The sequence below is a fragment of the Babylonia areolata genome, chromosome 2 (genome assembly GCF_041734735.1).
Source record: "Babylonia areolata isolate BAREFJ2019XMU chromosome 2, ASM4173473v1, whole genome shotgun sequence".
NCBI lineage: Eukaryota > Metazoa > Mollusca > Gastropoda > Neogastropoda > Buccinidae > Babylonia > Babylonia areolata.
In genome coordinates, this window is record NC_134877.1 from 19337068 (window position 1) to 19464270 (window position 127203).

Below are 127203 nucleotides of genomic sequence, written 5' to 3' on the forward strand. Positions count from 1 at the left end.
TGATGACGTTCGCTTCACCTGTCTCCCTGGTCGGTCGTGATGATGGCCCTGAAAGACATCGGCCAAGTCTCAGGCATCACAGTTCACCTGTTATGTGCAACTGTGTGCATGACTGGTTGATCATGTGGTGAAAAGACCAGGTTTTGTGACGTCCTCTCTCTCTCTCTCTCTTTCTCTTTCTCTCTCTCTCTGTCTCTCTCTGTCTCTTTCTCTCTGTCTCTCTGTCTCTGTCTCTGTCTCTCTGTCTCTCTCTCTCTCTGTCTCTCAATATCACCACTTAATGCATCATCTTTCTTCCCCTCTTTCACTGTCCATTTATCTCTGATGTTTTTTTTTTGCATCTGGCTCTGTAATTATCTCCCCTTTTTCCAAACTCTGTAAATAAAGTACCTGCAAACACAATTTGATGTGTACTGATGCAAACTGACGCTCGCATCTGTATATATGACACTACATATATCATTGCTCATTCTTCCTTTCTTGATCTCTCTCTCATGATCTGTATCTCTCCACCCTCCTCCCTGCCATCCACCTCCTTTTCCCTGTCTCTGTCTCTCTGTCTCCTGTCTGGAGCTTCTCCCTCTGCTGCCCTTCCCAGACACTCAGCATTATCCATGGCTACCTGAAGATGTTATGTAACATCACCCCTACTGGTCCAAACAGGGTGAGGGGTGGGGGGGGGGGGGGGTGGAAACAGAAGGAACCCCTGATTCTGATCATGGATGAAAAGAGGTGTGTGTGCAGTCCTTCAGTCAGTGGTGTGGTTTCATGGACTGTTTATTTAGTTATTTTTTCATGGTACACATGTACATAATTACGTTTCTGAAGTTGGTGTGTTTCACATGGTTCTGTGCAGTTTCACAGCCGGTCAGTTGATAAGAGTCATTTTGTTTGCCTGTTGTGTGTTGGTGATGATGACATGTGAGAGGTTAACCATCATGTGTGTTCAGAGTCTGGGCAGCTGGGTCTGAATGAAGAGAAAGCTGATACCAGTTTCTCTCCCCTCCCCCCCCCCTCCCCCAGCCTCCTCACTGCTGTCAGCCTGTGTGTCCCCGTGTCACACCTCACTGTGTGTCCCCGTGTCACACCTCACTGTGTGTCCCCGTGTCACACCTCACTGTGTCCCCATGTCACACCTCACTGTGTGTCCCCGTGTCACACCTCACTGTGTGTCCCCATGTCACACCTCACTGTGTGTCCCCGTGTCACACCTCACTGTCCCCATGTCACACCTCACTGTGTGTCCCCCGTGTCACACCTCACTGTGTGTCCCCATGTCACACCTCACTGTGTGTCCCCATGTCACACCTCACTGTGTGTCCCCATGTCACACCTCACTGTGTGTCCCCGTGTCACACCTCACTGTGTGTCCCCATGTCACACCTCACTGTGTGTCCCCATGTCACACCTCACTGTGTGTCCCTGTGTCACACCTCACTGTGTGTCCCCGTGTCACACCTCACTGTGTGTCCCCATGTCACACCTCACTGTCCCCATGTCACACCTCACTGTGTGTCCCCATGTCACACCTCATTGTGTGTCCCCATGTCACACCTCACTGTGTGTCCCCATGTCACACCTCACTGTCCCTGTGTCACACCTCACTGTCCCCATGTCACACCTCACTGTCCCCATGTCACACCTCACTGTGTGTTCCCATGTCACACCTCACTGTCCCCATGTCACATCTCACTGTGTGTCCCCGTGTCACACCTCACTGTGTGTCCCCATGTCACACCTCACTGTGTCCCCGTGTCACACCTCACTGTCCCCGTGTCACACCTCACTGTGTGTCCCCATGTCACACCTCACTGTCCCCATGTCACACCTCACTGTGTGTCCCCATGTCACACCTCACTGTCCCCATGTCACACCTCACTGTGTGTCCCCATGTCACACCTCACTGTCCCCATGTCACACCTCACTGTGTGTCCCCGTGTCACACCTCACTGTCCCCATGTCACACCTCACTGTGTGTCCCCATGTCACACCTCACTTTTCTGTCATGGTGCTCTGGGGATTCATCCTTCCTTCCTTTTCAGCCAGTCCCTTCCTCCTTCCTTCCTTTTCAACCAGTTCCTTCCTCCTTCCTTCCTTTTCAACCAGTCCCTTCCTCCTTCCTTCCTTTTCAACCAGTCCCTTCCTCCTTCCTTCCTTTTCAACCAGTCCCTTCCTCCTTCCTTCCTTTTCAACCAGTCCCTTCCTCCTTCCTTCCTTTTCAACCAGTCCCTTCCTCCTTCCTTCCTTTTCAGCCAGTCCCTTCCTCCTTCCTTCTTTTTCAACCAGCCTATTTCTCCTTCCTTCCCTCCTTTTCAATCCGCCTATTCCTCTGTTTTTCCCTCCTGCAGTCAGTCTCTGTTTATCTCTTATTTTCTCTTTCTTCTTCCTCTCTCTCTGTTTCACAGGAGTCTTTGTTTTAGCCTCTGATGTGAAATCCTTTCCACGTTCAGAATTTGCTGTGTGAGGAGAAGTAATGTCAGCCATACCCTTTGTGTCTTCCTGGAGCCAGCAGTCCTCTGCCTACTCTTTCTGGTGTTCATCAAAGTGGTTCCAGCAGTTTTTTTTTTCCCTGGCTCTTATACTCTGTGGTACTTTTCTGGTGGTCCTTTTCTCCGTGTGAGGATGGGGTACCTTTGTCCCGTTGCTTCATCTCTCACAATGCAGCATGTACTGTAGAGGACAGCACACATTAATTGGTGCTCAGACAAAAGACTACAGAACATGACCAGTATGCTACGTATCAGGTTGTCAGCATTACGGCCGTCTGTCTTCTTCTCATATGCCATTTATGCTCAGAGATAATGAAATGGGTGGTCTTCTGGAGAGCTTCCACTGGCCTGTGTTGGCCGTCTGTCAGCATGTTGCGTCCAGCAGCAGTCTGTCTTGACTGGCTGCCGCCTGCTTCTCACACACACCTCTCTGCCTCATCCCCTTATATCTGGTCATGCCAAGCATGAACCTGTGTTGTATTCTCTTGGCTTCAGCCGTTTTTTTTTTGTTTTTTTTCTTCTTTGGCAGTTTTAAACCACCGCTCACTCAGCACCCATCTTGCCAGCACCATGTCATGACAGTGGATGTGTTTGTGAGCAGAGAGAGCGGATCCCACAGTGAATCAGTCAGGGTGTCATCACATCACGTCTTTCCTCTTCTCTTCCTTTCCACCCATCGCTCTCCCACACCCAGAGGGTCAGTGCAGTCTTTGTGAATGTGGGTGTGGAAGTTTGTACCCACATTTCACAGACCAGGCCAGGGAGGTGAAGTACCTTGTGTGCATGTATGTTGGGGGTGGGTGGGGCATTCAGTGCATCCCAGTTGGGGACTGGTCTCCAATCTCTCTCTGTGGGCTTTTACTATGCCTTGCCTCTCTCCAGACTTGTGGAGATTGTACGCACCATTCACATCCGCTCTGTTCACATCCGTATTTCCACATCTCCCTTCACCCAGAAGGCTTAGTGTTGTCATACTCTTGAAAAAACAAAGTCATAAAACAGAACTGTCACTTACTTGTGTTTTCTTTCATTTTTTTTTTTTCTCTTAAGCTCCCAGGTGTTGGAAAACATTGAAAACTGTTTGTGCAATTTCTTTTATTAACCTCTGCAACATTGTTGGATGTAGCGTTTTTATACTGCTGCTGACATGGGCATAATACTCCACAACTTGGTGAATCTGTAGCATGACAACATAGCATTGAAAAATGTGCGTGTCTGTGTGTGTCTGCACAATGTTATGTATATATATATATATTGGATGTTATACACTGCAGTAAATGTATATTTAGATCTCATGCACTATGATAAAACCATACTTTGGATGTTATACACTGCAGTAAAACTATTTTTAGGATGTTATTGTGAAACTATATTCAGGATATTATTGTTAAACTATGTCTAGGATGTTATACCCAACAGTAAAACCATACTTTGACTGTTGTACAGTGCTATATTAAGGATGTTATACACTTCAGTAAAACCATATTTTGGATGTTATACAAACACAGAGCAGTAATCCATATATTTTGGATGTTAAAAAGCACAGTGGGTACTGCTGTATTTAAGATGTTTATACGGTACAGTAAAAACTATGTTAATGCTGTTATGAACATCAGTAGTTTTAGGGTGTTTTACAGTGTAGTTATCCAATATTTAGGATGTTGTGCAATGCTGAGTAAAATAGTATACCTGTCACCTGTTGCATTTGAAGTCATTGTTTTTTGTTATGGGGAAATGGACTTTTTACTTGTTATCGAACCAGTTCGCCTGCTGAGTACATAATAGATATGATAAAAGTCGAGCTGGACTTTGCAAGCTGGCCAGGTCTCTTCACACACTGATTTGTCCAGTTTTTACTTGACATGAGTTTGATAAGTCTGACCCAGCACCTCCTGTTTTTTTAATCAGATGTCTCTCTCACTTTCTGTCTCTCCCATTCCATGTCCCCATTGATTGGGGATGTAACAGATCATTTGACTCAGTCTTTAGGGAAACACTTCAGGTCAGGTGGCATCCAGGTCTACTCTTTAGCATAGTCGGCCTGTTGAGGAAACCGGAATATGTTCAGCACAGCCATGGCTGTGTGTACACAGAGTCCACTTGTCCACTGTCTCTGAAGTAACCCATTGTTTCCTATTTTGAGCTGATTTCTAGAATGTGTATCCATAGAATACTACATGCCTTATGTATGTTTCTCAATCTCAGAATATTTCTTGAAAGCCTCTTGCACATATAACATGCATGTGGTACTTGTGCGGTATCATCAGTCAAATATTAATCGCTGCAAATACTTGAGTCATGAAGTCCTACATCTGCAAGAACAGAAGAGGGAGATCACTAGCCAGATATGTTCACTGGTTTCTTAGCATCAAGAGAGTGCAGAGGTGAAATTGGAGTGTGCAACATTTTAAGATGAATCCTGTCTTCATCCACCTCTCTCTCTCTCTCTCTCTCTCTCTCTCTCTTCTTTCAGGTAATCCACCATCATGAAAGTGAACATTCAATAAGCTTCATATTTCAGCATGAAAATGCTCATTGTTTTGTTGTTTTTTTTCTTTTGTGTGTGTTCATCTTTTTTTTTCTTTTCTTTTCATTTTTATCATTATTTTGTTTAGTTTTTGCAGGTTTCTTTTGAATTTGTTCTCTTTCACACTTAAGTGCTTGCATAGCTATCATCATTGCTGTGAGCTGTCTTTCATTTTTCATCCTCTTTTTTTTTCCTTTTCTTTTTTTCATCAATGTACTGTTGACCTCGGCTTCATCTGTTTTTCCATCACTTCATGAAAAATGATGCCTGAAATGAGGAAATATAGACTGACCTTGAACTTCAAGGTTGGTTTGATAAGGGAACAATGTCTGACAAAAAATGTAGTGGCAACTTAAGTTGGAGGAAATGTATAAGATATGTGTGTGATTATCTGTATTGCCAGCAATTTAAAAGATGATTGGCTTTGAGCAGAAAAAACATTAATAGCAGCAGATCAGAATTTATCGTAAACTATGCTTACAGATTAAGATCGAAATTTATTAATACATGCTCATGAAGGTGTTGTCCTTAATTTCAAGCATGTGGATCATACCTGAGCAAATGAGCTGGGGGCAGGGGGGGGGGGTTAGTTTAGGTGACATCCTAGGTTCTTAAACCTGCTAAACAGTTTACATTTGAAACATTTCACACTTTAAACACACACGCAAACACACAATGTTAGTTTGGCTTATACTTGCTTAGAATTTAAAGATGGGTAAACTTGTGTCCTGTTTCTTTACCTTATTTGAATATATGTACATGTTGGTTGTTTTGTTTTTTGTTGTTGTTTTTTTCTTTTTGTGTGTGTTTGTGTGTCTTTGAAAATGTATTCATGGCTCAATTTGCCAACACATTTTTCAAACGTTTTTGTAAGATTGCAGACATTCCATTTTTATGAAAACAGAGGGTTTATGTGTTAAGAAATCCATTATAGAAGAAATCCATTTCATTTTGTTTACATTTACATTCTGTGTGTGTATATTGTGGGTCTCTTTCATGTTTTTCTTATTACTAGATTAAATGAAGTGTTATAACGGTGTTCAAAAATAGATATTAACCAGATTATGTATCCACAGATGGCGAAGCATATGGTTGCTTGTACATGAATATACTCATCGTGTGAAGATATGGTCTGTGCTGATACATAATTTTACTCATCACTGCTGTGCATAATGTTTCAACCTGAATGCAGTTCATGATGCAGGGCTTTTGTGTCAAGCTACAAACTGGTGCACTTTGGGAGGAAAGCTGCTGAATGGTATCAGTATCAGTAGCTCAAGGAGGCGTCACTGTGTTCAGTCAAAACCATATACGCTACACCACATCTGCCAAGCAGATGCCTAACCAGCAGCGTAACCCAGCATGCTTAGTCAGGCCTTAAGGGAAAAAAATGATAATAAAATAAAATAAAATAAAATATATTTTTTAATAAAATAAATAAATAAATAAAATAAATAAATTAAAAAAATAATAGATAAATGCGTAAAATTACTACTACGAATAACAATAATATATAAGGCGCAAAATCTTGATGTGTGTGGGGTTGGGGGTGGGGAATATGGGCGTATGTGTGTGTGCTTGTACAAGTAAGTGTGTGTGTGTGCCTGTGGGTGGGTGTGCCGTGGAAGCTGCGATATGTAGCCTAGAAATGAGTGTGTGGAGGAAGGGGTGGGGGGGGGTGCAGGGTAATGTGTGTGTGTGTGTGTTAGTGCTCATGTATATTTATGTGTATTTGATTGTGCTTTCATATCTGTGAAGCTGCATGTTTGTTGCATATCTGTTATGCATGTGTGTGTGTGTGTGAATGTGTGTCTGCATGTTTTACATTTATTTGCTTATTTATCATCATTATTGTCTTGTGTGTGTGTGTAAAGACGCTTATCTGCCAATACAGTGCCCATGAGGTTTTGGTTTGAATCCTGGTCCGGCCCTTTTACCCAAGTTTGACTAGAAAATCAAACTGAGCATCTAGTCATTTGGCCCGGATGATTAACTGTGGTGTCATGTGCAACACACACTTGGCGCACTGAAAAAAAACCCATAACAACATAAAGTGCTGTCCTCTGGCAACATTCTGTAAAAGAAATCCGTTCTGATAGGTACACAAATATATGTGCATGCTCTCAAGACATGACCAGTGCATTGGTTGTGCTGCTGGTCAGGCGTCTGCCTAGCAGATGTGGTGTACTGATGCTTCCTTGAGGAACTGAAACTGGTATATGTTGGAACAGTGGCAAAATCATGGGTCTGCCTTTTTGAAAATATTGGTTTAATTAAGGAATGTTTAGAAGGTTACTAGAGAATTTTCTAAATACTAATAAAATGAAGAAAATTATATTTGATCACCAATGGATTTGACTGTGTAGAAATTTGCATTGACAGCAACAGTGTTCAGGTTTTGTGGTTGCTGTATAGGGGTTGAAACAGCTATTTTGTGTGTTTACATACAGTGGTATTATGCTGATGCTTTTTTGTACACCAGTGTTTCATATGCTCTTCAATCATTGATTGCTGCATAGATCTGGTCACACTTGTAGACAACTATTGTATGCTTTGTAGTTCTGCTTTATTGCTCTAATTGGTAGTACAGAGTAATGTCATAACAATCTTGTTGCTGCATCCGTTTTTATGTATCCTATGAAACAGTGACTCAAATCATTTAACTGGTCTTCTTTCCTGTAAATCATTAATTAAATGCATGTTGTGAATTAAGGTCTCTCCTCAACAGAGTGATTATTAAGCAAATGAAAGGTATGAGTTAATAATGCCTCCTTCCTTCTCACATCTTAAAATAGATTTAAAATTTAATTTCTCGTTCCCATTTTCTTTCAGCTAAATCACTGTGAACTTCTTTGGGCACTTTGCTTTGCTGGACTGACTTGTGCAAGGTTTAAATCAGACCAACAGACATGACTGCTCTTACAGATAAAACACATTTGCATTGTATGAATAATGTCAATCAGCACTGGTGATTCAGCAAGGATCCGCTCAGTGTCAGTTCAGTATTACTACTCTTTTAAGTCAATGTTATCATGTGCCAGGTATGCAATTTAACCCATATTTATATCCATTCACTGCTGATTTGATGTATCAATCACACACACACACACACACACATACTGTTTAAAAAGTGTTCAGAATGTCAGAGCAATAGAAAAACCATTTAGTTTGATCCACAGCAAGAAACGGTGTGGCAGTAATCTGACAAAACTACCTGCCAGGTGGTCAAGAAATCAATCATAAACAGTGAGAGAAAGCAACACAGGGCATTGCCATCACAATGAAAATTGTATGCCGTCGTTGTATTCTGACCGGATGAATTTTGATACAGAATACTGCTTTGTGCTTTGAGTGTGGTCAATAATCATACCACTGAACAAGAAATCACTCACAGCAGACACAGATACTCCCTCATCCCTCACTTTTTTTTTCTTTTTCAACAACCAGATTTGTTTTATTGTTTTAATGCTACGCTGGCAGAATGTTAACGGAGTTCAAATGTGAAGAGTGTGAGTTGTGTGGAAGCTGTCGTTTGAGGATGCACTTGATGTGTGCTGACAGAGGGTGCTTTACCTCATTGGTGTACCTGAATTATTGCATACTGTGCTCATTCAAGTTGCTTTTTAGATGTAGCTCAGTGGTTGTAATGTGATCACTTTTTTTTCTCCACACCTGTGTGTGTGTGTTTGTGTTTGTTATTTGTGTGCATGTGTGTCTGTATATTTGTGTGTGTGTGTGCGTTTCGTGATGTGTCTGTGAGAAAAAACCCACATAACTGCAATTTGCAAGACATAGCACTCCCAAAGACACAGTATCTGGGGGCAGATCTTTCCAATGAAATCTGAAAGGGAATGCAAGATCCAAACAAACTTCAAAGGTACTACTAAGTCAGTTGGCTTTGGTGTTGGTACTTTGTATTAAAGTGTTGATGTGGGTGGGCATGTGTGTATCTTGTGATAGTCACACTGGTGGCTGCTCATTGCAGAGGTAAGAGAGGCAGACAGGCAGCTAACCAGTCAGCACAAACACTTTGACAGTCCTTTCCGGCCATTGCCAAACACTTCCAATGTATGCAGTAAAATCTTGAACAAGGGAATTTTATATTTCCCAGCTATGTGTGTATGTGTCCTAACCATTAAAAGTAATTTTTATGTGTATGTCAATGTGCATGTGTGAGCATGTGTGCCTGTGTGTATGCATATGTATATTTAAACAACATTCCATACCAGGCACTCTTCTTACTTTATGTCTGGGGTCACATACCATTTAACACCAGTTACCTTGTTATTGGGATCGTTGCATTTTTTGAGTGAAAAATACTGAAATATTTGTGTGGTTTACCCACATGCTACATCACATTCATACTTCTGTTTTTTAACATCAGTTTTCTCCAGCAGCATTGCTTTTTGATTATAAAATTCTGAAAACATTCATTTATCAGTAATTATGTAAAAAGATTTTTTAAGATTTTCTTGAACGAAATCCATCCACCTGAGAAAACTGTTTTCATTCCATATTCTAGAAACTGTGTTATGGGCTTTATTTCTGATTTTTACGGTATTCAACATTACGATCTTTGGACAGTTTTGATTGTATTTGTTGAGACAAATAACATGTTGATGAATTTTGGTTCCGCTGTTTCTGGAATGATCACACTGCTTTTCAAACACAACTCTTGTCTGAAATGAGACCGTCCACTGCAATTGTGAATGACACCTTTTTAAAAACTGCTTGTTATGAATATTCAGCGTATAAGCGTATATCTGTGTTCAAATGTTAAGAGCAACATGCTAATAAATCTTTGAAAACTGATCAAGTGTTGTGGTGAGCAATGACTGCCAAATGAAAGGGCATGGTGTGTTTATGAACACTTCACTTCCTACAACAGAACAGTACTGTGTTGTTTCTATGTTCCAACGTAAGTGGCATGTCATAACCTACTCACCTGTCTGCACTGTCCACTGACTTTTGTGTCAAGCATTCACTTTCACATCTTAACTACAGTTTACATCTATCTCGGCCCTGGCCCATCACATCATAGCACATACACTGCTCCGTGTTGACAACTGCACACTGGAACAGCTGTGACAGAAGGGGGAAGTTACTGCGTGGGTTGGTTACATGTGGAACCCAAAAGCAGCCCTGTAGTGGCCCACTTCTAGAGGCTCGGCGTGGTTTACTCACATGCTACATCACATTCATACTTCTGTTTTTTAACATCAGTTTTCTCCAGCAGCATTGCTTTTTTATTATAAAATTCTAAAAACATTCATTTATCAGTAATTATGTAAAAAGATTTTTTAAGATTTTCTTGAACGAAATCCATCCACCCGAGAAAACTGTTTTCATTCCATATTCTAGAAACTATGTTATGGGCTTTATTTCTGATTTTTACGGTATTCAACATGTCTTTGGACAGTTTTGATTGTATTTGTTGAGACAAATAACATGTTGATGAATTTTGGTTCCGCTGTTTCTGGAATGATCACACTGCTTTTCAAACACAACTCTTGTCTGAAATGAGACCGTCCACTGCAATCGTGAATGACACCTTTTTAAAAACTGCTTGTTATGAATATTCAGCGTATAAGCGTATATCTGTGTTCAAATGTTAAGAGCAACATGCTAATAAATCTTTGAAAACTGATCAAGTGTTGTGGTGAGCAATGACTGCCAAATGAAAGGGCATGGTGTGTTCATGAACACTTCACTTCCTACAACAGAACAGTACTGTGTTGTTTCTATGTTCCAACGTAAGTGGCATGTCATAACCTACTCACCTGTCTGCACTGTCCACTGACTTTTGTGTCAAGCATTCACTTTCACATCTTAACTACAGTTTACATCTATCTCGGCCCTGGCCCATCACATCATAGCACATACACTGCTCCGTGTTGACAACTGCACACTGGAACAGCTGTGACAGAAGGGGGAAGTTACTGCGTGGGTTGGTTACATGTGGAACCCAAAAGCAGCCCTGTAGTGGCCCACTTCTAGAGGCTCGGCGTGGCTCTGGCCTGTAACACTGGGAGACGTGTTTTCATTCTTGGTGTGTGTACGATTACCAGGTGCATTTTTCCTATCCTGTGCATGCAGCCATGACTAAAAATTTACAGCCAGAGTGAATGGACCAAGAAATTCAGAAAACTCTCCCTGAGGAAATCAATGACATCACACACATATTTGGTTTCAGCTACAATATCCCCCAAATTACATGCCACCATGCACACACAAGTAATAAGCACATAAACCAATTTTTTTTTTTTTTTTTTTTTTTTTTGGTCTTTTCTTTAATTGATGCTTCAACACAAGCAGAGTAACAAAAATAATGGCTTTTTTCCGTCACAGCAATTTTCTGACTCAAAACATGTATAAAAAACAAAAACAAAAATCATTTGACCACAGGAGAAGAAGACATAAACTTTTTTAATCTTTCACTGGTTGATCCTGATCAAAGCAGACAAAAGGGTAAAATGTGTTGTGTGTATTAGTGTGCACACTGTAAATGGGAAGGGGTGACTTTAAACTTCTTATAACAAGAATCTTGGTTTAAGCTGGGAAAAAAAGCCCTGCCATCTTGGCTATAAAATAGTATTTTTCTAGCGGTGAATCTGGCTGCTGGCTAAGAACAGAACCAGCTTAGTTTCTCCAGGGAAATTCTGTCCTCCCTAACAGCAGTGCTGGTCTTACCTTTGTATGCCGCTTAAGACTCGTCAGCTTTCAAGGAATCATTACATCCTTGGCATCACAGACTATGCTGGGCTCTTCTTTCAGGAAAGGGCTGAGCTTTCATGAACAATGGAATTATCTGGAGGAAAGAGTTTACATCAAAAAAATCGTTACATTCACTTTGATTACATATGTTAGTGAAGCTGAAATATCACTAATTGTAAACTTAGTAAAACTGAAATAATGCTTCAATCAAAGATGTTAGTAAGAAATACATATAAAACAATAGTGGTGACAGTGGAGACAGCATGGCACAAGCTTGATTTCCTTTCTCTCCTTACATATCCCCATCACCCCATCAAACAGGAAATGACTCCACTTGCACAGGTACAAAAACCAGTATTAAAAAAAAAAGAATTATAAGAGAGAGAGAGGAGAGAAACAAACTGTCTAATCTCAACTGATCCTATGGGGGGAGTCAGGTATAGAAAGTGCCCTGTATCATCATACTAGTATTCAAGTCAATCCAACCAAAGAACAAATGCAAAGAGAACCACAAGCATGATCAATGGTGACTGATAACATGACTGACCAGAGCTTCCACTGTACTTTCAATACATACATACCATTCCAAACACCACTGCTACAGCTACTGGTGTCAATCATTTAACCACACACCTTACCATAAAAGCACACAATACAGGACAAGGAATGTACATTCAAAACTCAAACATGAACAGAAACACAAGACAGGCAAACACAGAAATGGACACTTTGCTGGAACTGCATGCTAATGCCTGCCAACCCAGAAAACACAATGGACGTTTTGCTGGTGCTGAAAACCCACACTTGTCAACCCTCAAGACATACACAGATGAAAGAAAATTAACATTTGACAGATTTCAACCTTTACAACAAAATGCAAGTGTTACTTTCAAGACCATAAGTTCATACATGTATGAATGTAACCTTTGTGCGCAAATACCACACTGTTCTCAATGAACTGCTTTCCCAAATAAAATGGTGGCAATGAATAGTGTTAACATAAAATCAACCAAAGAATATGAAACTCACTGACACACACAAGATACATGCTTTGAAAAAAATCACAAATAAACAAACATAAATCAGCGGTGGTGAGCTTATGATACAGGAGTCAATTGTTTTGTTGTTTCTTTCTCTCTGCTCCTCCTCTCAATGAGTCTGTTTCTGTGGTCCCAGATGTCATCCTTACCAAGCCACTGAACAAGGTCTTTACAGCATGTACAAAATACATGTGAATGAGGTAAAGTTCAACTACTATCACCCAGAACACACTGAACAAAGAACGGGTTAAACAGTGTTAATGCTGATGTTACTGGCTTATCTGAACAGGAACTGAACCCAGCATGGTGCACTTTCCGCTTCTTTGTGAAAACATGTTGACAATAGTGGCTGGAAAAGTGAAGAATGTGCAATAAATAAGGCACACTGCACTGGCACATTTGCTGCCTTCAACTGAGACAGCATTTCTGGTTCTGGAAGCCAATGCCCCAGTCTTTTCAATAAACTGCATGCTTCAGATATGAACATGCACACTGGTATAAAATGGTCCTGTCTAATTTCTTATTTCGATTGCAACAAATGTGATGACCACATTATGTACCAAATTACTTCTTTGAGGAAAACCTGTGGTGGTTTATGCTTTGTGTTTTGGGGCCCACTTCACAGTCCTGCCATTTTTTTTTTTTTTTAATTGAAGCAGACATTCTTTAATTGTATTCAATTCTGTAGTTAACCAACTACACAAAAACCATTCTTCAATCCAATATTATTGTGTACTTGACCTGCTATGCAAAAATCTTTCTTTCATTCAATAATAATTACTATTCTGTAGTTCACCTGCTGCAAAATCCATTCTTTCGATTCACCAACAGGACATGAAAGGCTTTTCTTTGGTTCACTCACTTAGTAATGAAGTCTATCACCACATAGAAAGAACTGTGCAATTAAAACACACACATACACAGACACAGACACAGACACACAAGAATACTTTTTAAGACTAAAGAGCAATCAACATCTTTCAAGACCCCTCATTTATAAAAATTAATAAATAAATAAAGCCTTTTTTGTTGTTGTTGTTGTTTAGTTCTAAATTATGGTACAATTCCATCAAAGAGTATCAAAGTACATTAAATAAAACCAGGAACCGTGTAATAAAAGAAAACACACACACACAGAGACAACATAAAAAATACACTCAACTTGAGCACTAGTTTTGTTTTTGTTTTTTGTTGTTGTGTTTTGGGGGTTCTTTTTGGGGGGAGTGCGCAGGGGGGGTGGGGGAGTGGGGGGGTGCTGCGGAGGGGGCTAGGGGGGCCCAGTGATTTAAAACTGTTTTAAAAATCATGAGCCCTGAACTTAAAGGACAGAAATAGACAAACAGCACAGAGACAAACCGAGTTGGATTTCACAGAAACCCACGAAGATCAACTTGTAGAAAAATCTTTGAAAAATGGCTTGTTATCTCAGGGGCAGTAAATCTGGATAAGACGCCAGCTAGAGAAATACAACACTATTAAAGGAAAGCTTTCAACTCAAATCATGTTGCAAATGGCGGTCAATGGGTGGTCAGATTTGCTGATGGCTAACTAAATATTCTTCATGGGTGAACAGTTCAGCAAAAAGAAAAAAAGATATCCATAAGTCTTTTCTCCCCAAGATGAATATCAACTCTCATGGCTGATCAAAATCATTTCTTTCTTTTTTTTTCTTTTTTTTTTTTTACTGGTCCTATGGTAACTACAATCATGACTACAGTCTAGCGAGGTTTAAACAATGTTCAAACTATGTCCCGTTCACTGCATTCCCAGACTGAGCAATGTTAACATTTCAGTAATACCACATCTCTAATCATCTTTTTAATCATCAGCTTTCTGTACATCATTAATACTTTCCAGCTGTTCAAAGAACATAATATTCAAACTGACCCAAGTCCATTCATAAGAAATCTGTGCCCACAAAATCAGCTGAAGAGCATCATGCTCATTTCAGAGTTCTTAAGGACCTGGAGGTGACGTTTTAGCAGTACTGCTGCATGTTGGGCACTTCCTGGGTTTGCTTCTCATGCTCCGGGCTCTGTGATGACACCTGGATGTTGGGCTGGTAACCACGCAGTGTGCGCTCCTGCATCACTTTTGCTGCTGCGTGCAAACGTTCCACAAAGTCAGGGACTCCTGGGATAAGAAACAATAATGAAGAAAAGCGATCAGCACCTTACCACAGCATTCAACGCTGGTCGCTCTGATATACTCTGGACCTCCCACACCGTGAAAGATCCAGAGTTCAGTGTTGTTATCCAAATCATGCAATAATATACACATTTCGATGGTCTTGATGACTTCCTTGCAGAATGCTCAGTTAGGCCCGTCGCCCACAGGGCGTCAGCGACGGCCGCGCATCATTTTTTGATGCCTCGCTACATCGTCGCGCCGACGCTTGAAACTTGTATCTAGAAACACGTGCAAAAGGCATCACGTATCACGCTCCATATTTGGAAAGTCACATGCTGTCAGTGTCGCCCTGATGATGATTTATTGTTGATACTGAAGAGGAAATTATGGTTGACTGTTGCCATGAAAATACCCCCCACTTTTTCCGAGGAAGAAAACAAAAAACTTCGTTTTTTGTTGTTGTTTTTAATGATGTTGTTATTTTCTGTTTTGTTTTTTTTACATTTGAAATGGGGCAACATTTAGATATAACATGCTTTTGTTGTTTTATACTGTTTGTTTCTTTATTTTCTTTTGACGTTTTTTCAAACACATCACCACGTTTCCTTGAATTTATTCAGTATATCTGTTTATTAGTTATTATTCAGTCACTTTTCCATGCATGATACTGATATTCATTGCAAAATCAATCATTTGATCAATCATTCAGTCACTCACCAGTCACTATATTAATTGTTACATCACTCAAATGATCTCTCATCTGTTAACTGTCTCAAACAATGTAATGAAATAAAATCTGTGTTGTTTAGCATGCCATTTTGCTTGTCTATTCATTCATGCAGTTAGATAAACTGGATAAATTTATCATAATTCATACTTACATATTCATTTATATGTATTTACTGATTTCATTTTATTCACTTCATGTATAAGTCATCAACATTTTATTTATAAACATGAAACTGCATTTATTCATTATTTCATTTTATTCGTTTATTACTAAATTGTTGACCCGTTTTAATTTCATCACTATTTTGCTTCTTTGCCATCCAGTTTTCACTGACTTTGCCATCCAGTTTTCACTGACCCTTTCCTTCAGTGAATATATTCTGCATTGTATTTGTTTATCTAATATTGTACTATTCATTATACTCAAATATTTGATTTTACATATTCATGTATTATTATGTCTATTGTTATTTATGTGCTCTCAGTGTCTACACAGTGAGCATGTGGATGAAGGAGTAAATGAAGGAACGACTTTGTGTGTGTGTGTGTGTGTGTGTGTTCAGTAGTATTTGTGTGAGTGCTCAGTAATGTGTGTGTTCAGTAGTGTTTGTGTGAGTGTTCAGTGGTGTGTGTGTGTGTGTGTGTGTGTGTGTGTGTGTGTGTTTGTTCAGTTCTGTTTGTTTGAGAGTTCAGTCGTGTATTTGTGTGTGGTGTGGTACAGCGTGTGTGTGTGTGTGTGTGTGTGTGTGTGTGTGTGTGTATGTGTGTGTGTTCAGTACTGTTTGTGTGAGTGTGTGATATGGTGTGTGTATGTGTGTGTTTAGTAGTGTTTGTGTGTGGTGTGGTGTGGTGTGGTGTGGTGTGGTGTGTGTGCATGTGTGTATGTATGTGTGTGTGTGTGTGTGTTCAGTAGGGTTTGTGTGAATGTTCAGTTGTATTTTTGTGTGGTGGTGGTGGTGGTGTGTGTGTGTGTGTGTGTGTGTGTGTGTGTGTGTGTGTGTGTGTGTGTGTGTGTTTACTTGCACATGATGTGTGTGTGGAAATAAAGAAGTGTGTACAGCTCTAAAAGATATTTGGAAATCCAGTTATCCTTACAATTTCTGTCAAAGATACTTTCGTTCTCAGAATATTCTCAGGCAGGAATTACAAACGTTACCATGTGAGTTGTTGTTCAAAGTATTAAGTCAACATTTTTGGGGCACTCACAGAAATCACTCTTAAACAGACATGCGTTCAGATGTAATGACAATCTTTTCATCCAAACAGTCTAATCGTTTACTTCCAAAACACTTTGTTTTCATGATTAATTGAGCAACGTCAAACGAATGAATCGAGTCCAAACGATGTCAGCCATTTTGTGTCACGTGAAACGAGCGGATCTCGTGATTGGTTGCTCCACGCACGTCCCTCCCTTTTGTCGCAGGGAAATAGGACAAGTTCTATCGAGGAATTTGACGCGCAGCAACGGCGATCTTGCTGCGTGGCCGCGCGACTCTTGCTGCCTGAATACCTCGCACACGGGGCGCTGCACGTTTTCGCTGCTTGTTGCGTGAAACTTGCTGCTTCGACGCCCCATGTGCGATGGGCATTACTGAGACAGCAGACAGCACTAACATTTCATATTTGCCTAAAGCAAAGTATACATAGCCAACTGTCAATGCACCAGTTCTGATCAGCTGAGATACCTGAGCACGCATTACATTTACAATCTCCACTCTCTGATAAATAAACAGGAAGGCAGGCAGGCAGGCAGACGGACTGAAACAATATTCTAACATTCATAAAAGTCATATGTGTTAATAACTTCCTTCTTTTTCTTTTTTTGTTGTTGTTTTTGGTGGGTTTTGTTTTATTAAAGTTCACATCCAAACAGTTGGTAAAACAATTTACACTATTTCCATTTTGTTTTGGCACACTTTTCCTGTCCAGCAACAATTAGTTGGTTTCTCAGTGTGTGTGTGTGAGAGAGAGAGAGAGAGAGAGAGAGAGAGTGGGTGTGTGAGTGAGTGTGTGTCACATGGGTGCATGTGTGTGTGTGTGTGTGTTTGTGTTCAGGTTTTCTTTCTGTTTTGTTGCTTTAGGGTTGCTGCCATATCATTGTTTTTTCTTTCACCACATTATGGACAATTTCTTGTCAAGAACAGTCATTTCCAACATATAAGGAGCTATTTTTTTACTCAAATTTGTCAACTGTGTCTTATTGACTGTATCTGTGTCAAAAATCTAAGTTCTGACCTCCATGTGGTACAACAAACTTAATATATGATAACATTGTTGATCACAATAAATGCTCATGTTTACACTGAACAGCAAGACCAATCTTACCACTGTTCAGTTTGACATGGTTCATGTTTACCAAATTGCATACTACACCAAATTTCAACTGAATGTGATCACACTTCGCCCTTAGGCCATGAAAAAAAAGAGCAGTACCTGAGCTGGAGATAAATTCATGGTGTGAAGGGTTGAGAAATTGTAAGTGGACTGATTGTTAATGTTATTCGAAAGAAGAACACAGAGGAAAATGGCGGACAGGACGGAAAATCGGGATAGCAGACTGGATTCTGACTGAACAAGTTAATGAACTGGGGCTTTACAACAGTGTGGATTCAACTGAATGCTGTAAAATTGTGAATAACTGTGTAAAAAAAAATAAAGATGAAAAAAAAAAAAAATAAAAAAGAAAGAAAGCAAGCAGCAGATAACAAAGCAGACAAACAGAGCTGAGTCAACAAGCAGACAAAAACAAGTCGGATTCCGATCCAGCTTTTTTTAAGATGATGTCACTACTGAGAAAACAACATCCACTGTTAGCAGAGCCACAATGGAGGACTTCTGCCATGGCAGATTGGCTTATCGGATGTGTGCACCTTATACAAATTCAAAATAACTTTTTTCTTTAAATTTAGGGGGTATGCCTTATGCGCTGCAGTTTCGTGTAGGCCAAAAATTACAGAAATTATTAACCACCTTTGCTTGCTGGAGATAAGAAGGTGGCATGTTCTCCACTACAATGCAGGATATAGACAGTGTTTTACCTGTGCTGGCCAACCAGCTGTAGCACAGACTGGGCAGCTGGGTTTGAGGGTCATCAAAGTAGTTCATGTAGTAACTGAAGCCATTCTGCACACAAAACAGCATTATTTTCTCTATCAGCAATGATTAAAAATTTCACAAACAAATTCATGACAAATACCAACCACAAACCAAAGATAGTAGATTAAAGCTTAAGTTCAACACAGAATCAAAAATTAAAACTTTTTCATTCAAAGGGCAAAACCCCAATGAAGAAAAAATGTTTAGTCACCTAATGTATAGACTACAGTTACGTTAACAGTGACTACACTGGCACAGCTGCATGTGTCTGAGTGAAAAAAAAATACCTTAAGCACCAACTGGTCCTAGTTCAATCAGAATGGAAACACTACTAAAGACAATGGACACATCTTCTGGGAAAACATTTTGACTGGCCACAGAAACCATCTCCTGGAGATAAATCACAAATGCCTTTAAAAACATTCAGAGGAACCCACCCCAAAACTGAGAAGGTGGATACAATCTTCCAAACATAACACTCACACCACACAACACAAGATCCCCCTTCCAATGTGAAAAAGAACCACCCTCATTCTGCCTGAAGATAGTCTTGAGATGACACTGAAAGTTTAAGAACAGCAAGAGGTCCAAGTCTTTACCTTTGTGTGTCTATCCCACGATTAGACTTACCTGATCAATGGTGGAATGAGGCTCTATGACCATCTGTGACTGGTAGCGGGCGATTCGCACCACCTTGTCTGTCTCTGGACACTTGGGGTGAGACACAGCTTTGGCCACAATCACCATCTTGTGCTCTTCCTCCTCCACCTGTTGCAAACCTTCCCCATCAGTACACCATGCCCTTTCTTTGGCATACAGAAACTACTTCCATGCATTCTTGAGGTACTGATAATCTGCATTTCCCCATCCAGCATTTTGAAAGAGTCATTCTAGAAAGATACTTCTTGTATTTGTAGAGATAAACTCTTTCAGTCATTATTTCTGTATGCATTAAATCATATGTATGATCATCAAAATGGTCATTCCATTTTTTGAAGTCCCTGTCTCTATGTCAAAGGACATGTTTCCAAATAATGCTCCATGTTGGAGTTCACATGAACAATCCTATTGTTGAATTATCAAAGAAAATTTTGCAAACAATGAAAAAAACGTTGATCAAGATAAAAAATAAAAAAATTTTAAATACTTAGATGGCCTTAGAGATATCAGAAACATTCCTTCTAGCATGTTTATTGGATTACTGTGACTTTGTGTTATCTGCTGTTAATGGTTTTGCTGGTTCCTGTCAGTTTTGATAAGATATAAACTTATAATAATAATTAGAGACAGACAGATGGACTGAGACAGAGAAAGATACAAAGAGATAAACAGAAAGAGAGAAAACAACATAGGGAGGAAAAGAAATTTTGGTAAACAACTCTTTGTCATAAAATTACTTTTCAAAGGTGCTTTAAAATACACATCTTTAAAAATTTGCAAATCAAAATCAAAGCTTTCAAAGAAAGCAACTGAGGGCCATTGGAATTCTTTGCCATCTGTTCTAACTGGAGTCAAAAATCACCTACAAGATTGAAAATATACTTCTTGACAATGGAGACAGAGATAAGGAACATGCGCCACCTGTTGTTCTCTGCAGCAGGAATAGAGCTGTCACATTTAACACAGTAAAGACACCAATGTTGATGAGTCCTTCATGTTATTAACCTCTTGACTGCGCTGTTGACGAACGGCGTATGTCATGAAATGTCGCTCACCAATGCTGTACTGACGTGCGCCGTACGTCATGTTACAACGTTCTATGTCTCGAGTCCCGCATTACAGAAAATACAGTCTGCTAACCATTAAATTAGCTCCCCTGAGAGCTCTTTATCTCCTGAGTTCCATAAGCTAAAATTATTCATTGGATTGTCATATTTATGGCGAAAGTTTTGCAAGTTTGTACGAAGCTCAAGTTGTGTTTGCAAAGCCATGGCTGAACGCAGACAAACCCCAACACTTGCACTTGTATTGAAAGAACTCTTTCGCGATGCAAACAGTAGAGATGGAGATTGTGGACTGAATGAGATAGAACTCCGTGAAGTTGATGCCGAAGACGCTGATTTTGACAGTGGAGGGGGGTGGGAGGTGGAGTTGCTTGACGAAACTGAAGACAAGACAAGCTCAGCTGATTCAAGATGCAGGTGGGTGTTTACGAGGTTTGTCAGTTTATTATTTGCTTTCTGTTTGTTGTAACAATGAATATGACTGCATTGTGTGTGTTTCGAATGTGTTAGCTGTGGTAAGTAGTTTCGTCAGTCACTGATCAGTGTGTGTGAGTGAGAGAGAGTCAATCATGTGGGTACTGTGTGTGACCACCACAACCCAAGGGGGCGTGGCTTGCTGGCTGGCTCATTGTTGATGACAGTGTGTGTCGCTCACCTAGAGCTTTCTGTGTGTTCGTTCCCGAGTGTGTATTGGTTTGTTGTTGTTGTTATTATTGTTGTTTTGTGTGCGAGAGATAGAGAGAGAGAGTGGTGGAGGGGGGGGGAGGAGATGTTTATAAAACTGAAATCAGAGAATGATATACAGAATTGTATGCCTAAATTACTTTGTAAATGCAACACTTGTAGAAGTGTGTGTGTGTGTGTGTGTGTGTGTGTGTGTGTGTGTGTGTGTGTGTGTGTGTGTGTGTGTGTGTGTGTGTGTGTGTTGTCATTTTGTTTTGTATGAGAAAGAGAGAATGAAGGGGGTGTGGCATACCATGAACCAGTTTCAGTGTGTGTGTGTTTTGGGGGTTTGGGGTGGGGTAGGTGTGTGTGTGTGTGTGTGTGTGTGTGTGTGTGTGTGTATTTCAGCTTCTGAAAACAATCAGAAATAAAATGGTACCATTTCATGATCTTTTTATATGTAAAAAAAAAACAAAAAAAAACAAAAACAAAAAAACAACAAACTTAGTCTTTTATGCAATGTGTTTCAGGTATGCAGCATGGTGATGATCACCATGTTCATCCTGGACCATCTGGAGTTGACAACTTGCCACAAACCTACAGCTGAAGACCAGCAGCAGCAAGACCAAAGGGCAGTAAACAAGCCTCCAGCAATTCTGGATTACAACAAAAACATGGGTGCCATGGACCATCATGACCAACAGCTGCAGCCCTACGATGCCACAAGGAAAACCCTGAAGTGGTACAAATAGCTGTGTGTGCATTTTCTACAAATTGCCATGCTGAATGCACACATCCTCTACAAAAAAGCAGGCAACAGCAGTACACTCCTGGACTTCAGAAGGATGTAATTAGTGCCATTATTTTTGGTGACCAAGGCCAAGACACTGCTAAAGATGACCACGCTGTTTGTCTTGTGTGGACGACACTTCATCCCACCTAACCCACAGAAGGCATGGCCACAAAGGAGATGCAGAGTCTGCTGGAAGGAAGGACAAAGAAAGGATGTGAGGTTCTACTGCCCAGACTGCCCCAGCAAACCAACACTGTGTCTTGAAGACTGTTTCTGCAAGTACCTCACACAGCATTTTTACTGGCGATAGATCCTGGGTGAGTACACCCTTTTCATTCTTTGTGTGGACTGTGTTGGAGTCTTATGCACCTGGACACTGTTGCTCAGCCTTGACAGTGTGTGTGGTTGATCACAACAGTCACAAGAAAAACTGGTTGATAACCTAGTTGATATTGTAGCACCTACGTGATGGAATGACAGTCCCAATTTTTTTTTTATTAATGCATTTTATGGAATTTTTCTGTCAGAGTGACTCATAATTTGAACATGTGAGTATTAAAAACAAAATCTTGGTTCATTTTCCTTTCATTTGATATATACTTTTATGCACTTATCTTCAGTACTTTTTGAAATATAAGCAAATTAAAATCATTGGCATGTTTTTCTGATTTTTCTGAAAATTTTCTCAGCATAGGCCATAGCAAAACATACTAGCAGTGAAGGGGTTAACTACTTTGGAGGTGCAACCACTTTTACCCATACCCCTACCCACCCACCCAAAGGAAATGTGCACAGGGCAAAGATCATCACCTTCTTCTGTATGTGTTGTCTGCAACTTCCAAGCACGTTTGGAAAATGCTGAGGGCTTTTACACATGTAAAAAGACCATTTTATCCAGCTATTCAGGATTCCATACTGGGGCGGGTGGGGAGGAAGGTGTATGTGAGGTATGTTCCTGCTTACTTCAGACAACCGATAGATAAATTACAGGATTTAACATGCATATTTTTATACGCAAACTTTGACAAGTTTTGCGCATTCACACGACAGCATGACACAAATTGCCCATAACTGTTGGCAGCTCATACTCTGTTTCATACTAAAATAATGTATCAATCTAATTGAGTAATTCATCTGTACATAACAGTAATAGGAAACTGAATTCATCCATAAAATAAATGTGGAATATACCAATACACTACAGTCAGACACAGGTAAGCGCACTGAGAAAACATACTGAAATCTGGCCTACCTTGCTGCGGCGAACATAGAGGTAGTCTCTGGGATACATGGGGTACTGAAACAGAAGACATCACATCATGATCAGATTTTGTCTGTCTGTTGTTGGGTTCTGTTTTGTTTAGCTGTCCTTACTAACATTTCTGTACATAATGAGCTCAAGTCTGCATAGTTATTCATTATTCCAATGGACTATGATGGGGGTTATATCAATACGCAACTTTTAAGGGCAATAATTTCACTAATTAACCGTCACATTAACATTTCATTGTCTTGAATAGATACTCATACTTCACCAGCACAACAACATGTAACAGCGTGCTATGCCAATTTTTATGACTACAACAGTCCGTGTGACAGTACATTTACTGAGCTGTTTGGTTGAGCTGATCTAATAGGCATGAGTTACAATCACAGACAGCAGAGGGAGAGAAGTGAACATCCATCCATTGAAAGACAGGTAAACTTAATACTGGTGATACAATGCATTCAAAACTGTATTCTTTTTTGACTTTTTTTTTTTTTTTTTTTTTTTAAATCAGAAACATGCAGTTTCTTCAGTCGCAAGTGTACAAAAATAATGTCTCCAAAGACGCAACTACAACCCACACTCTTGCAAATTAAATTTGAAATGTACAAGATAACAACAATGACCACATACACACACACACAAGCACCCACCCATCCACACACACCCACACACACACGCAAACACACACTCAGACACACACACAAACCACACACGCAGATTCAGTTTCAATGAGGAGTCAAAGCGTGCAGACTGATCCAAACAAACACACAAATAATGGGCAAATTCAAAATTCTTAACCACCTCTCCTCTCAATTGTGACTAAATGGGATAAGGAACAGGGACAGAGGGAAGTCCCCAAGACAACATTGGCCGACTAACCGGAAACTTGTAGACCCAGTGGATGACTGAACTGTTGCTTTTCACATCCACATCCACCACATTGATCTCCATTGTCTGCTGATCCCAGCCACTCCAGAACTTGAGGTCCATCTACAACACACTTTTGTCCATCAGTAGGTATCCCATGGTGCTGAAATTCACTTCTGTGGGTTCAGGTTTACTTTCATTTGTTTTGTTTGGTTGAGGTTGGTTTTTTGGGGGGGGTTTTGGGGGTGGGAGGAGGGTGTGTGTGTGGGGGGGGGGGAGCTTGGACTTGGAGTTTGAGCTGATACAGACAACAACAAACAAACCATACACACACACACAACACACAGAAAACGTTGCATGATTATGCTCACACACATATGGACATTTTATACAACCTATATTTTCAGAATGATTGGTCCCTACAATACCAAAAACATGAATATCTATTTGTCAAAATTATTAACCAGTTGAGTGCCTAAGACATCAGCTAATGTCCTGCAAAAAGTGTTGCCTTAGTGCCTATGAGACGTCCACTGATATCCTGCATATATTTAAATTTTCCCTTCATTGGAGTTTTATACAATGAATATAAACACACTCTGAATGGTTTGTTCAATGTTTCTGGATTATAAACAATGTAAGCATTCATCAGGTGGAAGACCCCTTTTATCTCAGTAATGATCTGCTAACTGGATCACTTGGAGCTCACATGGAAAGTGGGTTTGCCTCACATGCCAAAAAGGTGCCAGACACTTCGTCAAGTAAAAACAGTGCTCCCAGTCAGCGGATTTACACAACTTTGCAAGCTGTATAGGGCTGAGAGATGGATCGGTCTTGCTTTACAACTGGTTCAAAGTCAAAGTTGAATTTTTTTCATCAATTCTCAAAATTCCCTGGAATGGGGAGAGCACTTTTTTTTCTTTTTTTTTACAAAATTATCTGGCACTGAACTGGTTAATAACCAATTTGTCTCAGGGCATCAGTGCTACAATTCCTACAACAAAAAGACATGCAAATATACCTATTGAATAATTAACTATTTGAATATTACTAGCCTGGTTTCAATTTTGTTTATCACTCATTTTGATACAGATAGGTTTATTTGCTTATTTGATTTTCATACAAAAATTAATGTCTTTTAACAGGTTGCTTAGTAATAATTAAGAACCATGATCAGCTCTTTTTGTATAAAATTACAACATTTGATTATACTATCAAACTATGTATCTATAGAACATCAATCTTTTCCTGAATTTTGTTCCATTATTGTTATTCTACTCGCCCACCTCTCAGTAAAATCATTCCAGTCTAGTAGAACAGTACAATTCCTCACCTGTGTGTTGTAAAATGCTCTTGGACTGATATCACTGAAAGACCCATACACTGCAAAAATGAAAGGAATAGTTTTTAAGATCTTTTAAACACAAATCAAACATCAAATCACATTAATTTCTGTACAATTCTTCTGGAGATATCTGCTGATTTTTTTAGGTGTATATAGTTCTTGTTCTCAGGCATTACAATCTTCCTCATTTGCTCAGCAAATTTCCTTGAGCATTATACTCCACACCATTTATCTGATCAATTTTCAACTTATAAATTCTTAAGTACTAATAATGTACATATATATATTTATCAAATATATTTCTCTTTCAATGCAGATAACTGATAATACCAAGAACATAAACAAAAATTTATCAAATAAAATAAAAAGTGAATATAATTAAATCTTATTGCTACAAATTGAAATGTGCACACACATGCATGCTCACCACACACACATACAGTACAGCCACGGAGTCAATGTAATTTCATAAATCTTACCTCTGTATTCATACAGCTTGTACTCTGTCATGAATCGGCGCCAGACCTTCAGGTGTTGACGGTCAATGACCATTTCCCAACCATCTGGGACAGGGGTGTGTTTGTGGGCTTTAATGGCATGCTCCACAAGATGTTCCATGGCATCCATGTCAGACAAGGCTCTGTCAAAGCAATGAGCAATTTGTGTTTAGATCCTTTTTATCAAAATGTATATTTCTTTTGTTATCATTATGCTTGAACAGGTGATTAATTTACTGAGCTATAAACTGCCCATTAATCCAGAAACTTGATTCAATGAAGAGAAACACTGGAAACTGATTGCCTATAGTTTTTGCTTTTACATGCATCTTTAAAAATTACAGTAAGAAAAACTGAAAGTACACACCAAGTGAAAATGATAGTGATATGGATATTCTATATAAAAATGTTTATTTAGTTGAAAATCTTTTTATGACAGCAATAAAAAAAGACAAAGAGAATAATGAACAGGTCTGTTTTGCACACAAACACACACACACAAAGTGAAAGAACAGATATACTTCAAAAACAGAAAATATTTCGATCTGCTAGAAATCTACTCCATTATGCAAGTTCAGTATGCCAGACACTCTGTGCATAAGCGGATTTCTAAATCAAACGTGCCAGGTCACAACATTCTTGTATCCTATCATTCTAATCAGCTTGGGGTAAATGTTAGGTGTTCAAAGTGAAACTTCTGCAGAATAGCTTGCTATCCTCTATAAACTTATAAGAATGCCTCACAAGCAATGCTACCTCATAAATGTCCTTGAATGGAGCGAATGTCTTGGATTCTATAACACAGTATAAGGAATATCCTCCTATCCTCCAGAATATCCATCTTCAATGATTCTTATAAAATGAAACAAATACAATGCATGTGTGTGCATGTAAAGTGTGTGTGTGTGTGTGTGTGTGTGTGTGTGTGTGTGTGTGGGCTACAGTGTGTGTAGAGTGTGGATCCATGTGTGCATGCATGTGTTTTGTGCATGCATTTTGCTCTACGTCAGTATGTGGGGACATTATCTGGCCATTTGGCATAATGGTTAACTTACTCTGGACTACTGGCCCCGATCTTCTTCTTCTTCGTTCGTGGGCTGCAACTCCCACATTCACTCGTATGTACACGAGTGGGCTTCTACATGTATGACCATTTTTACCCCACCATGTAGGCAGCCATACTGTTTTCAGGGGTGGCCCCAATCAAGACTCTACTGTTTACAACTGTTTCAGATGAAGGAGCCCAGTCGGGGCTTTAGAAAGTTTTGTAGTTTTGAAACGGCACCTAAGACTAATTTGCACAATGATGTTATAATTATACATATATAAGCTATGAATATTTTTTAACTGATCTTTCCACTCTCTGCTGCGACCAATTTGCAATCCATGTCAGTATTTGACAGATAATGGAAACAAGAAAATATCCAATATCTAACTATCTAACTCTAATTCTGAGCATGCATCAGCCACAACAGTTGGCACTGACTCTGAATGAGTCACTAGTAAATTGATGTTGATCATGTCATGCCATTGGATAAAAATGTAATGACACCCTGTGGAATTCTTCATTCGTTACAGCCTGTACATAACTTCTGGATACTCACAGAATAAATCAAATACACATGTTACACAATGTGTATTTCATGGAAAGTTCAAAGAGGGCATGTACCCTCATTATCCTCAACTCATTCAGCACTGCACCTGAATATTGGGCAGGCACCACCAAAGGTCATTTTTTATCAAAGCCGGAAAAGCATTCAGGCAAAGAAACATGTTCACCAAAGCTGGTTCATCAGATTTCTAGTATGCATTAAACTGATACTATGCTGGGAAAGGAAGAAACTGGAATGTAACTTCCATCCTCACAAACACATGAAGTTCTGCTGAATAATCCAAACAATTAGTGTGTTTCTATCCAGTTTTCAGCATCGCTGTGGCAAAACTTCACAGGCTTACTGAACAGTGTTTTAGACTAGAGGTACAAATAAAATACTGCATTCCTTTTCTTGAAACCTTTGCATTATGTGTCAAAATTTTATATCATGTAAAGTTTGGTAACTATTGTTTGAGTGGTTCACTGGTTGTTATAAAATTGTGGCAGAAGTGATGCACCCCTCCCCATTGAAAGGCTAAAACATGCCAGGCTCAGAATGCTGCATAAGTAGAAGACTTAAAAGAACTGAATGTGTTAAAATAATGTGAGTGTCACTGTGACCATGTAACACAAATGACAGAACTGTGGAGATGCATCAATGATCAGTAAAATAAAAGCTGTAAACAGGATTTCAATCACAGATCAAGGATAACAATTAACATTAAGACAGTCTGTGTGACAGTTTAAATTTTTTTCATTCTTAATCTTAGTTGCCCTCCAGTTTTTCTGCTTCTACAGTTATTTGCAAACTGTTTATTGGTTGTGATTTTACTTTCTTAGTTATTCACTTATTGATGCCACATTACTAAGTTTATTTTTTAAAGCTTTACTGTATGCATTGTATTACGTAAATGACACATGTGACATAATAGTGTAATCGTAGTATGGTTTTGACGTTGTCTTTAAAAGTAATAATAAATAATAACAATAATCTCAAATAAGTTTTAAAACTTTCATGAAGTCCACAAATGTGAGGGTTACAGAAAATGCAGAGTTTAAATTTAGTGCAATAAAGTACTCCTTAAGGCTTTACTTATGTAATTCTTCATCAGTGATGCCGTCGCGTTCCCACTGGAAGATGCCAGCAGCAGCCAGCAGTGCACCCAGTTGTTTGTTCTTGTTCCTGCAATGGCGCAACAAGTTGGCCTTCAAAGTCTGTAGCAGGCGCTGTTCACCATAAAGCTGCTGATACCATGAAAATATTTGGAAAGCACGCCATGTTCTCTGTCCTGCAATAACATTACACTGTTTTGCAAACTGGGAACACGCTTTCTGCACTTCTGTGCTGACGTTTTCGGCAAGTTGTTTTGCTTTGTGCCGTCCTGAAGTTCCAAATGCGAGGTTGATCAATTTTTCTCTAATGGTAGAGCTAATATGACTTTTATGTGAATAATGGCGGGTCCATGCAAATCTGAAGGCTGTAAATATTCCCTCGTTAGCCATTCTCATTGATCAAACTAACGCCGGCAGATCAAAGAAGCTCGATAAGCCAAAAAACTTATTGAATCAAACACGTAACATTGTCACCCATGTGTTCGAGTGACCTTGCCTCTACATCTTTTTACCGGGTTGTAGTATAAAAACAAAATGGAGTCCAAACAATTGTGTCTTTGATAAAACGTTCCATTTTCATGATGTAATCATGTTCTCTTTGTCCTCCTGATTATCTTGCTCTTCTCCTCTTAATCCGTCTTTCTTCTTCTTCTTCTGATATTGCATAAAGTTTCAGTTTCAGTTTCAGTCAGCTCAAGGAGGCGTCACTGCGTTCGGACAAATCCATACACGCTACACCACATCTGCCAAGCAGATGCCTGACCAGCAGCGTAACCCAACGCGCTTAGTCAGGCCTTGAGAAAAAAAGGTGAATAAATAATAGATAAGCGTACATAAATAAGTAAATAAATAAGTAAATAATATTTATAATATATAAAAAGGAAGTAATAAAAAAATAAAAAAATAAAAAAATAAATAAATAAGACAACAATGATGATAAATAAGCAAATAAAAGTAAAACATGAAGACACACACTCACACATACACCCACACATGCATCATAACAGATATGCACCAAACATGCAGTTTCACAGATATGAAAGCACAGTCAAATACACCTAAACGTACATGAGCCCCAACACACACACACACACACACACACACACACACACACACACACACATTACCCTGCACCTCCTCTACCCCCCTCCTCCACGCACTCATTTCTTGGCTATGTATCGCAGCTTCCACGGCACTCACACACACACACACACACACACACACACACACACACACAGATGAACACTTACTTGTATAAGCACACACACACACGCCCATATCCCCCACCTCCAACCCCACACACATATATACAAAGATATATATAGATATATATGTATATACACACACACCCGCTCGTTCCAATATCCCGTTGCTCCCACAGTGTATGCATGCATACACTCACATACCTCATCCTCTACCCCCCCTCCCCCCGCACCCCTACCTCCCCTCACACACACACACACACACACACACACACACACACACACACACACACACACATACGCACGTGCACAGAACTCTCCTGACACTTGTGTACACTTACACCCTCGCGCATGCACAAACGCACTCAAACACACAGACCCACACATACACACAAACACACACATAGACACACGCACAGAAGCTGCCACTGATTGCAGGCCGCAAGAGGGATGGGAAAAGATCTCTGATGCCAAGAACGTGGCGTCTAGTGTGTTGCTCAGTCTATTGTATTTGGAAAAGCCCACAGAGACTCTGTTCCGTTTTGAAGAAATTTGCGCAATGTTGGTTTGGAAATGATGCCGATATTTGTTTGATTTGCAAAGCATCGTGCTCTGCCTTTCATGTTAGACTTACGGCCGCTCCCTCTCTATGCTTTTATTTCTTTGAGGCGATCGATGGTGTGATGGCCTTGTACCTGTTCTTTTTTATATTCTTTGACTTTTCTGAGGATTTCCGATTTTCCTAGATGTAGGCCGCTCGTTGGTGTTGCGTTACCAGCGAGTCTGTCAGCTCGCTCATTTCCCTTAACACTTGCATGTCCCGGGCAGTATGACCATGTGAGCTTTTTAATCTGAAAGTTGCGCATTGCCTTATGCCACTCTGGGCTTCCCATTCCGTTTTCAATTTTCTGTATGAGGTTCATTGAGTCGGTTAGAATCATGGCATGTTAGTTTCCGGGCGTATGGATGGACGATAGCCACTGGAGGGCATGTGTCACAGCTTCAACTTCCATCGTTAGGCTGGAGGTTGTGACTTTGTAGGCAGCATTCTCTTCCCTAATTGTTTTTCCATTTTGTTTCGCAGTGAATCCCCAACCGGATTGGTCTTTGGTAATTGATCCATCTGTGTATATGATGATGTCCTCTTCTTTACTGTTTTCTTCTGAGAGTAGCTTCACTTCTGCATCAGTTTTGCCCTCTGGCCATTCCCGACAATGTCTTTCTAGAGTGGGTAAAATGGCTGTGTTGAATGGATGATTGAGGTTTTGGGGGTTTTCCTCCCATTCTTTTGTTTCTTTCAGGTCTTGTAGTTGGCATACTAGCTGGATTGTGTCTTCTGCTTGCCCCATCCATGATCTTCTTCGTCCTATAGACGGCTGCCTTTTGGTTCTTTGACTGCATCATGCGGTGGGTTTTGATGGTTTTCTAATGCTCTGAACTAACCTGTTCTAATTTGTTTCTGGCCTCCACTGAAGAAAGGTCAAGCAGGTATCGCATGGTTTCCGTATCCGTGTCTTTTGTTGTTGCAAGGACCAGCCTCATAGCTGCATTTTGAACTCTTTCTAATTTTAGGAGGCTGCTTTGAGACGGTGTTGCTTGCCCAAGTCAGTAGTCGATCACACTGAGGAGTGATTGAAACACATATATGGCAGTTAGCCATATGGAGACTTGATATTGATATAGACTTGATATTGATCCCGAGTTTTTTATTTTTATTTTTTAAATATTATTATTATTTAATCATATATATATATATATATATATATTTGTGCGCCTATAGTTGACTTCATCAAGTTTTTGTGCCTTATACATATTATTATTAGTAGTAGTAGTTCTTTTTTTTAATGTATTTATCTTTTTCTTTTTTTTTCAAGGCCTGACTAAGCGCGTTGGGATACGCTGCTGGTCAGGCATCTGCTTGGCAGATGTGGTGTAGCGTATATGGATTTGTCCGAACGCAGTGACGCCTCCTTGAGCTACTGAAACTGAAACTGATAGCTCCGTGTGAACTGCTGCTGCTTCTGTGTCTGTGTGTGGAGCTGTGCAGTGGGCGAGGGTGGGGTGGGAGTGGGAGGTTTGTAGTGGAGTTGGGTTGGGAAGGATATAGAGAAGACGGATACGAAATGAGAATGAGGCTTCAAAATAAATAAATGAATAATAACTATCTATCTAGCTAGCTAAATTGATAGACAGATTGATAGATAATAAGTAAATGAATACAACCAGAAATACAAAGTAACTAATTCTTGTGTCTGACTTTGCGCTTGTTGCTCACTTGTCCTCGATGCAAGAGAAAGACACAAGATAAGAATGTTACTTAGAGTAATGTACAGATTTTAACTTCACAAGTGACGATGATGCTTCTAGGGAAATCAATCAATCAATCAATACGTCAGTATATATATATATATATATATTAAATCAAGGTGCCCGCAGAAAGGACATTCATCTGCTTCATCATCTGAAATCAGTTCTGAGCCTATGGTTCAAGTTCCGAACTGAGAAATACAGACCAACATTACTTGGCAGTTGGGGCTTTCCCAGTCATAATTATAGCGAGTTTATATCTATAGACGCCTTCAGACAGCACCAGATCTCTTTCTGAAAAAAACACACAGACGGTAATCGAATCGTCATCATCGACGTCATCGTCAGCATCATCCTGGTTACAGGGGCTGTCTTTGCGGATTTTTTTTTTTTTTTCACTTGCATAGAAGGTTATATTTTCTTTTCAACATTGTCTCCATTACAATTTCACATGAAATTCCACACCAATAAAGCAAAATTGCAATTCACACCACCTTTAGCAATAGAGGTAGCATACTATATACATATATATATATATATATATATATATATATATATATATATATATATGTACGCATATATATTGCGGATTTTTGTGAGGTACATCATGAGGTGTTTGTGCTGGGATCCAGCTGGAAGGATGCAAAAAGGACAGCCCAGAGTCGAGTTCGGTGGAGAAACGTCGTTGATGGCCTATGCTCCGCAGGGAACGAAAGGTTTAAGTATGTAAGCTTATCACTGGTTGAGTATTATTTTCCCTTGACTAATAGCGGCGAACATTGCTGTCCTGGCAAGGCCCAACGCAAACTTCTTTTCTCTCCTTCTCTCTCTTTCTGTCTGCGGCCTACCTGGAGTTGTTGTTTTGTTGTTGTGAGGACTCAGGGCTATCACCAAGCTGAAGGTCTACTGTGCAGTGGTCCTTGCCAGACCTGGACTGTCTACAGCAGACACGCCAAACACGGCTCATGCAATCGCTTCCACCTGAGTTGTCTCCGCAGACTCCTCCACATCAACTGAAGTGGCAGGACAAAGTCCCCGGCCGACACGGAAGTCCTGGGACAAGCTGGCCTCTGCAGCGTCTACACCCTCAGTCCTGCTGAAAGCCCAAGCCAGGTGGGGTGGACATGTGGTCAGAAAGCCAGACAGTCGACTGCCTAAGCAGCTGCTGCAGGGAGAACTGTGTCAGTGTAAGCGCTCATGCAGTTGGATGGCAGAAGAAAAGAAATCAGAGTGCCTCAAAGCGTCCTTCACTAAGACCTGGCAGGGTGTCGACAGTCAACAAGTTGGAGACGCTTGCTCTGGACCGTACAGCTTTGCGCAGCAAGATCACCACAGGAGCCCGTGCAGCTGAAGCCAGGCGCATCACCGATGCGCAGCGAAAGCGTGTTCAGTTGTGCGCAAGATCCGAGCACGGCAGCATCCATTGCTACGACAGCACCCACTCACTTGTGTCCCACATGTGGGCGAGCCTTCAGGGCCCAGATTGGCCTTTCAGTCGATCACCTCCGGACTCCGGCACCCCCACCGATCTTCCATCTGATTTTTGAAGCCATGGTCATCTTCGAAAGGACGAACATCAATTGCGTCAGGTCAGGTCATTAGATCTGCTACTGGTAACCTGTAATCCAGTACAACCTGTTCAGGGTCGGGTTGCCGACGACTAAACCGGCACTTCCACCGCTCCCTTCTGGGACTGGTGAGGCGGGTGGCTAGACACCCTTATGGAGATCCATAAAAGGGCGTCGGCTCGGGAGAGCCACCGACGGCCATCTAGCTCCACTGTGCTGTGTGCATGCCACACGCAGTTGGCCTCCGGGGTGTGTCTACCCATGTATGCGAAGTCTGGATCCGGCAGAATCTGCGGAAGAAACCTATCGGTTCAACGGAGAGGAAGGCGATTACAGCAACGCACTGTGGAGTGCAGAGAGCAAGATGAGACACCGAAAGGATATCTTGGTCATCCACTGCATCCGTGCTCATCCTCCAGTCGTCTCGACTTAGTCTTGCCACTGGAAATTGGTGGACCCGGACGAGAGAGTGAGGTTGACGTTGCGCAACTCCTCTTCACTTTAAACAAACTCATCGCGCAAGTCATCAGTCATCCAAAATGACCTTTCATCCTTCATTTCATCACCCCCAAGTCCTGTGGCGACAGGCGAGCGACGAAACGACAGGTGTGGGTACACTGGCAGTCGCAGCCGCAGACCTGCACGCAGGCGGCTCAGGCCATAGGGTCGTTCTTCGTCGACAGGAGCAGCGATGGAGCTCGGCAGCCGTCTGAGCGTCTGAGCAGCCCTCTTTAGGAATGCACTGCTCACCTCCCTGGCATGAGGAAGGGGCTAGAAAAGGTGCCCTAAAAATTGCCTGCTCCATATCACCCTGGCCAGCATACCGCGGCTGGCGGGGACCCTACATCAGCGGTCGAAACAAAGAGAAAGAAAAGAAAAAAACAAGGATCGTTCCTCTCACCATTGGTGCTTGGAACATAAGGACTCTCCTGGACAGAGATAACGCGGACAGACCCCAAAGGAGAACAGCACTAGTTGCATCCGAACTCGCCAGATACAACATCGACATCGCAGCCTTGAGTGAGACTCGGCTTGCAGGCGAAGGCGAGCTCTGTGAACGGGGATCTGGTTACACCTTCTTCTGGAGTGGACGAGGAAGCGAAGAGCGACGTGAGGCTGGCGTTGGTTTTGCAGTAAAAACAGCACTTGTCAGCAAGCTAGCTGGAATCCCAAAGGGAGTCAACGATAGGCTTATGACCATGAAACTCCCACTGGCATCTGGCCAGAAGCACCTCACCATTGTCAGTGCCTACGCCCCAACCATGACCAACCCGGATGAAGTGAAGGCGAAGTTCTACGAGGACCTTCACTCTGTCATTGCTGCCATCCCTAAAGCAGACAAGCTCATCATTCTTGGGGACTTCAATGCTAGAGTTGGCTCTGACTACATCTCCTGGGATGGAGTGATTGGAAAGCACGGTGTGGGCCACTGCAACCCAAATGGATTGCTTTTGCTTCAGACCTGTGCAGAGCACGAACTGCTGATAACCAACACAGTTTTCTGCCTCCCCACCCGTAACAGGACGTCATGGATGCACCCTCGCTCAAAGCATTGGCATCTCATCGATTATGTCATCGTCAGGAAAAGGGATAGGCAAGATGTACGTGTAACAAAGACCATGTGCGGCGCCGAGTGTTGGACAGACCATCGTCTTGTAGTCTCGAAGTTGAATATTCGAATCCAACCCAAGAGACGCCCCCAAGGCCAGAAGGCTCCAAAACGGCTCAACATCGCTAAGCTGAAAAGCATCACCATCAAACAGTCCTTTGTGGAGCTGCTGGAAGATCGTCTGGAATCCGCCTCTCTGGACAACCAGAATGTGGAGTCTGACTGGAGGACCCTGCGTGAGCTGATCTATAGTACAGCTTCAGAGACCCTGGGACCCATGACCAGAAAGCACAAAGACTGGTTTGATGAAAACTGTGATGAAATCAAGCAGCTTCTGGATGAGAAACGCCGTCTGCATCAAGCCCACCTGAGCAACCCAAAGTCCACATCAAAAAAGGATGCGTATGATGCCATCCGCAGGACTGTTCAGCAAAAGTTACGCCAGATGCAGGATAAGTGGCTGAGTGACAAAGCTGATGAGATCCAGGGATATGCTGACAGGCACGATATGAAGAGGTTCTATGATGCCTTAAAAGAAGTCTACGGCCCCACATCCTCAGGATCATCCCCCCTCCTCAGTGCAGATGGGAATACCTTGATCACCGAGAAGGAGAACATTCTCGAACGATGGGCTGAGCACTTCAACAGTGTCTTAAATCGCCCTTCCTCCATAAATGATGAAGCCATAGACCGTCTCCCACAAGTCCCCATCAACGAAGCACTGGACGATCCGCCAACACTTCTTGAGACCCAGAAAGCAATCCGTCTGCTATCCAGTGGCAAAGCACCTGGCTCAGACTCCATACCAGCAGAGGTCTACAAGGATGGAGGCACTGTGCTGACTGAGAAGCTTCATCAGCTGTACTCACTCATGTGGAAAGAAGAGACGATCCCCCAGGATTTCAAAGATGCATCTATCATTCACTTGTACAAGCGAAAGGGGAACCGGCAAGCCTGTGATAACCATCGGGGCATTTCCTTGCTCTCCATCGCAGGCAAGATACTTGCCAGGATCCTACTTAACCGCCTCACAGCACACCTTGACCAAGGTCATTTGCCTGAGAGCCAATGTGGATTCCGGAAAGAGCGCGGAACCACTGACATGGTGTTTGCTGCAAGGCAGCTGCAAGAGAAATGTCAGGAGCAAAATGCTGATCTGTTCTCCACCTATGTCGACCTCACTAAGGCCTTCGACACCGTGAGTAGAGAGGGACTGTGGAAGATCATGGCCAAGTACGGATGCCCTCGGAAATTTATTTCCTTGGTCAGCCAATTCCATGAAGGCATGCAGGCTCGAGTCCAGGACAATGGTGAAACATCTGCTCCTTTTGCTGTCACAAATGGTGTCAAGCAAGGCTGCGTCCTGGCTCCAACGCTGTTCAGCCTCATGTTCTCTGCAATGCTTACTGATGCCTTCAGAGATGGCGATGTTGGAATCGGCCTAAAGTACCGAACAGATGGCAAGCTGTTTAACCTCAGAAGGCTTCAAGCAAAAACGAAGGTCATGACAGACATCATCAGAGACTTTTTGTTTGCTGATGATTGTGCCCTCAACGCTGGATCTGAAGCTGACATGCAACTCAGCGTCGACAAGTTTGCCACTGCCAGCAGGAACTTCGGCCTTACCATCAGCACGAGGAAAACTGAAGTTCTCCATCAGCCAGCCCCAGGGAAACCCTACGTTGAGCCCAACATCACAGTCAACGGTCAGAGACTCAGTGCGGTGGAGCGGTTCACATACCTTGGCAGCACACTGTCACGAAATGCGACCATCGACGATGAAGTGAACGTCAGGATTGCAAGAGCAAGCGCAACTTTTGGTAGACTCAATGCAAATGTCTGGAACAGAAGAGGCATTAGTCTTGAGACCAAGCTAAAGGTCTACAGAGCAGTAGTTCTCCCCACACTACTGTACGCCTGCGAAACTTGGACAGTGTACCAACGACATGCCAAGAAGCTGAACCACTTCCACACAACATGCCTCAGGAAGCTACTGAACATCAAGTGGCAAGACAAGACCCCAGACACAGAGGTGCTCGCAAAAGCCACCCTTCCCAGCATCTTCACCATCCTGATGCAGTCCCAGCTTCGCTGGGCTGGACACGTGGCGCGTATGCCAGACCATCGGCTGCCCAAAAGGCTCTTCTATGGCGAGCTGCAACAAGGGAAGAGATCACACGGAGGTCAGAAGAAGCGCTTCAGAGATACTCTGAAAGTCTCTCTGAAAGCGTTTGATATCAACCCTGACTCCTGGGAGGAATCTGCAGTGGACCGTGACAAATGGCGCGCTGCTGTGCACAAAGGCGCCAGGTTGTGCGAGGCCAACAGGACTGCTGCAGCTGTTCAGAAGAGGCAGGCCAGAAAGTCACGGGCAAACAAGCTCCCTGACAATGATATGCCTGTCTTTGTCTGCCCCAACTGTCAGCGAACATTTCGTGCGCAGATTGGACTATTCAGCCATCTGCGCACTCACAGATAGATTCATGAGCATCCTTCCCCCCACCCCACCACCACCCTCCCCCCATCCCCCATCCCCCATCTGGATGACAACGATGGTCATCATCGATCTCGATGGACACACCACCATTGCTAAAACAACATTATAGAGATAAGAAAATAAAGTAAAAGAAAGAAATTACTTACACAGCTAAAGTAACGAACATTAAACTATATATGTCTTTGATTTGCGATTCGATACGTTACGGAATCAACAAGAAAAAAACATCTACTTTTTATTTGCCTTTATTTCTTCTTCGTGTCATTTTACAATCACCTTTTAACTGTCATAGGATTTCAAGTAAAAATTATTTTTCCGTTTGCCAAGCTAGCTCCACCGACACGACAGAATTAAAAAGAACAGCACAACTGGCCAAGTTTTGACGAGTTGGGAATGACGTAACAAACAAGTCTTTTACATTGTCATTTCACAGAACATAAACGTAATCACTTGCATTTTGCCGTCAAACAGTCCATGGTTGTCAAAATAAGAAATAATTTCTTGGTCAAATCAATTCATATTTTGGTGGGATTTTTTTTTTTTTTTTTTTTTTTTTTAGTTGTTGTTTTTAATAGAAACTTTAGTGTCAATGTTTTAATAGTACTTGCTATCATGACTTTGACTTCACCCGGAGCTGTCGAGTTAGCGAGTGCGCAACTATTTTCCGCAGATGCACTTGTCGATCTGTGGTTTGGCCAAGGCCAGCCGGATGCGCAGCTGCTTAGCAACAGGTCTGGAGGATGACCCATCTTGTACTGACTGCCGAATAGTTTTCCGAAGGCTGTGCAGTATAGACTCAGTCTATTTGCAACAAATACGCGATCTCATGGATCAGCTTGGAGGTCTCGATTTCGGGTAAAACATGTAGATATTTGATGTTTAGTTTAATTCAATTCTGAATTTGCATTGTAAATTGTCGCATTTTTGATTTTCGACCTCGGCAGTGAATGACATAGAAAACTGAAAAGGCAATAAAACTGTTGTGTCGTTGGACAGGCATCGTTTTTGAAGAGCTGTTATTTGTTAATCCCTTACGTACCGGGTGTTATTTTGACGTGTATTATTTGCCAGGCGGGTTTTGGCTGCGGTGGGTGATAATTAAAAAAAATTACACGTCGTACAGGCAAATCACTACAAGAAAGTATACATGACCTATACTTTTCAGAGAGGAAAGTGAACAGACTCAGTTTTTGGATAGCTAGAAGCTTACTTAACACACTGGTTATTGGTAATTACATTCATCTGCTTCATCATCTGAAATCAGTTCTGAGCCTATGGTTCAAGTTCCGAACTGAGAAATACAGACCAACATTACTTGGCAGTTGGGGCTTTCCCAGTCATAATTATAGCGAGTTTATATCTATAGACGCCTTCAGACAGCACCAGATCTCTTTCTGAAAAAAACACACAGACGGTAATCGAATCGTCATCATCGACGTCATCGTCAGCATCATCCTGGTTACAGGGGCTGTCTTTGCGGATTTTTTTTTTTTTTTTCACTTGCATAGAAGGTTATATTTTCTTTTCAACATTGTCTCCATTACAATTTCACATGAAATTCCACACCAATAAAGCAAAATTGCAATTCACACCACCTTTAGCAATAGAGGTAGCATACTATATACATATATATATATATATATATATATATATATATATATATATATATATATATATATATATATATATATATGTACGCATATATATTGCGGATTTTTGTGAGGTACATCATGAGGTGTTTGTGCTGGGATCCAGCTGGAAGGATGCAAAAAGGACAGCCCAGAGTCGAGTTCGGTGGAGAAACGTCGTTGATGGCCTATGCTCCGCAGGGAACGAAAGGTTTAAGTATGTAAGCTTATCACTGGTTGAGTATTATTTTCCCTTGACTAATAGCGGCGAACATTGCTGTCCTGGCAAGGCCCAACGCAAACTTCTTTTCTCTCCTTCTCTCTCTTTCTGTCTGCGGCCTACCTGGAGTTGTTGTTTTTTGTGAGGACTCAGGGCTATCACCAAGCTGAAGGTCTACTGTGCAGTGGTCCTTGCCAGACCTGGACTGTCTACAGCAGACACGCCAAACACGGCTCATGCAATCGCTTCCACCTGAGTTGTCTCCGCAGACTCCTCCACATCAACTGAAGTGGCAGGACAAAGTCCCCGGCCGACACGGAAGTCCTGGGACAAGCTGGCCTCTGCAGCGTCTACACCCTCAGTCCTGCTGAAAGCCCAAGCCAGGTGGGGTGGACATGTGGTCAGAAAGCCAGACAGTCGACTGCCTAAGCAGCTGCTGCAGGGAGAACTGTGTCAGTGTAAGCGCTCATGCAGTTGGATGGCAGAAGAAAAGAAATCAGAGTGCCTCAAAGCGTCCTTCACTAAGACCTGGCAGGGTGTCGACAGTCAACAAGTTGGAGACGCTTGCTCTGGACCGTACAGCTTTGCGCAGCAAGATCACCACAGGAGCCCGTGCAGCTGAAGCCAGGCGCATCACCGATGCGCAGCGAAAGCGTGTTGTGCGCAAGATCCGAGCACGGCAGCATCCATTGCTACGACAGCACCCACTCACTTGTTTCCCACATGTGGGCGAGCCTTCAGGGCCCAGATTGGCCTTTCAGTTGATCACCTCCGGACTCCGGCACACCCACCGATCTTCCATCTGATTTTTGAAGCCATGGTCATCTTCGAAAGGACGAACATCAATTAATTTTGTCCGAATGCAGTGACGCCTCCTTGAGAAACAAAGTGTTGCTAAAACAACATTATAGAGATAAGAAAATAAAGTAAAAGAAAGAAATTACTTACACAGCTAAAGTAACGAACATTAAACTATATATATCTTTGATTTGCGATTCGATACGTTACGGAATCAACAAGAAAAAAACATCTACTTTTTATTTGCCTTTATTTCTTCTTCGTGTCATTTTACAATCACCTTTTAACTGTCATAGGATTTCAAGTAAAAATTATTTTTCCGTTTGCCAAGCTAGCTCCACCGACACGACAGAATTAAAAAGAACAGCACAACTGGCCAAGTTTTGACGAGTTGGGAATGACGTAACAAACAAGTCTTTTACATTGTCATTTCACAGAACATAAACGTAATCACTTGCATTTTGCCGTCAAACAGTCCATGGTTGTCAAAATAAGAAATAATTTCTTGGTCAAATCAATTCATATTTTGGTGGGATTTTTTTTATTTTATTTTTTTATTTTTTAGTTGTTGTTTTTAATAGAAACTTTAGTGTCAATGTTTTAATAGTACTTGCTATCATGACTTTGACTTCACCCGGAGCTGTCGAGTTAGCGAGTGCGCAACTATTTTCCGCAGATGCACTTGTCGATCTGTGGTTTGGCCAAGGCCAGCTGGATGCGCAGCTGCTTAGCAACAGGTCTGGAGGATGACCCATCTTGTACTGACTGCCGAATAGTTTTCCGAAGGCTGTGCAGTATAGACTCAGTCTATTTGCAACAAATACGCGATCTCATGGATCAGCTTGGAGGTCTCGATTTCGGGTAAAACATGTAGATATTTGATGTTTAGTTTAATTCAATTCTGAATTTGCATTGTAAATTGTCGCATTTTTGATTTTCGACCTCGGCAGTGAATGACATAGAAAACTGAAAAGGCAATAAAACTGTTGTGTCATTGGACAGGCATCGTTTTTGAAGAGCTGTTATTTGTTAATCCCTTACGTACCGGGTGTTATTTTGACGTGTATTATTTGCCAGGCGGGTTTTGGCTGCGGTTGGTGATAATTAAAAAAAATTACACGTCGTACAGGCAAATCACTACAAGAAAGTATACATGACCTATACTTTTCAGAGAGGAAAGTGAACAGACTCAGTTTTTGGATAGCTAGAAGCTTACTTAACACACTGGTTATTGGAAATTGAACCACAAATACTAGGTAACAAATTTCACATACTGTCTGAATATATATGTTAGTAAAAGCAGCAGAATTGAATCTAGAAAATGTATGAAAACTAAAAATAAAATGTGTTGCCATACCATATTGTAATGTCCATATATAGAAAATGAAAGTAGAATACATTAAATTTTATGTCCCTTGTTATTTGCACATGCTCAGAAATCCCGTTCTGCTAATAACTGTTGCATGAAATGAAGACTGGCTGAGCATTACTGTTTTATTCAATATCCTGTAATCTCTTGTCATACTAAGTTGTATGTGTGTCATACATAAGACATCAAGCTTATGTACACACAGTCATAAATTATAATCCAAAGTTCTTGTATTCTACTCATTTTCAGCCTATCATTCTATTAGTTTCTTGGCAACTGCTGTAGAAATGTAGTCAGCAGACTGTTTCTTTTACCATTTTAGTTAAATTTGTTTCAAGAGAAATAGAGATCACATGCACTCACAGGCAGAGAGGTGGTGATTGACACAACCAGATGACCACTACCAAGACTACAGTAAAAGCTGCCCAACATGACCATTCAGGTGAATACAGGTCCCTGTGCAGAACTCTGTACAGAAAACAGTCGACCCCTTTTCAAATCCCCCCAAATATCCCTCAGCTCTAGAGTGATGGTGATCTGCAGGCTGCTCATTACTGTCTCAGACCACATTTTCAACAGCACAGTCAGAACCATCTTCTTTCTTTCTGTCAGGAATGTTCAGAATGTTGGACAGTCAACAGAGGAAGAAGAAGCACTCATTTTGTTGGAAATTAAACAAAAACAAACAACAGTTTGCACAAGTATTATTAATTGCTTACTTTTGGGTGTTTTTCTTGTCATGTTGGATGAAAATGATGGACATTGAACAGTGGTAGTACTGGTACATCTTGTATACATAGGAAATGCCATTGATGAAATTTAGACTTTGTGATTCTTGTGCATGCTTTAGCTCATCCGTACTGTGTCTCATAATTATTCTCCAGTTCATGCCAATGAAAGATTTTGTTTGTTCTTTTTAAATCAAGAGTCCAGATTATTGTGAATGATATGGACTTTTGTTAATGTTTAAACTGCATTCTTTGGGTTTGTCTTTAGGTGGGTACAAGGTTACAGTGGCCAGACACTCTTCTACATTGATGATGGCATCATGTGCTATCAGTGTGGGAAACTTGTCAAGTTTCTAAAGGACAGAGACACAGAGAAAGTATTTGTGTTTCATGGAAAGGGAGCAGGACCTTTCACAGTGCACAGACTCAGTAAGAAATTTGCCATATCAGAATGTTGCATTCAGCCTAAAATCTACATCTACAGCTACCCATCACTGGAAGAGTTTATTGTTCTTAAAGGTGAGTTTTGCTATATGTGTGACAGTTTTTGACTCACTTGTGTAAACAAAGTGAGTCTATGTTATAACCCAGTGTTCTGTTGTCTGTGTGTGTGTGTGGGGGGGTGGGGGTGGGGGTGGGGGGTGGGGGGGGGTAGACATTAACATTGCCATTTTCTCCGGAAATACTTTGTCCATCAATACCAAATTTGGCTTAAAGATAGTAGGGAAAAAATCTTCACAGTCATGCCAATGATACTGATAGGCTGTAAGTCTCTGGAATTAAGCAGTGTTTACCGTATCATGAATGGTTTATTTTGTTGATGCTATTTCCGGGATTCCGAAAACACCATATTACCGCATCTCAGTTGCAGTGGCGTAGGCTATGCTTTGTGAGAAGACAGCGTGACCTCGTTTTTCTTGTTCGCAATGTAAAGCAATATAATTCTGGACAGAGCACATACAGTGATGCAGACTGCATCATCGACGTGTTCACTGCATATGAATATTTCAAAGTGGATACTTAATTAACAAGAATGAACATAAAAAGAGAAATTGAATCAACTGTGTCATACTTTCCCGGTGAGTGTAACTAAACTTGTCGTACATCTATCTAGATCCAGAGAAAACGGCTAAATGTTGCAGTGTGATGGCAGTGATGGCAACATCACCTTTACTGTGGACTTTAAAGAATTCTCAAAAGCCTGAGATACACCAAAATAACATTATTTAAACAGCGTTATCACTTAGAATACCGCAATCGATTTATCACCCTTAAAAAAGCATGCTTATATATTGATGTTCAAACATCATTGATAGATCCTCAATAGTGCAGTGACGAAGACAATTTCTTCCCACCCGAACATGCTGGGTTCGAATATGCGCTTAGATCTTTATATTTATATATATATATATATATATATATATATATATTTATTTTTATTTTTTTAAAAATTTTTTTTTAAGCGTATCACAAGTGAGTCTTGAAGGCCTTGCCTCACTTGTTGATCGTGTGTGTTAATATGTATGATCTTTATGTTTGTTTCAATTGAGTTGTAATTATCCAATCTTTGCTGAAAAAAAGTTACTTGTGCTCCCTTGTTTTCTTCTGGTATCAGTTTTCCACTCGTACACTGATGCAGGAAAAGGTAATAGTGTGTGCATTTATGTGCGTGTGCATGTTTATGTATGTGTGTGTGTGTGTGTGTGATTGATTTTTTATCTTAACTGAACCCACATTTATCATTGTTGGGACATTTATTCACTTTGATGTCTACAAGGGTTGTGATTGTCATAAACGTATAAACTGTTTTATTTTCTTCTTCAGGTATAATCTGACAGTAAGCATGCTGTTTCCAACTGTATATTGTTTCTTTTCTTTTTGGATGTCTTTTTGTGGAGGTGGAAATAGACTTTTTGATGCACAAAAAATATTACTTTGAAATGCCAGAATGGTAATCTATAGTAAAAATGACTTGGGACAAGAAAGCCCAGATTTGGAATCCATATTCATTTTCCTTCACAAAAAAATGTCTTTGCTTCTGCATCTCCTATAGTGTTTGTACTATACTTTAAAAAAATTTTTTTTATTACCCCTGAAATTGGCTGAATCCTCAAAATTATCTGGTAAGGGGAGCATACTTTTTTATTTTTTTTTATTTTTTAGATACAAAATTCTCTGGCACTGAATGGGTTAATCAGTCAGATGTGGCATTCTGTCAGCACATGAAATACCAGATTATAATTTTTGACTCATATGTTTATACAAAATAAGCCTGTGTTATACCTCCTGATCTTAGCTGTCACGCGCGTGTGTGTGCGTGTGTGTGAGAGAGAGAGAGAAAAAAAAAATCACTAGAAAGTAAAAATATGGGTTGGTCAGAAGAGAACACATAGTTTTACAAGAAAGCGTGACCATGGCAATCAGGATCGACAGCAATTTCTCAGCTTCTGCAAGCAGCATTGGAATAGATTTGGCAGAATGTTTTTTATGAATAAGATATTGATGGTCATGTCCTTTATTATGAATAGCATGAGAGGTCAAAGGACAGGGTTACTAAGATGCATCTTAAATATTGAATATGTGTGTCAAGTTAATAGTTCAAGTTATGCATATCTGACAACAGCATGTTTTCAGAAATGGAAAGAGAATGGAAAAGAATCACTTTTGGCAGGTTTTGTTCACACTTGATACTGTGACCCAAAAATGGTATATTAGTCTATGCATGTGTTGATGTATAATGAATCTATGCATGTGTGAATGTGTATATTTTTGTATATTTTATCTGTGTGTGTGTTTGTGGGGGGTGGGGTGGGGGTGTCTGTGGGTGTATCTCTGGGAATGTCTGTGATTGTGTTTGAAACGTGTGTAATATTTATTGGCAGATGGTGCTTCGATAGAGTTCCAGAAATTGGAATTTTCAACCTGCAACTATTTACTGAGCATATCAGGGCGACCAGAATTTGAGCTGATTATCTGGTGAGTGATAGCTCATCAATATTTGTATTTGTTTTTGTATTTCTCTTTTTATCACAACAGATTTCTCTGTGTGAAATTTGGGCTGCTCTCCCCAGGGAGAGTGTGTCGCTACACTACAGCGCCACCCGTTTTTTTGTATTTTTTCCTGCGTGCAGTTTTATTTGCTTTTCCTATCGAAGTGGATTTTTCTGCAGAATTTTGCCAGGAACAACCCTTTTGTTGCTGTGGGTTCTTTTATGTGCGCTAAGTGCATGCTGCACACGGGACCTCGGTTTATCGTCTCATCCAAATGAATAGTGTCCAGACCACCACTCAAGGTCTAGTGGAGAGGGAGAAAATATCAGCAGCTGAGCCATGATTCGAACCAGTACACTCAGATTCTCTCGCTTCCTATGCGGACGCGTTACCTCTAGGCCATCACTCCACTTTTGGTATATTCATCCTCTAATGACTGATTTTATCAAATCTTGCATCTTATTTTAGCAATAATTGGTTCAGTAGTTGTGACTGGAATATGTGTCCTTTTGAAATGGGTTCAAAGATCAAGGTCACAAGATGATACCATCATTGAATCTAAGTCCTGTCATGAGATAATGCCCTTCTATGCGGTTCTTTTTCTTTGGTGTTAATTCCCATGGTGGATATAGCAGGCATCACATTGGAGTCTTGAAATCTTTGCCTCTCAATGCACTAACACTCATAAAACCAAACTGATGACTGACATTGATGATAAAATTGGCAGGTGCTGAGGTTTAAGTTTTCAGTTGCATAAGATTCAAGTTGAAGGGTCACACTTTTTATGCTTCAGGGATAGAGTGTAATTGAAGCATTCCTTCCAGGACACCCGTTCAGAAAGGGCGGAGTATTAAATGAGCAGTTCATTGAGCTCAGAGGCACACCCATTTAACAGCATCCTGATGGTGGTTCTGGTAAAGTGAGCTGAAGGCAGTCAGTGTAATCAAATGAGGGGGAGGAACAGATGGGGAGGGGTGGATGCATAGGCTGGTTTAGGTGTGCCCAGGGTGGACTGGGAACAGATTATAGAACACTCCATCATCTGCATGGCTTCACAGCTGCTGCTGCTTTGCAAAGAACATAAACTCAGGAGGCAGTTTCTTTTGTTCCTGGAAGAAAATAATGAATCATAATGATAATCTCTCATGACATTTTGATATATCATGTAAAGCGAAGGTGAGAGTTTCAAGGACAGATTTTCAGTGTGTAGCTGATTGGGTTAACTGGGTAAAGATTTATACTGCTTGAGAACATTTCTATTGGAACAGGAGTCATCTTTTAATCTTTGATGTCCATGTTCCTGTGCAGGGACTATTGTAAGGGACTGAAACTGACATCTGTGGCTTTGTCTCCTGACCCTTGCACAAGTGTCACATTCAACCCTCTTGACTGGCAACAGATTTGTTTGATGACCAGGGACTCACTGACTTTGCTGTGTGTTGAGCAGAACAGTGATATATACCTTCTCCAGTCGCAGTATGTTGTCTTCATTTTTTTTTTTTTTGTTTTTTTTTTGTATGCTTATAGTTGACTTCATCAAGTTTTTGTGCCTTATTCATATTATTATTAGTAGTAGTAGTTCTTTTTTATGTATTTATCTATTATTTATTTACTTCTTTTTTTTCTCAAGGCCTGACTTCGCGCGTTGGGTTACGCTGCTGGTCAGGCATCTGCTTGGCAGATGTGGTGTAGTGTATATGGATTTGTCCGAACGCAGTGACGCCTCCTTGAGCTACTGAAACTGAAACTGTCTTCATAGGATGCCTGTTGCATGTCTCTGTCATTGTTGGTTAACTTTTACTGTCTGTCTGTCTGTCTGTCTGCATGGTGTGTTAAAATGAAAATCCTGTGATCACTCTTTCAAAACTCTTTCTCTCTGTGGATATGAAGTTCTTATTTGGTTTTATAGATTAGTAGTAAAGACATTGCATATATCACAATTTGCATAAGGACATGTCACATACTTGCAGATATTCTCATATTTCATTTTGATTTTGCTCACATGACACTCCTTTGGGTTTTGAAGTACAGCCTCCTAACCTAAGTTCATTTCCTTACTGTCTTTATTTTCTTAGGTCTTTGGTGTCTGCATATTCATGGGGGACTGTTGTTGGAGGGGCATATTATCGATCTCCAGTTCAGGAGAAATGTTCAGTCAATCTGGCTCCACAACTAAGCGATTATTGTCATCAGTAGGAGACTTAGTAGATGTCCTAAGTATGTTAAATCAGAACAGGCATTACTGAACACCACCCAAGTGACACAGCAACATTGCAGGGTCTCCTCTGGTGTGTGGCCTTCTGGTGATCTAACATCAATAGCTTCCCGTGGATGTCCAATGGAGTAATGCAACAAAGATGGTGCAGATAATAATGATGATAATAACTGGACATTTATCAGCGCTTTCCTCATTGCACAACACGATCAGAGAATGAGATAGAAGAGTTTCCAAGATCGACAGTGGAAGGCAGGGAAGTGGCATTTACTGATGGATGGAGTCTGAGGGCTTCAGTCTTATCATTGTTTAGTTTCAGTTTGTTTTCCGTCATCCAACTTTTCACTTCTGTGACACAGTCTTGGAGAGTTTGAATAAGATGTTCATCATTTGGAGGGGAATCAGAAAGTTTAAGTTAAGTATCATCAACATACATTTCATGACGGATGATGGGACAGAAAAAAAAGAAGAAAAAGGAAAAAAAAAAGAAAGTTAATTTGCTGACAGGCTAGTACCATTCAAGCATCTGTTGAGGTCAGGCGAAGATCTATCTTCAAAGAAGACCTGCACTTCATTGTGGTAACTTTGCTGGCAGTCCAGATATGGCTGTAAGCAGCATGAATAACCTAAGGTGATGTTTGGGTTTAGATCGCATGGGAAACAACTGTGTTACCCACTGTTGACAACAGCAGTGGCACAGTTTCAGTGAAGTGACTTGATGCTGTCACATGGTAGAACCTTCCATAACAACTGTCTGCAATATAACACTCTCAGCCAAACACAGAAAGTGGCTGGATGTCTGTTATGTGTGGATTGCTTCACAAGAGTCTTTATTTTGAAATGCACCAGAGCCTGTTCACATAGTATTTAGATAGCATGATGAACTCCACTGCTAATTTAAACATCCTACATGGACAATGTACTACTGTCCCATAATGTATTCCACAGAACTACTCTTAAAAAAAAAAAATACCCAGGAGGATTCACAAACAACTACCCAGCTTATTTACAAACATCTACTCTGTACAATACTACACAACCATTACGTCATGATTTCTAAACAGCAGTATAAAGCAGTCAGTTTCATGTTCATCTCCAAAACTGCTCCACATTGATTTCTTTGTACTGCGTTTGTATTGATTCACATTGGATTCTCCAACACCATACAGTTTGCTTTCTGCAGAACTAAATGCTAACTATTAGCTAACACACTGCATAACTCTTTCACAAATGTACACTTACCTGCTCATAAAAAGGGGCCTGGTGTCCATCACATTGTGAAAGCCAACACAAGAGTGGCAGGACATCTATTCTCATGTGGTTTCTAACTCAACTGGTTAGCTGTTCCACATGTTACATTAGTGGCACTGAGGATATCTCACTGAGAACGTGGACTGGTGGACTGGTTGATCACAACACAAGTTATGTTTCTGTGATGACACATTTTGCACTGTTCCTGACATCAAGGACAATAATACCCTCCTTTCCCAGCTACAGAACCTCAAAATTCCTGTGAAATCAGACAAAATTAGATATAAAATGCTTAACATCATGTTCTAACCTGACTATATACTTAATCACTGAGGTTGAAATGAAACAGGCTGCTGACTGTGCTTTTCAGTTGTGGATCAGGTTATGCATGATCCTTCATCCATCCTTATATGGACCTTTTTTTCCACAGTGAATATATCTAGCTTTAAATATTTATTTCATCAACTTCGATGATTATGAATTGTTTTGTTGTTCTTCCTTCCAGAGACCCAAAGGAGGTGTAGGTTCAAGATCTCAAAGAGCACTGACAGGTATCATCTGCCATGCACATGTGCTTCAACTGTTACCACCATAATTTTCACAACAGCCCCATTGACTTTACTGATACAGTGATAGGTAGGTAGAGAGGGTAGAGAGTGGTATGACAAGGGAAAAGTCCCAGAATTGCAGCTTTGCTTTTGCAAATTGTTCCCAGGACATTTTGGTGGCAGAATCCACATTTCAGTCTTGTGAAACTATTGCAGAAAAGTGCAACTACCAGTGGAGGAGGCAGTGGACGAGAAGAGTAAGATCAGTTTGTGCTTCAGTACCTCCTCAATGGCCAAGTTCAGGGTGACTCCATCAACCTCAGCCATTGCTGGGCTGGACAAAGAAAAGACTGCTGACGACCTCAGTGATGTTTTGGAACAGATTGTGCGCGTAACTCCTCGTGCACAAACCTGGACCCCTGCTGGGGACATCTTTGTTGGTTGTGAGAAGGGTCATTTACTTAAGGTTAGTGGTGTGTTAAGTTAAAATGTTGTGTGGGTTTCCATGTAGCTGATTGATTGTTCAAATTAATGTGTATGTTTCTTGAATTTTTGACTCACTTGTGTAAACAAAGTGTGTGTGTGTGTGTGTGTGTCCCCGTGTGTCTGTGTGTCTGTGTGTCCATGGTAAACTTTAACATTGACATTTTCTCTGCAAATACTTTGTCAGTTGACACCAAATTTGGTATAAAAATAGGAAAAATTCAGTTCTTTCCAGTCATCTTGTTTAAAACAATATTGCACCTCTGGGATGGGTACAAAAAAATTTAAAAAAAGAAGCCAAATTATATGCAAACTGCATTTACTGCTATGTTTATATTTTTTGTATTCTCTAAACTTGGCACTTTGACCTCTTATTCTGACACAACAACAAGAGGGGTCATTATATCATTTTTTGTTCAAACAGGAACTTCTTTTGCTAAGCATGGAATTTTTATTTATTTTGCAAACGTTTTGGTGCAGATAGTAAAAAAGGGAAATTACTCTATAATTCTAGGGGACTTAATTTATCACAAGTGAGTCTTGAAGGCCTTGCCTCTCTTGTTTCTCATGCACCTTTGTCTCTCTCTTCTACATATCCAATCTACAATAGATTACGCATCAACACTATGGGACTCCGCCAGTGTGATCACCATGAAGCCATTACTAAATCTTCATAAACGGGGGCTCAAGCTGGTACTCCTAAAACAGACTTCCCAATTGGACTTAGACTATAAACAAGCGAATATTCTCCCTCTAGTTCGTAGATTAGAGTACAACAAAGGAATAACAGTGCACACGATTATGGCAGGAAATGCCCCACCAACACTGATAAACAAATTCTCTGTAAATTTATCAAGGAATCCCCCAAAAGTCCATATCCCAGTCCCAAGAATTGATTTGTTCAAATCCAGTTTGATTTACTCAGGCACCGCTCTATGGAACTCACTCCCAGCAATAATTAAACAACACCACTGCCATACTGCCTTCAAAAAACATTACCTTTCCCACTTTATGACAGGGTAATATATTTTGTCCACTTTGTTGATACCAATTGACTCGGTGTTTACGGTTGCCCAGGACCCCCCACTCCCCCACCTCATCATATTAATTGCACCCCTGTTCTTTATGTGTGTGAATTGAAGTATTGTTTCATGATATTTCATTCGTTTGTGATGCATGTTACTTCTGTTTGCTTCTTCGGTTCTTTCATTTCTTTCCATTAAATGTAGTTATATTCATGCAGTAGTTGCCGGTTGCTCCATTGTCAATTCGATGTATTGATGAATGTGTACAGATATGCGTATAGTCCATATATATATATGTGTGTGTGTGTGTGTGTGTGTGTGTTATTATTACCATGCTTATGCCTTTATGTAGTATTGTATTTGTATGCTATGACTTTAAGTAGCATTGTGTAGTGCATGCAGTGACATATATAATGTAGTATTGTGTAATGTAGACTCTGTTTCAGGGCGGGGACTGGGCAGAGGTTGTTTTTTTTTTGTTTTGTTTTGTTTTTCCAGGTTCCATCCAGAGTTGAGTATGTATCCACACAGTCAACATCATTCACTTCACTGATACATCTTTGGGAGTGTTGCTCAAATTTGGTGACCAATATTGCAGGTGTCTATATCTCTCATGCCTGGTTGGAAGGAATTGTAGAGTACAGCCTTTTCATGTAGTCCCAAACCTAAAATGGACCACCATAGCCGCATTGTCATCATCCGCTTCATCATTCATTATCAGTACAGAAAATATTGTCCAAGGTTCTTTGGTTTTTAGCTCCCCTCCATCCGACATCTCTACCCTCCCCTCTCCCTCCAGCCCCTCCCTTCCCTCCTGACCCGCCCCCACCACCACCACCCACAGCCCCTTAAACAGTCCCCCAACCTTCGCCGCTGCATTTTTGGTTTCACTCTTGTTCTTATTAAATCAGCATGAATCACATGTGATCCTTGAAGGTCTCGCCTCTTGGTTACCTTCTTTTGAACCAGTCTCAACATTGATCACACAAGGCTGTGTCACATGTTTTGCTCATTTCATTTTGAATGACTGCTCAAACAGGTGAATTTTGACAACTCGGAAGCAGAAATTGCCTACAGTCCAGCAAGAGTATCCAAAGCAGACTCAAGCACCTCTGTGGTTTCCAGAGTCAGTTATCAGTCACATACCTCCTGTCCAGTCAAACCACAAGCACGCTCAACTTTGGCTGCAGGCACCAGTATTGCTTCACCTAAAATAAGCAGATTGACCCCAGGTGAGTTGCACTGTTTGACACTTGCTGTTGAATTAAGTTTTTTTCGTCGTTTTTTTTTTTTTTTTTTGGTTGAATAGATCAGACTGTCAGGCTAAATGTTATTCCTGTGTTGTTGTTTTTTTGTTTGTTTCTTTCTTTCTTTTTTGACTCACTTGTGTAAACAAAGTGAGTGTATGTTATAACCCGGTGTTCGGTTTGTGTGTGTGTGTGTGTGTGTGTCCATGGTAAACTTTAACATTGCCATTTTCTCTGGAAATACTTTGTGTGCCAATACCAAATTACCAATAATAGGTTGTACGTCTCCCCAATTTAGCCGTGTTTCCAAATCACTAGTGGTTTATTTCGTTGATGCTCGATCCGGAATCCAAAAACGCTGTTACCCGTTTGCAGGTGCGTGAATGAAGACAATCTCTTGTAAGAAGGCGTCCTGACCCCGTTTTTCTTGTTCGCAGTTAAAAGCAAAGAAATACAAATTTTGGACAGAACACATACAGTGACACTAACTACAGTATTGGCGTCTCTACTGCATATGAATATTCTAAAGTGGACACTGAATTAAATAGAATAAACATAAAAGAAATTTTGAATCGACTGTTTCACTGAGTTTATGTCCTTGTCGACACTGGTCTGTGCAGATCTCAACAACACTGATGCAAAGTCTGACGCGATGGCAACGTCTCCTTTACCGTCGAATTAAAAGAATTTATTAAATAATCATCGATGTATTTACTGCATATGAATGTTTGAAAGTGGATACTGAATTAAAAAGAATGAACAGAAAAGAGAAATTGAACGGACCATGTGGTAGTTTCTTAGTGACTGCCGCAAAGAATTGTCAAACACGTATCTCTGCAGATCTGTAAAGAAACGGAAACATATTGCAGTGTGTGGGAATGTCTCCTTTACCTCGGACTTGAGTGAAAATTTTAAATTCCAGAGATATACCAAAATAACATGTTTTAAACGGCGTTAACACTTCGATTGCCATTGGCGATTTATTCCGCTAAATGAACATGCTTTTTGAATGTCATTGTTGAACCCATGTCAGCCGAATGGATAAAACCAACCATTCTTGATCTGAACATCGTATGTTCGAATCTGCTTGGAAGCCTTTGTTTAGTTTAACACGAATCTTTATATGATTATGATAGCGAATAGAGAACACAGTTCAACAAACTAATTTTTATAATTTTATTTTATTTATTTATTTATTTATTTTCATAAAGTGAATCACAAGTGAGTCTTGAAGGCCTTGCCTTTCTTTTTTTTTCTTTTTTTTGTTTGTTTGTTTGTTTGTTTTTGTTTTGTTTTTTCTTTTAATCAGACTGTCAAGCTAATGAATCATGAATTTGTTTATGTATCGACTCTCTCTCAGTCTGTTCACCTTTCATAGGTCAAATGAGGGTAATAGAAAGAAATGTATGTATGAATGTGGTAAATCACACATGCAGTTTTAGTTTTGTTGTTGTTCAGCAGGAATCACAGGTGAATCACGAAGGCTGTGCCTCTTTTTCCACCTACTATTTCCACTCCCACTTTAAATTTCCTAACATTTGTATTTTGTATTTGTATTTCTTTTTATCACAACAGATTTCTCTGTGTGAAATTTGGGCGGCCCTCCCCAGGGAGAGCATGTCGCTACACAACAGCCCCACCCATTTTCTTGTATTTTTTCCTGCGTGCAGTTTTTTATTTGTTTTTCCTATCGAAGTAGATTTTTCTACAGAATTTTGCCAGGAACAACCCTTTGTTGCCGTGTGTTCTTTTACGTGCACTAAGTGCATGCTGCACACGGGATCTTGGTTTATCATCTCATCTGAATGACTAGCGTCCAGACCACCACTCAAGGTCTAGTGGAGGGGGAGAAAATATCGGTGGCTGAGCCATGATTTGAACCAGTGTGCTCAGATTCTCTCGCTTCCTAAGCGGACGTGTTACCTCCAGGCCATCACTCCACTCATGTCAACTGTTCTGAAACGTTTAGCAGTCACATTGAGTTACGACCTCTTTTGTTTTTCGATATGCATGCATGTGCCCTTATATGATGTTAGATATGAATGTAAATCATTGAGTCAGAACAAAAGGATTGTGGCTGAAGAACATAAATATCATCAGAGGAATGTATAATGAAGATGTTCCACATGTGGTGCTGTCTCAGTTTGGCGCCATGATTCATAACTATTTTCATTTTCATAGGGGACTTGGCAGTTGGTGTCTTTCTGATTAATTAAAAAAAAAAAAAAAATTTGTGAGTAAGAAGAGGAGCGGGTGAAGGGACTCAGTAGCAAAGTGTATAGGAGTCTGTACAGGTGTGTGGTGTTGTAGTGACCTAACGGACTGTTTGCATTGTGACTGTGGCAGGTGTCAGCCTGTGTGTGGATATGCATTACAGATGAGGAATGATTGCCGTGATAGAAATGTCTCTGAGTGAGCAAAAAGAAAAAAAAAAAGAAAAGAAAAAAAAAGCAGAACAAATTATGTTCTGAATGGAAACTTATATTCTAAGTATAGCATTGTCAGTAAGTCTAAGGTCTGGCTTTATGGTTCGTATATGTCAGCTGAGTGCCACATCCACATTGAGTCTTCCACATCTGTAAATAATATGACTTATAGTTCCGTGTAAAAAAAAAAAAAATTCTTACAGAATGGAAACCAAAAACGTTGAACCATTCTGGTTCACTGAGGTGCTTGGCTTTTCATCGGCTGGGACTTTTTGTCGTTGGTGAAGTAAGTTTCAGCTATGTGTATATAAGTGTGTGTTTATGTGTGTATGTGCGTAGATGTGCTTGTGTAAATCAGGAATGCACCACATATATCTAAAAAAAAAAATCAGCATACACATATATCTTTGTTTTGTTTTTTAATACAAATTAATCAGCCACACACAGTGTCAACAGATAATAATTCTGTTGATGCTAATTCAAATTCCTCAGAGAACTGTTGATCATTCCTCAGAAAACTGTCGATCATTCCAGTAAGAACTGTTACTCCTCTGAGAATTTGACAAGTATCTACCTCTGAGAAGTACTGAATTTTTAGGAAGTGTTTACCCGTGGAAGGTGTTGAAAATTTGAGTATTCACCTGTTAAAAGTGTTGACGGGCGCAATAGTTGAGTGGTTAAAGTGTTGGACTTTCAATCTGAGGGTCCCGGGTTCTAGTCTTGGTAATGGTGCCTGGTGGGTAAAGGGTCGAGATTTTTCCAAGCTCCCAGGTCAACATATATGCAAACCTGCTTGTGTCTGAACCCCCTTTGTGTTTATACGCAAGCAGAAGATCAAATACACACGTTAAAGATCCTGTAATCCATGTCAGCGTTTGGTGGGTTATGGAAACAAGAACATACCCTGTATGCACACCTCCGAAAATGGAGTATGGCTGCATACATGGCAGGGTAAAAACGGTCATGCATGTAAAAGCCCACTCGTGTACATATGAGTGAACATGGGAGTTGCAGGCCACGAACGAAAAAGAAGAAGTGTTGACAACAGCATGGTGTGTGCAGGATGGTGTGGTGCTGCAGTTTGATGTCAGTGGTGAGAGGACAGAGTTGGCCAAAATGCACCAAATGCCCTGCCCCATCACCTGTCTCACCTTCTCCTACAACTACTTGCAGTATGCACTGGGGTCCACACAGGTATGGTAAAAAGTGTGTGTGTGTGTGTGTGTGTCTGTGTCTATGTCTATGTCTGTGTCTGTGTGTGTGTGCATTTAAGCATCAGAGACTTCAAGACTGTTCATTGGTTTCGAATTGAAAAACTTGGTATGCACAATGGGTATCAAATGACATTCAGTTATCAGCCACTCCACATCCACAAATTAAAAAAAAAGCAGTGGCAGCTCACTCATGCTCATTCACTCACCCTCCTCCCACACCACACACCACACACACACACACATTAATATGAAGGCACACACTCCTTCTAAATAAAATTTCTTAAAACACTATAGCAAGATCACCTCAGAGCCAGTGCAGTCATCCCAGTATATCAAATACTAGCAGAGAGAGAAAGGCAATAATAACAATAAAAAGAACAATAATGCTAAGAACTGTGCACCGTCACATCACAATCACAATCATAACATTACAGCAAAAGAAGTAAGTAAATGCAGTGAAAGAAATAGCAAGCTCTTTTAACTCACTCGGGACGACAAGTTTTCTCCCTTGCTTTTCCCCACAGACGGCCCATTTGTAAGGGTTTGGAAAAAAATTACAAAAAATACAAAATACTGTGTAAGAAAATGAAACTTTCAGAACTGGTTTATTACGTGCTGAGCTATTACATTAAAAAAAAATCAAATTTCTCATCTTATTTTTATAGTTTTGCCATATCTACGTAGAAAATACTGCCAATTTTTCACCCCGAATCACCATACCCATGCTCGCTTTCTGCATTAAGTTCGCTTTCTTCTTTATCATCATCCACCTCTTCAATGTCCGACCCTTCAGTTTGTAGCATTTCAAGTACTTCGGCAACCCTAAATCGTTGCCGTCACTGCCTTGTTCTCTTCACAACATTCTGAGAAGAGCCCGCTTTGCTAACAGGCCGTCACGCGAGCAGACGACCGGTCAATGACTTTGTCAACGTGTGTTCCAGACAGGCCACACATCCCAGGCTGACCAATCATGCTGTTCGATTGTGGAGTGACCCAGAATAGCGCACTCTGCTTGGCTAATCACAAAATCATGTGTACAGCGCATGATGGAATTTTACTTTCGGAGAATGCTATTCCATTCCTTCGTCCGAATGCGAATACGTTTTGTGTAGGAATGCATGAGCATTCCTTCGTCCGGAAAGAGTTAAACAATTTCACATATATAACAATTTCTTGCAGCTTATCATCCATAAACATGATATTTCTAAAATGTTACTAAGTCATGAAAGCATATGCTATCCATGACATGAATCCTACTACTACCACACACACACATGCGTGCTCGCACAGGCATACACACACACACACTTTCCTTACAAAATTTAAATGAGAATAACACCTACCACAGCAGTGCAGTGCTCTCATTCCTGACCACTCTATTGATCTTAATGTTAAGAAAATAAACGCGGTAACAACAAGAGCAACAACAAGAGCATCAGCAACAAAAACATTACAAGAGTAACAATAGCAGTAGTAGTGGTAGTAACAATAATAACACAATAATAATAACAACAACAATACTAGAATTAATACTAATACTACTGCTTGATAATAATGGTTATAAAAGCAAAAGTAAGAATGATACTTTTAACTATACAACATCATGACACAACCAGTGAATATAACAAGAAAGCTGATTATGTATTATAATATTGATAACAGAAACAGTAAAGAAGCACACAGGTGAATAAGATTTCTTTAAATTGCAGTATACCATAATTTGAATACCGTTCAATGAAACAGGGAGAGGAGGTCACAGAGAGAAATGGGGGGTTGGGGAGAGACATTGGGGAGGGGGGATGATTATGGACAGGTATAATGATTGATCGTGACCTCTCTTGTCTGATGATTTGTTTGGACACAAAGATTATGACAATGCCAGTGACAAAACTGACATCAACATTCAGCAACTGGTCAGTCTCATCTTGCACATCACACATCCGAGCAGATAACAGTGACATATATGGGCGGGTATGAGGTGTAGTTTAGGAGAGGGGAGGAGAGGGAAAGGAGTGGTGTTAGACGACAGGTCCTAGGCCAGTCAGAAAGCTTGGAAGTGGGCACAGCTATGGATGTCAGAGAACTGTTGTCACTGATGACTGCTGTGGTTTGGACAACAGCCAACAATCCGTAATTTTCATGAAACACAGGGTTGAAAGTGCAAAAATGGGGAAAAACATGTTATCGTTTTTACCCCACTTTTTGTCACTGATAAGAAGACGTTTGCTGAGGAAGCAAATTGCAGCATGGACTGAGCGAGTGTCATCAAAGAGCTTCTCCTTCAGTTGGGGAAAGTTTTTTTGGTGTTACAAAGCTTGACTGTGCAGTTTCTGAGGATATGATTGACCCTTTGTGTTGATAGAATCCATGTTTGTCATTGTCAGGACAGTTATTCACTTACAAGTCTGCAAGACTTGTGGTTGTTATCAAAAATGTATGATATGTTTTATTTTCATCTGCAGGTATAAATTGACAAGCATGCCATTTCTTACTGTGTTCTGTTTGTTTTCATTTTGGGTGTCATTCTGTCATGATGGAAATAGACTTGATTGTTGCACACAAACTTTTTTTTTTTATCTTTGAAATGCCTGAATACTTACCTGCAATCAGGATAATTTGGAAAATAGCCCAAAATCAGAATCCTCATTTATTTTGCTTCACAGAAAAAATCACTTTCTTTCGGTATCTCCTATAGCTTTTATGCTAGAATTCTTTTTTTCTTTTTTTTTTCTTTTTTAAAACTTCTGATTCCTCAAAATTCCCTGGCACAGGGGACATATAATTTTTTTAAATAAACACACACACACACACACACACACACACACACACATATATATATATATATATATATATATATATATATATGTATATATCTTAAAAATTCTCTGGCACTGAATGGGTTAATGAAACAGCTAGCAGTAACAGTTGACAAACTATCATGAATATATGAATGATAAAATAAATAAGATTTGAAAGTAATGAGCATACAGTCTATGCATTTAAGCACTCACGTTCTAAAGGCAGAGATCTACGAGTTCATTTGTAGCAAGTAAAATAAATAAATAAATACAGTAAAAACAACTAAACACTGCCGTTAAATTCTGTCAACAATACAGTGGATGACTTTAATGAATGATCCATTAAAAGCTTGCAGATATTATCCATTCACGAAGACACACAGTATCAATAACATGCATTCTCCACACAACCATTTAAATTCTCACCACATGTGTGTGTGTGTGTGTGTGTGTGTGTGTGTGTGTGCTTCTACGTCTGTTTGCTTTGGCATAAGTGCCTGTGCCTCTGAATGTGTTTATGTATGTGCATGTTTGTGCAAGTGTTTGTATGTGTCCGCATGCTTGCTTAGGTGCCTGTGCCTCTGTATGTGTGAGTACGAGTGTGTGTATGTGCCCATGTACTGTAGTTTTATGTATCATTGTGTGGGATTTGATATGCTGATGGTGGTGAGGTGAGAAAAATCTTGAATGCTAAGGTTGTCCTTTAAAAAAAAAAAAAAAAAAAAAAGAAGAAAAGAAACCTCTTAGTGATGCAAAGAAGCATGCTTTCATCTAACTGTGTGTAATAATGTATTACAGGGGTCCATCTTTCTGGTGAATGCGAACGATGCATCAGTTCAAACAGTGACCGATAACTATTTTGGAGAGTTTGTTGGAATTGGAATGCTAACTGCCAGTGACCAAGTTTTTGTGGTAGGTTGACCTGATCATTGATATCTCACATTCTTTCATGCAACTTTTAGTCTTTATAAAGAACAATTACAGCATTCAGAGAAACTTAGTTGCTTTTTTTTTATGTTTTGTTTATTTTCAATGTGAAAATCTGTCTGAATTTAGTGAAAGATTAAGGGAATAAATACAAAGCGGAACATTGTTGAAAAGCCCGAGGAATGTGGTGGTAAGAGTGTTACTGAGTATCAGAGTTAGACTAATAAGACAAATCAACTGCTTTTTAGATTCCACTCACTGTTTAGTGCTTCACACTCTTTTATAACAGTTTTGTCAGCATTACGTGTACATTGTAAACGAATAAAGAATTATATGTAAATATATATATATATAAGTGTTACATGTACATTGTAAATATACATATTAACATAAATAAGACAAAAGCATTTAAATGTTGGATATGCAGATATGATCTAATGTGTGTATGGATTACAGGAGTAAAATGAATAGAGGGAAGTAGTGTTTTACTTTCTTTCTGTTGCCATTTTTTTTTTAGAAATTTTGAAGGTTTCATAGATACATTAATGCTAGTCTTTGGTATCACAAACCAAGCAGGTTTTAATTGTTCTGGATTTTTGTTGTTGTTGTTGTTGTTGTTGTTTTTGTTGTTGTTAATTCTTAGAAAACGTTGCTGAGCATGTGACAAGACATTCCACCTGTCTTGACTTGGTATCCCACTCTGCTTTTGAAGAATGGGATTAAATGTAAAGTAAGGATGTGTGGATGCATGTGCTCATGGAGAAAAACTCTTCCTTAAACTGATAAGCATAGAATCACCTGACTGGACATGGGATTAAATCTGAACAAAAGGTCCTGGCAAGTTGTCTGCGGTTTACAGGCGTTATGTGACTGGCGTTTCTACAGAATGGAAATAATGATAAGTTGTTTCGTGCTAACTTTGACGTATATTTGAGCTCAATGTTTAGGTCCTAGTTTGTACCAAGTTGTTTTTTAAGCTTAACATTCTCAGTGCCTGGAAAAAAATCAGTCAGATTCTGCATGCAGTTTTCTATTTGAGTATTGATTGCAAAAAAAAAATCAACAAACAAATGCACACACATTCGCTCATGCACTCAAAATTTTTATCATTGAATAGTTGTTTGCAACAATGAGGATATAAAATGCTGGATCATACCCAGTTGATTTTTCTCAGGTAGTTTCTTCAGCTGCCTTAGCAGTGTGATTCGGTTTGAGTTATAGACAAAGCATACACTTTCCACTCAACACTTTGCCCATTCAGCAGTGATTGAAACACATTTCGTTGTCCCATCATTCCAGTGTTGGATTCACTGACAGAAATATCACATGAGAATCTTGAGGGGTTTGCCTTTGTTGTTCATTTTTTTTATGGCTGACAGAATCAGCAAACAATTTTTATGTTTAAATGTGCACAAAAGGGATGGTTTTTCTTCCCTCATATGGATCATGTACATTTGCTTGTAGACTGCCCGGGATAATGGGATGCTTCAGGTGTGGTCCCTTTGCAGTGGAGGTCTGTTGTCTTCACTTTTGCTTGGAGAATCGGTTTGTAGTGATGCTGCTTTTTCTTGTACTTCTGACTTCTTTTCAGTGTGTTTGGGAAGGTAGAGGGGAATGATGGATGAGAGGAGGTTGTGTGTGTGTGTGTGTGTGTGTGTGTGTGTGTGTGTGAAATTACATCTGTCACATGAGGATGTTGGTGATGGTGGTAGTAGTAGTAGTGGACAGAGTGGGGAAGAATAGTAATTTTCCAGTGCTGGTCTTGGCATGATCTGGTTCCAAATGCATGCTTCATAGTGGGGAAGCTGTTTGTCATTTGTGTTCAGCGAAGTGCTTGCAAGTGTGCATTCATTTGTGGAAGTGTATGTGCATGAGTACATGTTCTGGGGATGTTTTCCAGAGGGCAGCATGGGTGGGTGGATGGTTTCCAGTGTTGAATTGCACAAATGTATTCTAACATATGTTTTTATGACTGTGGGGTGGATGGGTGGGTTGGGATTATGGAGGGCGGGGGGAGAGGAGGGGGGACGAAATATAAAGCCCTTTGAGCAGCATTTCTAGAAAAACTATATAGGTCCATTATTATTATCATTATGTGTGTCTGCGTCTATGCATGAATGCAACTGTGTGTTTCAGTACAGAGCAAAATGCAGTATTTCCAGTTAAGTTCTTGTATTTTACAGAAAAAAAAAAAATCAGTTCTTGAAATTGATCTGTGGAGTAAGTGATTGTCATTTCAGTTTATGAAATTGACCTGTGAAAGAAGTGGCGGTCATTGTCATGTTGTGGGTTGTGGCAGGTCAGCAGCCTTGCCTGCAGTCCTCTGACTCATCTTGCTGTGGCAGGCAGTACTTGCGGATATCTGTATTTTGTGGACTTCAGCAACATCCCAAATCCACGGATTGTTCACAGAATTTACCTCTACACTGTCCCCATAAAGATTCTTGAGTAAGTGGATCTTGAATACCATCTGCCCAGTACATCTTTCAGACTTGCACCGCTGAATCTGCTTAACAGCATTTTGAGAGACAATAGAAATCTGCTTGTTGGATACTCTAGTTTAAAACTAAAGTGAAGTCACACAACTGTTTACGTTGACCTGTTTGTTTGCACTGACTGCTGTCAATATTGGCAAGGCTTTCTTTTTGGAGTCAGTGATGAATGGTATTTGTTTTCACTTCAGGGTTGATTTTGGTGGTCACAACTTCTGTCTGAGCTGTTTGCATGTGGTATGTTTGAACCAGGGGGTAAGAATTGTTAGCTGCGAAATGTGTGTTGTAATCATCAGTGTTGTTGCTCTGCCAGTAAGCATGCCGGCTCGGTCATCGGCACAGTCATCAGCTTGCTCATTTATTCAGTTCTTTGTTGCATGATCAGATATATCAGATGTGTATTTTGGTATGTGCCGTAATTTCCAAAGCCCTTTTTGAGGCTTCAAACCATTTTATTTTTCATGTTTTCCAGATCATGCTAATTCTCTTCTTATTTCAGGTTTGATGATGATGGGCTCTACCTGTTCACTGGAGGGAATGATCAGAATGTGTTTGTTCTAGACGGTCGACCTTCTCAATGTTTTACTCCCCTTGGATATGTCGGTGAGATAGTTTTTTTAACATTTCTGTCTTTCTTTCTTTCTTTCTCACTGCATAAAATTTCACTGGGAAAACTGTGTTGGTATTGTGAAGTGTGTCCTTCCAGGTGTAGAGTCAGCACAGCGCCATACACTGTGAAGGAGAAGTCTGCAGGCAGATAATAATCCAGCTGCACAACAAAAGTTGGACAGATTCCCAAGGCTACCGTTTTGTACTGGCATCAGCCATGCTCACAGATCTCTTATATCTGTTGCAGTAATAAACCCCAGGTGTTTTATTTTAATCTATCAGTTAAACCATACCATCCTTAGATGTTATTTATGAGTAAGCCTCTATATATCTTTTTGGTAATTAAACAGAAACCAGATTCAGATATGCTCAACTTCTTCAGTGCTGGCATTTTGTTCTTCCTATTTGCCAGGTGGTTTTTGGTTGAGGAAGGTAATAATTAACAACAACAAAATTCTTGTGCACAAACTGCTTATAGATAACCCATACTTTTCTGAAAGGAAAATTAACAGACTATTAATTTCTGGTTGTTTTAAGCTTATCTAACATGCTGGCTAGCAATGAGTAAACCGTAAGTGCGAGTTGAACAAATTTCACATGTTTACTGAATAAATAATAGATTCTTAGTGAAAGCAACTACCCTTAACCTAGAAAATATATGAAAACTGAAAACTGAATGTGTCGCTGTACCTTACATACACATAGAGTCATAAATTGTAGTCCAAAGTTCTGGTATTGTACACATTTTCAGCCCATCATTCACCAAAAGTTTCTTGGCAACTGCAGTTGAAATTTAGTCAGCAAACTTTTAGTTTGGTTTTCTTTCAAGAGAAATTGAACCCCCCCCCCCACCCCCCCCCACACACACACACACATATGCACACGTATGTCCTTCATGTGTCATGTCTGCTTGTGCCATGCCCACTCGCCTCATGCTCACTTTCAGACAATATCAAAGAGGTTAACAATGACCCAGTTGGCACACAGTGCAGGGGAGGGGGGGTGAGCACTGTTTAGATTTTTTTTGCCTGCAGGCGATAGCTGACCACCTTCTTTAATGCCAGGTTTTCAAAAACCATGCTTCTTCAGTGCATCATGCAATGCATGACATTATCCACCCTCTTCATCAATCTCTCCCTCCCTCCTTGCCTGAACTTGGGGACAGACTGTCTTTGAGGTCAACTCTTGGTCAGTCACTGAGGTGTTTTTGGCCTGTCTGCTTTCTCCATTCATTGCAACATCTAGCTCCACAACTACCCTACCCTCCACACTGTGCAGATCCTTACTCTCATCACTCACTTTCATTCGTGTCAAGCAAACCATCTAACAAGATTTTGCCACTAGAATCACAAACTTCATTGTCTTCAGTGACTTGAAAAGCTTCTGCAACATTTTGAGTGACAGAATCACAAAGGGTGTTTGCAACAAGCTGCTTGTTTCAAGCCTTGAAAGCCACATTGTGCTTCATCATCCGCCATCTTGAAAGAGAAGGGTATTGACAATGATGGCCATTAATTACCATACGGAGCATGATTGGCTTTTGCTGTTCATGGATAATATATGTATGATAGTGAGTTGTGTCTGACTATGACCATCAGAACAGCAGAGGAAGCAACTGCTGTCCCAAATATCTGGGCAAGAATTTGATTGTAGTGAGAGTGTCTTGCCCAAGTTCCATCCCTACTCTTTCGGCCAAGAGGGTTTTAGGACAGTCGGTGTTGGGATGGTTCCCAAAGGCCAGCTAGCCCCCAAGGCTGCAGCACAAAGAGCCAGTGCAGTTTTGCTTCCTAGTTTGAGAGTCATTGTTCTTCGCAAAAGACTAATCTGTAAATGATTCCCATTGCAATGGAGAAACAGTTGATAATACAGCTCTCACTTTACTGTTCAGTGTTGGCCCAACTGTAAACTTACGTCAGTCTGTGATAAAGCTGAGTGTTTGGCCTCAAGTTTCTCTTCAAAATACTTTCATGAACAATGAAAGTAGACATATTAAGCTTTCTGACTGGTGGTTATTGGGACACATCAGCTTCAAGATGTAACTGATAAATCCTGAAATCATGTAGACATTTATGTGTGTCCTAGGGAAGACAGCAAAGCATTTTTGCTGACGTATGTATATGTCATGGGGCACTGAAGAGGTTAATAATTCATCCCATACCAGCTTGAGGTCTACTTAGTAATTAATTCCATTCCATTCTTAAATATGCTTCATAACCAAATGTATGCCATTCTTTGATGTGCTTGGTAACTAAACCTATATATCACCATTAGATGTACTTTATATTTGGACTCATACCGCTGTTAGATCTACTTAGTAATTAAATGCATAAGGTCTGGGCACTTGGGTGAGGATTTGGCTTTATTTCCTCAGCTGTGATGGAGAGACTCCTTGTGAACACTTTCCAGATTTGCTTTTTCATATTTGGACACCTTCTGACTTCAAAACTTTGCTACACCTATCAGTGGGGTAGATTTTTAAAAAGTTACTACTCGAAGTAATATGTCAGCTTTTTGTGCCTCTTTACCTGAATGCAAAGGATTTTGTTTGTTTTGAATGTGAAAGTGATGCTGCTGTTTTAACTACAGGACTCAGATGGTTGTGTTTTGCTGCACTTTAACTGCAGTTTCATATGAGCTGCATTTCTTTTCGTTTGTATTACACAATTCTAAAACTTTTATTAACAGAGAGTTGTGAGGTACCTTCTTTAGACGGTTCCAAAGCATTCTTCACCAGGTTTTTTCAGAGAAGACTTTGATGCCAAATACAGACAGTTGCAGATCAGCTTGCTTGACTGGCTGTTAAACAGGCACTATGGTTGATGATCTGTTCTCTTCATTAGAGAACCAGAACTTTGCTTCTTGCTTGTGACACACTGAAAATCATTTGCTTATTGTGAGACTAGTATCTTGCTATGTGTATTATGCTACTATTATTCAAAGTGAACAGAAAATTTATCCTATTCAAAGAATAAACTGTGAAAGTGTGTGTGGATGTGTGCATATGTGTTTTCATATATGTGTGTGGGTGTGTTTTGTGCATGTGTGTGTGTCTTGTGTGCACATGCTTCATTGCTTTGTGTGTGTGTGTGTGTGTGTGTGTGTGTGTGTGTGTGTGTACATGGGCATTTGTTTGTGTGTGTGTGTGTGTGTGTGTTTTGTGTGTGTGTATGTTTGCATGCTCAGTGACCAATGGTATGGTAAAGAAGATTTCAACAGTCAACGAAAACTCCAAGGTGCATGTGGTGGTTGCTGTGTCTACTTCTCACAAACTGGGTTGCAAGTATATTGTTCACTTTGAAATCCCACACGACCTTGTCACGGGTAATTTTCTGTCTCTTTCTTTCTCCTCCGTCTCACCCTTCTTGAGTTTTGTTGGTGCATGCAAAGTTATGCCTAGTAGGGCCAAAATGATTTGATCTGAAAAGTTACATGTATTCAACAATACTTCTCCTGATTTATTTATCAAGCTGCATGATGCTCAGGTACAGCCACTTGTGCTATACTGTTCAGAATAGTCAGGCCTAGATAGAGCCGCTATTTATTATGAATCATGTGAATGATTTAGTTTACGGAGAAGCAAATCAACACTTGATATATTTAGTTTCTGCAGTTATGTGTGTTTGCTATTTGGTTAAGATTATTGCAAATGGATGACGGCAGAATACCCCATAAAGCTTATAATATTCTGTATGATTTAGATGATAGTATCATAGTAATTTGGGTAAACAAGGTATGCCACTGTTCAAGTATGGGTTTGCTTTTGTCTGGTTAAACCAAGGTTTTGGCAGCATTTAGTCATTTATTTGTGCTTTTCGCCAATGATGGGCTGAATGCAGAGGGCAGAAATGGTCTGATAATATCCAAAAGAGTGAAAGATTTACTTTTGATATGAATATCTGCAGTGTCCCGGACTTGAAGAAACCTTATCTGATGTTAACTATGGACAGGCATTTAAAATAAATAACAACAATATTTAGGTTAGGTATTTCTGAATCAGTGGTCCATCACTATAGACACAGAACAAGTAATGATAGTAATGTGATTTGTCCATAATGCAGAGATTTGAAGAAGATAAGATGCATTTTGTTCTTTGTTGTCCTGCTGAAAGGAATATTCGAGAAACATTTATCAAGCCTAAATGTTATAGACAACCAAATCTGTTTAAATTGAACCAATGAATTTGAGCCTCCTCTGAAATTGGTAGAAACCTTTGTTTGTATTCTTATAAAGCTTTCAAATTCCAAGAAGCCACGACAACCGTGAGAGTATTAATTTTTCTGCGTTCTGTTTCATAACACAGGCTAGACTGCATTTTTGATTGTTTAATATTTTCATATATGTTGTAACATGGTGTTTTCAATGCCCCTTCATAAGGGGCCTTGGCCTACATATATTAATAAACCATCTTGAGGTTTGAGTCCTCTGTTTCTCCCTCTCACTTTGTCATTGTGATTTTTCTGAGATAATATGATGTAGTTCAAGCATCGCAGACTGTCTCTCTTGTCTTCTTTCACTCCATGTTTATTTATCTGAATAAAGTATTTTGGCAATATTAACATTTTTAACCATCCACTCTTCGATGTTGAAGTCGGAAATAAAATCTAATTTGGTGTCAACTGACAAAGTATTTGCAGAGAAAATGGCAATGTTGATGTTAAAGTTTACCACGGACACACAGACACAGACACACACACACGCACGCACGCACGCACACACAGAGACAACTGAACACCGGGTTAAAACATACTCACTTTGTTCACACAAGTGAGTCAGAAACTCCAAAATGGGTAAAAATGTTAAATATATATATATAAGTTTGTCGTCTATAGTAGAGGATTTTAAAATGAACTTGTCCACATTAGAAAGGTGTCTAAAAAGGGATGCTTTTGGGGCCATTCCATGCACCTAGCAAGGGGCTTGAAAAGAATGGGGGATATGCAAAGTGAAAGAAAAAATCGGACCGACGGGTAAATTCGAACTTACCCGTCTGTGGTACAAAACATACATGAAAACGATTAAGACGGGAGTGTGTATAAATACACAAGTTTGGGTCAGTACTTGTAATGAAACTTGTCTCAATTCTAAACACCGGTATGTCCGAGATTGCGGGGCATTCCATGCATCAAGCAATGGGCTTGAAATAGAAGAATTCGTAAAGATTTCGGGAAGCTTGTCGCTGTCATATCTCCAGGAGCGGACATGCGCGAACGGGACGTATAAAGCAGTTCGATCGAAAGCGGTCAGTCAGTGTACGCAATTGCCAGGTTATTTAAAGTGAAGACGGTATGAACTGTACCATGCTTCGCGAGAGGATGAAAACAGAGTGGGGGACGAGACAACAGGTTCCAATCCTAACATGAACATGACTGAAAATAATAAAACAGCTTGCATGAAACACTCACGTGTGTGAGACGGAAAAAGAGGATGACGGCAGTCTCCTGTGGTGGGTCCGTTCTTTTTGGCCTGTTTCGTTGTACGTCCTTGCTGTATCAGTTCCGACACCACTGACCGGGTACACGTGGAAATCGCACACCATTCCCTGTATTGCAGTGCTCAAATGCGTTGTACAGAGGACTTCACATTTAAAATGAGCGAGACAGGTGGAACCTTCCTTAACAACATGCTGTGCAGAAAAGTAACATACCGAAATAGGAAAGTGCATTTTAACGGCCGAGTCAGTGTCCGTGCTGAACTTAACCGTTTCATTTGGACAGCTGGACGTCCCTTTCTCGTCAGTGATGCTTGCGCCAGCTGTGAATGTTCAAGTCAGTGATTTCATGTGTGTGTGTGTGCCGGTGTGTGTGTGTGTGTGTGTGTGTGTGTTGAGAACTTCATTCCATGATTGCCCGTGGTGTGTGTTAGACAGCTTGTTTCCTCGACAGCACGCGTTACATACGTGTGTGCTGTGTCCTGTGTTGCATGTCAGTGTGCTCCTGGCCTTCTGTGGAGAACTGAGAACGAGATGTAAAATATTTAGCTCCACAGATGGCCATTCTTTCCGTACGCACACAGTCCATGTTACGTTCTGAACCCATCAGTTGTCTAGTCCTCCACTCTGGTTTTCATCCTCCCGCGAAGCACAGTGCAATTCATTCCGTCTTCACTTCAAGTACAAGATTGTGCACAGTAACCTCTTTCCTACGTCCCCTTCGTGCACATCCACTTCGGCAGACAGGACAGGTCGTGCATGTGCAATCACAACATTCCTTCAACATGTGTCTGGCAGTGTAGAGTGACAGCTTCATTCCGTGTTTGTGTGTCCGTATAGTTGCCGGGGCTCAGGCTGACTTCATTCCGTGACTTATGATGTTGTGCGTGCCAGTGTATACTCACAAGTTCATTCCGTGATAATGTGTGTAGGGTTGACAACTTCATTCCGGGATTGTGTGTGTAGGCACTGACAACTGACTTCATTTCGTGGTTGGTGCGCGTACACTGACAATTTCATTCCGTCAAAGTGTGTGTGGGGCTCTGTGCAAAACATGTGGATTCATGTACTACATCGGTAAGTACAGCCGCAAACCCTTGTGTCGTCGTGCACTTTCGTTTTCAGCCTCACGTGAAGGACACCACACTTCATTCCGTTTACAGTTTCGAAGTGCACAACTCAATACCCCCAAAGCAGCACTCCATTTTTAAACACCTTTCTAATGGGGACAAGTTCATTTTAAAATCCTCTTCTATAGTCGACAAACTTATATATATATAATTAACATTTTTACCCGTTTTGGAGATTTTCACGTATGCTTTGTACTGCTGACGGGTGAAAATGTTAATTATAATATAAGAATGTCAAACCAGAGATGGTGGACACGTTTGTCAGAAACAGGTATACCCATTTGGGTAGATTTTATTTCTGACATCAACATCAAAGAGTGGACGGGTAAAAATGTTAATATAGCCAGTTTTTTATTTTTTATAGTGCAATGCCAAAATTCTTGTTGATCTGTTTCCAGATATCAGTCATTTCATCCATTCATTGTTTGTTTGAGATTACATAAAATTTGTGTGTGGAGTTTTTGTTGTTATTGAAGCTGGAACGTTGTGACGAAAACAGGGAAAGTTTCAAAGTTCTGTGTTAAGATTGTAAAAATACGATAAAACAAGAAATGCAGACTGATTGTGGGCTGCCTCAGATGGAATCGCCCCATTTCCAGCATACAACTTTCACTTTGAACACTGCAAAAACAGGATTTTGAATGAAAAATATAGACTTAACCCCTTTCTCACTGAGTTTTCAGTTCATTCTTGCTCTTTTTTTTTCCAGCAGGAATCACAGGTGAGTCAGAAGACTGTTTCTTGTTAATGACCAGCGTGGCTGCAAAAGGAATAAATAGTATGTTGTAAGTTGGTTAGATATGAGGAATTAGTTCTCTGGTGCTGATGTTGTTGTGTTTGGCAGAACTGGGACAGAGTTGTAAAGACGAGAGGGGTGAACTGAAGGATGAGGTGATCAACAAGTTAACCTTCAGCCCGGATGTCACAATACGGGGTATCACCCTCGGACAAGACGGCTGTGCCTTTGCTGTCAGTGTATTGACAGGAGAGATAGAGTCCATTGTCATTCCTGAGAAAGCAGACGAAGTTAGCACTTTTTGTTTTGTGTGTGTGTGTGTGTGTGTTTGAGAGAGAGAGAGAGAGATTATTGTTAGATATGTGGGGTATGGGTGTACAAATGTGGAAGCTGTGGGTGCAGTGTTACAGGCAGCTTTGGGTAGTGTTATATACAGGGGATCCCTGTGTGTGGTGCTATGTATAGGGAGCCCTGGGTGCAGTGTTATGTATAGGGGAGCCCTAGGTGTAATATGTATAGGGGAGCCCTGAGTGTAGTGATACGTATAGGGGAGCCCTAGGTGTAATGATATGTATAGGGGAGCCCTAGGTGTAATGATATGTACAGGGGACCCTGAGTGTAGTGATACGTATAGGGGAGCCCTAGGTGTAATATGAATAGGGGAGCCCAAGGTGTAATATATGTATAGGGAGCCCTGGGTGTAGTGATATGTATAAGGGAGCCCTAGGTGTAGTGATATGTATAGGGGAGCCCTAGCAGGTGTAGTGTTATGTATAGGGGAGCACTAGTAGGTGTAGCGATATGTATAGGGGAGCCCTAGTAGGTGTGGTGTTATGTATAGGGGAGCCCTGGGTGCAGTGATATGTATAGGGGAGTCCTGGGTGTAGTGATATGTATAGGGGAGTCCTGAGTGTAGTGATATGTATAGGGGAGTCCTGGGTGTAGTGATATGTATAGGGGAGTCCTGGGTGTAGTGATATGTATAGGGGAGTCCTGGGTGTAGTGATATGTATAGGGGAGTCCTGGGTGTAGTGATATGTATAGGGGAGTCCTGGGTGTAGTGATATGTATAGGGGAGTCCTGAGTGTAGTGATATGTATAGGGGAGTCCTGGGTGTTTTGGGAAGTCCTAGGTGTATAGGGAAGTCCTGGGTGCAGTGACATGTACAGGGGAGCCCTGGGTGCAGTGATATGTATAGGGGAGCCCTGGGTGCAGTGATATGTATAGGGGAGCCCTGGGTGCAGTGATATGTATAGGGGAGCCCTGGGTGCAGTGATATGTATAGGGGAGCCCTGGGTGCAGTGATATGTATAGGGGAGCCCTGGGTGCAGTGATATGTATAGGGGAGTCCTGGGTGTAGTGATATGTATAGGGGAGTCCTGGGTGTAGTGATATGTATAGGGGAGTCCTGGGTGTAGTGATATGTATAGGGGAGTCCTGGGTGTAGTGATATGTATAGGGGAGTCCTGGGTGTAGTGATATGTATAGGGGAGTCCTGGGTGTAGTGATATGTATAGGGGAGTCCTGAGTGTTTTGGGAAGTCCTAGGTGTATAGGGAAGTCCTGGGTGCAGTGACATGTACAGGGGAGCCCTGGGTGTAGTGATATGTATAGGGGCATCCTAGGTGTTTTGGGAAGTCCTAGGTGTATAGAGAAGTCCTAGGTGTATAGGGAAGTCCTGGGTGCAGTGACATGTACAGGGGAGCCCTGGGTGTAGTGATATGTATAGGGGCATCCTAGGTGTTTTGGGAAGTCCTAGGTGTATAGAGAAGTCCTAGGTGTATAGGGAAGTCCTGGGTGCAGTGACATGTACAGGCGAGCCCTGGGTGTAGTGATATGACCAAAGCCACACTTGAAGACTCTAGGTCTGTTAGTGCAGTGTCATGAATACCAAAGGTTTTAAGTTTGTGTCAAATGGATAGAAAGGTCAGTGGAGTCAGAGGCTCCTGACAATTTGAAAAGAGTGAGAACAAATATTTTACCATCAACAAATCCAGACAGCAAATTATTGACTATTTTAAAAGGGGCAGTTTTGCAGTTATGACCACATCTATATGCTGACTGATGAGAATTAAGAGAAAAGTCACCTTGGTCCCAGTGTTTTCAGAATGGGTGTTTCACTGTGTGTGTCAGGACCATGACCATGTGGTGCCGTTGAATACGCATTCCATTACCTCGGGTCACCATCTTCCAGAGGCCAAGGTCCTCCTGTCTCCTCATCGCCACTGGCTGGCCTCCTTCAGCTCTGATGGGGCAATCATTCTGCGTACTGTGGACAACATGGTCAGTGGTTGTGTGTGTACTCATTACATGTAAGTGTGTTTGTGTGTACAAGGATACATAACCCTTTGGACTCTATAACAAGATCTGCCAGCCCTTTCGTTTTCAGCAGATTTATCCTGCTCAATTACACTTGATTCTGCTGTTATGCTTAAGAATGAAAAAAAAAAGAAGAAGAAGAAAAAAGCCCTGGCACACAAAAAAAGCTATTTTGCAATTGTTGTGTGCGCAGAACTGCATATCTGTCTGATGTATAACCAGTGGAGAGTAAAACAAGTTACACTTGGCAAGTTTTGACTTCACTTTGACCACCATCTTGTTGAAGCGTATGTCGGAGAGGACACGACAAAGGCATTTTTGGATGATCCTCAATTTCCAAGAATGTCTATGCTGCAATAGTGAATTGAGAGTCTGTCGCAGAAATGCAAGAAAGTGACCTCAGCTTCTCGAAAGAAGTGAATGTCTCAGAAAAGAAAGAAAGACAGCATGTCACTGTCTGCTGCAAAAATACTTTTAAATGTCCAGTCGGAGAAAGAAAGGAAGAAGAAAAAAGCACATGAAATTGCAAAAGAAATTGCTGGGCTGCTCCTAGATCTCCCAGTGCAGAGTGCTTTGAGAGGAGAGAAAAGACCATAAACATGGCCATTGTAGCATTTTATACAGCTAAGTCATTCCATGGTAGCATAGATGAACCGTCAGAATGGCTGTTCTGTTGGCAGGCTTGTTCAGATTCTGCCTCTGCTAAAAATAGTTCACCCACCTCATTCACCCTTTCTCTCATTTTCACCACCTTCCAGCCTCTTCTGCTAAGTGGCCTGCAAACCACACACACACACACATAGTTCTTAGCCTTTTGCCCAGTCTGTGGTCTGAATCCTGTTGGCACACACCAACATTGTATCTGTCAGGCTGATGGCACGTTCTTCACTTTTTGGTTTCCAGAATTTATACCTTTTGACATCCATGATAACAATTGTGCAAGTTAATCATATTTTGTTTACAGAAAGTGAAGATGCTAAAGGTAAAACTGCAGAACCTAGCTCGCTGAAAGAGTTTTGGCTTTGATCATAAATCGCATGAAGTCAGCATATGAAGAACTGGTCAGTTTTTACATGTCAAAGAGTGGCATTTCCAGCCAGTGCAGGACATGTTGAGTCCAAAAAATTCATGCACCCTGTGAACACAATTATTTCACATTCACCTCATCCAACGACTTTTTTTTCCCCCTTTTTATTTATTTTTTTTTTTTATTTTAGTGAGGCCTCCATTCTCCTTTCTTCCCACTTTTTAGATTTTGCTCTTTTTTTCCCTTCTTCTTTCTTTCTTTTCTCACTCATTTTTTTAATTTTTATAATGGCTTTTCATTCTTTGCTACAGATTTTTTTTTCCAGTACCACATCAATCTTTCATCAACATAACACACATTTACTTATACTTTTTCCTCATTGCCTACTGTCTGGGGCAGTCATCGTCCCAGTGTGTCTTGCTGTGTACGTTCTGAGAAATTTTGACGATTGTGTACACTACTCTGGGTTTGTTATTGCTCTTGTGTGCTGCTGCTTGCGTTCCAATATATGTGATTGTTTCTGTCTGGGCTTGTTCTTGCTCTGGTGTGGATTGCAGTGTTAGATTTTAAATCTTTCATCTGCACATGACAAACCAGTGAATTCATCCTCAACATTAAATCATTTACCTGAGAAGTATGATATGATTTGATTACATTAATCGGATCTTTAAACATGACCAATTCTTTAGGTGTTCAATTGCTGAAATGTTTGAATAAGTGTTTTCTCAACGGTAAATGTTGTTCAAATGTTATTTGTAGCATTGGCAGTGATTAAGTTTTTTCTCACAATACTAACACACATTTTTCCTAGTAATAGAATGTGATTTAATTCTGTCTTCTCAAATCTACTTAATTCATTGCTTTGAACACCAAACATAACATCAGTATAAGACAGATTTAAAGCCTTTCCAGCTTTTGAAAATACAAGAGTTTCTAAATGTTTCCAAAATCTGTGTATTTGTGGACATAAATAAAAGAAATGTTCCACATGATGAGTGTCAGTGACATAGTAATCACATTTGTTGGTTTCGGGAACTTTCATTTTTCGGAGGAGAATATCATTAGGATGGCCAAGAGGTAACGCATCCGCATAGGAAGCGCGAGAATCTGAGTGCAGTAGTTGGAACCATGGCTTAGTCACCGGTATGTTCTCCCCCTCCACTAGACCTTGAGTGGTGGTCTGGACGCTAGTCATTTGGATGAGACGATAAACTGAGGTCCCGTGTGCAGCATGCTCTTAGCGCACATAAAAGAACCCACAGCAACAAAAGGGTTCTGTAGAAAAATCCACTTTGATAGGAAAAAATACAAAAAAAGGGATGGCGCTGTCAGTGTAGCGACGTGCTCTCCCTAGGGGGGAGCAGCCTGAATTTCACACAGAGAAATATGTTGTGACAAAAAAAAAAAAAGAGAAATACAAATATGGTTAATCCACATTGAACTTGACGGGAAGCCAACAGCCACGACTGACCTGACAGTTGTGTTGGCTGTTGACAGGATCAGACAGTGTGCGTGCATCCCTTCAGTCACAGCAGTGGTGGTGTGCGTTCCCTGCTGTTTTCTGATGACTGTCAGACCCTTGTGGCCGCTGGATATAGAGGACTGATGTGCTGCTACAAGTGGAGGTCAGTTCACTGTGTGTGTCATTTGCTGGTCTGTTCAGAGGGGGGCGGGTGGGGGGGGGGGGGGGAGTGGTCAGGCTGTGAATGTAGAGGAGTGAAAGTCAAAGATTAGAGAAAACCACTACAGAGCAAACAAGTGGTCCTGAGTGTGTTTTTACTTACAAGGGAGGTCTGTGTTGTAACCTTTGTTTCAGTTGTCTGTGCATCTCTGCATATGTATGAATGTGTGTTTGTGTGTGGTAAACTTCAACAAATTCATTTTCTGTGGATCTCTGCATATGTATGAATGTGTGTTTGTGTGTGGTAAACTTCAACAAATTCATTTTCTGTGGATCTCTGCATATGTATGAATGTGTGTTTGTGTGTGGTAAACTTCAACAAATTCATTTTCTGTGGAAATACTTTGTCAACACCAAATTTGGCTTGAAAATAGAAAAAGTTTTTTTCCACTTATTCTAATGATGATGATGCATTTTGGGGAAGGGCACAAAAAGAGTGAAGAAAAAAAATGTTTCTATAGTCTACCTGTACACCTCCCCTGCTTTGGCTTAGTGCCAAGAACGTCGCTCCTACTGCTACTGTTTCGGTTGCATCACTGTCAGTCATGTGGTCAGAGTCGGCTTTGCACAGCGTCACTTACTGCTCGACGATCTGCCCAGTCTCTTGTTCACTTCTTTTAGTTGAATCATCAAAAAAAAAAAAGTTCATCACTGTCTTCTCCTTCTAGCTGATGCTTCAATTCTTTCTGCGCATCAGCTAAAGAAAGCAAGTTTGATCGTTTTGACCTGACAAGATGGCGTGGAGAGCCTTGGCCAAAGGAATGATTAAGCGCTTATAGTTTTTAGAGGCGTTTGATTGGCTGAGAGCGGGTGGGCCCATCTTTTCACTGTTAGCCACGCGAAATTTGGCCAAGCAGAGCAAACCAATAGGCCTAGTTTGCATCAGTTTGACATGGTAAGTATATTTAACACCAAACATGGAGTATAATACAAACTCCTCCTTTTGATCGTTTTGGTGCACATCAATCGCAGAGCTTTAGCCAGGTGTCGCCATTTTGCTGAGTGTGCAACAAGCTAGTCAAAACCCAACCAATTTGTTCAAATAAAGGACTACCTAATGCTGTGGATGGGTTTTCTAGCTATCAGTAGAATCTAGAAAGATTCCCCAAATTAATACTACGAGTGGTTTTGTCATCAAACTCGATACAAACCAGGGAAAAGTCTGAATATTTCAGTGACAAGTGATCTCGCCGCTATGGTAACAAAGTGTAATGACTGTGCTAAGTTATCCCATTGGCCAGGCAGCCTGGGAGTTAATGTATCAGATAGGGTGGAGAGGTTTAATCTGCCACCTCTGAAACCAGTCCAATGATAACTTGATCAAAACAATGTTACATTGATAAGATGGCTGTGAAAATTATGTAAAACAATGTAATAGAAATGACTACACACAAAGGGGAACATAGACTCACCACATAAGCAAAAGGTACACACCAAGATTCACAGATGTGGACAAAGATTGAACAGCAAATGAACTACAGAGGTTAGAGGGAATCATCTTTCAGTGGGAGGTGTCTATATGATATTGTATTCAAATCTAGTGCATTGTTCTTCACTGTGTTATATATATATATATATATATATATATATATACATACATATATGTATATATACATATGTGTGTGTGTATGTGTGTTGTTATTGTTGTTGCATTGGTGATACTGAGATATTGATGATACCAGGATATCAAAATAAAAGAGTTTTATTATTGCTTTTGCGGTTTGTATTTTATTTATCATTCTGTCTTTAAGATGTAGTAGGGTATGAGAGACATAGGAATGAAGAGTGTTCCAGGCAGGGCAAAGTGCATTCATTCTTTACTCTGACGCCTGCCCACCAGGACACTAGAGGTGGTATAGGGCAAAGAGTCTGTGTCAACAGGTGGGCCTCATCCGATGCTGCGGTGAAGAAGGCCATGTCCGACCTGGAGACCTTCCTCAGCCACAGGACTCAACAGTTGCAGAAGATAGCAGGCAGTGAAGAGAGTGCGTTGTCTGGAATGGACACCTGGACAGCCCTTCCTCCCATCTCACGGACACCCTCTGTCATAGAGAGAGAACGCAGTGTGAGGAACCATGCCATGCCTTTCACCTTCGTGCTATGAAAGCATTTGGGGGCATTTCGGTGTTGTTCTTGTTTTAACATCCTTTCCTATTACTGCTGATTTCATGTCATGTTCTTACCTTTGTGCTGAAAGGAATATGGCTGCATCCATCTTTAAAAAAATTTAAAAACCTACAAAACAAGCACTTGATTCTAATAACAGTAATGATAATGGATATTTATAGCACGTTTCTGCAGGAATACTGCTAGAAGCGTTTTACATTTCATTCCCCGTATCCCGCCTTCTCTCTCAATACCTCTTCCCACACCCCCACACGCACACACAGAAGCACGTGCCAGAATATCCTCAGCACAGCTGAACATTGGAAACCACCCACCCACCCATGACGCCCTCCAGAAAAAGCATCCTTGCAACATGCACTCAGGCAAGCAAACACACACGAATGTACGGATACTCACAAGCACTCCATCACACACACACATGGCAAACAGCTTCCCCACAACAAGAGAGGCAAGGCCTTCAAGACTCACTTGTGATACACTTAAAAAAAACAACAACCAAGCTTTTTATGTATTGAGTGTAATTTTAAAAAGTAATGTTTAAGATGAGAAAGATCAGTTTAAAGCAAATTAAGTCCCCTGGCATTAATTACAGAGTAATTTCCCTTTTTTACTATCTGCACCAAAACGTTTGCAAAATAAATAAAACTTCCATGCTTAGCAAAAGAAGTTCCTGTTTGAACAAAAAATGATAATAATGACTGCTCTTGTTGGGTCAGAATATCAGATCAAAGTGCCAAGTTTAGAAAATACAAAAAATATAAATATAACAGTAAAAGCAGTTTGCATATAATTAGGCTTCATTTTTTTATTTTTTTGTGCCCATCCCAGAGGTGCAATATTGTTTTAAACAAGTTGACTGGAAAGAACTGAATTTTTCCTATTTTTATGCCTAATTTGGTGTCAACTGACAAAGTTTTTGCAGAGAAAATGTTAATATTAAAGTTTACCACGGACACACACACACACAGACAACCGAACACCGGGTTAAAACATAGACTCACTTTGTTTACACAAGTGAGTCAATAAAGCATGCATTTGAATACAGATCATACCAAGATCAGCACTGAAAAATTACTGTTGTTGGAAAAGATGTGTTTTCAGAGCAGGATTAAAAAGATTTCAGTGAGACAGAATGTTGCAAATTTTCTGGCAGTTTTGTTCCACAGTGATGGGGCCTGCAAAGAGAAAGATCTTTTGACCTTGTTGCATCTTCTTTACAACAGGGTTTTTAGTAGTCTGGTATCAGAAACAGACCAAAGGTGACAAGTTGGAATGTACACTTCAAGGAGGTCAGAGAGGTAGTAAGGACCAGGGCAGAAAACGTCAGAGCAGAAAGCTTACATTCAGTTCTTTTTTTAAACTGGTAGCCAGAGAAAAGAGTGGAAGAGAGGAGTAACATGTTCTTCTTCTTCCTCTTCTTTGTTCATGGGCTGCAACTCCCACGTTCACTCGTATGTACACGAGTGGGCTTTTACATGTATGACTGTTTTTACCCCGCCGTGTAGGCAGCCTCACTCCGTTTTCGGGGGTGTGCATGCAGGGTATGTTCTTGTGTCCTTAACTTACAGAACGCTGACTTGGATTACAGGATCTTTAACATGTGTATTTGATCTTCTGCTTGCATGTTCCCCCGAAGGGGTTTCAGGCACAAGCAGGTCTGCACATATGTTGACCTGGGAGATTGGAAAAATCTCCACCCTTTACCCACCAGGCGCCGTCAACGAGACTCGAACCCAGGACCCTCAGATTGAAAGTCCAACGCTTTAACCACTCGGCTATTGCGCCTGTCATAACATCCTCTTCTTCTTCTTCTGCGTTCGTGGGCTGCAGCTCCCATGTTTACTTGTATGTACGCGAGTGGGCTTTTACGTGTATGACCATTTTTACCCCGCCTTGTAGGCAGCCACACTCCGCTTTCAGGGGTGTGCATGCTGGGTATGTTCTTGTTTCCATAACCCACCAAACACTGACATGGATTACAGGATCTTTAACATGCGTATTCGATCTTCTGCTTGCGTATACACGCGAAGGGGGTTCAGGGACTAGCAGGTCTTCACATATTTTGACCTTGGAGATAGGAAAAATCTCCACCCTTTACCCACCAGGCGCCGTCACCGAGATTCGAATCCGGGACCCTCAGATTGAAAGTCCAACACTTTAACCACTCGGCTATTGTGCCCGTCATAACATGTTCAAAGTGGGAGGATCTGAAAATAAGTCAAGCAGCATTGTTCTCAACTCTTTTGAGTTTATCAAGTGAAGTTTATTGAATGCCAACAAGAGTTGCAGTAATCAGTCCTGGACGAAGCAAAAGCACAGACTAATGTTTTGGTTTTTTTCTATAGACAGGTAATGGTGAATAGAACTAATTCTTCGCAACTCAAGATAAGCTGATTTGCAAATGTTTGAAATGTGTTGCTGAAATGACAGACTGTGGTCAAGACAGACACCAGGGCTCCGCACTGATTGGGAGACAGGAATAACAGTGTTGTTTACCAGAAGAGAATGAGGGAGAGACGGGTGGTTCATAAATTTCTTGGGACAAGCAAGCAACAGTTCAGTCTTTTCATCATTTAGCTGTATGTGTTAAAGGTCATCCAAGACTTCAAGTCTGTTATACACTTTAGCATGTGTATCATCAGTTGATCAGTTTCAGCAATAGAAGCTGACTGATAGAGTTGAGTGTCGTCAGCGAAGCACTTGTGTGAGAGACAGTAACTGTTTATTACATCAGTCAGTGGCATTCAAAACAAACAGAATAGGGTCAAAGACTGATCCCTGTGGGACACCATGTGATAGCAGAATTTCATTAGCATATTTGCCATTTACACAGACAGTCTGGGTTCGATTCGATAAGCAGGACTGAAACCAGTTAAGAGCAAGATCATGAATGCCAAAAGAATGTTTGGATCTTTCATTGAGAATTTTACTGGTAAATAGTACACCCTTTGTGTACTCTTTCTTCTTGATAACTAGTCAGTAGTCACTGATTAACACACACTACAGTATTGGAATGGAGGTGAATGACAATCATGATTGGAATTGTTGAATGCCTCTCTCACTTTCACCTGCCCACCCACTCCCAACCCCACCCCTTTCCACATCATCCCTCCATCTCTGTCTCTCTCCTGCTTCCATTCTGCATGCAGTCTATTCTTTTTTTTTCCCTTTTTTTCACACATTAAATTTATGATACTTTATATATCAACATGTTCACAATGTGAAAGATTTGTATGTATGTCATTGATTTGTGAGTGTTTCCTTTTTAAAATTCATTTTGTGTATTCTGTTATTACTTTCCGTTAATAATGATTTTGATATACCCAAGTTTTTATTGTTGTTTTTTTCCCTTCATATATTAGTTTTTCGACTCACTTGTGTAAACAATTTGAGTCTATGTAATAACCCAGTGTTTGGTTGTCTTTCTGTGTGTGTGTGTGTGTGTGTGTGTGTGGTAAACTTTAACATTGTCATTTTCTCTGGAAATATTTTGTCTGCCAATGCCAAATTTGGATCAAACACTGTGGGGAAAAAGTCTTCACAGTCATCAACGGTTTATTTCGTTGAGGATCTGAATTTTAAAAATCACAATTTAGGTTTGGTTTTAAGACGGCCTGCCCTTGTTTTTCTTGTTTGCAGTTAAAAGAAATACACATACAGTGACACTAACGACACCATTCATATGTGTAGTGCATTTGAATATTTTGATATAGTGGATACTGAATTGACTAGAATGAACGTGAAAGAGAAATTGAATGGACTGCATTATAGTTTCTGTCAGCTTCAGTGTCAAACACACAGATTTAGAGAAAACAGCTACATGTTGCGGTGTGCATGAGGCAATGTGCAACGTTTCCTTTACCACAGACTTTAATTAAAGAATTTCTTGAATAATTAAGATGTACCAAATCAGTATGAATTAATTTTCAAATGGCGTTATCACCTTAAATACCGTAATCGATTATGATGCAAAAAATACATACGTTTAGATATTAATTTTTGAATGTCATTGGTAGGCCCTCTTTTGCACTGTAAGTAAGACTAGTCACTCATTCTCAAACCGAATGTGCTTGGCTCAGACCTGCTAACATACCGTAAAGTTCGGTCTATAAGCCGCAACTTTTTACCCCAGCTTCAACATCTGCGGCTTATACAATGATGCGGCTTATTTGCGGATTTTAACGATCCCGGGAGTGTCACGTTCTCGTCTATTCTTAGCTGCCCTTCAGCTCACCAAAATCATGATTTCTGTCCATGAATTTTTGGATGAGCTTCAGGATAGTGTGCTAACTGTTTGCGTTTTGTAAATCAAATCCGCACACATTAAAGCCTTCAGATCAGCATTCAGTTCTACTCTGCTCAAGCATACACCCTCATCATGCCAAAAACGCGACATTATGCCTATGATGCAGCCTTCAAATTGAAGGCGATCGACCTAGCAGACGACAGTGCAAGCGACGAACCAGCAGCGACCTCCTCCTTCATGTTCATGAAGTGAAAGCGAGGCTGAAGTCAGTGACAAGATGGCGGAGGAAGCTGTGCTGGTTCTCTTCAACTCGGACACTGAAGACGAAGATTTTAGTGGATTCAGTGAGCAGGATAACGTTGAATAAATGTGACTATCCCTAAATTATGGATCGTATTTTCGTTGTGTTTATTTATTAATTTTTTGTGGCACTAGCAGTATTTTCGCTTGCTTTTCTTTGTGTTGTTCCCGCTTGTGTTTATTTCATAACCTACAGTATCGCCAGCTTTTCTGTAGAATCAGTATATGTTCCGGTACCGGAAATAAGTGCGGCTTATAAACCGGTGCGGCTTATGTATGTATAAAGTTCAATTTTTTCCAAAATTTAGTGGGTGAGGCTTATATACCGGTGCACTCAATAGACCAAACTTAATGGTACTCTTTTTTTCCCTGAAGCTTTACAGAACACATTTCACTTTCTTTCATTTTTTTTAAATGCTGGATAAAGTGTGTATCACAAATGAGTCTTGAAGGTCTTGCCTCTCTTTTTTTGTTGTTGTTTGTTTGTTTGTTTTTTCTATGTGTGTGTGGATGTTTTAGTGTGTATGTGTGTTGTGTCAGGTAAAAATTAAATTTTGGAATGAAAATAGAGAGAAAAAGAAAAAAAAAAAAAGAATCTTGCACTTATCTTTTCTACATGTTTTTTTTTTTTCATGAAGAAAACAAATTTGTCAAAGAGATGAGTGCCATGTCAAACTATTATTGTTGGCAGGAGCGCCTGATACGTCTGAAAGAGGAAGCCATAGAGAAGAAGGAGATCTTTATCAGTCCCCCTCCCTCACCTCCACCATTGTCCACCTGGCTGCAGGAGAAAGAATTTGAGGTCAGTGTGGGCATGTGTGTACTTTGCGCTCACAGGTATGCATTTGTGCATTTGAAGGGACAGGGGTTTGCTGTTTTGCTGTCCAAATTTTCAGGTCTTAACAATTCCTTATGGAGACAAGTAAAGTTTGATCAAGCTGCAGCCAATTGGCTTAGGCTCAATAGATTTTTGAAAATATTAATTTGCAGATAATCAAGGAACAAGTGGATGAGCAGGTGAATTGACAAAAAGGACTTTTTTTTTAAACATAATATATGGTTGCTTTGTGCATGATGTCACAGACACACAATATTTTATCAGCAAAAGTATGTTCATTTTTTTCCACGAGGACCTCCACAGATAGTTACAGTGTGTTTGACTGCAAACAAAGCAAGTGATATCCCTGTCACCTTACAGGGACCCCACCCCCACAACCCTAGGCTTGTCCCGTCTTCTTGTCAACTGCACGGTATCCAACACCTGCAAGAGATATTTCTTTTTGAGTAGTTTCTTGTTTGACAGATTGAACATGATGCAAAAGGGTGTGTTCTGTATTGTGCAGGCCTTCAGAAAAGAAAAGGAGTCGTTAGCATCCAGGAAGAAAAATCTGAGGGAGGACATCATGAGTCTACGCAAGCAGGTGAATCCATTTGTTAATGATACATTATTGGGAGGGTAATATATGGGTGCAATAACCGAGTGGTTAAAGCGTTGGACTTCAAATCTGAGGGTCCCGGGTTCGAATCTCGGTAATGACGCCTGGTGGGTAAAGGGTGGAGACCTGCTAGTGCCTGAACCCCCTTCTTGTGTATATGCACACAGAAGATCAAATACACATGTTAAAGATCCTGTAATCCATGTCAGCATTTGGTGGGTTATTGAAACAAGAACACACCCAGCATGCACACCCCCAAAATGGAGAATGGCTATCTACATGGTGGAGTAAATAAACAAAACTATCATACACATATAATGTTACATGTCTGTCTGAGTGTGTATGTGTGCATGCCTGAAATCTGATTGAATGACACAGGAAAAATGATAAGGCCCAGTGGCAGCTGTCAGTCGGCTCTACCCAGGTAGGCAGCATGTTGTGCAAATGACCCCGTGTTTGTAAAGCGTGTAGAGCTTGGTCTCTGACCAAGAATAGGCGCTATATAAGTATCCATATCATTCATCATTCATTCATTCATTCATTAATAAAAGAGCTGCACTTTCTCTAAATTGCAACTGCAGAAATACAAGACATATCTGTTAATGTTCTCTCCTCTCTCTCTCTCTCTTCCTCTCGCTCTTTCTGTCTCTTTCTGTTTATTGTCAGAAAAATGCTGATATATGTTTTTTTCCTTTTCCTCTTTTTGTTTTTTTATGTTTATAAAAATTTGTCCTGGGCATATGTTTATTTACTTTGTAATTTTTAGATTCCCCCCCAGAGGGCTGAATATAAGAAAGCCACATTGCTTATTCCACTACCCTCTTGAAATAAAATTAAAAATCATTTTATAGGTAAAAATACATCATAATGTGTCATCCACCATTTAACACATGGTTTCACACATTTGTGTCATCTTTTGCTAACAATGTGTAGCTGGGTTGGCTACAATCTTCGTTGGGCCAGCTTAGCAGACGACTTTTGTGACTCGCCGAAGGTTACTAAAGAAGTTTGTAAATCGGTCACAAGTTATCTCCCTTTTCAGGGAACAGTATGATTTTTCATCAATTTGGTAAATTATAAACACTTCCTTATAGATGAGACTATAGTGTTTATGTTATTGGACTTCAGAAAGGTCATACTTCTCAACTGTAATGATATCATTTGGCCAGAAAGCCTATAACTCTTTTAAATTAATATTTATGTGAATGAATCTTGGCGCGATCTTCGAAATCCACTCAGTTGAAACATACAAAATACCGTTGTTTTCTATAAATTGATATAGTTGCCGTGGAATTTAGATTGTGCATTAAAATGTAAATGATTAAGCTTTCTTCTCAGGCACCGCTTTCCGTTTACACCTAAGTTATAGGCATGCGATAGTACGAAATGTCTGACAGCATTTCGGCCCCACAAAACTCTCTCTTCTTCAAGCCATTGGAATTTGTCAGTGCCGATTTGAGCAAAATACGGTTTTACAATACCTAGTCATTTTTATAGCGTGATTTGCAGATGTTTGCATTTCTGTTATCAATCTGATTCGTATAATAAATGAATAGTTGTGTTGTTAGTTTAAACGAAGTATTTCATAGTCGATCACAAGTGCCAAAAACACCGCCAAGCGGTGCCGACACGGGAGCTGTCCATTGAGTTTTCTCTTGAATTTTGACATAAAAAATCTAATACTCTAGAAGCAGATTCTACAGATGATTTTTATATAGTTGGAAATTCAGGATTTTCAGTTACTTAACTGTTACAATTACATATCGCGAGTATTAATTGTTGTAATGTACAGAAATGATACATGAACTTGTTAAAAGCTCGTTCATTCAGTGACTCTTTTTGTTTACAGTTTTTAACTACATAATTTTTGTAGAAAATGGTTTAGCTTAAGAAAATGCTCGTCTCTTGTAGTTTTGTGTGATATGTAATATGTCTATGTTAGTTCCCCGAGCCAAAAGTTGGACGCCGCTAAATTTGGTCAAACAAACACAAGTTTGGCCCCTCAAGACTCGCTGAGGGCAGGTTTCGTGAGTCATTTCGCGGTGCTGGCTTTGCAGTTCGGCGGAACAGAATATAAAGAGTGAGCGAGTGCCAGAAGAATGAGAAAATAAAAGAAGAAAAACCAGCGCACTGCCTTCCCAAGTCTACCTTGCCTGGCTGCAGCTCTCTTCTGCAAACACCTTCTACCTGTCTTCACCTTCTCTAACACCACCTTACCACCCCGTCACAAATGTTTTTCTTGTAATGATCAAAGAAGTTATTCTCAGTAAATGAATGAATATGCTCATTGATTTTCTCTTACACTCTTTGTTACCCAGTAGAGCAAAACAGTGTATGGAGCTATATATTCATTTGGACTGAAACAACCAAGAAAGTATCTCTGTTCAATGGTCAAAAGATAATTTGCTTTTGCGCTTTGGACATGCGCATGAAAAACCCTTGAACAAAATTTCATCAGCACTCAGATGATGAATCAGTCACCATTGGTAAGCGGCATGACAGATGCTCAGCGGACTGTGATAAGATAGTAAAGTTGAAAAAATAGGAGGGATGACAGAGAAGTGTGTGTGTGGTTGGTGGTGGGTCCACAGATTGTGTCCTTGATCCGCGACAATGAGGAGTTACCAGAGCTGGAGAAGCTGGAGTTGAGCGACTTTCACCTGGATGTTGATCAGCAGTCCATAATGATGCGTCGGGAGGAGGCTGAACTTGAGCAAGTCAGTCACTGCTTTTTAGTTGTTGTTTCTTTCTTTCTTTCTTTTTTTTTTTTTTTGAAGTAAAACTAGACAGGAACTGCAATGATTTCATTGAAATAAAACAAGAAAGCTGAGGACATTTCACCTTCTGAAATAAAAAATCTAGTTTTGGTCTTTTTACCTTTTAAAACAGAGCAAGTGAATTGCAGTCTTTCCCCCTTTTAAACAGAACAGGTGAACTGCAGACTTTGCCCTTTAAAACAGAACAGGTTAGTTACATCCCCCCCCCCCCTTTGAAACAGAACAAGTGAATTGCAGTCTTTTCCCCTCTAAAATAGAACATGTGAAATGCTGTCTTTTTTCTCTTCGAATTAACTCTATTGCTGCCAAAGGTGGGTGACTCCAGTCGATGGGTCATGTTATAAAGGCCACTTCGTACATTGTAACAAAGCTTTACAGCTGCAGCCAACATCCCAGTGCAATTGGAAATTGACCAACCTTCCCCTCTTGACCAAGTTTGAAGAGGACAAGTCCACTGTGTTATTTTGACATGAGCTGAATCAGAGAGCATCGAGTCTAGAGTATTTGGCACTGGGGGGTGTTATTTTGCACAGAAACTTGGCATCAAAAGAGTTAAAACAGAACAGGTGAATTACATTCTTTTTTGCTTTAAATCAAGGGAGTTCAATGGCAGCCTTTTCTCCTTGAAAATAAAACAAATGTATTGCATTGTCGTTTTTATTTTTAGAAATAGATTTAATGAACTGGCACAGTTGTTTCTTTTTATTTAAATAGGACATGTAAGTTGCAATGCAGTGTTTCTTTGTTTTGGGGGGTGGGAGGGGAGTGGTGACCGTGGAAGAATGGTGGGCTAACTGAATTCCGCAGTGTGCTGTAGGAGTTGGTTGAATTCATTTCAGAGCTGTTTGAATGTGTGATCGTTCTGATGTTGGTGCGGTCATCCTGAACAGTATGCATTCCTGTGACAGTCCTTTCACAGGCATGGACAACTTGATTGACTGTGTGCTTGGTTGAATGATTTACTGCCCTTCATGATGGTTATGGCATGGGACAGAACTTCTGCCCTTGATGGGAGGGATCAGTTAGCTGGGTGACTTTATGCCTCACAGGGATGAAAGTTAACCATATTGCCAGCATATTTGTGAGTGTGTGTGTGTGTGTGTGTGTGTGTGTGTGTTTGATAGAAGGAGAAAGGTTATTTTTCACCAACTTCATGTGCATCCAATTTGAATTACAATTAATACAGAGGGGTATGATAAAACTGGGTACATTTGGCTGGTGCATGTGTAATTTGGTTAAACAACAGCAAAAAACCCCATAAAACCATAAATGTTCATATGGCAATTACAAGCTGACCAGGAAACTTATATCCCAATAACGGCATTACAGTTAATGTATATATCTTTGCACAATATTTTGTGGATAGGGAAGAGGGATATGAGGGGATATAAAGTACATGGTGCGAAAACTGAAGGAAGTGTGAAAGATGTTTTGTATAGACAACAAATGCAAGTTTAGAGAAACTGAGAAGAATAGACTGATATTTGTTCCAGCCTTGTGCTTTATTTTCTTGAAGGTTCATGAAGACACCCTGTTTAACAACCTTGTGAATAACTACCTGACTGAAGCTATCAAAGAGGAATGCTGGAATAACATGTGTGTTAAGGGCCGGTCAGTCAAGGTAGGTGCTGAGCCCTGTCATTGGGATGTATCTCTGCTGTTTCGTTTCTTTCACAGTAACCCTGTGGTTTGGTTGTCTATGGCTGTGTGTGTGTGTGTGTGTGTGTATGTGTGTGTGGGGGGGTGTCTGTGTGCACACGTGTGTGTGATTGTGTGTGTGTGTGTGTGTGTCCATGGTAAACTTTAACACATTCATTTTCTTTTGAAACGCTTTTTCTTTTGAAACCAAATTTTTCTAAAATCGTCTTCTCTTTTTTTACCCACACAGTCTAATTATAACATTGCACTTCTGGGAAGGGCACAGAGTGTTTTGAAGAATCAAAAAACATTTCCACAGTCATATTACTGTTACATTTTCATGTCTTTTACATGAAAAATGCATTTTTATCTCGAATATTGACAAATTGATTACTAGCTATTGATTTATCATTTTTTATTTATCATGTTTAGTTTAAAATAAAAACTTCTGCTTTGTATGGAAATTACATTTATACATATACCCAAAGACCTAATATGATACTGTTCAATAAACTTCTCACTGATGAAATACTTGAAATCACTTCAATCAGCTGGTCCATACCCATTGAACGCCTCTAGTTTGTGTGTGCAAATTTATTGATGCTTTGGAACCGTTTTTGTGGTTGTGATTCAAATTGTAGAGATCACAGAACTGGAACAATTCAGACTACAAACTCCATTTTTGGAGATGTGTTTGAATATGCTCTTTTCTGTTGTTTGTTAACATTAATTATTTATTCTGTCTTTGTGCTTAACATGGACTCTGTCCATGTGTCTTTGTGCTGAACATTGACTCTGTCCATGTATTGTTGTACTTAACATTGACTCTGTCCATGTGTCTTTGTGCTGAACATTGACTCTGTCCATGTGTCATTGTGCTTAACATTGACTCTGTCCATGTGTCATTGTGCTTAACATGGACTCTGTCCATGTTTTTGTGCTTAACATTGACTCTGTCCATGTGTCTTTGTGCTGAACATGTACTCCGAACATGTGTCTTTGTGCTGAACATTGACTTTGCCATATGTGTCTTTGTGCTTCCAAGATAATGTTGCACAGGGAGAAAGGGAACACACTGGAGCAGCTGACATTGTGGGCTGAGCCCCTGGTTACCTCACCCTTCCCTGATGGACAGACCGCCATGGAGCCATTATACCGTTTCTTGCTGTTTCAGGCCTTTAATTCTGACCTTCTGGTTGCCAACTTTCCTCTGGTGGAGCGCAGCAAAGAAACCTTGAAGAAGTTGGAAACCGTAACAAAGAAGCGGCAGATAGAACTCCAGTTTGCAGTGGTCAGTTCCTGTAGTAATGGACACTGCATGGCAGTAGTATACTGTGTAATGTCTGATATCCATGGGTATATCAGATTCCTTTTGTAAGTGTTGACTTTGTTGGTTAGCAGACCTAATTTGTAACGGCAGTAATTGCTATACTAGTTACACTGTGAAGGTGCTTTCAGCCTGTCGTGAATCAATATCAATATGTGACTACAAGCTGGAGTTCTGTTTTTGCACAAATACCTTTTTTTTTCCACTTCAGCTCTCGTCACTAATCCAAGCAGAGCTGTAGTGGAAAAGAATTTAACTCTGGCTTCTAATCAGATATTATGAATGTTCATCAGACATGTACAGAAGAAACCAGCAGAGTGCACTTCAGAATCAAAGATACAGCATTGCATGTTTCCCAGAGCCTATGTGACTAGTGTTACCTTTAATCAAAGTTAAGGAAAAAGTGATCAGTTGTTTTCGATAGATGTTGTGTAGAGACACTTAACCTGTTGCCTATCTTGGGACATTAAACTTATATCCTTTTTTTTTTCATTGCTGTACGCATTCAAGCTGTATCTCATGTCCATTTTTCATCAGCAAATCATGGTTGATAGTTGAAGGGAAACAACCTACTTTGTTTCTCCCTGTCTTGTAGAATGTTTGAACCAGTATTGTCTACATCCTTTGGGATTTGTATGTTTACATCCCTTGGGATTTATTTGGTCTGTTCTGTATGACTACAACTATAGGCAGTAGGAAATGATGAAGTCACATGCAGATACGGTGGGTGAAATTGGTGTTCAACAAAGTTCGATCTCAGCTCATTTTTCAAAGGTTTATAGATTTGAAGTGTCTCAGTAAATACTGAAAGTTATGGACATTGGGGAAGAAAGCCTGTGTAGTGATCAGGATGATGATTCAGGTGCAGACTTGGATTATGATGGTAACAATCTCAACCTACTTTGTGACACAGAGTGAAAGTAACACTGATGTAAGTTTTGTGCCCGAAACTGATTAGTCTGCGTCTGTAACAGGCCCAGAGTAAAATGACAGTGAACATGAACCAGTTATACAAGCTCTGTCATTCTACATGTGTAAAGGGAAGGGGGATGAGGAGAGTGGTAGTCAGTCATGCTCTTCACCAGCAGGGGATGGCGGGGGAGGGGAGTGGGGGGGCCTGGTGCCAACACACAGTTGGCTGGCCACTTTTTTTTTTCATCAAGCTCTGATGCAACACTGGGCCAGAGGCACCTAACGGAAACAAATTTGACTGGAAATCCTGGAATTAGGTATGATGTTGAGAACTTGTTACCATTTGATTTAGTTATGATGTTGAGAACTTGTTACCATTTGATTTCACGGAACTTTTCTATAACTGAGATTTGAAACAGCAATATAAATAGTTATGCAGTAAAATTGTAATAGCTTTTTGTCATCTGCTCAAAGTACAAAGTATGAGCAATGATCTTGCAAAATTTCAGGGAAATATCTTTGTATTTGAGGTAGTAGTGCACGTTTATTTACACTAAGTTATTAGTTAGAAACCCAGAGTTTTTTGTGGCACATGGGAATGACAAAATTGTTTAAAATGTTCGGCAGGCAAGAGATTAACCCATCGTCGCAAGCTGTACCAAAGATTGTTTAGAAATGTCTGAGCTTTTAGAGGTTTTTGTGGTGCTTCTCTAGGACAGTCAGTCAGTCAAATAGTTTTGAAAAAAAAAGGACAGCACAATTCTGATATTATTGTCTTGACCTTGTGGCCTAGTTACAAAGACCAAGGTCAGAATGGTTGCTTTTTATCAGGAGGTGTTTAAAATATACATTGATCTGCCATGAAATCAGTCCACGGAAAAAGTTATTGATGATATAATGAAGGAATACGGACTGTACTTCAAGAGGTTTTTATCTGCTTATAGAAAATCTTTTTACTGTTTGCTGCAGTATTTGATATATTTTTGACTAAGCTAAGAACGAAATATGATGTAGATGTACGTGCAGACATACGAAGTTGTCATGTAAATTAATTATTTTCTCCGATGATGAGTGTTTGCTCATTCATGTTGATGCAGTCTTTTCTTGGCCGTTACAGATCAGAAAGAAGGAGATGGACTTGCTAAGCCAGTCATCTCATAGTGTAAGTGGCTGGCTTTGTGACATTGTATGTTTATACTGAATTACTTTTCTCCACACACAGAAAGACTACAACGACAGCTGTCCCAACTGACATGTACTCTTTATTTTATTTTATTTTTTCTTTGTTTTTTCTTTCTTTTTTTTATGAAAGAGAGTTACTTCAGTTGCCCTTCATGTTAACTGCTTTTGTACATATGTTATTGTTGGCATGTGAAAACCAAGGGAGGCAATTTAACTCTTTCTCTACCAACCTGCCAAACTCACTGCATGCTTAGTAACAATCTGCCGGAATGCAGCACACAGCTTCCCTAAGCTGCTTGGACACACTCAGCTGTGGGTTCTTGGTTACCATGTAAATGTGTTTATTTTTCAGTACATTCATTTCTTTAGTTTCAGATCTCTTCATCAAAAGTGATTTTGTGTTTGAATGGTGTGTGCTTGCAGCATAATCAGATTATTATTCACATTCACATTTGCATGATGGGGAGGAATTGGGAGGGGGGGGGGTGGGGTCGGTATTACGGTAACATGAATAATTGATTGGTTGTGACTGTGTGTAAGGATCAGGCACTTAATGGTCATAAGGGTCATGGCGTGTATGTGTTGGGGTAACGTGAAGAATTAACACTGGTTGTGACGGTGTGTGTTAGGGGGTAACATGCAGAATGAACGTCAGCTGTGATGGTGTGCAAGGAAGGGGCGTTGCATGGTGGTAATGGTTGGGGTGTGAGTTGGGCAGGTGAAGAATTAATGTTGGCTGGTGACGGTTTGTAAGGAAGGGGATCTGCTAGGCGACGAGGAGCAAAAACCCGTTGAGCCCAGCAAAGGTCCCACCATGACAGGCAGCTTGCGTGAGTGACACACACACACACACGCATGCACACATACACGCACACACACACACACACACACACACACACACACACGCACGCACAAACACACGCAAACACACACACACACACACACACATGCACACACACAAAAAAATCACACCTACACATGCATATAGAACACTTGCACACACACACCCCAACTATACAAACCTGTGTGTTTTCTAATAGATATTTTTGTTGTTGTTTGCCCTGTTTTTGTCTTTATTCTCGTCCCTGACCCTTTAGCTGTGTATCAGTACAGTATTGCAGCTTGTGTTCATGGGTCAGCTGTGGCTGTTAGTTTGATTGCCTGAGTAGAGAAAGTGAAAATGATACTTTTCGTTTCCTTATTTCATGATTACTATGTTGTTGTTGTTTTGCAGTTCCCACATATTTAACTGACGAGGAAATGGTGAAAGACCTGGATTTGTTTTATGATCAGTTTACGCTTCATTTGCGGGACCAGAAGATCAGACAGATTGTTTTCATAGAGGTAGGCAACACAATGCAGTACACTCTTGTCAAGGTTAGGGTCATGTGCAGGGACATGTTCAAAACATGAATACATTAACAGTTGATGGCATGCAGGTCCATTCAAATGAGTTACTTGATGTTGTTTTTTTCTTGTCCAATTCTAGTGTGAATAGGACCTGGAAATGATGTGCACTCTGTGTGTGTGTGTGTGTGTGTGTGTGTGTGTGTGATGACTTCACAGCAAAAAATAATTCCCCATGAATTTGTGTGTGTTACTTTCAACCAAGTCCTTGAAAGTGTCAAAAACTTTGCATTGGTAAATTGTCTTCTTTTATCTGATACCCATATTTAAAAGAAATATGTGTGCATGCAAAGAGAGTTAAGAAAAAATCATTTGTTAAATCTTGTTTGCATTGCTGTGAATTTTTGGCAATGTCATAAATACTTTTCCAAATAGTACAATGCTGGACTGTTGCACGTGTGACAAAAACTTCTCCCTCATGCTGCACTGTGTCCATGTAAATATTTGAAGGTAAATCAGAGGTGATCTTGTACTCTTGACTGGTAATTTTGCACCATCTCTGTGTGCTGTAAGCCTGGTGAGGCTTTCTATAACAATTGAAGACATAACTGTCACTGAACTGTCGTATCAAATTTGAATTCTGAACCTAAAATCCCTGCCTGTGAGAGTGCATTCAGTCCTCACTTCTAGCACAAACATGAATGTCTTGGAATTCATGTTCTCTTACATTTCCAGAATGTGGACATTGTCATTAGGTCCATTGTAGGATCATCGTGGTCTTCCAAATCCCAGATGTTGCTCTGACCTTGTTGTTCACAGTGGGGACACTGTCAGTTCTCTTGCCAGCAGAGCCTTTTGCACTGAACTCTGCAAAGACTCTGCTGGTTTTTTTCCTCACAACCAGTACCACTGAATCCATACCATATGATAACCTTACGATGGATTCACTTATGCTACATTTTACTAGTCTTATTTCAAGTCCCATTTTCTCAAACCTGCCGACAGTCCCATCTGTAGGGCTGGATTTATTTCTCTGCTTCGGGCCTTGAAAGGGTTTATTCGTCTCCCTCAGACATGTTCTGCTCCTTCTTGGTCAACTTGCTGTTCTTGAAGCCATTGCTTCACTCAGTTCACTCAGTGGTGTTGAACTTAGTGCACCGTTTACAGTGCATATTATAGTCCATTCAGTGTAATGTGTTCAGTGTTAGGTTCAGCTTCTGTTTGGTGACAGTCTTCCTTCTCACCTTCTCTTCATAACCAGTAGCTTTAGTGCATACCCAAAAGTGGTAGTGTATTTCCAGTAGAGCATGTCCAGTCGTGGCAGTCCTCCCGTCGTTCAGTATGAATAGCATCCCCACCTTCTGGAAATTATGTGCTAGAAATTCCCTCTTTTGTGTCGCTCTCTTTGTTTCTGCCTTTTTTCTTCCTTCACTGTTGTCTCCTTTTTCTGCCTTCCCAGTCCATTCCCCTTTCTTTTTTTCGAGCAAGCCTTGACACTATTTTTTCTCTTTTCCGCAGTCAGTGATGTACCATCTGTGCTGTTTCCTCTGGCTAATAGGTCGTGAGATGTAAACACTGGGATGGGCACTAGCTGCCCATTCTGCAGTGTTATTTGCCTGTATGGCTTTGTATGTATTTTTTTGTTTGGCTTTGAAGTATTATTTTTTCCTTTTTAATTTTTTTTTGTAATCTGGGGAATGTCTGGCGTCCTCAGCACAGCCTAATTTTATTTGCCATGAGGAGCTAAATGGTTAGGATAATTTGTCATGTGTTTTGTAGGTTTATCTTGTAGGGTTTTTTGGCGTGGGTATCTGATAGTTTTGTGTTGACGCGATTGAGCATTGAGCATTTGTATGGTTTGACAGTCCAGGTATGGCCCTGTGCGGTCAGCTGGACTATAAGCAATAATTAACAATTAACAGTAGTGGCAGTGCATACCCAATAGTGGTAGTGCATGTCCAAAAGGGGTAGTACATGTTCAATAGTGCATACACAGTAGCTGCATTCCACACCTGATAGTGGTAATGCATATCCAAAAGTGGTAATGCATATCAAATAATGGTAGTGCATGTCCAGTAGTAGTAGTGGATACCCAGTAGTGGTAGAAAGTATCTGAAAGTGGGAGTGCATGCCCAATAGTGATAGAGGATGTACAATAGTGGTGGTGCATTCCCATTGGTGGTAGTACATACCCAACAGTGGTGATGTTTGTTCATCTTTTGGATTTGAAGATGACCACGACTTCAGCGTCAGATGGGGAATATGTGACTGGTAAGACACTGTCCAAGCACGGAAAGATCACCCCCATGTGGGGCACGTGTGGGTAGATGTTGCTGAGTTAGCTTGAGCCTTGTGTGCAGCACGTGTCCTCTGAGCCTCTTTGGTGCTTTCGTTTTCTGCTGTGTACACTCTCGTACTTCGCAAGGTTGTGTGGTCCGGAGCAAGCAGTTCTTCTGGGATGGCGTTCTTTAGAATGTTTCTTCAGCCCCCAAACTGAGCATTCATTGCTCAGTACAGCAACTGTTTTGGCAGTCAACGATCAGACATCCTGAAAATGTGGCAAGCCCAACTGGCTACCAGTAGTGGAAGTGGTAATTCACATCCAGTAGTGGTAGTTCATATCCAGTAGTGGTAATGCGTAGCCAATACTGATGGTACTTTTTCAATACTGATATTACATATTCAGTAAAACTTGGTTGTAATTTCCAGTGTCTGTTGGGTACACATTGATATCCAGGGTGACACCTCCTTGAGCTACTGAAACTGAAACTGAAACTGTCTGGTCATATTCCACAGACTACTTTTTTTCAGAGTTATGTCCCAGTTTCGTTTGGTGGCAGTCTGCCCCAGTTCTCTCATGGTCAAAGTTTGTATTAGCATCTCTGATTTCAGTTCCTCTCAAACTTCAGCATATGTTTTTCGCATTCAGCAAGCAGCACATTCAAATATTTACATGCATTTTCCTCATGATGCAAAGCAAGAACTAATTTTAAACATAGCATCACTTTCCAACGGTGCTTGTGAAGGAGACTGTGACAGCAACAACTTGAATGATCCAACATCAGAAAGCAGTTTGTTTCTTTTCCAGGTCTTAAGGACTGAATTCATACTTTTTATTTTATTTTTTTTAAAATTTAATTTTAAATTTAATTTTTTTACTTTTGTCATGTTGCAACTTTTCAGTGTTGTAACATGGCTCTTTTCTTTTCTTTACAGGATGCCATCTACAAAGCCAAGAAGATCTTCAACAAACAGTTCGATGAAGTGTTTTTACGGAAAGAGCAGGAGATTGAGAGAATCAAAGAGAAGAACAAGCGTGTGTCCCAGATCTTGAAGAGCCTGGAGAGGACAGACAGCTTGGTGCAGCCAGAGTTCAGCATAGACGAGAAACCAGAGCAGCTGATGGTAGTTCATGATAGTGAGGTAGGAAAGCCGACATACCATGAAGTGTGGCAGCAGGGGCTGCCTGCTTTTCAGCACGTATGTAATCACGGGTGAAATTTGAGGGTAACCAAGTTCTCAAGATTTTTAAAAATTTATTTTCATTTAGGTTTTAGTCAGAGTAAATGGAAAGTATGTAGAAAACCCTGTTAACTGTCTACCTGTGAAGCAAACTGTTTAAGGACCAAGACCTGCATCATTATGCCAGTGTGACACTTTAACTTGACACTTTAACAAGATGTTTCTGGTACAGACACTTGTTGTTTTTCATTTTCTTAGTATTTATTCATTGTTTATTTATTTATTCAGTAATCTATGTATTTATTTATTAAAGTTGTGTGTGTGTGTGTGTGTGAACAGCACTATCAAGTGCTGATTTATTTGAACAAAGTAGTGAAAAGCTACATTTAGTACAAAAGGAAGGGTTGTATATGTTTTGAATTGACTTTGTTGTAATGATGAGGAAATTTCTCGTTCTAAAGGAATTGCATCTGTTCCAAACTTTTTTTGTAAAATGTTGTGTGTAATGGATTTGGGTGGATGTGAAGGGGAGAGTTTTATATGTACAAACTGTGTTTCAAAGGCACAGTGATCATTAGTAGAAGTAATACAACCATTACCATTTCCTGTTCAGATAACAGCAGAGAAGTGGCTGTCAGAATATGAGCTGAAAAACCTGGAGGAAGAGCGGAAGGCCAAAGAAGAACTGGCCCGACTGGCTAACATGGACAACCCCAGAGAGAGGGCATTGGAGGAGATGATGGGAGGGGTGCTGGAAATATCCAGAGACGCCATTCTCAGAATGGTAGCAAAGCAAAAATTTATTAATGTGAAAATGCTTCTCACAGTTATTTTGCCATGAGTTTGTTTTGTTGTTTTTGTTGTTGTTGTTTTTTTGTCCCTTGCACAGAAAGTTATATATCTCCACATCACCAAGGTTGTTTTTTTTTGGGGGGGGGGGGGTGAGGGGGAGGTTCACGCACACACACACACACACACACACACACCAGAAAATAACAACCATAGCCACAAGTAACAATAGCCAAAGAAAAGAACACAGTAAGCATTTTACAAGTACACATTACATTGTATCAGTTTCAAACACTTGGCCACATTAATATTGTAAATGCTTGTATTACTTACATTTGATAATATTTCATAGATAGAAGATATCCTTTGTTTCTGTATTGACACATCACCTGATTTCTCCACGTGGTTCTCCATCATGTTGAATGTGCCTTGAACACTGCACAGTTATTTGTGAAGTCCAGCTTTTCTTGCAGTGAGTGGGACCTGGTGTTTCGCTGTGTGTGCAGGAGATACCCATGCCACAGTTCATGAAGGAGAAGGAAACGACTGATTATACACTGGACGAGGTCAGGATGGCCCAAGAGTACGAAGTCAAAGTGAAGGAGCTTCAAAGGGACAGAGAGACATACAGGAAGGTGGGATCTCCCCAGAATCAGTGTCCTGTTTTAGTCTTCGGCATGGAATAAGGCCAGCTGATACTCTATATAGTCATTAGAATGAGACAGTAAACCGAGGTTCCATGTGCAGCATGCACTTAGCACACGTAAAAGAACCCACGGCAACAGAAGGGTTGATCCTGGCAAAATACTGTAGAAAAAATCCAGTTCAATAGGTAAAACAACTAAGAAAAACTGCAGGCAGGAAAAAAAAAAGAAAAAAAAAGGGGGTGGCGCTCTCAGTGTAGCAATGCGCTCTCCCTTGGGAGAGCAGCCTTAATTTCACACAGAGAAATCTGTTGTGACAAAAAAGAGTAATACAATAGTACAATACAATACTATCATTCTGAGTCATTCGAAAGGTTAAGATTTCTTTCTTTCTTTCTTTTGCGTTTGACAGCTACACAATCAGGGTCGAAGTCCGAGGGATGCCACAAACTCGGATGTCCGGCAAATATCGGCTACCGTCCCCCAGAGCTTGGTGTTGAGGTCAGCACCCCCAGGCCAGGACTGCTGCCGCATCTTCTCATACAGGGGGCAGTCTTGGAGAATATGGGATGAGGTCTGGTCAGCTTGGCCGCAATCACATAGGGATGTGGCTGCCACTCCAATCCTCTTCAGGTGTGCTTGGAGGCCGCAGTGTCCTGTGCAAAGGCGGTAGATGGTAGGCTGGGGTCTCCTCTCCAGTGTCCTGATGGGATCCTGGTATGCCTGGTAGCCTCCGTTCAGGGTGACCCAGCCTCTTCGGAATCTGCTGCGGAGGAGAGTTTTTGCTTCCTCATACATGGCAGGAACGGTTGGCTGTGTGAGCTGGCTTCCCTCCTTAGCAAGGTGGTCTGCACGCTCGTTGCCTGGGAGGCCTACATGTGCAGGCACCCACTGGAGGGTCGTTGGGGCTGTTTGGGTAAGGGTTGCAAGGGAGGCCTTAAGGGACTGGATCAGTGGACTAGGATCAGGGGAGTCAAGGGCCTGGAGTGTGGACATGGAGTCAGTGAAGATGGAGATGCTGCCAAGGGGCTTTCCACAGGAGGAGAGGAATTCAAAAGGTTAAGATAAGATCCTGTAGCCTTTGACAGCCTTTTGCAGCTATAGGGGCAGTGAATTTTTTTTCAGCTGTGTCTGGTGCTGGACATGGGAAGGCAGGGCTCAGTTCTCACCTTCCACCACTTTAACCCATCCCCAACCAAGCTCACATACCCGTCCATACCAGGGTACTCCGGAGTGAGGAAAAATGAGAGTAATTGCCTTTCCCAAGGACACAACACCATGCTGAAACGGGGCCTCGAACCCTGATCACTGGTGAACATAAGTGGAGCTTTATTTGTTTGCCTTGACTGGTTTGCATGCTGTCAGCAAGGTGGACAACATGGCTAATGTACACAGTGTGAGCAAGTCACTTTGCAGGTACTCAAGCACGTGTGGTGATACGTCAGCTTGGACACAACCAACCATTGCCTGTCATGGAAAGAGCATGTTTTCATTAGTAAAGAATGATCATGTCAGTGAAGTCAAATTCCACTTACACTTAACAATGCGCATGCACCCATGCCGTACTCATCTACACATACTGGTAGTAAAAACTGGAGAAAACAAATGAGATGAACATTGTTATTGGATACAAAAAACAAGAGGAAAAAACTATGAACCCACTTGGGAGAAGAGAAGTTGTTTTCTTCAACTCGTAGAGTCTTCAAAGCAGCTGAAGATAGCAGCAGTCACAAGTGCAGTTTTCTGGCTGTTGAATACAATTCACTTGTCTTGAGAACAGTTCATTGCTGGTTGGAAAAGGTGGATGGGTGAAGGAAGTGAGAGAGAATCTAGAAAGTGAGAGGAAAGGGGGGTGGGGGAAGGGGAAAAAGACGGATAGGGGAGGGAAGGGGGAAATGGGCAGGGTGGGGATGAGGGAATCTGTGATTTTACACAGAAACACATACTGCATATGCAACAGTTTGCAGACTCACAGACAAATTATTGGGTTTTTTTTGTTTTTTTTTTCATTGTTTAAAAGCATGACCATGTACATAGATCGATTTGTGTACAATAGACACCCTGTGATTTTTCCTTTGTCTGTGAGTCTGCAAACTGTTGCACATGCAGTATGTGTTTCTGTGTAAAATCGGTGTATGTGCATTTGCACACTTGTGTGAGTATTCGCACCTGTGGGTGTGCACAAGTTCGCTGAATGTGGCCCATTCTTATTTTCTTAACATGACCCATTCTTGTTCTTGTTTTATTTCAACCATTTGTATTTGTCATATTTTTCATGATGTATTTCTTTATTTGTTTATTTTGTTTAATTATTTTAAGTTCATTTCATGGTGGTGGTTGTTTTTTTTACACAAGCCTAGGGTAAGCTTTAGAGGCTGGGCCTGTGTGTTGGTTTTATGTGTATGTTAGGTACCAGCTCTTTTCTTGTATGTTTTGTAGCATAAACGGATCAGTCCACATGCTTTGATTTCTCCATAAACTGGAAACTGGGCTTTCAGCGACAGGATTTAATATGATTTATTCCTTTCACCGCCAAGCTTGCATTTATGCATAGGCGTGGTAGAGGACCCATGTCACTGAAAGGTGACCATTCATTGGTCTGTTATCCATGAACTTACTGCTCTTATTGTTGGGTGGTAGGATAAGCCATATTTTCTATACATCGCAGGGGGAATCCCCAGCTATTCTTAGCCACTGTCTTTTCTGTGTTTATACCACAAGGGAATTTTGTACTGTAATTTGACTGGCGGTGAAAGGGATAATGTGAATGTGCCCATAAAAAATGTGAGTGCATGTATGTGTGTGTGTTTGCAGCAACTGGAGTCAGAATTGAAGAAACTGCAAGAAGGAATTGCCAGTAACATGGAATCATTTGATGAAGCCCATAAAGAGCTCTTCACACAGAAGTTCAGTGCCACACTGGTTGTCTTCCAGGTTGTGTGTGTGTGTGTGTGTGTGTGTGTGTGTGTGTGTGCTAATAGTGTGTGTATTATAGTAGAAAGAGCTGATTGTGTGGTGCTGTAGAAAGAACTGATAGTGTGTGTGGTGTTGTAGGAAGAGCTTATAGTGTGTGTGGTGTTGTAGAAAGAGCTGATAGTGTGAGTGGTGTTGTAGAAAGAGCTGATAGTATGTGTGGTGTACTGATAGTGTGTGTGGTGTTGTAGAAAGAGCTGATAGTGTGTGTGGTGTACTGATAGTGTGTGTGGTGTTGTAGAAAGAGTTGATAGTGTGTGTGGTGTTGTAGAAAGAGCTGATAGTGTGTGTGGTGTTGTAGAAAGAGTTGATAGTGTGTGTGGTGTTGTAGAAAGAGTTGATAGTGTGAGTGGTGTTGTAGAAAGAGCTGATAGTGTGGTGTACTGATAGTGTGAGTGGTGTTGTAGAAAGAGCTGATAGTATGTGTGGTGTACTGATAGTGTGTGTGGTGTTGTAGAAAGAGTTGATAGTGTGTGTAGTGTTGTAGAAAGAGTTGATAGTGTGTGTGGTGTTGTAGAAAGAGCTTATAGTGTGTGTGGTGTTGTAGAAAGAGCTGATAGTGTGTGTGGTGTTGTAGAAAGAGCTTATAGTGTGTGTGGTGTTGTAGTGATAGTGTGTGTGGTGTTGTAGAAAGAGCTGATTGTGTGGTGTTGTAGAAAGAGCTGAAAGTGTGTGTGTGGTGTTGTAGTGATAGTGTGTGTGGCGTTGTAGAAAGAGCTGATTGTTTGTGTGGTTTTGTAGAAATAACTGATTGTGCGTGGTGTTGTAGTGATAGTGTGTGTGGTGTTGTAGAAAGAGCTGATTGTTTGTGTGGTTTTGTAGAAATAACTGATTGTGTGTGGTTTTGTACTGATAGTGTGTGTGGTGTTGTAGAAAGAGCTGATTGTTTGTGTGGTTTTGTAGAAATAACTGATTGTGTGTGCTTTTGTGCTGATAGTGTGTTGTTTGTGTGGTTTTGTAGAAATAACTGATTGTGTGTGCTTTTGTGCTGATAGTGTGTGTGGTGTTGTGGAAAGAACCAATACTGTTTGTGGTGTTGTAACCAGAATTGATAGTGTTTGTAGTGTTCAAAGAAGTGCTAACACTGTGTGGTGTTAGTGGTGTTCAAAGAAGTGCTAACACTGTGTGATGTTAGTGGTGTTCAAAGAAGTGCTAACACTGTGTGATGTTAGTGGTGTTCAAAGAAGTGCTAACACTGTGTGATGTTAGTGGTGTTCAAAGAAGTGCTAACGCTGTGTGATGTTAGTGGTGTTCAAAGAAGTGCTAACACTGTGTGATGTTAGTGGTGTTCAAAGAAGTGCTAACAGTGTGTGGTGTTAGTGGTGTTCAAAGAAGTGCTAACAGTGTGTGGTGTTAGTGGTGTTCAAAGAAGTGCTAACAGTGTGTGATGTTAGTGGTATTCAAAGAAGTGCTAACACTGTGTGATGTTAGTGGTGTTCAAAGAAGTGCTAACACTGTGTGATGTTAGTGGTGTTCAAAGAAGTGCTAACAGTGTGTAGCATTTGTAGTGTTCAAAGAAGTGCTAACAGTGTGTAGCGTTTGTGGTGTTCAAAGAAGTGCTAACAGTGTGTTGTGTTTGTGGTGTTCAAAGAAGTGCTAACAGTGTGTAGCATTTGTGGTGTTCAAAGAAGTACCAACAGTGTGTTGCGTTTGTGGTGTTCAAAGAAGTGCTAACAGTGTGTTGTGTTTGTGGTTTTCAAAGAAGAGCTAACAGTGTGTAGCATTTGTGGTGTTCAGTATCAAGGAGGCGTCACTGCGTTCGGTCAAATCCATATACGCTACACCACATCTGCCAAGCAGGTGCCTGACCAGCAGCGTAACCCAATGCTCTTAGTCAGGCCTCGAGAAAATAACAAAAATAACAAAAATAAAATAACAAAAAATAAATAAAATTAAATTAAATAAAATACTACTACTAATAATAATGATATTACAAAAGAAAAGAGATAAATTAGCAAATAAATGTGAAACACGCAGACACACATTCACACACACGCACGCACACACACACACACACACACACACATGCATAACAGATATGCAACAGACATACAGTTTCACAGATATGAAAGCATAATCAAATACACATTAACGTACATGAGCACCAACACACACATACATGCACACATTACCCTGCACTTGTGGTGTTCAAAGAAGCGCTAACAGTGTGTAGCGTTTGTGGTGTTCAAAGAAGTGCTAACAGTGTGTAGCACTTGTGGTGTTCAAAGAAGCGCTAACAGTGTGTAGCGTTTGTGGTGTTCAAAGAAGTGCTAACAGTGTGTAGCGTTTGTGGTGTTCAAAGAAGCGCTAACAGTGTGTAGCGTTTGTGGTGTTCAAAGAAGTGCTAACAGTGTGTAGCGTTTGTGGTGTTCAAAGAAGCGCTAACAGTGTGTAGCACTTGTGGTGTTCAAAGAAGTGCTAACAGTGTGTAGCGTTTGTGGTGTTCAAAGAAGCGCTAACAGTGTGTAGCACTTGTGGTGTTCAAAGAAGCGCTAACAGTGTGTAGCGTTTGTGGTGTTCAAAGAAGTGCTAACAGTGTGTAGCGTTTGTGGTGTTCAAAGAAGTGCTAACAGTGTGTAGTGTTTGTGGTGTTCAAAGAAGTGCTAACAGTGTGTAGCGTTTGTGGTGTTCAAAGAAGTGCTAACAGTGTGTGGTGTTAGTGGTGTTCAAAGAAGTGCTAACAGTGTGTGGTGTTAGTGGTGTTCAAAGAAGTGCTAACAGTGTGTGGTGTTAGTGGTGTTCAAAGAAGTGCAAACAGTGTATTATGCTGCAGGAAGAGCTGAAAGTTCTACGCCTTCGCCTGTTACTGCTGAGAGAGGAAGAGCTAATGACTTGGGACAGGGCAATTCATGAGAAGATGGGAAGGTTGTTGAAAATGAAGGTAATTCATTTTCTTATTCATTTCATTTCCAGTATATGAAAGGGGAAGGGGAAAAAAGAGAAAGAAAAATTGGAGACCTAGATGATTTGCAAAGTTTTTAGTAGATTGACTGACTCAGTTTATCTTCACCATGGGAAACTGTCAGTTGCCAAAACAAAAAAAACTGTAATTTCCGGCCTGCAAAGCGTTACAGTACATGAGGTGCACCCCAAACTTTTTTTTTTTTTAAATTTGGTCACAGATAAGGGGCATACATCTGATGAGGTGCACATGCACTGAGAAAAAAAAATGACATGAGAATTCAAACATCACACTCTCTCGCAATTGCACATGTCAGGTCCGTAAAGTAGGAGAAAAATTACAAGTTACAAAGTCAATGAAAAAAATAGACAAAGTCAGAGATGCTAGACATTGGGTTTGCAACTCATTTAAGGTTAGATCATTCCTCTGTCGCTGAAAATCGTGAGAAGTCCAAGCACTCAGTTTAAGACAAAAACAGGGAAAATATCCAGAACCTCTATAGAAATTCCAGAAGTTGCTCCCTGAGTTGTGACATCATCTTCGGAATTGATGTCATTGTGCCATCTGCGCCCAATACTATTCAGTCTTTTGTTTTCTCTGCTTGCGGATGTTTGACTCATTGATTCTCAGTTTGAAGGCACCTTTGCAATTTTCTTTTTCTCCTTTTTCGTTAGCAAGTGCAACAGCTTTGTTTGAATTTGGCATCATATGCTATTCGAGTGGTCTTGGACATGATTTATGGTTTGACAAGAGATTCTTACTGTGACTGTCAGATCGGGACTGTAAGTGTGATTGTAACTACTGTGGAAGTTAAAGTGCTGTGTGATCTATTGGGAGTATTCATTTGTTTTGTGAGTTTTGCAAGTTTGTTGTGTCCTATGTGCCCATGTTGTGTTCAAGTTTTGCGCACAGATATGGCACTTTCAAACCGATAAGGCGCAGAGGTCGGAGTTTCAGTTTCAGTTTCAGTAGCTCAAGGATGCGTCACTGCGTTCAGACAAATCCATATACGCTACACCACATCTGCCAAGCAGATGCCTGACCAGCAGCGTAACCCAACGCGCTTAGGCCTTGAGGAAAAAAAAAAAGAAAAAAAAAGGTGAATAGATAATAGATAAGCTTACACAAATAAATAAATAAATAAATAAATAATAACTATAATATAAAAAATAAATAAATAAATAAGATAACAATGATGATAAATAAGCAAATAGATGTAAAACATGAAGACACACATTCACATATACACCCACACATGCATAACAGATATGCACCGAAAATGCAGTTTCACAGATATGAAAGCACAGTCAAATACATATAAACGTACATGAGCTCCAACACACACACACACACACACACACACACACACATACCACACACATTACCCTGCACCTCCTCTACCCCCCTCCTCCACACACTCATTTCTAGTCTACGTATCACAGCTTCCACGGCACACACACACACACACACACACACACACACACACACACACAGATGAACACTTACTTGTACAAGCACACACACATATGCCCATATCTCCACACACATATATACAAAGATATATATATATATATACGTTCCAATATCCTGTTGCTCCCACAGTGTAGGCATGCATACACTCACATACCTCATCCTCTACCCCACCTCCTCCCTGCACCCCCACCTCCCCCTCACACAACACACACACACACACACACCACACACGCATGCACGCACGTGCACAGAACTCTACTGACACTTGTGTACACTTACACTCTCGCGCATGCACAAACGCACTCAAAAATACAGACCCACACATGCACACAAACACACACATACACAGACGTACAGAGGCTGCCACTGATTGGCCGCAAGAGGGATGGGAAAAGATCTCTGATGCCAAGAACGTGGCGTCTAGTGTGTTGCTCAGTCTATTGTATTTGGAAAAGCCCACAGAGACTCTGTTCCGTTTTGAAGAAATTTGCGCAATGTTGGTTTGGAAATGATGCCGATATTTGTTTGATTTGCAAAGCATCTTGCTCTACCAAGAGGTCGGAATATAGTGAAACAGGTTTTGCCTTTTAGGCGGGAAAACATGGCATGTGTATGCATGATGTATGTTGAATGGAGACATATTGAGAAAGAGATATCCCTGTTCAGAAACATTAAGAGAATGGATAGGTATGGACACAATGGTTGTTCCAGCCAGAATTTTTTTATATGTATACGCATGATGTATTTTGGTTGTTAATAGGTTGAGAAAGAGGCATCCCAAAATGAAAACATGAATGATGAAGAGAAAGGATTTATACATATGGATATGTATAAATACAATTGTTATTCCAGCAAATTGTCAGGTTTGGATAAACATGGACCATGATTCACGTTTGGACACCTGGTGTGGTTGGTTTTTTGTAGTGTTGTTGTTTTTTTACCTGGAAATTGTGTGATTAAGAATATTGTGAAATGTCAGAGCATCATGGAGAGGTATATCACTGAATTCATCTGTCTTATAATTTTAACAGAGTGGAGATGGCTCATCTGCTATCCCTGAAACGCTTGAGTGACGGAACTCAGAAAGGATTAGTGGAAAATAGTTAAAAGGGCTGCCAAAGTTCTGTTATATGACCGCTGTAAGCCTGTCGGGAAGTACACTTACCAATCACACAAGCAAACCCTGCATGCTGTGAACATTCTGCAGAACAGCAGTTGGTTGTGTGCATACAGAGGAGAAAACAGACTCACCACATGCTGCATGCCAAAATCAGTATGGATAAAAATTGCCCAACCCACGAACTGGGTACAGACCCAGATCATCGCCTCTGGGAGCAGATCCTTTGTCAGTAGATGTCATGCAACTATCCTGTTGATGCAAAATCTAACAGGTTTGAGATTTTTTTTTTTCGGAACAGTTGGATATGTATAGCCTTAGATAAAAATAGGCTATAGAAATGCTACAATATGACACGTCACATGGGGGACTGTAAAAACGTCTCCAGTCACTGCTGGGATTTGAACCATATACCTCATGGATTATAGGATGGAAGTCCCACACTGCTAATGTACCTGTTACACAAATACGCTTGTCAGGGTGACACTTTTTTTTTTTTTACAGTCTTTAAAGCTATTTTTTGCACAGTGTTCTAATTGTGTTGCAAGAGTCCATTTGGAAAAGGGGAAAAAGTTATGAAGACAACCACAAAAATCAGACATCCCTGCTTCATTTGAGTGTTTTGCAAAAAGGTCTGTGGAATCACAAATCTAGATACACACACACACACACACACACACACACACACACAGCAGATTTAGATATAATATATGCAAATATATAGGCCAAGCAGGATTATTCTGGGTTGCTTATCCTTCTTGTGTCTCATGTGAGGCCACTGTGCTGTGAGTGCAGAATCACAGCAGCGACACAGTGAAGCGGTGCCAGAAGCAGGTGGACACTGGTCACAGTGACTATGAGGTGTTGCTGGCTGAGGACAAACTGCTTGACAAGGGATTCAGGCGGGAATTTCAAGACCTTCCTCATAATATGGTTGACACCTTATATCGCCACTTTCGCAAGCGCCCGAGGTGTGTGTATACTCCCTAGTTAATAATAAATCAATCTTACTGACCATTGTTGCCAGGTGGTGTCACGGACTGATAACCGGGAGGATGTTCAAACCCCATCAGAGGCATATCATCATGAGATTGTCCAGCCCATGTCCAGCTCGTACCCAGAGCTGAGCATGCAATGGGCTCAGTTAGGAAGACTGGGACCACATGTTTGAGTGTTATCAACCTCATGGATGTATCAAATTTACTGACCAGCACTGCACAAGTCTGTGTCTCCTAGACCTGGTTCAAACCTGGTTGATGCTGGGATGCGTTATAAAAGGAAGCATGTGGCACACCTCCGTCAGTTCAGTTTAGTTCAGTAACTCAAGGAGGCATCACTGCAGACAAGTCCATATATCGCTATTCAGACACCTCCATATACGCTTGTAACTCAGCGTGCTTAGTCAGGCCTGTCACATACTACCAAACTAAAAGGAATCTCCTTGGCAGCATGGCCATCATCCTCATCTGTCATCAACTTCAAGTTGAGATTTTACCTTCTAGTAGACAATACAGAATATCGCATAGAAAAATGTGTACAATTTTTTTTTTTTTTTTTCCAAATGCCATTTCCATTTTAAATTCAATGTAAAAGGTTGGTTGTTTTGTTTTTTTCATTGCTTTTTTTTTTTTTATAATGAAGTTATTATCTTATTATGGTACTGCATTCAAATTTTATTATACTCGTTTATTCATTTTTATCTTATTTTATTTCTTTATGTATTGTTTTGTATTGACATGTTCATGATGATATGTTATTATGTGATAGTAGCTGGTGCACTGTTTTTAACGACCAGTGTGTCCTGATGTGTATGTGTGTGTAGGGAGAGTTGGGGAGGAAGGTGTGTTGACTGATGTGTATGTGTGTGTAGGGAGAGTTGGGGAGGAAGGTGTGTTGACTGATGTGTATGTGTGTGTAGGGAGAGTTGGGGAGGAAGGTGTGTTGACTGATGTGTATATGCTGAGCGCACACAGCACCATCCAGCTGAAGTTGCGGCAGATGCAGGATCCCTGGTTGAGCAACAAAGCTGATGAGATCCAGGGCTTTGCAGACAGGAACGACATGAAGAACTTCTATAACGGCCTGAAAGAAGTCTACGATCCCACCACCTCCGGATCTGCTCCACTCCTCAGTGCTGATGGTTCTGCCCTAATCACTGACAAGGACAGGATCCTTGAGAGATGGGCTGAACACTTTGACAGCGTACTGAACCGCCCTTCCACCATCAATGATGAAGCCATCGACCGACTCCCCCAGGTGCCAGTCAGTGAGTCGTTGGATGCCATTCCAACTTTGGAGGAGACCCAGAAAGCTATCCGTCTGCTATCCAATGGCAAAGCCCCTGGCTCAGACTCCATTCCAGCTGAGGTCTACAAAGAAGGTGGTATGGCGCTGACTGAGAAGCTTCATCAGCTATTCCAGCTCATCTGGCAGCATGAGGCAGTTTCACAGGACTTCAAAGATGCTTCCATCATGCACCTGTACAAGCGCAAAGGAAATCGTCAGGCCTGTGACAACCATCGTGGAATATCCCTGCTGTCCATCGCAGGCAAGACTCTGGCCAGAGTACTACTCAACCGTCTCATAGCGCACCTTGAGCAAGGTCTCCTACCAGAGAGCCAGTGTGGCTTCCGGAAAGAACACGGGATGTAGCTTTTGCCAGTCTAGCATGAAGTGTTTGCCAGCTAAATAAGTAGTGTTTTGGCAGCCAAGTATGTAGTGTTTGCCAGCCTAGTATGTAGTGTTTGCCAGCCTAGTAGGTTGTGTTTGCCAGCCTTGCATGAAGTGTTTGCCAGCCCAGTATGTTGTGTTTGTCAGCCTAGTAGGTGATGTTTGCCAGCCTAGCAGGAAGTGCTTGCCAGCCCAGTATGTATTGTTTGCTAGCCCAGTATGTAATATTTGCCAGCTTAGTATGTTTGCCAGCCCAGTATGTATTGTTTCCAGCCCAGTATGTAATGTTTGCCAGCCCAGTATGTAGTGTTTGCCAGCCCAGTATGTAATGTTTGCCAGCCCAGTATGTAGTGTTTGCCAGTCCAGTATGTAGTGTTTGCCAGTCCAGTATGTAATGTTTGCCAGCCCAGTATGTTATGTTTGCCAGTCCAGTGTGTAGTGTCTGCCATCACAGTGTGTAGTATTTACCAGCATAGTATGTAGTGTTTGTCTGTCTAGTATGTGCCTTCCCAAATATCTGTCAGACAGACTTCAACGAATTCAGAATAACATTGCCAGACTCATTTGCAGAGCTTCTAAATTTGACCATGTTTCACCTCTCCTTCAGTCTCTCCACTGGTTGCCCGTTTCTGATCGAATAGACTATAAGCTATTCTCTCTGACCTTTTCTGCTGTCAGCAGGTTTGGCCCCAAGTATCAATCTGATCTCTTCCATATCAAAACTCCTTCTCACCAGCTCCGTCCCTCCTCCTCTGATACTCGACCTCTCAGGATACCTCACGTCAGAAGTAAGACCTATGGACACAGATCGTTTTCTTTTCAATCGCCAAAGACATGGAACAAGCTCCCTGATAACCTCCGTCATTCTGATTCCCTTACATCTTTCAAATCTGGTCTCAAAACTCACCTCTTCCCTCAGCATCAAGTTCGTAGTTGTGGCAGCTCCACTTCTTTTGCGCGAGCTGTGCTTGACTATGTGTGTATACATATGTATGTGTACATAAATACTTGCATGTATATGAATGTGTTTGTTTATGTGTGTGTGTGTGTGTGTGCGTGTGCGCGCGCGCGCACACGTGCATCTATTTATGTATGTTTGTGTTTGAGTGTTGAGGGTAGCTGCTATGTACATATGTATGTCAAAATATATGTATGCATTGTGTGTGTGTATATGCATGTGTGTGTGTGTTCATTTTTTTTGGTGCGTGTATGTAACATAGATGTAATGTGTTATGTAAACAAAAGTATTTGTGAACAGATATCTGGATAGTATGTTATAGAAGTAACCATTATTATTATTATTGGTAGTAGTATGTAGTCTTTGCCAGCCTAGTATATAATCTTTGCCTGTCTAGCATTTAGTGTATGTTGTGTTTGCCAGCCTAGAATATAGTATATCCCAGCCTGGTGTGTACTTTTTATACTTTTTGTCAGCCTGTTATGTAGTGTTTGTCAGCCTAGTTGATATGTAGTTTTCCTGCCCAGTATGTAGTGTTTGCCAGCTGAGGTGATATGTAGTTTTCCTGCCCAGTATGTAGTGTTTGCCAGCCTAGTTGATATGTAGTTTTCCTGCCCAGTATATAGTGTTTGCCAGTCTAGGTGATATGTAGTTTTCCTGCCCAGTATATAGTGTTTGCCAGTCTAGGTGATATGTAGTTTTCCTGCCAGTATGTAGTTTTCCTGCCCAGTATGTAGTGTTTGTCAGCCTAGTTGATATGTAGTTTTCCTGCCCAGTATGTAGTGTTTGCCAGCTGAGGTGATATGTAGTTTTCCTGCCCAGTATGTAGTGTTTGCCAGCCTAGTTGATATGTAGTTTTCCTGTCCAGTATGTAGTGTTTGCCAGCCTAGTATGTAGTTTTCCTGCCCAGTATGTAGTTTTCCTGCCAGTATGTAGTGTTTGCCAGCCTAGTTGATATGTAGTTTTCCTGCCCAGTATGTAGTTTTCCTGCCAGTATGTAGTGTTTGCCAGCCTAGGTGATATGTAGTTTTCCTGCCCAGTATGTAGTGTTTGCCAGCCTAGTTGATATGTAGTTTTCCTGCCCAGTATGTAGTTTTCCTGTCACTATGTAGTGTTTGCCAGCCTAGTTGATATGTAGTTTTCCTGCCCAGTATGTAGTTTTCCTGCCAGTATGTAGTGTGCCAGCCTAGTTGATATGTAGTTTTCCTGTCACTATGTAGTGTTTGCCAGCCTAGTTGATATGTAGTTTTCCTGCCCAGTATGTAGTGTTTGCCAGCCTAGTTGATATGTAGTTTTCCTGCCCAGTATGTAGTTTTCCTGTCACTATGTAGTGTTTGCCAGCCTAGTTGATATGTAGTTTTCCTGCCCAGTATGTAGTGTTTGCCAGCCTAGTTGATATGTAGTTTTCCTGTCCAGTATGTAGTTTTCCTGTCACTATGTAGTGTTTGCCAGCATAGTTGATATGTAGTTTTCCTGCCCAGTATGTAGTTTTCCTGTCACTATGTAGTGTTTGCCAGCCTAGTTGATATGTAGTTTTCCTGCCCAGTATGTAGTGTTTGCCAGTCTAGGTGATATGTAGTTTTCCTGCCAGTATGTAGTGTTTGCCAGCCTAGTTGATATGTAGTTTTCCTGCCCAGTATGTAGAGTTTGCCAGTCTAGGTGATATGTAGTTTTCCTGCCCAGTATGTAGTGTTTGCCAGTCTAGGTGATATGTAGTTTTCCTGCCAGTATGTAGTGTTTGCCAGCCTAGTTGATATGTAGTTTTCCTGCCCAGTATGTAGTTTTCCTGCCCAGTATATAGTGTTTGCCAGGGCACCCAGGAACCCAGAAAAAAAATGAAGTGCATCTTTGCCAGAGTGGTCAAGAAGGGCCATGATCCAGGCACCCCAGGTGGAAAGAACCCCAATCCCTTTGGGGATCAGCTGCACCGACAGATGATAGAGATGCAGATCTTGCCCAACCCTGGCCTCAGTGAGCTGGACAACCAGAAGCCCGATTCCTGCGACCCATCCGTGTGGCAACGACTGTGTGACTATCGAAGCACCAAACTTGCCAGTGAGAACAAGGTGGGTGGTTTGGTGTTTGGCATGCTTCATGTGGTTTACTGTGCAGTGTCCCTGCAGTTGTGTGATGGTTCTGTTTGGTGATATATAACGTCACATGATTGTGATACATATATGTGGAAATTTGTTCACACATATGTAGATGAAGGAGAAAACCGTGTGTAACTGAAGAGGAAAACTAATTTGTGATGTGTGCACAGTTTGTTTGACCACCTCACTTTGTTGTGAAAGCATAATACATACACACCCACACATTTTATTTGTGCTTGCTTCAGATAAAATTGCAAGGGCAGGTGATGGCAGACATGCAAACTTTCTTGCAAAAGCGGATTGCAGAGGATGCAGCCCTGAAGAGAGAAGTGGACGACACTATCAAGCTGTTGACAAAGTCTGTCGTCACTCCTTGTGCTGCTTTCATGCTGTCTTTGTTTTCTTCTCGTGTTTTGTCGGCATTTCAATATGATCATTTTCCTCTGGGTTTGTTTATGTGTGTATGTGTTTGTACTCTTGTTGGTGTGTAAGTGTGTGTGTGTGTATTTTGTTTGTATGTGAGTTGGTATGTTCACCATCTTGAGTGAGCTTGTATGTGTGTGTGTGTTTATGCACATGTGTTAGTGTATATGCGCATATGTGTGTGTGTGTGTGTGTGTGTGTGTGTGCAAATACAGAACTTAATGAGTGAAATGGGCAGAAATATGAAATGTGGTCACTGACTCTCACCCACATAAATACTCACTATCTGCAAGGCATTTCAACTCAAAAGTCAGCTCCGTTGTAAGTCATTGTCAAACTGACCATAAAAGACCATTTCATGTTTTCTGAACAAGTCAGTCTGGCACAGCATCCTAAGTCTGACCAGTGAAACATTTCATCAACTAAACTTGGATCTTTTGTGTCAGTGGCCAGCATGCATGTAGCCTGTGACAAAGCTAAAATGTTTCTTGTGAGCATGGTGTTTGAGGTATCCTTTTTCAGTTGGACTTAACTCCTATGCCTTTATATCCCCAGCATTAGGGAAGACCAGATCAGGTTCATGCTGGACGTGGAGGTTCAGCTGCTCTTGAAGCAGGGTCAGGTGGAGGTGGATCCTGTGGACTTTGTGCCCAGCTATGAGGACTGCCTGCTGGTCACCCGCTCCTCTGTGGAAAAGCTCAACACTCTGATCAGGGTAGCTTGCCTGCTGTGCTCCCTTGTTGCATGCTGCCATAGACCTGTGCCGCAGTTGGCCGGTCGAATCAGGGTATCAACCCTTGAGGACCACTTCAGCCCACATGTCTTGTTTGCAACCAACGTGACACGTGTAGAATTTATTTCCTTTCAGACTTGTGTGTTCATATCATGAAATCCTTGTTTATGAGGAGCCATGTCTTCTGAAAAGAGTTTTATGAATACACATGCTTGACTTTGGCATCTGGGTGCAGTCGATCACTTAAAATCTTTTACCTGCACTGATAAGTCATGGCAAGTATGCCATATGAAACCAAATTTTTAGATTTTAAAATAATGTTTCTCCTGTCTCCATGAGGCTATGATAATTACAATTTTTCCGATGACGTTTGAGTAAGTCAGCAATAATTACAAGCGGAGGAGGTATTTTGCCTTAATAGTCTTACTTGTAATGTCACATAACTTGTGGACCAGAGAGTAAGCTGTTATTTGCTATCTTGGAAAACATTGCTTCTGTGGATTGTTTAAATTGTTAGGTAGATGTACTAACGTGTGGAAGGCTACTTTTACAGTCATTGTTTAGCAAGCATAGAAACTTTACAGTTCAGTCCATTTTGTTAAGACATTTCTGACATTTGTTGTATCTGAACAGAAGCAAGTTACAGATTCAGTTATTCATGAGATGTGATACTGATCACCTTGAATGTGATATGAACAGTACTTGTGTATTGAGTTGTCTGCATAGTTCAACTACACAGGCAAGTGTTTTGTGCTTGCTTGTTTCCACACACATGTTAGAAGATCAACGGAAGGTATGAGCAGGTCAAACTGTACACCTAACTCTTGTGTGTTTTGTCGGCAGAAACTGGGTGAGGAGAAGATTGCCTTCATGAATGACAGCAAGGAGTACAGGAAAGGCATCATGCAGCTGGAATGGTTAGTGCTGTTGATGTTTGTTTTAAACCATCAGAAAATCATACATCCAGACATACAACCCCTCCCTTCCCAGTGACCTTCCTCACAGAAAGAGAACAAAATTAAACAAAGCATATAGGTCAAAGCACACATGAGTGAAATACACATGTATGCACTCATTCTTGTGACCTCACTCAGCATTGGTGTTGTGCATATGCACTTGCATACACAAAGACATAACCAAACATAAACTTAAATCCCAACCAGATATCTGTTTACTTTTTTTTTTCATGATATATGGGTTTAGTTTGCCTATGTAATCATTTTTGTGCTTATTTTATATTGGACGTTTTGTCATGTGGTAGGAGTGTGTGTTTGTGTGAATGTATTTACGATTGCATTCACACACACACACACACACACACACACAGAGTCCTTCAAGCATGTCCTGAGTGGATGTGACTAGTCGTGTGGCAGCAGTGAGATGTGCAAGGTTTGGTGGCGTGCAGGGAGCACAAGAAGATGGCCATGGAGAAGGAGGACATTGAGACGGAGCTGCAGGACATCCAGTTCACGAAGGTCACACGTGAAGTACAGGCTGTGAGTAGGGACACGAGGGGCGGTGGTGCATGAAGCCAGACTGATATATCAGATGTATGGCCAGACTGCTCCTTATCTGTGTGATTGTGTATTCAGATAACACTGATGATTACAACAGGACAGTTGTTCAATTGTTTACCTGCACTTCTCTTCATCCACCACCTTTCTCTCCAGTCTGTATGACTTTGGAAGGTCTTAATCTCACTGGTTTTTCATGCAGATGTATAAGCTTCCATCAGAGCACAGCAAATTATGTGATTAAAATGATTGATGGATTGATCAGATGGGATAGCTTTTGCCACCTTTCACCTTTCAGTTTCTGTGTGTTTTTTGTTGTTGTTTTTTCAGTTTCTGAAAGAAACTGATTATGATGAAAAGAAAGCCAAGGATATGTCCATCATGGAACAAACCATTGCTCTACAGAAGAAGGTGTGGAAAATATTAGTTGTCTTCACTTTTTTCCTGTGTTCTGTCTGTCTGCCTGTCTTTCTTTCCTTCTTTTCTTCTTTCTTTTATTTCTGTGTTCCAAAATGATTGAGAAAAAGAACTATATGAGGGAGTTTCGATAAATATCAGAATGCAGTTGTTTGGGCATACATACACATAAAATGACCATGCCACCTTTTCAATGCATCCTTCTTCAGCTTTTACACATTTTCCCACTCTTTGGAACAACTGTCTGTGGCACCCCATCACACTGATTTAGGTGTACCCCAAATAATGCCCTTCAAGAAAACTCAAGTACTTTTAGCAGTCTGGAACTGCCTCCCCTTCCATAATTGTGCAACATATTGCAAGAGGTCAGATCAGAATTTAAGGGATATGTGATCAACAGTGCACTGTTTTCTGCCAGAAACTCAAGAGTTGCTGCTACAGTGTGTACACTGGCATTGTTACAATACAGTAGGTCACCCCGGATTCCAGTGGGGGGACACTGTCAGCACCATGCCTTGAATACATAGGTAGGAAGTGGTTGACATTCCTGTCTCTGATCATTGTCTTTCTATCCTGAAGTGGTTCTGTGGCTATCTGGCTGGACTTAGTGAAGAAACACGCCACCATTTATTTGTTTGCTCTTCTGGATCCTTTGAATTTTACAGACAGGTTATCACTTGGGAAGACCCAGACTGCTGACCATTGTTTTATTTTCGGTATCATACAGAAGTACGCATGTCTCCTCTCAGTCTACAATATCCAAAATTGGTTTGATCTTCCGCCATAAAATTTTTGGATCATGTGTGTGTACCAGTCAAGCCTTGCGGTGTTTTTTTCATCATTCAAGTTAAGTGGGACCCAACAGGCACAATGGTTCCCAATACAAAAATGATCATTGAGAATGACATTGATAATTCATGTTGAAATGTTCATTGTATTATCTATGTCATCTTGAGTAATTCTTGAATTCTCCTTAATCATTGACCTTACTGGGTCATCTTTTCTGGAGTGGCAACTGTTACTGGATGACCACAATGGTTAAAATCTTCAAGTATAGATCTTCCAAATTTAACTTTTTTTTAAACCAGTTGAAAACTATTGTTCAGCATGAATGTTCCATGCCAAAGCAATGTTGCATGCCAAAGCAATGTAACAAAATTAAAAGGTTTTTATTGAATCATTTCCCTGGTTTAAGTCATATGTTACAGCATGTAAATTATGCTGTGAAAGGGTCATGTTTCCTGCAAGAGAGCCATTGCCAGTAACCCATATTTTGCCTTCCCAAGCAAAATAGGTTTCCTGGAGTGAAGTGATATTTGACATTTTAGCTTTGACATCATTGCTCTATTGAATGATGCAAAGTGTGACACTATTGTTCTTGTAGTTTTTCTCAGTTCAGCTACTTAATGATCCCCCCAGTAATGACATCAACAACAATAACTACATTAAAGATGATAATGCCTACAGACATTAATATTGGTGTAATTTTATATAAAAATAGGATACATCATCCAGTTGTGTAACAATGTATCAGGATGCTATTACTGAACAATACAACACGAAATTGTCAGAACAGTTTCATCGGTGAGCTGGGTTCATCAGTAAGCAGTGGTGAAAGTTCCATTGTGAGCATTTGTTTGCCAGACACTGGAAATCAGAGTCTGTAAAAGTATGCACCCTTTTCTGCCTACTCCTGAATGGTACCATTAATGTGTATTGTTGACAGTAATGCTACATATTTCAGCATTGTTAAAGCAAGAATTCTATACAAAGTAGCTTGTCTTCGCTTTCAGTGTCTCTGTCAAAATAATATGCCACCGTATCTTTCAGATTTCCATCCTTCTAGGTCACTGCACTCAGTTGACACCTCTCTGCTGACAGTTCCTCAGTTCTCCCTTCAGACCTTTGGCAAAAAATCTTTCTCTGTCTTTGCCCCCATGGTCTGGAACTCCCTGCCTCTTTCCTTCAGAAAACCCCAGTGTTTTTCAAATTTTAAAAGGAATTTCAAGACGCACCTTTTTCAACTTCACCTAGCATGATCCATACAAATGAGGACCTGTTTGTGTATGGTGATGTGTTGTGGGGAAGGAGGAGGGTGTGATTGCTTTTGAATTTTGTACTTTAGAATGTAGATTTTTTATGTATTGTGATGTGTGTGACCAGTGTTAAGGATTTGGAAGTAAATTTTTAGTACTGTGATATGGTTTTTGGTGTGTTGTGATGTCAGGGGTAGTTTTAAGTATTGTGATATGATAATGCATTATTTAGGCATATTCATGTGACATGTATAATGAGTGTGTATAGTCTGTAATGATTGTGTGTGTGCGTGTTTGTGTGTGTATGTACATAAATTTGTGTTTGAGTGTTTGGTCGGCTGACTGTAAAGGGTTGTGCATGAAAGTTTTTTCACTTTAGTGTTTGAATGCATGTTTTTAAAGGTCAGTTTTTACATTGTACATCTCAGCTGAGCATGTTTTACATGGAAAGGCGCTTTATAAATTGAATTATTGTTATTATCATGTTTTTTGTTGTTGTTTTTCCAAACATACTTATTCATTCATTTTGTACAATGTACCAAAACAAAGCACCAAAAGATACAGATACAATATGCCATATTTGTACTTGACATGTCATTCCACATTCATCTACATACGCACACAAATTTTTAATCTGCCAGTGGGCTCTCTCTCTCTGTAACACACACACACACACACACACACACACATTTACCCACTCAGGTTTATTGCCTGCTTGCTTTCAGTTCCATGAAAAAGTGATGGCAGAGAAGCAACGCTCCTTAGCCAAATTAGAGAAAACCATGCAGCAGAGGGATACTGGCTACAGGCTGAAGAACACCGTCTTGGCAGATCTCAATGTGACCGTCAGTGAACGTCGCAACCTTGCAGGGATTTTTGGTCAGTACTTTCCCTTTTTGTGTCCATAGTTCCTTCGCTTCAGTTTTTTTTTTACCTTACCTAGACAGCACCCTGTATTTATCAGTTCAAGTTCCTGCTAATATTGCTGTTGCTTTGATCAGGTTTGTGTGTATATTTTTTTAACAGTATCGTTTTATTCAAGAAAAGGTTATAACCCCTCTTTCGCAAACTAAAGAAAGGAAGAAAAAAAACCCACCCAAATCCACAGTTGTGCACGCTAATCAAAAGAACCAGCTTCATTAACATTCAAAGTGGCTACAGTGCATAACCTTTCAGCACAAAATAAAAATGTACAGTGAACTGACCAGTTATTCCATTGTTGGTGCTCACAATACCCAGACTGGTTCTTTCAGTATTGATAGTGTTCATAGCCATCCCTGGGCATGGCTTTCTTTTCTTTTTTTCTTTGGAATGGGGGGGATAGGGTGGGGGTTGCTTTTTTTTCTATGTATTATTGATGGTTCCATGTTCACACAGACTGTGTGTCTGCATTGTCTTGTCACTGTAGGCTGGTCTGTACTCTTGCATGTAGCAGTGTTGTTCAGTCGTTCAAAGGTTAGCCGTTTACAGATTCCGGAGGCATGAAAACAAAGTTTTGTTTGACCAATTAAATCATCAAATCTCCATCGCTTTCACTGTTTTAGTGAACAACCCTTTTTAATATTTTTTTTTTTAACTGTAGCGGTCTTATGTAGTTTTGGTCGTGGGGAGTTACAGTATGCATGTAGTTGTGGGGTAGATGGAGATATAGCACCTAGCTTTCGTCAGAGACCAAACTCTAAGAAACTCACTCCTTGGTTTCCTGATGTTAACTTGACATTGTAAAGCAATGGATAATGGCTGGATGAGGAGTTGTGTGACATGGTGGCTGTGTATTGTTGACAGTGTCACGGAATGTGGACACTGATGCTGAACAGAGGTATCGCCAGGTGTTGTACCGTCGCCAGCTGGTGAACCTTGCGCAGGCCCAGGCCCAGGAAATGTCTGCTCTCAGGACCCAAGTTGAACGACTGCGCCTACGAACGTTCCCTTGCTTCGGTACCTACAAAGATTGAGTGCAGGGGTTGGGTGTGGCCTTTGGTCAGTCTTCCTTCAAGACTTACTGGATCAGCTGTTGCTTGCTCAGTCTGCAGGAAGAACAATCAGTATTAGGAGAAGTAGTGGGAATAATCCCTTTTTGGGATCTTCCATCTGGGAACATCAGTTGTTTATTGTTGACGTATGTGCTGTTCAGTAGCTAGCTGTGATGTGTTGTGTGCACATCCTGAACTGCCCTTCAACATGAATGGGTTTTTTTTTCTTCCCTTTTTTGTTCAAAGCAGATGTGGTGTAGCCCATATGGATCAGTCCACATGCTTTGATGCATCCTTGAAACTGAAACTGCAACATCAAATGGAAGTGCTGCACATACTCTTACTGTTTCAATTACGTTTTCAGTTTCCATTGAAAGAAGAGACATTTCTGTTGCCATCAGTAAACAGTCACACACCCCACACCCCAACCACACATTGAACAGCAATATCATTGAGCAGTGATCAGGCGATTCCCCTTCTGACACCTGGAAAAGACAAAAGGGGGAGTGACCGGTCAATTTTCTGTCCAATTTATATTACCTTATCTATCTATCTATCTATCTATATCTATATATATCAGACGATACTTAACAGGTCCCAAGAAATCATTCAGCTGTCACAATACTACACAGTTTATATGCACAAAAAAATGTGTGCTTTTGGATTATTTTATGTATTATTTATTCAGCTTTACTTGCTCTTTTTGAGCGTATTGAATGTCAATAATTTTCCCATGCTTTGTCTAGTAAGTGTAGGTTTGTTATTTTGCAAGTTATATACACACATGTGGAACATGTGAACACATCCTCCAGATAGGTGCGTGTTTTTGGCATGACTGTTTTTGAATCAGAGTTTGAATAAAGAACATATATTTTCTCACAAGTGTGCTGTGGGTTCTTTATTTTCAATGATGTTATTTCAGATCAGCCATCTGCTATGGCATAGAAGTTAACATCATGGACTGATGATTGGGAGAACACGGGTTTGATCTGCATCAGAAGCACATAATCGCTGGTCAGCTCTTTTACATAACTGAGTGTGCTATAACTCATATGGGAAGACTGGGACCACACTGTCTAGTGTCATCCACATCAAGGATACATCATTTGGAGTGTTGCTGCTCAAATATGCTAACCAACTGTGCAGGTGACTAGCTGCCTGGTTGATGCTGTGATTTAGTATGAAAGTGAGCAAAGAGTGCAGCTTTGACATTGTCACGTTGACCCAAACCCTTTTGAGCCTCCAAAGGTTCTGGTGTCATTCTCATCCTTGTTCCCATTTCCTGCTCCTTTGCTGACTTAAGTCTTGATCCCCCATCACTTCTGTGCTTGTGGTGAGTCAAATCATTATCTTGGGCAGATTCATGGGCACAGTCCAAGGACAGATGTATGACCACGGTTTCCAGGAGGCATTCATTCAGTCTGGTTCTCAGTTGTCATTACATGGCGTTTTAGGTGGTATCCCATATATGATGCTTCAGAATAATCATCACTGAACACCACTAGAAATGCAGGGTCTTCGCTGGTGTCTGGCCTCCTAACAACCTAACATTGATAGTTCTGTGTAGTCTGCTTGCTGGCTTTGTGACTGTAGGCTGGGTGTGGCTGCGTGTGTGAAAGATATGCACAAGGACAAGGGGAAATTGAGAACTTGTGTGCACATACACACACACACACAAAACACACGTGCACACACACACACACAGAGGTGAAAACAAAATAATTGCGAACGTCCTTGATGATGGATCTTGAGCATGAAGAAATCATCACAACCACTCGTGATGACAAACGACTCCATCAGTCTATCTGAATACTCATTCTGTGCAATCTACCACTACCAGCATCATGATTATTGCCCGTTTTATGGTGACAACATCATTACCATTAGCTCCTATTCCTACTTGCTGGCACATCTGAAAATACCACAGCATTAAGAAACATTGAATTGGATTGAGAAGAACTTATCTCACATTGTCACATTAATTCTTCCTCATCTTTCATAAGCATGAGAGATGCAGCGTTGTGCTTAAAACTATGACTTTTTCCATTTAAAAATAAGTATATGTATATAGGTGTTTTTTGTTTTTTTTATAGGGAAAATTCAACAAAGTTACAGACAAGGCTGCATCACTGAATTTGGAGAAACGCGTGCAGTTGTCGCTCATGCCAGCAGTCCCTGAATTGGGCAAAGTGCTGGACACAGAAGTAAACCACGCCTTCCTCACACATTCCACATCGCTCTAATCGAACTTGACTTTGTCCTCGAAGTTCACGCATTGAACGACCGTGATTGACGTCCACATGTCGGCAGCCAGTAATGGTAGCAATCATTGTAAATAATATACAGTGTTAACTGCTCCTTAGTCAGTGAACTAACTCACCAGCCCATCGATGGCGCCAGATGTTAATCTGGGGTGGCGATATTTCAACTCTGCTAGCCCACAGTCCACGTGGCTGCTAGAAAAAAATGCCAAATGTCTAGCCTCCTAAGTTAATAAACTGTAAAGAAAGAAAATAATGTGCACAGAAAACGATTATCTCGAGATAAGCAAAATGCGCAAATCACATGTGAGGAAAAAAATATCAAGTTTGTGTTATACTGGATGCAGCGTCAGCCATGAGAACGACCCATGCTGTCTTGTCACATGTAGCCATGAGAATGACCCATGCTGCTTTGTCACATACAGCCGTGAGAACGACCCATGCTGCTTTGTCACATATAGCCGTGAGAACGACCCATGCTGTCTTGTCACATGTAGCCATGAGAATGACCCATGCTGCTTTGTTACATATAGCCGTGAGAATGACCCATGCTGTCTTGCACCGAATTCAGCCAGGTCAGTGTTGATCAAGTAATTTGAAAGAGATCTTCAAAGATGCGTCGACGAATTAAATGATCGATTTTGGTATCACTCTTAAGACTGTCTGTCTGTCTGTCTGTCTGTCTCTCTCTCTCTCACACACACACACACATATATGGGGGGGGGGAGGGGGTAGGGGGGGTAGGCCATGACAGCTGTGAAATAAATCTTAGAAGCATACCAGACACAAAAGTCAATCAGCGCGTCGATGGTATGGTATTTTCTAAATTCAAGGGGCCGACAGAAGAAAGCACTGTTCGTCATGCAGTCTCAGTACGTGTCTTAACTTCTCAAGTTGTGTTCGCCATCCTCTAGTGTTGTTATCAAGTGGTGTTCGTTTACTTCTTGTGTCATCATTGTCGTGTGAAAACACCATTCCAAGCCCTCGGAAAATACATCAAGTTGGTCAATGCGGGAAGGTAAGCAGATCTCTCAATTAGTTCTTTGAAAAGGAGTCAGAGAAAGATAAAATGTAGAGAGTGAAGAATAAGAACACGATGATGATGATGATGTCATTTACACACACACACACACACACAACAAAAATGCCCTACACACACGCGCGCGCATACACGCTCGCACACACACACACACACGCCCGCGCACACACAAACATCCACCCACAGACACACACTCTCATGATGACTTAAGTAAAGGGCAAAGTGGGCCGTTTGAACAGATGGGTTTTCAAGTTTGATTTGAAAGAGAGAGGACAGTGTTGATATGTGACGGAGATCCAGAGGAAGAGAAATCCAGACAGAAGGTGCTTGGTACTGAAAGGCCCTTTGGCCAAATGTCTTTGAAGAGTTTTGGGGACTCGAAGGAGCTTTTCAGCAGAAGACCTGAGAGGACGAGAAAGGGTGCAAGGATAAAGGACAGTAGATAAGTAAGAAGGGAGAGATCATTCAAAGTGGCGATAAGCCAATATGGCAATTTTGATTTCAATTCTGTACTGGATAGGTAGCCAATGAAGTTGACGTAAAAGTGGGGTAACGGGGTCCTTCTTTGACTTTCTGAAAATGCTTGAGTGGTTGCTTCAATAGTTGGATACGGTCGAAAGATAAGGATTTTTCCTTAGTTGGAAGTTTGCAGTTTACACAAATTACTGACGTGGTCTTGATTCAAAATGAGAATTGGAAACGAACATCCTTTGAGTGCGATTGGAGAGGTAAGATTTAAACCAGTCGAGAGCTGTGCTGGAGATTACAAAACTATGCTGGAGACGGTTAAGAAGAATATTATGATCTGTTGTGTCGAAGACCGCATAGAGATGGAGCAGACACATAACTGAGACATCTCTGTCGTCTGTGCAGGACAATAATGGAGGAGTGTGAAGTTAATATACTGCTGGCGTGTTTATTTATGTAAACATACAGAAGTGTTTAGCTACAAATAGTAATGCTGCTGTGTGATGTTTACATAAACGTACCACCGACGTGTGAAATTTGCATAAACGTACAACTGATGTGCGGAGTTTAGGTACACGTAACATTGACGTGTAAAGTTTACGTTAAAAACGTAAAATTGATGTGCAAGGTTTATATACATTTAAACATAAAACAGGTGTGAAATTTTCATGTACATAATAGTTTTATGTGAGATAGATTTTAATGAACGGAAAGCTATCACTGATTTGTGAAGTTTACATTATCAAAATACTGATGTGTGAAGTTTATTCACTAGACATTATGATATGGTCTGTCCCGAGTCTGCGAATCATGATCATATTTTCTGTCCAAAAATATAATCATAACTTGTGTCTGTTGACGAATTGTGATATCACAGTCTCTCTGCTGACTAGATATGGCTGCACAGTCTGCCTACCGATTGTTGTGATCTTACAGTCCACTGAATTATTATCATAACACAGTATATTTACCGACTAATCATGAGTACAGTCTATCTATTGATTATGATTGCACAGTCTGTCCTGTAACTAATCAAGGTCTCACAGTCTATTGTACTAACTGATATGGTCGCAGTCGTTCTACTGACAAACTGTGGTGACACAGCTCACTTTTGATGATGATTACAGTCTATCTACAGACTAGTCATGATCGCACAATCTGTTCACCGTGTATGATTATGTACACTACTGTCTAACTGTGATCACACAGTTTATCAACTAAACTAATTGTATCTAGATGTGATCACAACACACTCCATCAACTCGGTGAACAAAATTAATTATAGTCACGTAGTCTATCTGATCACACAACCCATCGGCTAATTATCATCACACAGCTTGCCTACTTAGTGTGACAACACAGTCAGTCTGATCACACACTGTATCATCTGACTATCAGGACATGATCACACACTGAGTCCCCCCTCCCCCCCTTACCCCCCCCCCCCTTTCTTTTTGCGGCCAAACGAACTCCCAGTGCTTGCAGAGGGTTGGGGTGTCTATGTCGTTGCGTCACAATGATCTCATCTCAGCAATCTGGCATCAGTGGAAGTGTGCCGTCAGACACGCCTGTTTAGCGTCCCTGTCTCAGTGATCGATGCCTCAAGTCATCCGTTGTGTCAAGTCAAGTCTATTGCCCGGTGTAACATCCTTAAACTACCCCCTGTTGAATTATGTCCCGGGGGGTGGGGTCATTCTCATTCTCGGTTAGCCTCGACACTGAGACTTCTTCATGTTACGATGCAGTTGGAGTTGAGGAATGGAGTCGTTCTGAATTAGCTGGTATTGTCCCCTCACTCCTCCTCCCTCCTTGTTGCAGTTTGATGGCAGTAAAACGAGTGGGGGGGTGGGGTGGGGGGGTGGGGGGGGTGGGGATCGGTTTTGGTGAGCATGCACTGACGCCTTTCCTCCACATCAACACGTGGTGGGATCAGAAGGAGGGTAGATCTCAACTTGTACTGACCTCACCCCTTCTCTTCACACCACCACATGGCGCACATGAGGGGTGTGGTAGCTCTTGGCTAGTTTGCACTAGCCCCCCGCCCTCCCAGCTATTACATGTATATATATAATTCATATATATATATAATTATGTATGTATATATAATTTTCTATATAAAAAAAAAAAAAATAATAATAAGGGTGCAGCATGACTTTTTAGGCTTGCTTGTCCTGATTCCTTCCCGACCACAAGGTGGCGGATATAAGGGTAGGGGTGTTTCTAAGGTGCAATGGATTTTCACCGTCTTGGCTTTCGCTGCCTGGACTATCGCCGCCACTCTTACCACCCCGGGGTCATCAGGACTAACCTGGATCCAGAACGGACAAGGTGAAGAAAAAACAGCCCGAACAGCAGATATCAAAGACAAGAAATCACATGAAATGTATATCACAGAGGTGGGAACGGGAATAGGCAGGTGGTCAATTCTACCTGGCTCAGAATGATGCATCTCCCTCACCCAGGAGAAGAGGGGTAGGCCTCCACTATCAAGTGGAAAGGGACGGTTGGGGGGGGGTCTTTCTGGATCAGACTCAAGTTAACCCAGGATCATCGAAGCTTGCCTAAGATGCCCCCTTCCCCCTTCACTGTCAAATAAGTAGGGAGCTCCATTGGGGGCTCCATTGTAAGTGAGCCACCAAATGACCCCCCACCCCACACCCCACCCCCTTGATGGTCCTTTCCAGCTGACCCAGAATGGCCCCCATAACTACCGACCAGTGTGTGTGGGGAGAGGGGTGGGTTGGGGGGGGGGAGGGGGGGGGGGGTGTCATTTCAAGCCAGTTAGAGAGACCCCGGGGTCAAAACTAACGGGGGCTACATACGAAAGTGTTGCTAAACGGGAATGTGGGCTGCGGTGACTGTGTTGGTCGATACGAACAGCGCGCTGAGCAAGCACAACGAGGAATCAACGACACTTGGGCTGACATGCTGCCGTCTGCTGTCAACAGGTTGGTTTTCTCTGTGTCATTATCAGAGAGGTGAGCAGGGACATGGCAGAAATCTCTTCTTCTTTTTACTGCGTTCACGCTTTCTGGTGACAGAGCGTGTTTGTTGTCACAGTTATAGCCAAGAGGTCGGTGCGTTTGATAGAAAGCCATGGATTGAATCTTCGCAACGCTTGGATGTTACATTTTTCTTTTATTTTTCTTTCTTTTTTTTGTTTTTGTTTGGTTGTTTGATCTTCAGATAATCATACTGATATAATCATGTTATGTACAGACCTGATGTTTTTGAAGAAAAAAAAAGTGTCTCGCAAGTAGAAAGTCCACTCGTTAAAACACACATCATAAAATTGAAAATCAACGGAATATATTTCAGTGCATTACGGGAATAAAAACAAGCAACACAATACACAGGATGTATGAACGGGCTCCAAGATTGGAGTTTCGACAGCGTCAACCCTGAGACTTTTATAAGGCATGTGTAAAAATCCAGCTCAGGTCACACAAACACATACAGAAGACAAAGTTCTGAGACTGAAAGAGAAAGAAAAACAACAACAAACTTTTGCCCACTCGTAAAACAATATGGAACCACAGAAAAAGAAGAGGGAAGACGTTCTGAGAAGAAGAAGAAAAATAATAATAATAAGAAGAAGAAAGACGACAAGAAACTTTAAAAATCGTTTGGAAAAAAGAGGGGTGAGAGGGCAGGGGGTGGGGTGGGGGGGAGAGAGAAAGGCATGTGCGCATTGAAGAACTGGGATTGTGCAAAAAAAAAAACAAAAAAAAAAAAAAAAAAGCAGAGCACGACTTATGCGAAGGCACACATTATGTCGGGTCGTACTCGCATTTTGTGCTTTTTGACAAGCAATTTCAAATGCAGTGAGTTGCAACTTGTTGAATTTTCACCATGACGTGTTTGTAAATGACCTCAGTAACTCGATCCCCTTCGAACGCTAAGACATCCCCCGCATGGGCAAGAACAACGGGCTTCTTTTCCAAGTCCTGAACATCCATCTGTTGGGAGTGGTTGAACGGCGAGTGACTAACGTTGCTGTCATGAACTGTTTAAAAATGGATATGAACTGTTTAAAAAAACGGAGAAAGTGTGGGGAAAAAAATGTAGGTTGTGAAACCAGACTCATTTCAATAACAAGTGTCAACGTTTCTGACCACAAATAGAGGCCAAGCTTAAGAAAAGTTATGAGTATTTTTTTACAAATAATCAGCAGAAAAAGCAAATGGGCAAAGATGAGTACTGATCAGATTGTGGGTCACAGATGGTCTGGAGAAGAACAAAGATCTAGAGTGGCGTGGGAAAAGGCAGAAGCAGAAGTAGTAACATGTCCCTTTGCGTTTGCTAGTATTGCTGTTATTGTTGTCTGTTACTATAGCTTATTTTCATTACTATTATATATATATATATATATATATATATATATATATATATGTGTGTGTGTGTGTGTGTGTGTGTGTGTGTGTGTGTGTGTGTAGTATTGCTGTTATTTTTGTTTGTTGTTTGTTACTATAGCTGGTTTACATTAACTAGTTTTGCTGTTATTTTTGTTGTTGTTTGTTTGTTACTATAGCTGATTTGCATTACTAGTATTGCTGTTATTTTTGTTGTTGTTTGTTACTATAGCTGGTTTACATTACTAGTATTGCTGCTGTTGTTATTGTTGTCTGTTACTATAGCTGATTTTCATTACTATTATTGTTGCTATAATTATGATTTTTTACTACCGCTGCCGTTTGTCTTTCTTCTTCTCCGGACCTGATGTGTGCTCACATCTCTGCCCATCTTGACTTGTATTGTATTTCTTTTTATCACAACAGATTTTTCTGTATGAAATTCGGGCTGCTCTCCCCCTGGGAGAACGCGTCGCTACACTACAGCGCCACCATTTTTTTGTTATTTTTTTCCTGCGTGCAGTTTTATTTGTTTTTCCTATCGAAGAGGA

The 127203-nt window shown here is 40.9% G+C and overlaps 3 protein-coding genes across 3 annotated transcripts in view; 2 read left to right on the forward strand and 1 right to left on the reverse strand.

Annotated features, from left to right (window-relative positions):
- The window catches only part of LOC143279336 (uncharacterized), a 20834-nt gene extending 19819 nt beyond the window's left edge, over nt 1-1015 (forward strand). The window contains exon 13 of the mRNA XM_076583357.1: nt 1-1015. This exon is cut by the window's left edge and continues 57 nt beyond it. Coding sequence (XP_076439472.1) covers nt 1-40 — 40 coding nt within the window. The 3' untranslated portion in view covers nt 41-1015.
- A 13408-nt stretch (nt 1016-14423) lies between these two features.
- On the reverse strand, nt 14424-29087 carry LOC143298792 (stAR-related lipid transfer protein 7, mitochondrial-like). The gene is made up of 8 exons (XM_076611760.1): nt 28572-29087; nt 25867-26027; nt 25376-25425; nt 24055-24165; nt 23158-23202; nt 19356-19493; nt 18668-18752; nt 14424-14903 (listed from the first exon to the last, which is right to left on the reverse strand). The coding sequence occupies exons 1-8, from the start codon at nt 28985-28987 to the stop codon at nt 14749-14751; spliced, it is 1161 nt and encodes a 386-aa protein (XP_076467875.1). The 5' UTR covers nt 28988-29087; the 3' UTR covers nt 14424-14748.
- Nucleotides 29088-41096: 12009 nt separating this feature from the next.
- LOC143277038 (cilia- and flagella-associated protein 43-like) lies at nt 41097-119389 on the forward strand. Its single transcript, XM_076581769.1, has 39 exons — nt 41097-41281; nt 42786-43036; nt 45400-45493; nt 46817-46984; nt 49739-49988; nt 52070-52262; nt 54907-54989; nt 55766-55897; nt 59514-59627; nt 61107-61187; nt 61942-62090; nt 62634-62737; nt 65927-66064; nt 70146-70327; nt 72170-72319; nt 74880-75007; nt 76945-77128; nt 82428-82538; nt 83080-83157; nt 85764-85889; nt 87466-87570; nt 88762-88878; nt 90944-90988; nt 91763-91838; nt 92243-92352; nt 95572-95778; nt 96431-96601; nt 97113-97241; nt 100065-100184; nt 102997-103104; nt 106511-106686; nt 111199-111409; nt 111682-111794; nt 112415-112574; nt 113436-113509; nt 113998-114088; nt 114437-114517; nt 117285-117438; nt 118345-119389. Exons 1-39 carry the CDS (start codon nt 41097-41099, stop codon nt 118512-118514), a joined length of 5319 nt encoding a protein of 1772 aa, XP_076437884.1. The 3' UTR covers nt 118515-119389.
- Nucleotides 119390-127203: the final 7814 nt, after the last annotated feature.

Bases quoted from the DNA above. Each gene is read 5' to 3' on its own strand.
- LOC143298792 (XM_076611760.1), bottom strand. From the start codon at position 28,987: ATGAGAATGGCTAACGAGGGAATATTTACAGCCTTCAGATTTGCATGG. The intron at 25,426-25,866 runs GTAAGATTTATG...TCATTTTTGCAG, and splicing joins CAAGCTGTATGAATACAGAG to TGTATGGGTCTTTCAGTGAT. The intron at 24,166-25,375 runs GTGAGGAATTGT...AGTGTGTTGTAG, and splicing joins GAGCATTTTACAACACACAG to ATGGACCTCAAGTTCTGGAG.
- LOC143277038 (XM_076581769.1), top strand. From the start codon at position 41,097: ATGCACTTGTCGATCTGTGGTTTGGCCAAGGCCAGCTGGATGCGCAGC. The intron at 111,410-111,681 runs GTGGGTGGTTTG...TGCTTGCTTCAG, and splicing joins AACTTGCCAGTGAGAACAAG to ATAAAATTGCAAGGGCAGGT. The intron at 114,089-114,436 runs GTGAGTAGGGAC...TTGTTTTTTCAG, and splicing joins TCACACGTGAAGTACAGGCT to TTTCTGAAAGAAACTGATTA.